General features: G+C 33.8%; 5 protein-coding genes across 5 annotated transcripts; 3 read left to right on the top strand and 2 right to left on the bottom strand.

Annotated features, from left to right (window-relative positions):
* Nucleotides 1–27,554: 27,554 nt before the first annotated feature.
* LOC140438552 (uncharacterized) lies at nt 27,555–39,428 on the top strand. Its single transcript, XM_072528210.1, has 5 exons — nt 27,555–27,651; nt 32,804–33,754; nt 35,498–35,710; nt 36,011–36,198; nt 39,174–39,428. The coding sequence occupies exons 1-4, from the start codon at nt 27,637–27,639 to the stop codon at nt 36,191–36,193; spliced, it is 1,362 nt and encodes a 453-aa protein (XP_072384311.1). The 5' UTR covers nt 27,555–27,636; the 3' UTR covers nt 36,194–36,198; nt 39,174–39,428.
* A 3,087-nt stretch (nt 39,429–42,515) lies between these two features.
* Nucleotides 42,516–55,205, top strand: LOC140440386 (uncharacterized). The gene is made up of 8 exons (XM_072530853.1): nt 42,516–42,665; nt 45,764–46,107; nt 47,105–47,304; nt 47,821–48,022; nt 48,302–48,531; nt 50,763–50,978; nt 52,677–52,860; nt 54,798–55,205. The coding sequence occupies exons 2-8, from the start codon at nt 45,786–45,788 to the stop codon at nt 54,965–54,967; spliced, it is 1,524 nt and encodes a 507-aa protein (XP_072386954.1). The 5' UTR covers nt 42,516–42,665; nt 45,764–45,785; the 3' UTR covers nt 54,968–55,205.
* A 591-nt stretch (nt 55,206–55,796) lies between these two features.
* On the bottom strand, nt 55,797–61,579 carry LOC140440387 (uncharacterized). The gene is made up of 4 exons (XM_072530854.1): nt 61,482–61,579; nt 61,341–61,419; nt 60,999–61,146; nt 55,797–56,594 (listed from the first exon to the last, which is right to left on the bottom strand). Exons 1-4 carry the CDS (start codon nt 61,529–61,531, stop codon nt 56,476–56,478), a joined length of 396 nt encoding a protein of 131 aa, XP_072386955.1. The 5' UTR covers nt 61,532–61,579; the 3' UTR covers nt 55,797–56,475.
* Nucleotides 61,580–64,957: 3,378 nt separating this feature from the next.
* Nucleotides 64,958–66,703, top strand: LOC140438551 (uncharacterized). Its single transcript, XM_072528209.1, has one exon. The coding sequence runs from the start codon at nt 65,019–65,021 to the stop codon at nt 66,684–66,686; it is 1,668 nt and encodes a 555-aa protein (XP_072384310.1). The 5' UTR covers nt 64,958–65,018; the 3' UTR covers nt 66,687–66,703.
* A 2,799-nt stretch (nt 66,704–69,502) lies between these two features.
* On the bottom strand, nt 69,503–101,307 carry su(r) (dihydropyrimidine dehydrogenase su(r)). The gene is made up of 17 exons (XM_072530852.1): nt 101,088–101,307; nt 87,949–88,059; nt 85,989–86,159; nt 85,765–85,926; nt 85,387–85,571; nt 84,846–85,308; nt 84,558–84,768; nt 84,094–84,278; nt 79,266–79,472; nt 78,980–79,144; nt 78,338–78,490; nt 78,042–78,162; nt 74,813–75,007; nt 74,389–74,630; nt 74,075–74,332; nt 72,346–72,503; nt 69,503–69,694 (listed from the first exon to the last, which is right to left on the bottom strand). Exons 1-17 carry the CDS (start codon nt 101,121–101,123, stop codon nt 69,613–69,615), a joined length of 3,105 nt encoding a protein of 1,034 aa, XP_072386953.1. The 5' UTR covers nt 101,124–101,307; the 3' UTR covers nt 69,503–69,612.
* Nucleotides 101,308–103,291: the final 1,984 nt, after the last annotated feature.

Raw genomic sequence — 103,291 nt, 5'->3', positions numbered from 1 at the left:
TTCCAGAGCCAGATTGAACAGTATACAGGAGAGAGTGTCTCCCTGGCGCAGCCCATTATTGTTTTGAACATTTCTCTTCTATTCACAGAGTCGTAGGCTGCTTTGTAGTCTATACATATGTTATGAGTATCAATACCATATTCTAGTGTTTTTCCAAAATTTGTTTCAGGGTTTCAATTTGACAAATTGTCGATTTACTACCTCTGAAACCAACCTGGTATTCTCCTACTATTATTCGTTCTGCATATGGTGCCATACGGTGACATAGTACTGTGAAAAATATTTTATACGCTGCATTTAGAAGCGTAATTCCTCTGTGGTATTCAAAGATATCTCCTTTTTTGTGTATGGTCCAAAGTATTTCAATATTCCAATCATTGGGGAGGGATTTCTGTATTCATATTTCTTTTATAAGCTGCTGTAATGCCATTATGGTATCATGTCCACCTTCTTTATATAGTTCAGCTGGGAGATTATCTATTCCGGTTGACTTGTTTCTGGCTAGTTTTTTAACTGCATCTTTAACTTTAAGAATCGGTGGTGGTTCTTCTTCCTTATCGTATATTCTCCTTATCTCATCTCCTTCGTCTTCCAGGATTTCTTCTTCTTTCTCTATATTAAGTGCCTGGTTAAAGTATTCCACCCATCTATTCAATACATCTTTCCTTGTTGTTATTAGGTCGCCATTCTGACTTCTGCATTGTCTTGTGGTTGCCTAGAATTCTTTTCTGTTGATGTTAACTTTCTTATAGAATGATCTGAATTCTGTGTCTCTGTTGACGGTTTCTCTATATTTAAGTTCCCCATTTAGGTGGTTTCGTTTTTTTCTTTTGTGCATCCACTTTTCTTCTCTTCTCTTTGTCTGGTAATTATCTACAGTTGTTCTATTTCGTCGGGTAAGCATCTTTCTATAGGCCTCATTTTTTTCTTTTGTTGCATTCGTGCATTTATCGTCAAAACAATGATTTTTACGCCAATAAAAAGTACCATAAAAAGTACACAAACTACAAAAATGGGCCAAAAATTTTGGTTAATTTCAAATCAACAGAACTGCTGTCCAACGGAAATTGCAACGTAGCAACAAAGTGAACTGATCATAGCTTAAATCCAAGAAATGAGTATTACCACGCGCTGGAACAATTTGACATTTTTGACGGTTGTATCTGGATATATCATGTGATACAATGACAACTGATATGTATATAGTATCCGTATATTTAGTATTGTAGCAAACAGTGTTTATTATATATCGTGGCTGAATGGATCAATAATCCAAAGCCATTAAAAAAAATTGTAGCAATTTCTTTCTTCCTTCTCTTATAGACCCACGTCTTGTCAATTTTTAAAAAGTTTACTATATTTTATCATTCTTAGCATATTCTAACGATTATGGAGCAATCTCTCTTACATATTCATTCTTCATATCTGCCCACGATTGTCTAAAATTCGCTTTTCTGTGCCGTATTGTACCGGCTTGTTTCCTTATGTCATAGTCCCATCTTAAATTTGGATACCACAGTGTAATTCTAGTGGACCACCTCTTGTCAGTTCTTCTTGCTAAATTTCCCGCCCACTGCCATTTTAAAGATTTAATTCTGTGGATTACATCAGTGACCTTGGTTTTCTGTCTGATCCATTCTATTCTTTTTCGATCTCTCTTTATTATACCCAGCATGCATCGCTCCATTGACCTTTGAGTGACTTTGAGTTTCGATATTACCTTTTTCGTTAGTGTCCACGTTTCGCAACCGTATGTCATGATTGGTAATATACACTGATCGAATGTTTTTTTCTTCAGATGGATTGGCATCTTCGATTTGAATATAACTGCATTTCTACCAAAAGATGCCAAGCCAGTTTCATTCTTCTGGGGATTTCTGGAAGTAAGGAGCCAGATTTATGTATTAATTGTCTCTGGTATACATACTCGTCTGCTGTCTCAAGTGCAGTGTTGTTTATTATTACATCTTGGACATCCACTAGCTCGTTGTACATGGTTCTTGTTTTTGTCAAGTTCATTTTTAGGCCAACTTCATTGCTAGCTGAATTTAGGTCGCTTATAATTTCTTGTAGTTCTGCAGGATTATTACTAATCAGAACGATGTCGTCTCCAAACCTTGGATGGCTAAAGTATTCTCCATCAATGGATATTCCTTAGTTCTGCCAGTTCATTTTGCTGGATATATTTTCTAGAGTTGAAGTGAAGAACTTTGGTGATATTGCGTCTTCTTTCAGACGCCTCTGGCAGTGGGAAATTATGGAGTGTTTTTTACCTTAGCCTTTGCTTGTCTGTATATATTTGCTAAAGTTTGTATGTACGGTTTATCAATGCCTTTTTGCCAGCATTTAATTCGTTTTTTAATCTGTTGTTGATGGTCTTTGTGAATATCTTGTATACGATTGGTAGTAGACTTATATATTTGTAATTTTTGATATTCTCTTTGCTACCTTTGTTTTGAATGAGAATTATGTTTGCTATATTCCAGTGGTCTGGTGTGCATCTCGATCTTAGACAGTTCGTAAATATGCCTGCTAAGATTTTCCAGGTTTTATTACCAGCGTATTTAAGCAGTTCCACTGTTATCCGTGTATATTCCCGTATTTCGACAAGAATTTGTCCATTTTAGACTTTAGTGGTTTCTTCTTTTTTACTTCGCTATTTCTTTCTTTATGGCACTTAAAACCATTTTCTGCCTTTCTGATTACACGTGCTTTGAATTATGTATCTTATGTTTCTCTTTTAATTTTTCATTAGATAACTAAACCAGCAGTATAGATATAATAATAAGATATTCATATTATATGAATAATTATTGGTGCAGTGATAGAGGAAGACAAGAAACAATACTATTAAATACAACATTTGGTAGAACAGGGGAGTATCCTTGTTTCTGTTGACATCTCCACTAACTTTAAATGTTTTTTCTATTTTTACCATACTCCTAATCTTCATTCCTATCAAATACAATTATTTAGTGAATACCCACATAATGAAGTAAGCGAGACAGTCAGATAAAACGCTAAATTGTTAACAATTACAATATCAAAGTATGTTTAATAGCGTCATTACCCTATCTTGGACCGTTGTAAGTTATCCTAATACGGTTTTAATGTTTTTTGGTTATTAGACAGGATTTCTGGTAATACCATTTAACTCTTATCTAGTATTTTTCCATGAGTAAAATAGATACTGTGTCTGGTCTATTTTAAATGATAGCTTCCTTTATGTGTCAGCTCAATATATTAATGTTTAATAGGTATTTAATATTAAAGAAAAGCAGGAAAGTGAAAGTGGGCAAGAATATTAAAGCTGTAAATATTTTTCTTTAAGAGCGTAGGCGCAAAATTTCGGGCCAATGCTTTTTAAATGCATTCATTGTTTTCGAATCCTGAGAAAACTAATAAGTATTTTTGAAAAATTTAAACGCAAAATGAAAGAATACATTATTACTGAGGACCGAAGGTCCCTGAAAACTTCTATATTGTTTATTTTAATAAGTTACCAGAGTGTGAAAGAAGAGAAAATTTAGTGTTTTTTAATTTCAAATATCTTATTCAAAAAAACTTTTGGTTTATTCTAAGGGACTTTTGGCCCTCGGTAATAATGTAGTCTTTCATTCTGTGTTTAAATTTTTCAAAAATATTTGTTAGTTTTCTCAGGATTCGAAAAAAATGAATGCCTTTAAAAAGCATTGGCCCGAAATTTTGCGCCTACGCTTTTAAGAGTTTCTATTCATTATTTCAGCTTTTTATTCCTTTCAGTACTTCTTTATAACTCCACATCAACAGTATACATTAAACACTAAAAAAGTCTTTTAGCAAAAATGTACTTCTCCCCTCTCACCACACTCACAATTTTGTGAGTCGCTCTTTACTGTGTCTTTCCAGCTCTTTCTTGGCTTTCCAACCGGTCTCTTATACTGCATTCTAGCATTCAGTGCTCTTTTTGGTAGCCTATCATCTTCCATTCTTATCACATGTCCGGCCAATGTAATTTTTGTGTTCTAATGAAATCTGACAGTGGTGCTTCCTTATAAAGTTGATAAAGCTCGTTGTTGTAACGACTTCTGAAGATTTCGTTTTCCCTCATAGGTCCTAGTATTCTCCTCAGCACTTTCCTTTCGAACGTGTCGAGTTTGCTTTTAGATGTTTCTTTTAGGACCCATGCTTCACTGCCATAGCATGATATTGGTCGAATTAAGGTTTTATAGATTCTCATCTTTGTATTTCGGTGGACATTTTTAGACCGAAATATATGGGACAAGGCAAAATAAGCTCTGTTTGCCTTCGTTATTCTCTTTTGTATTTCTCTATCTTCTGATCCGTTGGCATATATTTCTACTCCCAGGTATGTAAACTTTACAACTGTTTCAATGTCATCTTCATGTATGTTTTGTGGGACTATATTTCATCTCGTCTGTATCATTATTTTTGTTTTTTTTCTGTATTAATTTTCAGACCTAGCCTTTTTGTTTGCCTTTTTAATTCTGCGTATGTTTCCTGTCCTCCTGTTGATGTTATATTCATAATATTAATATCAGCGGCATAAGCGGCCAGTTGAACCGTTCGGTTGGTCAGTAGTTTTTCTCGTCCAGTTCCAGTTTGCATTTGCCTAACCGCATACTCCAGTGCCAGGTTAAGCAAAGTTGGGCCAGTCCATCTCCCTGCTCCCTGCGAAATTTTGAAAAAGTCTGTCCGGTGGTTTTGTATTTGTACATATACCTGAGTTTCATCCATTGTGACTTTAATGAGTCTATTTAGCTTGTGGGGTATTGCCAATTCAGCCAATATATTGTAGAGTTTGTTCCTTTTGACTGAGTCCTACGCCTGTTTGAAGTCTACAAACACGTTGTAAATGTCGGAAGTCCGTCTAATACTCTCCAATAATATTTTCTGCTAGTGGTTAAAGCCTTCGGTCTATAACATACGTGAGTACTTTATATGCTGTACATAGTAAAGAAATTCCGCGGTAGTTTTTGCAGTGGAGTTTGTCTCCTTTTTTATAGATCGGGCATACTATACATTTCTTCCAGTCGTCGGGCATTTTCTATTCTTGCCATATGTCTTTGATGAGCGCGTGTATGTGACTTGCTAGGTGGTCGCCACCTACCTTATACAATTTTCTGCTGGTATTTCGTCAACTCCCCGGGCTTTATTGTTTTTCTGGGCCTTAATAGCTTCGAGAACTTCCTCTATGGTTGGAGCTTCTACTCCATTCTCTACTTCATTCTCTTCTACTTAGTTCGTACCCATTTCATCTTCTATGTCTACTTGTGTACCAAGTAGGGTCTGAAAATAATGCTTCCAGGTTTCTGTGACTTTCTGTTGGTCACTGATTATTTGCCCATTTTCATCTTACCATAGACTTGTTTGAGGTTTATACCCACTTTTTATCTTTTTTAGGTATTTGAAGCCTCCCATTATTTCGTTGTTTTTGAAATTTTTTTCCATTTTTTCTATTTGTCCATTTTCATCGGCTCTTTTTTTATTTCTTTACGTTAGGCTATTATATCTTCCTTTTGCTTCTGAAGTCATTTTTATGATGTAGACTATCTCTTTTTATGTTAGACCCCTTTCTACAATAGTATATTTTTTTCCTTTATCTTGTCTTGTAGTTCAATTTACCACCAACATTTTTCCTAATTTTAAAATTGTTTTGTGTCACGGTACTCTTTCCTTTTCCTATTTTCTTCAAAGGACCTTATATTTTTTTTAGGCCCTCATACCTTTTTTCTTGTCCCAATTTAATCTACTTTAGTTTGCTTTCATTTTTTAATAGGGTAGATTGATTTCTTCATGTTTAAATTTTCACAAAATGTCAATTAGGTTCAAACTTGTATGCATTACTGACAAATATTTTGAACAAAAGAATCCCGTCATATAGCCGTATCATAAATGAATCAATATAGAAAAGGAATAAAAAATTGAAGCAATTACACAATGATTACAAGGAAATAGATCAAAACGAAAAAGTTCGCTGTGATGTTGCTATAATAATAGTTTTACAAATAAAAGGCAGATATCGAGCACAGTTGACTGTTAAAGTTACTAGTTAACTGTTAACTGTGCTCGATATCTGCCTTTTGTTTGTAAATCTCGTATATTGGAGCATTCAAATATATCTTCTTTAGCTGTAATAATAGACTAGAAGTAGAACGGAAAGCTGCCCTTACATAAATAATTAGATAGCAAGAACAATATTAAAATTTAATGTAGGTCCTACCGCAATTAGTAGCATTAATGTTGTAGACAAAGAAAAAAGGAAGAAACCATATGGTTATAGGATACAGTAGAATTAAACCTGTTTCTGACAGATTAATAATAATCCAACTGAATACTACTCCGGTCAAATTAAATGTTTTACAAGTGTATGCTCCAACCAGCGATAAACCAGAAGAAGATCTAGAGCAATTCTATGAATTGTTGATAAATTCACTTAAACAAGTTAAAAAAGAAGATATAACTATTATTATGGGTGACTTGAATGCGAAAATTATTAAAGGGAAAAGCGGTGAATTAATTGGTGAATTTGGTCTAGGGAAGAGAAATGAAAGGGGAGAAAGATTAAAACTATTTGTAGAGGAAGAAGAATTTGCAATACTAAATACGTTCTTCAAACTACCACCAAGACGTTTATATATACTTGGGTCTCTCCGCAAATCAACCAGAAAACATAATAAGGAATCAAATTGATTACATAATGGTGAACAAGAGATTCCGTAATGAATGCCTATCAGTTAAAAGTTACCCCGGTGCTGACGTATTATCAGATCATACCTGTTATTGGTAAATTTAGGTTTAGATTGCCGGAGAAACCTGCCGGAGAAGACCAGGCAGAAAGCATGCTTAGATCACATTTAACTAACGGTCGAACAACTAATAGAAAAAAGAATAGCCAAAAATAGATCCGTCCATCTGGCTTTTGTTGATCTTAAGAAGGCATATGACTCAATACCTAGAACCAAGCTATGGGAAGCAATGGAAGACATCGAAGTTCCACGAAGATTAATAAACGCGGTAAAAGCACTCTACAAGAATAACGAAGTAGCTATCAAAACGGGCAATAGAATATGCAGTCCATTTAAGACGACAAAGATACTACTACAGGGTTGCTCCACATCCCCCACCCTGTTCAAAATATTCCTGGAAAAAACCCTGAAACCATGGAAAAGAAAGTGCGAAGGAATGGGTATACCAGTAAGGAACGAATATTTATATACGCTAAGTTTTGCCGACGACCAAATAGTGATCGCACAAGACGAGGATGACCTCAGTTTTATGATGAGAAAACTGGAGCAGGAATATACAAAGAATGGGATTGAAATAAACCTAAAGAAAACTTAATACCTAACAACGGAGAATACAGAAATAAAACAGCTGGAAATAAACGAAGGTAAACAAATCAAAGGAACAGACAAGTATAAGTTTTTAGGTTTCATAATATCAAACAAAGGAACAACGAAGGAAGATATAAAAAATAGACTAGGACAAACAAGAGACTGCATACGAAAATTGAACCCGGTACTATGGGATAAGAACATCAGCATGAGAACAAAGAAAAAAATATATAATACCATGACAAGAAGTATCCTCACTTATGGGTGTGACAATTGGACAATAAATAAGAAAACCAAAAACAAAATAAGAGCAACAGAGATGGAATTCCTAAGAAGAAGCTGCAGAGTAACAAGAAGAGATAGAATAAATAACATGGAGATTAAGAGGAGAATGGGAATGAACTCCGACATAATAGACTACATCGAACAGAAGAGGTTAACCTGGTACGGACATGTCAGAAGAGCCGACGAAAATCGGTGGATAAATAGAATAACAGAGTGGAGCCCGATAGGAAGAAGAAAGAGAGGCAGACCCCGAAGATCTTTCAGAGATGAGGTGGACGAAGCAATGAGTAGAAGAAACCTACAGGAAGGGGACTGGCTAAACAGGAAAAATTGGAGAAAACGGTTGAGTGAAGGAATACAGTGAAAACTGTGGAAATCCTTGTATATATATATATATATATATATATATATATATATATATATATATATATATATATTTAAAAAGGTTACAAATTAAGAGTAGTAACAAAAAAATGTGATATGAGAAGACTGAAAGATAAGGAAACAAAGGAGACAGTCGCACGGATTCTTTCAGAAAAGCTAAAGTAACATGGAGCAAACATATGATCCAGAAGAATCCCTCCAAAATATATATGAAACCTTTAACAATATCAGAGAACATCTAATAGAAAATAAAGAGAAGAGGAAAAGTTAGATGAATGGCAATATACTGCAACTCATGGAAGAAAGGAGAAAATCAAAGAATAACAAAATAATGTACAAAAATATTCAGAGACAAATAAGAACTGAAATACGAAAGGCCAAAAAAAATTGGTTAAAAACACAGAGAGTTGTTGAAACAAAGGTGTTCGGAACGCAGTGGGCACGAGAGAGGCTTTCTTTAGCATACAAGCGCTATTTCATACAGCCATTTGATACAGTAAAACACGACAAGCTGATGGAGATATTAACAGATATTGCATCGGCTATCCGTACAGAGGCAGGAGAATCGAATGATATCAAAATCAGCGTGGGGTCCGACAGGGATGTATACTTTCACCCTTGCTGTTTAACATATACTCTGGGGAAATCTTTCAAGAAGCAGTAAAAGATGTTAAAGCCCTAATTCGAATTAACTGAGAATGTAACAATAACATCACATACGCGGATGACACGGTGGTATTCGCTGACAATTATGAAGCCCTTCAGGAGTTAATGAATAGCATCACTGAAGTGAGTCAGAGATATGGAAAAAAACATTAAGAAAACAAAATGTATGCTGATCTCTAAGAAGGAACAGCAAATTGAGAGAATCAGTGTGAATGGTTAACCAATAGAAAGGGTAAAAACATACACCCACCTTGGTACGAACGTCAATGAAAATTGGGACCATTCCCTAGAAATAAAATGTAGGATAGAGAAAGCAAGATCTGCATTTAAAAAAATGGCTAAGCTATTCAAATGCCACGATTTATCAGTACCCTTAAAAATCAGGTTACTACGAGGTTGTATCTTTCCTATACTGTTGTAAGGAGTTGAGTCGTGGACTCTCACATACGCTACCTGAAAGAAAATTGAGGCTTTCGAAATGTGGCTTTATCGTAGAATCCTGAAAATATCCTATACCGGAGTAAGTAAGGAAAAGTAGAAGGAAATCGAGGACTAGGAAGGCGACGGATTTTCTGGCTGAAAAATCTACGTACGTGGTTCAATACAACAACCACAAATCTTTTCAGAGCCGCAGTTTGCAAACTACATACATTGCCATGATGGTAGCCAACATCCGAAACGGAATAGAATTACAACAAGAAGAAGAAACAGTTTACAAAAGAGTACGTAACATTAAGAAAATTACATTAAACACTACACTAAGCATCACTCTATACAAACTCATTGTCTGGTATTTAGTAAGTATAGACGGAATTTACCCATTAATGATGAACGCTATCGGTCGGTGGATGATAATAATAACTATGATTACAATTTTTGTGTTAAATCCAGACTAAACATCCTTTGCTAACAACTTGAAGATATAAATGACCTGAATAATATATGGATCTGTCAAAATATTTCAGAGAACTTGATTTCCTCTTAATGAAGAGGTTTGTTTGATTACTAATCAGTCTGTTCGTTTATGTTCGTTATCTTTGTAATAATCGCGGAGATGATTTAATGATTTAAGGCAGTGAGAACAGCATTTCTGTTATTTATGGATAAGTGAGCGTTGAAGCGAAACGAAGAGTATTATGTTAAAATTGTATTTTTTTTATCTATACTTTCTTTGTTATTTAGAGAGACTTTATATTGATTCTTTCACCGAAAATGTAATTCCCGTAGAATCTTCTTTTTTTTTCAGAATACCTTCGTCCACTCTACTCAAAAGTTTATCTAAATTCGTAAAATGCATTATTTAAATAGAAGAAACATGGGCGTAGCTGAGGGGTCCAATCAGGTCTCAGACCCCTCTAGAACACTTTAGGACAGGGTTTCCCAAACTGTGCGTCACGACGCCCTGGGCGTATGTACGGATGGTGCCCGAGCGATGTCTGGACAGTATGCAGGACTACAAGCTCTCATCAAAACCAAGGCTCCAAGTGTAAAATGGACACATTGTGTCAAATGTAGAGAGGCCTTATAGCAGCAAAGAACGTTATACCTGAATTAAGTGTTGTGATGGATAGCATTATTAAAGTGGTAAACTAAATTAAAATACGACCCGTGAAATCAAGACTTTTCCATAAACTTTATGAAGAAATGGGGGCCGAGCACACTCTTTAATTTATTATTGCAACTCTCGTTGGTTGTCCAAAGGCAACGTACTCGCACGTGTATACGAATTAAGAAATGAATTTTACACGTATCTACATACAGGATCACATTTATGATGATGCGCAAAACTTATTTAATTCAGAGTTTATAATAAAATTAGCATACCTCTGTGACATATTTAACAAATTAAATGATCTTAATAAGTCTTTGTAGAGAAACAATACTCATATCCTGCAATTGGCAGATAAAATTACAAGGTTTCAAAAGAAGTTACTATTATGGAAGAGAAAATTAGAAGATCAAGAAATTGACTGTTTCCCTGCTTTACAAGGTATTCTACAAGAAAAATCGATAGAAATCCTTGATCCCTTTTTAAATAATATGTTTACACAACACATGTTATCATTGAGCGAACACTTTCCTGTCATCGACGCCATCGACACTTTCAACATAGGAAGAAGAACAACTGACAGAATTGTCCTGTGATTCCAGCCTAAAGCTTCAATACGACATGGATATACTGTTTGAATTTTGGAGCTTACTTTCTAATGAATATCATGCCATTATCACTGCTGTATTATAGGTTTTATTAACATTTGCATCTTACTACTTGTGCGAAACGGGTTTTTCTGCAGTTACAGTAATTAAAAACAAGTACAGGTCAAACTAGGAAGAACTAGCTAAAATCTGGACAGATTATGCTTTGTCCCTCTTTGCAGACCGAATCTGCCAACTACTAACCTATCTACAGAAACTTTGTCCGGTCCTCCGATTATTCGCGCCGAGGTGGAGTACGCTATAAAAATAGCAAAACTGGGCAAGGCCCCTGGACCGGATGGCATTACTACGGAAGCCCTAAAACTGTTGGATGATGACAACATCGACACTCTGGTAACAATCTTCAATGCCATATATGACACCGGCCACATTCCAACGGATTGGCTTTGTTCAACCTTCATAATGATCCCTAAATCACAAAGAGCGACAAGGTGCAAGGACCACAGACTGATTAGCTTGATGAGTCATTTACTTAAAATATTTCTTCGCATACTCCACACAAGAATGTTCAGAAAACTAGAAGAGCTGAGCGGCGAGACACAATTTGGTTTCAAGAAGGGACTCGGGACGCGCGAAGCATCATTCTGCTTGAATACCCTGGTACAAAACTGTATGGACCAACGAAAAGATATAGTCATCACATTCCTCGACTACGAAAAAGCTTTTGACACCGTAAAACACGATGAAATAATAAAAATGCTACACAATGCTGATATTGATGAGAAAGATATAAGAGTTATCCAGAATCTCTATTGGAATCAAAAGGCACGTGTGAGGCTGAACAAATCAACAAACACAGAGGAATTCGAAATTTTACGAGGGGTGCGACAGGGGTGTATTTTGTCTCCTATGCTGTTCAACCTCTATGTGGAGAATGTTTTTGCAGAGGCACTTGAAGGCACTGATTGTGGTATAAAGGTCAACGGGTACCCGATAAATAACATTCGTTACGCTGACGACACCGCAATAATCACAGATAACGAACATGATATGCAGTTGATACTAAATAAAATAAACACCACAGGAAAAACATATGGCCTGAAGATAAATGCTGGAAAAACAAAATGCATGACAATAAGAAAGGGCGCATTTTTCAGAGTACAACTGCACGTAGATAATGCTCCAATCGAGCAAGTGAAAACATTCAAATACTTGGGAATGATGGTGAATGACCAATGGGATCCTCAACAAGAAATAAAATGCCGTACCGAACAAGCAAGACAAGCTTTTCTTAAATTTAAACCGCTACTTTGTAACCGCAATCTTTCCTTCAATCTCCGTTACAGAATGGTTAAGTGCTATGTATGGTCCATATTGTTATACGGCATGGAGACATGGACGTTGAAAATATCTTCCATTAACAAGTTGGAAGCCTTCGAAATGTGGACCTTGCGAAGAATGTTCCGCATACCATGGACAGATAGGGTGAGAAACGAGGAAGTCCTAAGAAGAGCAAATACTGAGAGAGAATTGCTCAGCTTGATCAAGGCACGAAATAGTGGATACCTGGGCCATATCCTGAGAGGGGAAAAATACGCAATCCCTCAACTAATTATCCAAGGAAAGATTGAGGGCAAGAGTGGAGTAGGTCGCAAACAAATGTCGTGGCTGCGAAATATAAAGAACTGGACAGGCGTAACTAACACTGGCGAACTTTTGCATGCCGCAAAAGACAGACGTCTGACCTTAAGATAATTCGCCAACGCACTATAGGTGCACGGCACCATAAGAAGAAGAATAAATGTTTATCCTCCAGATATCTATCATTCAGATAGGACAATATTTATCTGGAGGTGAAAAGACCGACCCTTTCATGCAAGAAGTTTATTATTTTAAAAATTTAATTTTTAATTCTTTTGAAAGTTTGTTTATTCTAAAATATTGGTTGCGAATTTGGTGATCGGTAAAAAATATAATACAAAACTCGAGCTTTCCTAACAAATCAATTGCCAAACTAGAATTACGCTGGTTTTTGCATGTAGATCGATTTCATAAGATGACTTTACGCAAAAGTTCAGAGATTTTCCAAAAGTGACTTATTTGTTATGAAAGTAGTACAAAAGAGGTATTAATCCGCCAATGAACAAGCAGAATTGCTTATAAAGAGGAAGAAGAAGAAGAATAAGAAGAAGAAAGAAGACATAAAAGCAAAAGCTAAGGTAAAAATGTTTAAAAATACTTCAAAATTTCCCACTACCAGAGGCGTCCAACAAGGAAACGCAATATCCCTAAAGCTCTTCACCGCGACCCTAAAAAATATATTCAGCAAAATGAACTGGCAGACATATCCATGGATGGAGAATATCGCTCTGATCGCTAATAATCCTGCAGAACTACAAGAACTGATAAGCAACCTAAATGCAGCTATATAGCAATGAAGTTGGCTTAAAAAATAAATAAACTTGACATGTAGGAATCAGTCTCATACAAATTAATACTGCTAAGTAATGACAACTGCAACTGCCATCTGCAGTACCTTAAGAGAGATCACAAAAGAATAGAATGGATCAGACAAAAAACCAAGGTCACTAATGTAATCCATAAAATTAATGAAAAATAAAAAAAAAACGTGAAAAATCCCCAAATTGTTTGATTTTTAAACACGTCCGCCAACGGCAACATTGTCGTTAAGTGTTCGTCGGTGAGTTCATTCCATATGGCCCACTTTACAACTACAGAACTGAGAACATTGTATGTACCGATGAGGCGGGTGCACCACACCATAGTCACAGTCTGCTTTATACGACGACACAAGGCTGGAGGAATAAATAATATGTAAACGGTTCAAGATATGGATATGGTGAAGAACCTTTATTATCGTACAACAACAACTCTCTCTGTTGTTTCAGACAGTCAGTGGCGGTGTGTATAACCCCAGCCTTGGTTAATTCCACCAGACGATTACAGATACGACCGTTTAAATGATAAAAGCTGCGTTACTACTTACTAGATACGGTCCTCAAAACAATTCATATTCAAGAACTGTTAGTATTATAACGTTACGTAAACATACACTTTTATGAAACAGTTCTCGATTTGTACAAGTAGCTTTTCCTTATGCACAGTTTGATACATTCTCATTTAAGCCTTTGCATTTTCATGTCCCTTTGATAATGAAGCTATTTTTTGTGTATTTTGAGAACGTTTTCCGACGTGGAAATAGAAACACCAAACTGAAATAGTAGTTAATTATCATTAAAATTAATAAATTCATATCGTTTTATTACTTATATAATTTCATTATTCAAAGCTTTGAACATTGTGTTAGGATTGATGAAAAGCACTCCAAATGAAGCCACACTGGTTTTGGCCTCTGAAAACCCACTCTCATTAAGCAGAAAATATCTGGCAAGCAAATACTTCCTAATCCAACATTATCGGTATACCTATAATGCTTAAATAATTGATCAATTAAATACAGCTGATTTAACAACTATATTCTTCTTAAAAAAGAATTCTCCACCACTTGCAAAAGCATTTGTTACTTGCAATTTTAGTATAAATAGTATAAAAAATTATAGTACAGTCTGTTCCAGTCTACAAACTTTTCAAAATTATAAAAATTGTAATTATGGACAAAATTTTAAGTTTGGGGGATTTGAGCTTAAATTTGGGGGAATTTCAGTTTCTAAGTGGGGGATTTAGAAAATCACATCTGGCAAGTCTGCAATTAACTTAAGTTAATAAATTCTCCTTATAATCCTATTCAGCGAAAGACGTATTCACGAGATCAGAGAAAAGACGTGTTTCTTTGTTTTATCGACTACGAAAAAGCGTTTGATCGAGTAAAACACACAGAACTCATAGAAACCCTAACACAACATGGTATAGACCATAACACTGTAGCACTTATTAAAAAACTATATTGGGATCAAATGGCGTCGATCAAAATAGACAATCGTCTGACAGCAGAATTGCCAATAAAAAGAGGAGTTCGTCAGGGCTGTGTACTTTCTCCACTGTTATTCAATATATATTCCGAAAAGATCTTTCAAAATGCCCTCGAAAATATTGAAGAAGGAGAAATCAACGGAGAATTCGTAAAGAACTTAAGATACGCAGACTACACCGTCATTATTGCGGACAGTGCTGAGGGTTTACAACGACTTTTGAATGTCATAACCAGAGAGGGAGATAGCTTGGGACTAAATATAAACACAAATAAAACAAAAGTAATGGCTGTGGAAACGTGCACCAAATGTCGACATTAATATTTGTATCTATAACAAACATATAGAACCAGTACAAAGATTCCAGTATCTTGGTTGCTGGATAACAAACGACCTTGACTACGAGGTCGAAATTCGTGCTAGTATAGAATATGCTAGGTCCCCATTTCAACGAAAATTCCTCTCTCTAGGTTATCGTTGGATATCCGATACCAATTTGTAAAAACGTTTATTTATTCCATATTGCTATACGGAGTGGAAACATGGACTCTCGGAATTACAAGTATGAGGCGTATAGAAGCCTTTGAGATGTGGGTTTTTCGAAGGATGCTGAGGATCTCTTGGACAGAGCACGTGACCAACAACGAGGTGCTAAGAAGAATGGGTACTGAGAGAGAATATTGTAAATATTGTAAAAAACAGAAAAACGAGTTATCTAGGACATATTTACAGAGGAGAAAAATACAACTTTCTACGACTTATAATGAAAGGGAAAGTGGAAGGAAGAAGAGGTCCAGGAAGAAGAAAATGCTCCTGGTTGAAGAATGTAGGAGACTGGACAGGCATGGACAGGGCCGCCGCTACCATGTGTGCCAAGTGTGCATCGCACACGGGCGGCCAACAATAGGGGCGGCCAAAAGCAGTCCACTGATGATAATACTTTTTTGAAACTAAAATAAATTCAAATAATTAAATAGTAATGATTCAGATAATTCTGTGAACTCTAATATTCCAAACAATAATAATTATTCAGTACGTGATAATACTCAAATGCGTTTCATTTATCATGTATACTTCTTTTTTTCATCCTAATCTAAAAAAATGTCAGAAAATATTATTTATTGTATGAACTGCCGCCCTTTTGCAGGTACAGTCATAAAGCAGTTTCGGGAATACTTTTTAATTCAAAGTGGCTGGCGGCTTTCGGACTTCAGTTATTTGGGATTTCACACTTAGATACTTTACAAGCATATAGGCAAGTGGTTGTAAAGTTTCTGTTATAATATTGTTTCTATGGTTATGTTTATAGATGGGTTATTATGTCTTATGTTCAGTCTTAGTTGAGAATTCGATGAATTTAGACACCCCTTTGATAAACGATTTTGTTTGTAAAATATCGTAGTGCACCCGTTTATTTTGCATAGTAGGTACTATATTACGAAGTAACGTCGAGATCAGAGCAATTTTATTCGTATACGCGTTACGGCTACATATTATTTGGAGAAACATTATTTGGACAACTTATTTGAAGTGTTTTTGGATTTATTTTGTTATATTCACCTATTCACCCATCTTCGTTCTAAAGTGATAATTTCAAAATGTCCGAAAGGACATTTGGCTTTCAGGCTTTCAATATAGAAAAATAAAAGAGGCAAAAACTGAGGAGAAAAAAACTTAGCGGTGCACTGGAATCATTTTTGATGAAAAACATACATGAAAATATAGAAGACTCGGATATAAATTTAGGACCTTCAACTTCAAGCGAAGTCCAAACCATAGAAAAAAGTATAATAAAACTTAAGATTATTAAAAACTATTTGCGATCCTTAATAAAGCAAGATAGACTGTCTGCTTTAGCAATGTTATCTATAGAATATGAAGTGTGTGCGACATTGAACATTAAAGATATTATCAAAAAGTTTTCCGAGACGAAAGCTCAAAAATGCGTTTTTAGTTTTTTATGTGTTTATGTTTCGATTCAGGGTTTGTTTTAATTAAATGGACGTTTAAATTAGGATATTAGGATATACATATTCTGGACGTTGGATCATGGTTATTAAATTAGAATAAAAGACATTTAAATTAGGATATTAGAATGAGATATTAGGATATTAGGATATACGTTAAGATATACATTAGGATAATATATGGACGTTGGATCCTGGAGATTAGTCTAAATGTTCAAGTAAGTATTTATCTATTTACAAATTATTATTGTTATATTATGCATCTTCTGCACATTTCTTTAAATAATAGTATGTGTGTTTAAAGTGTTGGAAGGGGGGCGGCAAATATTAAGTTGCACACGGGCGGCCAATACCTTAGCGGCGGCCCTGGGCATGGACACACATTCGATACTAAGAACAGCTCAAGATAGAGAGCAATTTACTGTAGTTATAGCCAACTTTCAGAAATGGAGAAGGAGGAGATAATCCTATTTGAGAATCATTGGACATACCACACCTAACAAGTGTTCTATCTAAAAACAGTATTATTTCTAAATACTAAACTGAATTTTGTCATAATACTCTCGAGGAGATCGTAAGTAACTATTCAGATTACATTGCAATCTATACAGATGGGTAAAAATTAGTAACATGTACAACCAGTGCTTACTTTGTACCAAAAATGAAGACAAAAAAGCATTTACTTTAAATAATCAATCCAGCTTCTTTTCCGCTAAAGCATGTGCTACATGTAAAGCCCTTGAATGGTGTTGTGAAAACCAGTGGAACAAAATTGTCGTGTGCACTGATTCATTATTGTATATAATATCATAAAAGAGAAAATTTTGCCCGCAATATTTTCTTCTTCTACTTCTTGGAGATCTTTCGATCTGTTTAATTCTGAACCTGCCTCTGGTTAATTTCCTGGGAGGTAGATTGCCAACTATCCCTCTATCTTATAGGTGGTCTTCCTGGAGGTCTTAAACCGGGCGGGTTGTTTTCTAGGGCAATTTTTGGGAGTCTATTCTCATCCATTCTATTGTTCTTGCCCACTATTGTTCTTAGGGTTTTCATTTCGGCAACCCTTAGCATCTGTTTCGTTTTGTTGGTATCTTCGCGCACTTCTATGCCATATGTCAATATATTCATATTTAAAATTTTTCACCAGTTACTAAAATTATCAGCTTTACCATACGATGTTAAATTCGTATGGGTTAAGGGACATTCAAAATCTTGGGTAATAGTATTGCGGATTCGATAGCTACAAATCTACTAAAGCACCCAAATATATTGATTGGAGAATTTAACACATGTGATCTCCTTGCATATGTAAAACTGAATATTAAATTTAAATGGAATAGACGTTGGGTTCAGTTCGGTGAAACTACAGTATCTACATTTAAATCGGAGTTCTCCCAACAGACAGATATGAGTGTGAAACTAGTATAGCTGATCTAAATCACAAATTGTTTAACTGTCCTGGAAAGCAGCCCCATGGTTCATACCGTGTTGATAATAGTGCCTTCAGATTTTCAGAGTTGTCAAACGAATAGTAGCCCCAGTTCTCAATACAGCTCGTAACATAATGATTAAGAACTATTCACGTCCATCCCTTCGGTGAATGATCTTATAATCAACCATCCATAGAATTGGTTAACATTAACGAAACACTAATTGGTAATAGTATGTTTGCTTTTTCGCGGAACAATGTACTGGTATCCTATATTCCTAAAAATGGAAAAAATACGCTTCTGCTATCTTCTCTATATGACGACGATGCAATCATGCAGTCAATAAGGCTAAGGAAGCTACTTAAAACCAGAATATTATAATTTCCTTTTATAATTTAACAAAAGGCGCCGTGGATCTGGTTCGATGTAGTAATGTCGAGTAATCTGGTCGATGAAGTTCGTCTTCTAAGTTCGGCTCCTATCGTATATTGGAAATCATTCTGACAATTAAAATTTTGTTTTAGTAAGACTTCATCTTTTTCTTTTACTTTTTCATTTTATCCCCTCTTCTTTTGCCTTTTGAAAATTTACTTACATTTGCAAACAAATCATAATGAAAATGATGAATTGTTTGCAAACGTGCTTTATAATGTTTACCAAATAAAAAAAATATGTTAATATATTAGTTAAAGAGTTAGTTATCATCAACATATGATGGTACAAATAATATTAATTAATTACCAATTATTTGTCTGTTCTTTCAACGATCTTATATTTTGAAAAGACTTGTATACATTTTTACATTATCCTAGGTCATTGTACATTATTAAAATGTGTTTGTAAGTAAAATAAAACAAATTCAAGGCCATAAATAACTCCTGTCCCATAGGCCACTTAAGACCCAATATATTCCATGTAATTTAATATCTTGTTGATAAAGAAATTCGTATTGATAAGTAATCGTCTGGGCTTTTGTATGTGCCCTGGAAATCACGACCTTTACCGTTTAGTATTTAATTGAATTGGAATAATTACTGTAAATGTACTGACAGACTAATATGCCGTGTCATGAAAGGATTTTTTTTAGTTATTGTGAAGGTACGTATAAGCCTAGTGGGGAGTAAAAACTTCTTGGTCTTCGTTTGCAATCTCTTCTACAAAGTTTGGCATTCTGGATGGTAATTCGTACTGTCGATGGCATTGTTCTAAAGAGATCGGGAAGATTACAGCTAAAACATAGTCTCAATTTCAAGGACAACGTTAAATAACGATTTTTTCCCTAATTTTTTCCTGCAATCTAAATTATTTTATAACTTTATTATCATTTTATTTCTCTAATAGTATTCAAACCTTTTTAACCCTTATTCTTTATAATTCTTCATTTGTGACACGAATATTCCAATGTTCAAGTTTCCATCTCATAAAATAACACGCAACGGTATGTACTATCTTTGTAGAATTATATTTAAACTTATGATGTACCTGCCACACAGTACTTCTTAATATTAATAAAGAGAAGAAACTCCACTCTTCTTAGTCTATGTACTCCGTGATATCACCAATAAAACATTCTGAGTATATATTAAACAGTAAAACCGAAAGTACATAACCTTGTCGCAGTGCGTTGGTCCATTAGATCAAGCATTTTATCTATATAATCAATCGCTTTAACCTACATAAAAAGATCAAAAACTTAACGGGAGGAAACGGATCACGAAGTCATAACTTAATACTAGACGAGCACAACAATCTGCTCTACGAAAATGAGAGAATACTTGAGAGATGGAGGCAATACATGAAAGAATTATTCAAGGAAAAGCAAAAGACAGTGTTTCTGGATGTTCAGGACCAGAAATAACGCTCAGTGAAGTAACATATCTAAAAACCAACAAAGCACCTGGACCTAATATCATACAAGCTGAAATATTGAACCTATTTGAAAACAACCAACTCAAACTCCTAACGAGTATACTAAACAAAATTTATGAAACTGCAGAATTTCATGCATATTGTCTAGTTTCCACCTTCATCACTCTCCCCAAAAAGGCAAATGCCACCAGATGCTCTGATTACAGAATTATAAGCTTAATGAGCCATGCATTCAAAATCCTTCTTTCTGTTATTCACTCTCGCATATATAGAAAACTTGAAGAAAACATTAGCAGTGTTCAGTTTGGGTTTAGAAGCGGACTGGGAACGCGACAGGCTCTATTTTCCATACAAGTATTGATACAAAGAGCTCGAGACGTAAATTGCGAAGTCTACGCATACTTTATAGACTTTAAAAAAGCATTTGACAAGGTACAACATCAAAAATTATTTCAGATACTGAAAGAATCTAGTATTGATGACAAAGATTTACGTCTAATTAAAAATTTATACTTACAGCAAAGGGCAACTGTACGAGTAGACAACGAAACCTCACCAGAATTCACGATAAAACGAGGAGTACGTCAGGGCTGCATTTTATCACCGACGTTGTTCAATACTTACTCGGAAATGCTGTTCAGGGAAGCTATTGATGGTTTAAGAGAAGGTATAAAAATCAATGGTGAAATCATAAACAATTTAAGATATGCTGACGATACGGTTTTGATTGCTGATAATGCGGAGGATCTGTAAACATTAATAGACCGTGTAGTTGAAGCCTGTGACACTGTAAGAAGACCAAAATTCTTGTAGTAAGTATAAACGACGTAATACAGCACCAATTCTCAGCTAATAATGAACCCTTGAAAATAATCAACAAAATTTCATACCTTGAATGCAGCCTAAATAAGGAATGGGACCACTCACAGAAAATAAGATGTCGTATAGAAAAGGCGAGAGCTGTCTTCAATCGATTCAGGAAGATTTTATGTAATATGCACCTGAACATTGATATAAGAACACGAGTATTGAGATGCTATGTACTTGCTACCCTTTTATATGGAGTCGAAGCCTGAATCTTGACGGAGGCAACATCCAAACGATTAGAAGCCTTCGAAATGTGGTGCTACCGCTGCATGCTGAGAATTTCCTATATCCATCATGTTACAAACAACACCATGATCCAAGGTATGAATAAAAATCTGGAAATTATGCGTATCGTGAAAATCAAAAAGATGACATACAGGGCATGTGATGCGCTATGAGAAGTATCAACTAATTCAACTAATTTTACAAGGCAAGATAGAAGGACATCGTGGTTGAAGAATATCAGACATTGGGCAGGAATGACTACCATACATCTATTTAGAGCAGCTGTCAACAAAGTTGTATGGACCAACGTGATTGCCAACATCCAAAAGAAGAATCAATCGCTTACATTTCTAGATTTTATAACTGTTCACTCTACTGTCCGAGCTCAATTTTATATATGTAACATCGTTAATATCTATTTTTATGATATTTCACTTATCCTCTTCATTTCACCGTAATGAAAAACTGTATGAAGTCGTACCTGGGACCAGATAATATAACCACTATTTTTCTAAAAAACTTGACCTACCTATCGAAAGAATACTTTCTCAGCATCTACAACTTGATCTCGAAAAATTTATTTCCAAAATCCTAGAAAAATTTAAAATAATCACTATTCCTAAACAAAGTAAATAAAAATCAGATTCAGAAACATATCTCTTACTTGCAGTATGGGGAGTACTAAAGCAAATAATAAATAGTAGACTCATGTGGTATCTGGAATTAAAGAAATTAATTTCCTTACACCCAATACATCCTTAAAATTTAAATTCAAGCCCATTACTTAGTCATATATTGCGGAGTTGTTTGCAATATTACAAGCACTTATCCACATAAAAGAGTCAAAACAGTCCCCGTCTCTCATAATAACCGATTCACTAAGCTCACTTCACACTATCAAACGTTTATATACCAATAATCCAATTGCCTCACATATCAAATCAGAAATAGAGATTCTAAATAATAATAAGATCACTGTTGACTTCATGTTTGTTCCATCACATTCAGGTATACAAGGAAATGAAGAAGCAGATGAACTAGCACGCTTAGTATCCTTCAGCCAGGACTCCATTCTTATTAATGAGGTTTCTTCAGATGACTTTAAGTCAGAAATAAAACATAAAGTGTTAAGTGCGTGGCAAAATAAGTGGTGTGCATCACAAAATAAACTTAAGGAAATCAAACAATTAGTGAAACCGTGGCTCCAACCAACAGCGAATAGACAGGACCAAGTAAGAATAACACGTTTGCGACTAGGACACAGTAACTTTACACATAAACACCTCTTTAGGCGAACTGTGCCGCCAATGTGTGAAAATTGTCAAGTAACACTCTCCGTGAAGCATATACTAACTCAGTGCAAAACATATGAAGCAGCAAGAAAGAAGCACACTATACCAAATAATATAAAGGAAGCCCTAGGAAAAAACATGAACATTAAAAACACAATAAGTTATCTTAAAGACTCAGGACTGTATCAATTATTGTAATTTTTTCTAACTTTACCTGTATTATATATTTAGGTCGCTAATAACCCTGGTGGTTACAGCGTAAATAAATAAAAACAAAAAAGAAATTAATTAAACGGGAACAGAGTGGTTTCTGAAAACATTGTTCTAATGTAGATTATTTAATTGATGTAGAATCGGAAATACATAAATAACCCTTTCGCAGTTAAACAACACTGTATCGGAATATTTTTCGACATTAGTAAAACCTACGATTCAATATGGAAGTACTCAATTTTAAAAATAATTAGCAAATGGAAAACAAGAGGTAATATACTCAAACACATATTATTAAAAAATAGACAGTTTCAGGTCAGAGTAGCTGGCGTATATTCATCAACAAGAAATTAAGAAAATGGTATACGACAGGGTCAAACCTCAGCAAGCACAACTCTGTGCATCCTGTAAAAACTAGGTTATATGAATAAGTTTTCTATCTTCGCCAAGTACCAGTGAACGTTTTTTGTATTAACAATAATAAAACAGGAAAAGCAACGTTTTTCGAGGGTAACGGTACTAAGGGGCCGAATGAAGTTTGCTCATTTATAATTTATTTTGTAGAGAACATGCCGGTAGTGAAATATTTTCATGTTTTCTCTGACGGTTGTGGAGAGCAAAATAAAAACCACATTGTGTTAAAGTTTTTATCCGCTTTGATTTCGCTCGAAAAATTTAAGATCATTGACCATTATTTTCCTATTAGGGGTCATTCCTTCCTACCCTCTGATACGGACTTTGAGGTGATTAAATGAAAAATTAGAAAAGTATACCGTATATACATCATGGAAGAATATGGACAGCTGATAAAAACTTCATGTAAAAATAACCGCTTAATGTGGTATTGGTCAATGCTGAAGACGTAATGGATTACAAAAGTTGGTGGCCAGAGTACTACAAAAAAACCATATTATCTCTCCAAGTGGCAAAATATTCCAAGGAATCAGAAGGTTCAACTAAAAATAAGCCAGTTCATGCATTTTTACTACTCCTACGAGAACTCAAACTTTTTTGTAGCACACACACCTTTTTATTAACGACCTGAAAGTGTGATTAGCCAATCACACTTTCAGGTTTAAAAATAATAAAAAAAATACACTTATATTGCCTAAAGCATTGGCATATCTCAGTGGAAAGGTTACGATTAATTATAAGAAGATTTTTGATATAAAAAAAATACAAAGTTATATACCGGATGTAGAAAATATCCAGGATTATTATGATGAATTGTTGAACTTGTCCACAACGACCAACAATATATAATAAAGAAGATGAATGATCACAATTTTCGTTTTTTCTGTGTTGTAATAATATTTTTTGTACTTTTTAAGATAAATTTAATGTAATGATTTTGTTTCATTTTAATTCCTTATAAAGTGTAGTTTCAGGTGAAGCTGAAAAATTTATTTGAGAAACCCCGTAAGTCAATCAAATTTGAGCTTATATAGAGCTTGTTCTCAATCTTTGTTTTTAAATATTGTAGCGAAAAAGTCAAAAACCAGTGTACAAATGGAATTAGGTGAGTTTTTAACATGTAGAAATCTTCGTGTTTTCCTCACAGTTTTTTCTTGTTTTCCGAAAGTTTTAGTTTTGTGACTTATAGGATTTCTCAAATAAGTGATTTAAATACAAAGCAAAAAATCAAGAAACTAAAGAGGAAAAATTGTACTTCCGTCATCTATCGACAATTTATAGAAATTGAATGTAAATATATTTGTTAAAACTGCTACGCAATACAAAACTACTGTATTTTGGATAAAAAATTTGAGATTTAGTTTTTTCGCCAACATTATACAATGATTATACTAAAAATTTTTGTTTTAATCCATTTCTCGTAAAATAAATTTGAATTATTCATTCAAGCGCAGTCTATCGACAATAGATGCAACTAAAAGATCAGATACAGTTTATTAGAAGTGTTTAAATGGAAATAAACCGTAGTATTTTAAATCAAAATAAAAACAGACAGTGTTTTATATTTCTTTTGGTAAATTAGTCTGAAAATTAAATTTTCACTTCAATTAAAAGATTTGAAAAAAAAACTTGTGTCTGCTAGTAGATAACGGAAATTAAATGTGTAGATATGTTTATTAGTTTAACGTGTTTGAAAAGAAAAACAATTTTATATTATATATAAAACAGAGATGCTACAAAAACTAGTTTGTTATATGAAATAAACCAACAGTTTAATTTTGACAAATTGCTTATTTTTAGTAAAATTAAGACGATAACTGTAGAGCGCCATCTAATGGTGATAGGTAGAAGTTATCTGGACTAGAACCGTTGATTGAATAATCCAAAAAATTCTAAAATTCTACGATCATTCTCGTATGAGAGCAAATTCGTAACTAGTTGTTTCCCGAAATATCCACTAGAGTCGCTGATTCTTGATGAAATTTTATTTTTTGGGTTGCACGTTTCTCTCCATATGAATGAAAACGTTTGTTCAAATGTTCAAAATCTATTATTTTATCACAGCCACCTAAAGTAAAGACTTTCTGTGAAATCTGTTGATGCGTTCGATGCAATCGATGGTGATCGATTTAATTACATCAAGTACTAAAAAAACTTTAAAATTCAAACATTATTTCTCTCGTTTTTGGGACAACAAGTGATAAAGTTACAATTATTATTTGTTATATTTTATAGTGGCAAACCCTACTTTAACGTATAAACAATGCTTACATAAACCTTGCTTATATAAAAACGGAAGAACAGTGCTGTAACAATAGCAACAACAAATAGTGGAATTTTTAAAAATTATCTCATAGAGTCTACAAATTATCGGATAGATGGCGCCTCATAAAGTACTCTATTATTAATTATTACTGCTGTATTCTTTTAAGGAATGGACTGGTAGTTTTTTTCGTAAAAAAGATCATTTGTACTATATATAATAGTCGGTATGATATAACAGAATACACCAGAGGAAAAAATTCACGTGAGACCACACTCGTCTCATGATCGTGATTTATAATATAGTTTATCAGTACAATTACATCTTTATTTTATTGTTTTATATTTCTGCTTAATATTTAGGTGTATATAATATTACTAAGGTGATATTGTTTAATTGTCGGAGAGAAATACATCAGCGACGATTTAATGAAGATAGCACCAAGAAACCCAAAACTTGTTGACTGGTCGACCGGAAAGAGAGCCAAAGTAATTATCCTTAGAGAAGAAGGTTACACATATCGAGAAATAGAAAACAAATTAGGTGGTGGCGTCACAAAATCAGATGTAATGAAAGTTTGTTAACGTTATCATAACATTGGAACGACAAAATCAGTGAAAAAACAGGCAGAAAACCGAAAGTTAGTCAATACGATGAGCGAAGAATATGCCGACTTTCTTTAAAAGATCGTCGCAGGTCCACAAAAGAAATTAATGCTCTTGTCAAATCAACTGGCTACCACACTATCAGATGGAAGTTGTGTGAATTGCAAGCACTCAAAAACAGAGGCAAAACGCGTCGATTGGGCTTTGGCACACAGAGGGTGGACAGAAACAGGAGAACAGTGGAGTAAGGTAATTTGGAGTGATGAAACCAGAATCTTAGGGAGTAACGGAGTGAAGTTTGTTCATTGCCGACCGGGAGAAGACCTTTTGCCCCAGTGTACTACGGTCACTATGAAGCATCCTGTGAGTGCCATGGTATGGGCTTGTATGACCACTAATGTTTCACTGTGAGTTGAAAGTTTAGAAGTAATAGAGAGCAATAATAATGCAAAAAAATACCAGGAAGAGATACTGCAAGCCAAACTGCTGCCTACTATCAGAGATTTGTTTGAATGAGATGCCCAACAATGCATCTTCCAGTAGGATGGATCACCTTGTCATACGGCTAAGATTTCCATGGACTGTTTGAGAAACCATGACGTTACTGTCCTGCCTTGGCCTGGAAATAGTCCCGATCTAAATTCAATAGAAAATTTATGGTCAAGGCCGAAAGTGATTTGGGTCGTCTCGTAAACTCCATGCCTCGCAGAATCGAGTATGTCCTAAAAAACAAAGGTTATCTCACCAAATACTAATTTTCTTGATAATAACCATTGTACCATTTTTAAAAATATATCTACTAATAGCTAACGGCTATTGTTTTATTTATTTTTAAATTTTTAGAGGATTTTCCCCCTTAAAACAGATGTTAAATATTAAGTAGAAGCATAGAACGATGCAATAAAATTATAGATAAACTTATAAATAACATAAGTCTTGTGAAAAAGAGTCAGAATACTGATAACAAAACTAAAATTTTTGTAAAGTTTCCAGAATTTCGGCCACTAGTGTAGTAAGATAGTAAATGTGATAATAAACTTGGAAAGGCTCTTCCTATAACTGTTTCCTTCCAACTTTCACTTGATCGTTCACGTAAAATGCCAAAAATACACGAAATTTTTTGTAAATATTTTCTGATGTAACATTCCATAATTTATACATCAAAAAACTTTACTTAAGTATTCACAAAAGGTATCTATCTCGTATTTCGGGCTTGAAAAGCGATAATGACTGCTATAAGTTATAGTAACGTCGATACAAGCCGGAACAAAATATTTTTTATGTCTAATCGTCGCTTTTTTTTTTTCATTTTAACAATCTTTAAATCATAAAAGCTAAATACGATGGGAATTAACTATTAAGAACACTTGTTAGGGACCAGTGAAAGAAACATATGGAGACTAATGCCCAAAACTGGATTCAAGGCATCTGGAGGGAAATATACTATAAACAATATGGAAACGCAAATGAAGGGAGAGAAAGAGCGACTTATTTATTTACATAAATGTACAATAGTAAAACTAACAATATTTACAACTAAAGGAATCGACATAACACTTTAACTTCCCGCTTCGTGATTATTTCATGTTACGAATGAAGATCTGATAAGTTATCCAGAAATTCGATTCTAATCAACAGGAAAATGCCGACAAACATTGGATAATAAAACAGAGCCTTGACATACTCAACAAAAAACATTTTGGAAATGATGAATGAAGTTTTCATCGGTAAGTAGCTTTTTATATTATTTAAAACATTTAAGTACATTTTGAACAAAGAAATTGCGTCATTTGTCATAAATGGTTTTAGTTTTTATTCGCATGAAAGCTTTTAAATTTTCCTACTGTAATATTGTATTTATAGCTTATATATAAAAATAATTTTATTTTTGGTCTATTTTCCTTCACATTTATTTCCATCACGTGTTTGTAAATTTTTGCATTTAAATTTGGGAATCACCTTCTTCAAGTTCATGTTTTCAGTTTGCTATCTTGTTGTTTGATGTTAAACAGAATCGTTATTGAACACACTGGTATACAGCTAACTCACTACAAGATTTTAATCCCTCAGATTAGTTCAGATAGTATGTTATAAATAGACTTCGGCAAATATGCATATTGCATATTTTGCATATTGTGCATATTTTATGCAAATATTTCATATTTTGGCATATTTGTATAAAAGTTTGCATAAAGTGCATAAAAGTTCAGATTTTTATACTGTATTTGAAAATTTTTAAACATACCAATTTATTTCAATTCTTGTATAAAATTTTGTAGTCATTTTAATCAAGAAATGATCTAAGTACGTAATCTCTACAGGTACAAAACATTTACAATTTCAAAGAAGATCAATTTAAGTAGCCCTCAACATTCTTAGAAAGTCTCGGTCACTGAGGCATTCAGTTATTGGATAATCGCTAAGGGTTCGCTCATTTGCATTTTATGATCTAATCCCCAAATCTATCTACAATTTATTGTATCTTAACAGCAGGTAAACGGCTAATAGTTTTGTTCCTAATTTAGGGATTTTCCAAAATCTCCCAGTTTATTGAATTAGGTACCTAAACATTTCTAATTTGATGCTCAGATTTGTAAATCATTTTTGTTTTGATATTCAAAGCGTAAACACTCGTTGTGCGTAACAAAAAGGAAGATTGTGATTTTATAATGCCTAAAACAACCAGTGCTTCAACTTGGATTAAACCTTATAAAGAGCTGTCTATGGATATGGGAAAAATCTACTGTTCAGTCTGTGGCAAAATTGTAAGTATCTAATATTTTCTATTAAATATCTAATATTTCATACATACAGGGTGTTTCCAAATGACACTTACAACGTTTGACTGTAGATACTTCTCGAAAAATTGAACAAAACGATATAATTAATGAGGGGTCAAACTTATTTACTTTTCGAGATACAGGGTATTAAAATTAAAAAAAATTAAATTCTTTTAGTTAATAACAACAATAACTTTAAAACCAATAAACGTATTTACTTGAAATTTAGTACTCGTAGGTTGTTTTTAAATGAAAAATAGCTTCCTTTAGTGAGAAAAAATTGTCCATGGTACAATACAATGGTGTGTATTTAGAAAAATTTTTCACCTTTACTTTTTTTTATGAAGTCAGCTATTCTAAAACACAATTATTTTTATTGTAGTTGAATTACCAAAAAAAAAACTTTTGTTGAATTTTAAAATAAGTTATATGATGTACTAATGGTTAGTAACAAAAACTAATTTGTGGATTAATACTGCATTTAAAACACTTAGCGAGTGTTTTTTTTCCAAACCAGTTATTTGATTAACCAAAAACACCTTGTATATTTTTATATTTTAAAGGTTGGGTTAAAATAAAGGTTTTTATTTTTATTTATAGATAGCATGTGAGAAGAAATTTCAGATAGACCAACATGTGAGAACTGCTTCACACATTGCAAAAAAAGGAAAAATAGGAGGAAAACATCAAACTTCAATGGCTAAATGTTTTCAATCTACTTCAAAAAAATTAGATGAGCAAGAAACTTTTAATGGAGACTTGTGTCGCGCATTAGTGTCTGCAAACATACCGCTTTCAAAATTAGCAAATGTAAATTTTAGTTCGTTTCTAAAAAAATATTGCAAACTTAATGTTCCAAGTGATCGGTCTCTAAGAAGAAATAATGTGAACGGGCTATACTCGTCGGTGTTAATTAATATTAAGGAAGAAATTGCAGATAATTATTTTTACATATCTGTAGACGAAACCACTGATTCCTCAGGAAAGTATATTGCTCATTTATTGATTGGTGTTCTTAAAGAAGATACCTTACCAAAATCTCATCTTATTTCATGCCAGCAACTTGAGAAAACAAATGCTTTAACAATTTCGCGTTTTATACAAGAAACATTAGCAACTTTTTTTCTTCCGACAACTATTCCTTCTAATAAATTACTGCTTATTTTATCGGATGCTGCTCCTTATATGGTGAAAGCAGGACAAAATTTAAAAATATTTTTCCCAGATTTAATACATGTTACTTGTGTAGCGCATGGATTAAACAGAGTTGCAGAGGAAATACGAAAAAAGTTTCCTCTTGTAAATACCATGATATCCAGTGTCAAAAAAGTATTTCTTAAATCTCCTATAAGAATTCAACTTTATAAAGAAATGCTACCTAACATTCCTCTTCCACCACAACCTATTTTAACGCGATGGGGAACATGGTTAGAAGCAGCTAATTTTTATGCAGATCATTTTGTTAAAATAAAGAACATAATTGATACGTTAACACATGTTAACGTTCCCAAGTTCCCAATCTCTTTTGGATTCTAAACAAACTTTTCAGAGTAACTTGCTTCAACAAGAACTTTCATTTATAAAATCAAATTTTAGTTTTGTTCAAAAAACAATTACTCAGTTAGAATCACCAAAACTGTCATTGTTCGAAAGTACAGCATTAATAAAAGAATTTGCGTCGTGTTGTCGGAACGTTAGAGGTAATATTGGAAAAGATATTTTAAAAAAATTTGAAGCTACTATGGAAAAAAATAAAGGTTACCATATTCTTTCTGAAGTATTCAGTGTTCTAGCTGGAAATATTTCGGAAACAATTAATTTAGAACCAAATGTTTTGGTTAGTTTGAAAAATGCTCCCGTTACATCAGTTGATGTTGAACGAAGTTTTTCCATATATAAATATATGTACTCAGACAGAAGCCACAAGTTTTTGTTAGAAAATTTTGAACACCACTTGGTCATTTATTGTTACCATAATTCTAAATAAGTTTATTCATACTTAAAAATGATGTAGTTACTTAAAATAAATGTAAATCTTAATGAATAGTAGGAAATATTTAGTTATGTACACTTTTTTTTTAAATAAAATTGTTACTATTTTACGATTTTTTTATTTATTTGTATGCATATTTTGTAAAATATTTGCATATTTTCGGGTAAACACGTGCATATTTATGCGCATATTTTCTACATTTTTATTTGCATATTTGCCGAAGTCTAGTTATAAATTTTCCATCATTGAGGATGTTTTTTTTATTTTAGAAACTCGCATTAGAATATATGGCTATTAGCGAAAAAAAATATTAACTTCCATGAAATAGTACAACAACCAAATTTTGTATAAATAGTTTCTTGCCTTTAAATATTGAATAATCACTTTGGTACCACACTTTAAGAATAGTTCTTCCAATTCTCAGGGATTTCGAAAACTCCTCTTTCCGCACTGTATAACGAACACAGTGCGGAATGCCCGAAAAACCAATACAAAGGGGCTACAAGATTTGGACACTCGCTGATAAAAATGGCTATTTATATAATTTTGATGTTTATACAGGCAAAACAGACTATGTAGAACACTCTTTCGGGCGAAAAAGTAGTTATATAGGTTGACAGAGAACTTGAAGCAAAAAAACCATGTTTTATTCTTTGATAATTTCTTTAATTCCTATGACTTACAAATAAAACCAAAAGACCTCGGATTTTATTCATGTGGAACAATTATGTCAAACAGAAAGCATTTGCCAAAATTACGTGAAGATAAGCAACTAAAGCAGGGTGAGCACATCTTGCAAGTAGTGATGAAATAACTTATATTAAATGGAAATATAGGAGGTCTGTTCATATTCTTTCTAATTTTCACGATCCCACCCAGCCAACTGCTGTACAAACAAGGCAAAAAGATGGATCGAAAATGTCTGTTCCATGTACTACGGCTTTGGTTGATTATAATCTTAACATGATTTTTGTAGACAGGTTTGACCAAATGAAGTCTTCATTCGAGTTGGATAAGAAAAACAAAAAATGGTGGATGAGAATTTTTTTCCATTTTCTAGACTGTTCTGTTGTAAACGCCTTCATATTACATAAGATACGCTGTCTACAAAAAATGCCTCTAAAAGACTTTTGAAGAAGAGTAATAGATGGATTATTGGCGGAGAAATATGTGGAATTAACTGCAGCTAATTCGGAAGAAAGTAGTGGGGTACCAATAAATAAACGACAAAGAAGGTTATACGACAACAAGAACCAAGTGTGCCTGATGTAGTACAAAAGCACAGCAAATCAGTACTGGATGGACTTGTACCATTTGTACGGTTCCTTTATGCCTCAGCAAAATAAAAGATTTTTCCAACGATATCATAAAAAATTATAATTTTTTTTTATCTAAGAATAAAGAATTTTTAAAACAATATTCATTATTTCTAATACACAAAGATTTCTATATATATATATATATATATATATATATATATATATATATATATATATATATATATATATATATATAATGCCCTTCTCTCTATTCGGAATGCCGAATATAGGCCTCTCCTAATTTTCGCCATTCATCTCTGTTGTATGTAAGAAGTTTCCACATTGGTCCTGTAGTTCTTTAAATATCGTCGCTCCACAGCGCATTTGTGGTCTTCCTGGTGGTCTTTTGGCTTCATATGGCCGCCAATTCCCGATTTCTTTATTCCATCGGCCATCCTTGAGACGGTCGTTATGTCCAGCCCATTTCCATTTCAGTTTAGCTGCCTGTTCGAAAGCATCTTTTACTTTTATTCTATTATGAATGTCTTCATTGGTTTTATGGTCGTTGAGTGAGATACCCAGCATCTGTCGTTCCATAGCTCTCTGAGTTTTTCTGATCTTTTCCATGTTTATTTTAGCCAGGTTTGAGTTCCATATGTAAGTAGAGGTGGAAAGAGGAATTAAACACTTTTGTTTGCAGTATTTGAGGTGTACTTTGATTTTTAAGTATAAGTATATTATTAAGTATATATATACATATATATATATATATATATATATATATATATATATATATATATATATATATATATATATGTAATTTAATAAAATTTATTTTTTCTTTCAGATTTTATCATTTGCAAAAGTGACCAAAATGACAGTGGCATACCTTGTGGCATCAATACCGGTTTTGCCATTTTATCTACTATTTATTTTAGTATTCTTCATCTTTAAACAAATAATATTCGTGATGCTACGATATAAATACGGCAATCGTCTAGTAGAACTAAATCATTCAGATACTTATTATTGTGTTGGTAAAGACACAGACAACTGTTCAATTCATTTCTTGATTCTAAATTCAGATCTGACAGCAGAAGACATGGCTAAAAAAATTGTTAACTGCGTCGATACGAAGCTTGTCCAGAATTCGAAGCAAATTAAAAATTTGTTCACGTCATTGAACAGTACGATGGGTTACAATTATCTTCTATCCGAAGAGGCTGTTGCCAAGAATCATGTGAGTTTACTTGATGTCCAGGAAAGAGGATGGACCAACATAAACCAGTTAGCATACGATTACAGTAATGAGCCTTTACCACTGAACAAGTACCTGTGGGAGATGGTTGTGATTAAAGCCAGTGACGAGTGGAAAGTAAACAACGGTTTCAAAAAAGGCCAAGTGATTCTTTTTACCAGATTACACCACGCTATCGGCGATGGTTTATCAGGAATGAATCTACTTTGCAGACTTCTAGGTACCAGCGACACATTCGACAATTTTCTTAAAACGATGTCCAAAAATATTAAATCCAAAAATTGCGTCCTTCAATTTTTCCAAAATCTTTACTTCTTTTTTATTATACCCGGACTTATGGTGGTCGAGGGCTACAAAATTACCAAGAACGAGACTCTATGGTGTAACAAACCGTGTACTGGTAAAAATCGATTTGCTATAAAAGTTGAAGATGGTGTTATCGAAAAGGTGTCTACTATAAGGAGAGAAATTAAGGGCTGTACGTTTTCTGAAGTTCTCATGACAGCTACTTCGAAAGCCTTCTACGATCACTTCAAAAATGTAAGTTGTTTTTTGATTATTTCAGATCAAATTAAGCTTTCAAGTTGGAATACGAGTTTTTTATAGATAGTATATCATTCATTTTTATATATAGTAACCGATTCAAACCAGAGAGTATATGACAGAAATATGTAGCAACATGACCCTTTATAAAGTAGGTATGAACAGAAAAATTTCCAGCAGTCCTTCATTGGAATATGGCAATAGATACTTAAAAACAAAACCCAAAAAGCTGTTGAAGCTGTTTTAACAAAACTTTCAAACTATACGATGTTTATTCTTTTTGATGTCGAAAATGTGACCACCGCTAACCCTCATGACTCAAGGAACAAAGAGGAACATATCGAAAGTGACGATATATACAGTATACTCCCTCTATAACGAACACGGTTATTACGAGGTTTCGCTTATAACGGGATACATTAGATGTCCCGTGAAATTTCTATTGAACTATAACCCTCTATAGCGAGACAAATTTGGTTATAACGAGAGAAAATAAGATCCAAAAACGTGTTTTTACGGTTTTGATCGGGTCGTGGCTATAAATAAATACCTTTTCAAACAGCCCCTCAATAAACTTAACTGCAGCCCGCAATAAACTTCTTTACAATGAATAAATACAACTGTTTCACATCTTTAGAAAATATGATAGAATGATACTGGAAAGCAGTTAAAAATGACAGAGTTCTTAAAATTGCAGAAGCAATAGTTTATGTTATCCTTGAAAATACGCTTTATACATTATGTAGTTGGAAAAAAATATAATTACAGATTTTTTGTTTTGACGTATATCATTGATAATAAAAGTAAACAACTCTTTTATGTTTTAATATATTTCATTGACAATAAAAGTAAATAACTTTTTTTCAAAAACGCCATTCAAACAATATTTATTAGCATCTTATATTTCTCCGAATGGCTTCACTATAGGAAGTTAATGTTTTAGAAAACTACAGATTCATATGTATGCACAGTATTATTATTGTCTGATATAACGAGATCGGCTTATAACGAGGTAATTAGTCTATAATTTCAGTTCTCGTTATAGAGGGAGTCTACTGTATATATAAAGATTAAATCTTTTAGCAAATGCTGCTAAAAGCTTACCTACTGAGCGGCAGTGGTAAAGATTTAGGGGATATTCGTTGGACTTTCCGAGTTTGAATTTGTATCAGCCCGAGTGTCTGATGCTGAAGCAAGGATCCTGAAATAAGTCATAACACTCTATTGATACCGATTCGAACACGGGAAGTTTAACGAATTTGTCCTCCTAGGCCATATATTTGACCATTCAATTCAACAAAGGGATAGCAGCTTTTGCTAAAACATTTGATCTTTTACACATATCATATAGCCCAGAGGACAGAAAACGATATTATTAAATTGTTTGTTTATTGTCACCAAAGTAGATGGCACCTCTATACGCTAACTACTACAGTGGTAAAGTTTTAAAAGACGATTCGGTTTTTTTCCGAGTTGGAATTTGTATTTTGTATCAACCCGAGTGTCTCATAAAGCAGGGATGCTGAACTGTATTGGTACCGATTTGAGCAATATCCAGAGGATTCACAAAATTTGTTGGAGACGCTACAGCATAAGTAACCTAGAGCTCAATAACCCTGAAAGAGTCTCTCCAAAGTGTAATCCTTCATATACCATAGATATCCGACGTAAATTGTCTGTCCTTAGAGGGAGTAAGAGCATATTCTCGAATAGCAATATTAATACATTTTTTATTTTTAGAAAAAAATGGCCATTCCTATTAACCTCGGAACATTCTTGGTATCTCTAACAGATTTGGATAATTTGAATGTAAATGGAATACCGCAAATGAAAAACCGATTCGGTATTGTTGCACTACCATTACCCGTAGATGTCAAATCGGACTCTATGGTAACTAGATTAAACTCAGTAAAGGAATTTACCAGAAATCCAGAAATATCTGTGCAGTTTGCCGTAAGTAACTTAATCAACTTATTATATATTTTGAGTTAAATAAGTGTTAGTTTTCTATCACGTCAGTTTTTTTAAATAAGTTATTTACAAATGGAATATCTCATTCTCACTACCATTGGCGTCCTAATGCAACATTTATCATCAAAACCAGAACTTACTCTTCTCGTTCTTTCAAAAAATTGTACTCAGCGATTTTAAGTATTGTGTTATTATCATTTCAGCGTTCAAAGTGTCATTAACATTGAAAAAATGGTTTTGTTTCGAAAAAACGAATTTACAATAACATTTTCTTCATTTTAGATCAGACATTTCCTTTATACACACTTATTAGGATATTTTCCACCCAGCATACGAATGTTTTTACTGCCGGTGAAATTTTCAACTATAGTAATCAGCAATCTTCCACCTATTGATAAAATTAGTGTGTTTGGTGGCGTCGAATTAGATGATATGTACCTACTTTTTTACACTAAACAGGGATGAACTGGGTAAGTTACATAAGAAATAGAACTATATTTATATGAAATAAAGCAATACAAAGAAGACCTCAGCGCCTTCTTTCTTCTTTGGGTGCCGTCTCTAATGAAGATTCATCTTTGCTCCCTGTTTTTCTTATTACAGTTTGGAGGTCTGATCCTATTCAATCCTTGATGTTATGTAACCAGGTTATTTGTCAACTACCAGAACCATGCCTTCCTTCTATTTTTCCTTTCATTATTAGTAAAAGTAAGTTAGATATTTCGTGTCTGAATATTTTTTCAAGATAAGACATTTTCCGTTTTTTTTTTAAATTTCTGCTTCGTCTCCATCGTACAGAAAATATTTATTTTCCTTATAAAATTGTGAATATCCAAGCATTAAATATATCAGATGTGAACATTTGCCCATTGTTACTCTTCTGAAAACAGTTATTCCAACTGCGTAAATTAGAACTGCCCAAATAAACAAATCGCTATTATCATGGACGATTTGAATTCAAAAATCGATGTTATTATGGATGAATATTTTCGAAACGTTGTGGATAGATATGGAATAGGTGAACGTAATTCCAATGAAGACTACCTTATCCAGTTCTGCATTGGCAATGATTTGGCAATATTGAACTCTATGTATAAACACCATCCTAGATGAACGTACAGTTGGATTTCACCTAATGGACGACACCGAAATAAGATCGATTGCAGCTTTGATCACAACTCCTTTTTGCAACACTAAAGCAAAAAATTCAAAGCGTGTGCTAGGGTTCGCAACAAGAGGATATCACAAATAAAAGATACACAACAATTTAAAAGCCAATGTAATGAAAGATTGGAAAAATTTTACGAACCATCGGCACTCATGATTCCGAAAAAATTTGGCTATCTTTTACAAATACCTTAATACAGATCTTGGCTGATTTCAACTCACAGTCTTATGAAGACTCAACCGGACCAAAAAAAATGTGGATTCTGCAGATACTTTTAACCTCGTTGAAGAACGTAAAAACTCAAAATTGCTGGAATTAAGAACCCTCTTAGGCATTCCCAGTACCGACAGCTATCTAGAGCTATTCACGCTGTTTGTAGACGAGACAAGAAGAAACATATAGAGAAAATCTGCAAAGAACTCTTCGATAAAGTCAGACTTCTCTTATACATAAATTCAAGCAGAAATCTTGGTGTAACAAAGATGATTAAGGCAATGTACAGAGGGATTTGGATAAGGTTATAGATGTTTGGACGTATCAAAAGTCTCTATATGCCGATACGGATCAGATATGCACCTGAACGTCAAGCCTTTTCTTTCCACTCTCCTTCTACAGGTACACATCAGACTGTTTTTGAATCTAAACCTAACATACTTTTTCCCGAGGTAGAATTTAGTCTGAAAAGACTACAATATTTCAAGTTAAACAAAGCAGAAAGCTATGATTTTGTTACTGCTAATATCTTGAGGAATCTTACGGTATGTGGAGTGAGAATATTACATTAATTGTGTAATAAAATTACACAGGCGTCTGGCCTGAAGATTGAAGAAAGTCCATAATCATACCTCTACATCAAAAAGGTCTAATAAATAGTTGTATATATTATATATATAACATGCCAGTAAGGTGACCCTCTATATCCTGCAAAGTCTTCTAGAAAACTTCATAAATTGGCAAATAGTACCTGAGCAGGCTATGTAAAGGGCAGAGGTACTAGAGAACAAATTCTTAATGTAAAAAACATCAGAAAGAGCAGAATATCCCGATATTTTCATGGCAGATTTTCACAGCGATGTGTAAACACTACGTAAAAGCTTCTCAACAAACTGTATACTGAGGCAGTACATGTAACACATGACCGCATACAGTGGGGAAGATGTTGACATGAGAACAACTGATCATAGAAGTACTCTAACTAAATAAAGAAGAATCGTGGAGAATATATTGCGAGAGAGTAACATAAAGTTATTTGCAAAAACCCTCAAAATAGTATACTCTCATTTTAAAATAACTCAAGTGAATACACGTTCTCATAACGATGAATAAACTCTGAAAAAACTTTCCAGGGAGCATTTTTCTGAGCCTTAAACATAACTTTTACCGCTAGACACGTGGCGGCACTGCACTGGAGGCTATAACTTATGGTTTTAAGGTTCTGTGAACAAAATTGGTACATATTTGAGCCGTACAAATCACCATGGAATTTATCCAGTACTTTTACAGAAGAAAAATGACCTTGTGTAAAAAATTTTATAATTTTACAGGCTAGCTTTGAACTGGGGTAAATACAAAAGCATGGAGACTCATCAGTGTATGTTTTTTACGCAAACCTGGCAAACCTTGCTTGTCATGTATGAGCTAATATCTTGACTGAGCAACGATAAACGTCATCTTCTGGTCTATTGGGATGACCTGCTGATCTTAGCCCACAGCAAATGTAATGTCATAGTGAATGCAACATGCTCTGACTATAGTTAAAAAGTCAAAAGTCACGAAATTTATATACCATAACAAAGAATTTATCTTTTTTTTTTGTTGATTTCATTGTCATTCTTTCCCACTTCTTATTTTCATTTTCTTGCCTGTCTAGATGTTCTTTATATGTTTTCAAATTGCCCCATTAATTGTTTATATCTGGTTTCGTATAGTGTTCCAGATGTAGAATGGTATCTTTGGTAAAGATGGTTTTGTAGGAATACAATTTAAATATTTCCTCTTGACTGAATGCTAATAACTGAATGTTTTATATTTTCCCGTCTCGTATCGTGTCAATATTCGACTTCTATAAGTGGCTTCTTCTTGTCTTGTAGCTATTTTGACGACACGGGTCACCTCCATTCTGAGTGATCAGAAGAAATATCACGCCAATAAATAGATAGAATACTCCCGATTATTCTGTTCCACACCCAGTTCTTCTGCTTCTCGTTGTTTATACTCATCTTAAAATAAATAATTGAAGATATTCTTGTAAAAATAGTGACAATAATTGTTTTTTAGCCATCGGTTTGGGCTTATTTACTTACGGAAACAAGGTACATCTAGGAATAAAGGTAAACGAAGAATTTATACCGCTACAGGAAGATTGCCAAAAGCTGTTGGAAAATATTATTAAAGCTGTTGAAAAAATGAGGGTGGAAGTGACGATGAAAAAAATCTGAAAGGAAATAGTGTTTTTGTTTAATATAATTTTATTTTTTGACATGTATATAGTATGGAAGTTTATATAAATATAATAAATGTCTGTTGTCGTTATTTTTTTCAAAAATTTATGTCCTACGACAATATATAATTTGTCTTTTATTGCTTGATATTTAGGACATGAAATATTGTTGATCTTCTTAGAATACAGCACTTTGGCAATGCAATAATAGGTTAATAAACAGTTATATATTTTGCTAACCCAGAAAAGAGTTTGGACTACATTACCTATATAAATGGAATTTGGACGAATTTCATTTTATTGTTTTTGATTTAATGGGAAACAATATAATATTGCATATAGGGGGAGATGTCCCGCTGACAAATAAACCAAATACAGTCTATGCAATACGAATTTATCTTGAATACTATTTTCTGCTATATTATGACATATAAGTATATCTGACATACCTAACAAATCAAACAAATGACATAACAGCATATTTTTTATTGTCAAGGATTCTGTATATTCGTCAATCTTCTGGACTATATAACCTCACAATTTGACGTGAGTCGAAGTGATTATCTAATTATAATCCCAAATTAATCATCAAATCACTTTGAGAAATTTGGGATTGTACCAGCAAATCCTGTATTACCATTACCCGTCGTAGATTCCAATATAAGATCCTGGTACGTGACGTACCAAAAGTTGTATAAAGACTTGAACATAGTTTATGTCAATGACGTGATAACAAAAAATGCTGTTCTTCTAGATTTCCCTTCGAACATCTAGAAGAAGCGTAATTAATTTGACATAACAAAAAGTCTGTTCTTCTAGATTTCTCTCCCTCCCCCTCTCTCTCTCTCTCTCTCTCTCTCTCTCTCTCTCTCTCTCTCTCTCTCTCTTTTCGATCATCTAAAAGAAGCGGAATTAATTTGACTTGAAAAAACTTAGTTATTCAACGCATATTCAAATCCGGAAAACCACAGAAATCATTTTTGAAAACCACGATTTTCTCATCTTTTTTAAATATACAACTCGGTATTTGATTTTTTCAAAATATTGTATTTATGATACTTGTCATTACGAACTCAACCCCACTAAATCAAGTTATTCTCAAATGAAGGAATATGTCGCGAAAACCAATACCACATTTAAGCTTGAAGCTATTATTGGCCAACTACTAAATGATTCCCAATGGTGAACTTGATCAGTAACTAATTAACAGGTTGTGTCACCATATTGAACATTTGAATGTCTTCATTGGCCGATCACTTTTTTTAAGTATTTCTATTGCTTTCTTTAACTTTCAAATCAAAATATAACACTCTAAAATACGAATTTTGGTTAAAATTTCATTTACCAAAATGTAAGTCCACGTTGGAGTTTCGGGGCCAACAGCAAGATTTTTATCAGAAAATGCCTATGAGAGTCCAACCTGGCATCACGCCTTGATTTGTTTATTCCTGTTGATAACGTGTCGGCAAATCTAACAAGCGAAAGCGTAGCCTCCGCGGCTTGCGTTTTTCTTGTCAGTACTTAGATTAGACCGGTACAATGCAGTCGTACGAAAAAGAGCAACAAAAACTTAAAAAATATTGTCAAGAAATTCTGTCAAATGAAGAATCGGATGAGTTTGAAAAACGTATCTTTTTGACGAGTACCAACCAACTGATTCCAGTTAGAGTGAAAATGAATTGAGTACTCCGGAACAGAATAAAAAAAGGAAACGTGTGGCCGGAAATACCAAACCGTTGCGTTGGTACAAGATGTACCGTCCACCAGTAAAGAATAAGAATATACGAATTTCGGAGAACATGTTGATGCTGCTATAGAATCTGTCATTGCTCAACATTCCAAAGTCTCCGAACAGGAAATTTTAGAAGAACCAATAGTATCCAATGTAATGAATGAAGTTATTGTCTGGGGGCTGGTCAAGAGCGAAAATTTACAGACATTTACATTTGAGGACTATAATTCTGAAGGTTTTCATACATAATTATACGAAAACTTCTACAACAAATCGCCCTTTTAATTCTACGAGCATTTTGTAGAAGACGGTCTTTTATCCATGATGGTAAATATCTAATTTATTTTGTTTAGCTGATTTTGATATATTTTTTTAATTTTTAAGTCGAAGGAACAAATCGTTATGCCCTGCAGTATCAGGAAAGAAATCAGAACTGATTTCGCTGAAATAAAACGATTCCTGGGTATAGTTAATGGATGGGATTATGTCATTTTTCATCTTTTCATTCGTACTGGTCAAACAACGATCTTTATGTGAATAATATCCAAAAAGTACTGTCAAGTAATCGCTTCCAGTTATTGTGGAAAACGCTGCATTTCAGCGATAATTCAGTAACAGCAGTTTGACCGTTTGCAGAAGATCGTTCCCTTGGTTAGCAGACTGAAGGATAAATTCAAGGCTGCCGTGGTTCCAGAGGAAAACGTGTGAATTGACGAAATTTAAGTACCTTTTCAAGGGCGACTAAAATTTAAGTAGTAGTAAAATTTTGATATGATGTTATTACGTTTTGTTTTATGAAAATGAAAATATGTAATATATATAATTACGCAATTGTTACTTATAAATATTATGGAGCATGTGAGTTTTCATTGATCTCTCGGAAGCACAGGCCAAGTATGCTTTCTAAACCATATGGCCGGGCTCGAAATGTCCCCGTGTATATTAAATGAGTTCGAGAAGCCGCAGTTGAGCCTACAGAGCATTTTCTGACGACCTAGCGCGTGAGTTCACGTCGGCATCACGCGTCCCGTATATATCTTTTATGTGTGAGTCTGTGTTGGCCTCTCATGACACTTAATCTGTTAGGCATGAACAAGTAGATTGGTATGATAAAAAAATAGAATCGTCTAAAATAGAGAATGAGGAGTTATCAGAGATATAGACACTGCGTAACTAATTCTACAGGAGAATGTGGATAAATGCTAATGAATTTCCATCCTCGAATGGCCAATTCCGTATATATACATATTATAGATTTATAAAGATTCACATAGATAGATAGTTTGAGCATATATTTCGCTTAAAATTGTCAATGCAATAACGTAAAATGACTATTAAACTCTTTATTTCTACTAAAATGTGCAGCCCACTACGATCCATAAGATAATCAGTTTCTTAAAAATAATCTCAAACCGATTACCAATTTCACGATCAAAGTTCCATGTAGTGTAAGCTAGTTGGTACAGGAAAAAGGATCTTGATAAGATCTATAATTAATTTTATTTCCTTTTTGTGTGTTGTAACTTTTTCGAAAATTAATCAGTTATAATCAGTGTACCACGAAACGCACTTCTAAAACAGAGAATTATCTGATTTGGTAAGTAGAAATTTTCATTAAATGCAGTAAAAAACATATTTTGGGTAACAAAAATTGATATCGCTCTGTAAAAACATCCATGAAATACAAAGTCATCGACAGATCTAGTAGTAAGAGCACTTCTGGGCTTGACAACGCTTTGGGTACAATGCTTTTTGCTTATCAGACATATTTTCTATAAAATGTGTTGCTAAATGGCTTCCTATCATTAATTATTTACATTGTGAAATTTCGTGAATTAATCAGAACTGATGATTTTCTTTATTTGCTTTAGAGTTATACCTCCTTCCTCATATGTAAGTTATGAGTTGTTTTTTTTTTTTGGCTTATATATAATACTTATAAATTTGTTCCTATTTTGTGCCTTCTATTTCCACTTCTTTCACATCTTTCACACATCCATTTTTAAGCCTGTTTTTGTTTTTCGCTTCCTTTTAGCCGCCACGTGAATTTTCTATTCATTGTAACAATAAACAGAAAACAAAATGTTTAAAGTAGTGTTCGTGATCTAAATTCAGCAAAATATTATAATGAAATTATAAATGAATTCTTTAATGCAGTGACATTCCTTCCCTTTCCCTTTAAAAGTCCTTCCAACGTTCCTTATTCAGGGTCAGTCTTCCATTTTCTTTACGTCGCGTCGGTCGTACCCTATTTATATCTATAAATTTATTTAAGTGAAATATAGTTTTTGCTGATAAATTTTTCTGGGGAATTCATTGTCACGCAGTTCTTGTATTGTCTGCCGAACTTGATTAAAGCTGGCTAGATTATTTTATTGTTTTTCTTCATATTCTTCTATTTTTGTTTGATGTTTTGTCAAAATTGTCGAATTTCTTCTTCCTTTATTAACTGATGCTTTAAATAGATTAGTTGTTGTTGTGGAGAATCATTTCCTCAGGTTTTTTAACCGTAGTTCCAGTATAATTTTGTATTATACGCCGGTCTTTATCATCTATTTGGGCTTTTGTTAAAACATCCAACATTTTTCGGTGTTGAGCTCTGTCAATTGCTTTTGGTAATCCACAAAGCAGGTGTAGATATCGCAAGTCAGATTGCATCTTTGGAATAATATCTGTAGATAAACAGTGCATCTCTCGTACTTACGCCTTTCATAAATCCAAACTGTATGTCTTGTATTATCTCTTCGCATACCTTGTATATTCTGCGATGTATAATTTTATAAAAAAAAGTTTTAGTGTATGGCTCATTAGACTTATTAGCCGATATTCTCCGCATCTTTTCGCTCCTTGTTTCTTTGGTAACGTAATAAATTCTGAAACTAGCCAATCGTTTGAAATATTGCATGTGTCATAGATATTATTGAAGATTTTAGATAGTATTCTTAAAGATTCATCATCAAGAAGTTTAAGAAATTCAGACCATACTCCGTCTGGTCCTGGAGCTCTCCCTTCTTTTAGTGATATTATAGTTGCTCTTATTTCTGCTACTAGTATAGATGGTCCTGTTTCCGTAGGTATTGGTGACTGGTTCTCCCTCTTATCAAAAAATAAATTTCGTATGCAATTTTTCCAGGCATTATCAATACTCTCTTTGTCCACGATTACCTCTCCGTTGTCATTAACAAGTTTATTTACTCTTTTGTTTTTAAATTTGCCTGTGATTTCTCTTACCTTTTTATGCACGTTAAAGTCGTCGTATTTACTTTGTACAATTTCGATTTCTTGGAATTTTTTCTCCAGTTCTTTCTGTTTGGCTTCTCTGATCTTTCTCTGTATAACTCGTTGTAATGTTTTATACATAGAGTTATTGTTTTTGTTTTCCCTTTTTTCTTCCATCAACTGCAGAATCTCTGTCGTCATCCATGTTTTATTCTTACTTTCTATGTTCTTCATAAAATAATTGTCTTTAATGTCGTCTATCGTTTTATTAGGGGTTCTATCTTCTTTTCTTTTACTTCACTGCAATTCAGTTTTCTCGTGTCATGTTTTTTTACAGTTTTTCCACGTGTTTTTTTAACTAGGTTCTATACACGCCCACTAAAAGATTGTGATCAGATTGAATATCAGCGCCTGGGTAGGTTTTAACACTGTTGAAACTATTTCGATATCTTTTGTTAACAAGAATATAGTCTATTTGGTTACTTATAATAACGTCTTCTCCGTTGTCTCTAGGTAATTTCCACGTATATTGTAAAATTCTGATATTATTTGCTTATCACTGTGGTCTGCTGTGTGTGCATAGACTTGTATAATGTTAGTGTTCATTGGCGACACGACGTATTTATTTGTAACTGTTTCTCTTTCTTCTTCTCTATCCGTTTCTGGATATATTTCTTCGAAATACTTCTGCCATTTTTCTGCTTCTATAGCTATATTAGCTGTCCGTTTTCGGTTACCTATTATATCGGTTATAGTTTTAAGTATTGGTACAATTTTTTATTTTATTTTCTGTTTCTATCTCCTTTATAATTTCTTCTAATTTTTTATTTTTTTTTTTTCGGTTTAAATAATTTTTTTGTCTTTTGCCTTTGATCTTTGTATTTTTCTTGTTCTCTTCTTTGTTTGTGCTTAAGCGTTTCAATATCGTCCTATTCTTTTCTTCCACTGCTAATTTGCACTCATCGTCAAACCAATTATTTCTTCTTTTATTTTGCGTTTTGTCAATCACTTTCTCTGCTGCATTGTTTATTCCTTGATTGATCATTTTCCACTGTTCCTCTATTTGTTGTTCTTTGAACTGCATCTCTGTATTTACTTCTTGTACAAATCTTCTTCTTACTTCTTTCTCTTTAAATTTACCTACCTCCCATTTTCTCTGTGCTTTTCGCTTTTCATTCTTCGTTGTTTTTATTTTACATTTTGTACATGGTCTATTTTATTTCCTTCCAGACTTCCTGGTCTCATTCATGTTATTTTGTGTATGTCTTTGTGTTTATATCTCGTGCTACTTATGTCCTTGTTTCTTTATTATAAGAAATTGATATAACTTTTAATAGCATGATCGTGAATTACTACTTCAATTCTTATAGGCTACTTACCCTATAAAAATTTATTTTTACATTAAAATTTTTACACACAGTCTTTGAATAAGTTTTGTCTTAATTTTATGTCTCTAAATTTTCTTTTTTTTTGCAGGTTGTGTATATAACTCAACACAATGGAGCTGAGCTACTACATAGTATCTTGGATAACCTTTCCATACTACGTAACGGCCCTATTATGGTTGTATCTGTTCGAGAAAGTAGTTTTCTGGTGGCTTACCATGCGGTACAGCACACGGCTGATGAGGTTAGGTTGTGCCGATATCTACTGGGCAGTGGGAGAAAAGTACCACAATCTTATCAACGTCATAATGACGTTGAACATGAAAGATCCCAACGAAGATCTCGTTGCTGATATAAGGGAAGTTCTCAACAAGAAGATCTTGGCTGAACCAAATAAATACCAAAAGTTGTTATGTTCTTTAAATACGTTTTTAGGTGAGTGATTTTTAATAATATAGACTTGAGGTAATATAAATACTCTCATTGTTAACTTTTGATGAATTCGAAAATAATTGTAAAGGGAAATGGAAGAAATGAGGAAAGATCAAAACTTTTTGTAAGTTTTCGGTGTAGGAAGATTCTTGATTCTTATTAGAAAATAAAACATCGATATATAGATGTATTATATTGACTTGCCTTTTCGATTATTAGTCCAAGATATAGAATTTATTTTGATGTCCTCTTCCCTTCATAAATCTGGCTTCTTTGGGAGCTATTTCATAAATGGTAATTTGATTGGAAAATGCGCCCAGTTAGACTTCATGGATAAAAAGTTATGTTATAATATCCGATAATCAATCAGCCATCAAAAATACTGAAATGATTTGTAATCAGGTGCAAAGTGCTATGAGAATGATTGGGGCAACTAAATCAACTAAACAACAAATTATTTTGCCCTCCTATAGATTTCCTCCTATAAATTGCCGTCAAATTAGCCAAACCAGATTCAGAAATATCTTTTATGGAACCGAAATCCTTTTGCGGAATTACTAAGAGCTTAATGCTGTAAGAAAACGTTGAGAAAACTTACAAGGAACAATCTAACAATCACACATACTTCTAGGGAACTAGAAGAAACATAGAAGATTTGGAGGTTGCAATGTTTTATACAAAAAAAGACTACTTACTTTAACAGAAACATTTGTCTGCAAGCTAGATGATGAAACCTCTATACAAATACTCTTTAGCTTCTACTTCCTAAGGAACTCCATAGCAGGTTATACGTGAGTACAAGATTTACTTAACATATAGCTTCTAGATGTACTAATCTTCCCGAGGGAATATACTGTCTAGAAGACAATCATTAGTGAGAAATCATAAGAGAAAGCAAGAAAAAGGGAGCCGCAAGAAATCATATAGGTTTTTTCTTAAAAATAGCAACTACATTATGTTGAATAAAACACGATGAATTACATATTGATATGTATTTTAGGTTACACCTTTTTGTTAAAAGAACAAGTGAAAGCGGACGATTTTATAACTGTCATTGACGTCGAGAAAACAAAATACAGCTCCATGAAAGAATTGATGTTCTCTTACAGTTATAAACCTCTACCACTAAACAATAAACTTCTGCTGGAAATTATCGTTATAAAGGCTACAAAAGCGTGGAAAGAGAGCAATGACATAAAGGTAAGTGACTAATTTATGGTATTTCTTTCATCATTCGTATTCCCTTTTTTTATTTATTTATAATAATATTAGTAGTCATAATTGACTAACCCAAGAGATTTAATCTGATATTTCTTACAAACAATCCTATAAACTGAGTACTTATTGAAGAAATTTACATTGGCATTTCTTGATTATTTCTAATTTTCATTAATACTCTTGCACTTCAACGCTCCATCGTTGATGGAGTATCTCTTTGTGCTTCTTTTCAAAGCTATTGACTTCTTCTTTTATTGTACGCATCTTTACATCTCTGTGAAGAAAATCGATTCCATAAAACCATGATGCATCCCTTATACATCTCAGGACCTTGTTTTAAAACTTTTAGATACCATATATGTTACTTTACATGAAAGCAATCATGTAGAGAGAAGTTTGACTGTCTAAATCTTGCGAGAAAGAAGAAATTTATTATAAACCTATTTGTTATTTTTTAATATACCACACTGTAAAATAAATTTACCTTATAACTTATAGGAGAACCAAATTCCTTTGTTGATAAGAATTAACCACGTAATTGCTGATGGGCTCTCGGTGATGAACCTTTGTGCTCAAGCTCTTGGTGAAAACGACGTAAACCTGGAAAAGAGTCTGAAAAATATTCCGAAAAGTCCAGAGTGGCAGCGTCAACCTGCTTTCCAGTTCCTACAAAAAATATATCTGTTCTTCATGGTCCCAGGTATGTAGAAATTACTATAAATTACAGTTTTGACTAGCGTTAGCTACCATAAAAACTACGGTTTTATGATGTTATTTTTTCATTTTTTTGTTAGTTAAAAGACCAGCGTGTAAACAACTATTTCCCTCCTATTATTTTTATGTCGTCCCTCTGAGGATGTTCTTTTCTAATTCTTTTTACAAATAAAATTCTTCAGTAATTCTAAGACACGTCGTTGTTATTGTTCTCATCAGCATATTCTTATCTCTTTATTCTATATCTCTTTTATTTTGTTTGCAGGTTTTCTTTTAGTACGCTACTTCAGAAGCGAAGCTGTTTCGGTAGCAGGCCAAGAATACGAAGGTCCAATGTCTGCTTACAGACAAAATATTTCCTATAGAACAGAAAAACCTGGAGAAAACTTGGTGCAAAAAATTAAAGACTTGAAAAAACAAATCGGTAATGAGACTAGTTTTAGTGAAATCATTTTGACTGCTGTATCATCCAGTTTGTTCAACTATTACGAAAAGGTAAAGTAGACAGCTTTAATTTGAATCGATCAAATTTGTAATTTATTTGTTTATATAATATTAGAACACATTACTAGAAGAGTGTCTTGTTCTTTTTTTGAACCATTATCATAAAAAGAGTCAAATAAACGCTTTTAATCTTGCGAAGTTATTTTTGCAAAACATTTTTCTACAAAACACTTACGGACAACAGAAAATACCTTACTCTGTACAGTTTTTCCCGTAAATTTTGACACATATTCCTGTCCACTCTGTCTCTTAGATTTTGCCACGTTTTCTGTCCAACGATCTTTCTAAACTACTTTCTTTTTGGCACCTTTTGACACCACATTATCTGAAATAGCTTTACAACTAACCATTGCTTTAAAATACACTTAAACTTACAATTTAAAATATAATATAACCTCAATCACATTGTCAGAAATTCACCAAAACAGGTTAATTACTTTTTTAGTTGGGAATAAGCCACAATTTAAGTTTAAAAACTAGTTTAATTTTGACGTTTTGATTTCTACTTCGGAAATCGTTCTCAAACTACAAACCATTAATAATGAAATGTTTTTATAGACGATATTTTATCGTCAAAGTCAGAAGTGACCTTAGAGATTTCCAAAGATGTTTTAGCAAAAACTTTGCTTTCCAGAGAGGAAATATCCGTCGAAACTTTATAGATATCTCCCGAGACTTTGTTTTCTATAGATATAATGTCACCAGAAACTTTGGCCACATTGGAAGAAATTTCGCTACAAAAAGAAACTGTCGAAATATCGCCACAAACTTTCTTTCCTAAAGATGTGATTGACGAAATCAAGGCTGTATGTTTGTTCTCAACTACATCAGTTTTTGGGTCGAAACCCTCTTCTTTCAAGGCGTCCTTTAGTCGTTGGACTAAACCTTTGCCTTTTTCCCAAGAGAACGGAGTTCTTTCTCTTCAAGTTCTAGTCGTAATTCTAACATTTTTTCCACTTTTCCACTTTCTTAGCCATTTTCACACAATGTATTTAAATATTTCACTTCTGACACCAATTTGTAACGATTTTACTATCTTTATTTACAGTCTTCTAATTTATTATTAAAATGTTCTAAAACTTAATTTATTTAATATTTATTTACACATATACTAATTCACTAACATCACAATAATAATTTATTATGCAACTTATGGGATACATCGATTTATTTTAGACTTAAAATAATGAATTTATAACACCGATTAACTATTTACAATAAAGGTTCCTCTTTATACATATATTAATTTACGGTTATCTGGAGTTCCCTACAATCAGCCCATGAACCTTCGTGGACCTTCTCGAGTGCCGTGGAAGCCAGACAGGTTTTAGCGGAGGGGGCCTGCTTTTCTCGTCTGTTCTCTAAGTAAATCATTCATATTGACAATTGAGACATATATTATAAATTTTAAAGTAGACGAATTTAAAGTGATAGCTCCGTCAGAAAAATCATAGCATGTGATTCGTCTTTAAAAAAGCAAAATGCAGTGATGACAGTAAAATTCTCTGTTAGTGAGAAAACCAGAAAAAAAAACCTCATAACACTATCCCGACATGGTAAGTATTTGGTCTTACATTTAATTTACTTTCAATAAACACCAGACTCTAATTTTATATGTATGTTATTTAAAAAACATAAATGATGACGTATCCCCGATATGTATAAAACATATCGAGGATATTCTTACACCATTGTCTCCCAGCCTAACAATCGACCGCAGACGCCGCATCGCCAGAAACTGGCCGAAAGATCGAGAAAAATAATCGGTGTTCAGACGGCTAAGATGAACTTCAAAGAGTACCATTAAGATTTCGGTAGACAATTCCAGTGACGTTTTGATGCAAAGCCGTAAAAATAAACCGTATAAATACAAAGAAGTTATATTTTTAAGTTTTAGTCTAAAATAAACTGTTCTATCGGGTAAGTTGTAAAATAAATTAATATTGTGTTTCTTTTTATCAATTAGAATAAGTGTAAAAGACTGTTATAAATTATATAGTGTAAATAAATAAATAAATGAAGTCTTAGCATGTTTTAATAATAAATTAAAAGATTGTAAATAAAGATAGTAAAATCTTAATAAATTTTAATCTCTTCTAACAAAACTGATAGTTATGTTGCAATGAGAATTTAAAAATATTGACATTTTTTCCGAATGTACAAAACCTGCAAGGGATTAAAGTAGTGATTGAATACTCAAATCGGAATTTATAACTTTTTAGGCTTTATTTAAAATACCCAAATCAGTGAGAATGGCGGTTGTAGCTACCAGGGATCTGGAGCCAATGACTGTGAAAGGAGTACCGCAGCTACGTAACCAATTTGGACTAGTAAACTTCGAACTTCCTATTAAGATTGATTCTACATCTATATTAGCGAGGTTGGAAGTACTGAAAAAGAATACAAAGAAGCTGTACGATGATCCATCTGAACTTATAGTAAGTTTTTTTTTATAAAATGCACATTACTTGTTCTATCAAGTCATTGAAAAAATCTTAATGGGCTGTATTAAACACTCTGCTAATAATATATATATATATATATATATATATATATATATATATATATATATATATATATATATATATATATATATGAAGTAACAAGAAGTCCAGAGACCTCTCTCTGATCGTAGATGCATGTTGAAGTAAAAGGACTTCTAGCGTCGTTAAAAGTCTCTAGTAAGAGGCTTTGAATTTGCGGTTCACCTAATTTACTATCAGAGAGAGGTCTCTGGACTTCTTGTTACTTCGTATAGATGTCGCTGCTAGCGTACCTGGCTGTTATTTTGGTTATAATAACCAAATACTAGACTGCATTTCATTTCAGTTGAACTTCCACAAGTGCTCCTGATGATGAGTTGAATAACTCGAAACACGTGTAGAGCAATGGTGGAGTTCCGATTGAAATGAAATGCAATCTTTTACTTTCATATATATATATATATATATATATATATATATATATATATATATATATATATATATATATATATATATATATATATATATATATATATATATATATATATATATATATATATATATATATATATATAAGAAATACTGGATATTATTTACTGTCGATATAAACAAACAACACAGTTTATTAGGGCTGCAGTCTGCAGGCCACACCATGAGAAGATGTTACTTACAAAATTTTAACTTTCCAACTAAATTTTAAAATGTATATTGTCCATTATTTTAAATGTTATATTTTATATGTGTTTTTAATGTTGAGTGTCGTAGCTTTGCAAAAATAATCTCAACGACTATGTCTTGAAGAAGGAATAAAAGAATTCCGAAAGCTCGACCAAAAGTCAAAAGAGTGTTTCTATAACATCCCGGCCAAACCTACTGACTGCAGCCCTAATAAACTGTGTTGTTTGTATATATATATATATATATATATATATATATATATATATATATATATATATATATATATTATAAAATAAATATTTTAACTAGTGCTAAAATATCAGTGACTGCCATGCAGTAATTGTGCAGTTACTTGAATGGAATTTCCTCTATTGATGCCTTTAGTTTAAGATTATAAAGAAATCGGTTCTAGGTGTAGTTATTTATATTAAAAAATCTATTATAGGTTGCATGCGAAAAGAAATTTCAGATAGATGAACATATCAGAACTGCGTCACATTTAGCCAAAAAAGACAAAACTAAATCTAGAGAAAAATATCAAGCTTCGGTTCCTTTTTTGTTAAGTTCGAAAGAAGGAAACGAACAAGATACTTTTAATGAAGACTTGTGTCGTGCATTAATCTCTTTAAATATATCGCTTTCCAAATTATCCAATGAAAACTTACCTTCTTTTTTTTAATATATTGTAAACTGAATATTACAAGTGGAAGACTCTAAAGAGAAATCATGTCAACTCGTTGTACTCGTCAGTAATAGATAATATAAAAGCTACTATTAGTGGCAATTACAATGGAAGCATATTTTTCACTTTTTTGCACATTTACCTAGTCTCGTCATAAGAAATCATTTAGACATAATATTATCTAGTTCTTTTTTCTACGTGCGATCATTCGTGTGGTCGTCGCATCAGTATATAACGCTGCGGAGGCTACACGATCAAGTTTAATTGATTCTTAAGCTATTTTATAATTTCAGCTACGAAACTACATCACATTCAACCTCTTGAAAATAATGCCTCTTCCACTAATCAAGAGAGTACTACCGATGAATGGTATCGCCACTGTTATCAGTAATTTGCCGGAATTCCCCAAGATTATAGTATTCAACGGACATGAAGTAGAAGACGCCTACTTTTTTACTCTTCAAAGAGATCAGATGGGTAAGTAATCACTATGTTTGTGTTTTATTTGTAGAATTCATAAAACTGAAAGATAAGGAGGTATTTACAAAAGTTCAAGTAGAAAAATTATGTAGCAGTTGAAAAACTTCCTTGAAAACAACATTCTTCGTAAGACTGTAAATTTGTGTTTTTTAAACTATGTATATTGCTAATTTTTTTATAATTCTTCTTCGTCCTCCTTATAATCAATTATGCTTGTTCATTGTTTATTGGCGGATTAATATCTCTATGGAAGGTTGTCACTCCATCTTTTGCGCGGTCGTCCGATACTTCTTCTGCCGATTGGTGAGTTATCTCTTGTTATTTTGACCACAAAGGTCTCACCCATTCTGCTTATGTGGTTATTCCATTCTTTTTTCTATTTTGTGTCCATTCATTGTACACTGTACGTTACATTTTCTTCTAATGTCTTCACTTCTTTTTCGATCTCTCAGCGTATTTCCTGTAATTCTTCTCAGTACTCTCATCTCTACCGTTTCCAGTAGCCTTTATATTTTGGCTGTGTCGGGTCTCGTTTCTGAGGAATATGTCATTATTTTCCTTACACTGGCTTTATAAATTCTTGACTTCATCTCAGTGTTAATGTGTCTGTTTCGCCATATAGTGTTATTACGCCTGCCAGTCCTGCCAGTCTATTTGTTTTTTGTACTTGATCTCTCACTTCTTTATCCAGGTCTCCATAGCTGGACAGTGTAATTCCCAGGTATTTTATTTCCAGTACTTGTTCAATACTGATGCCATCAATTTCTATTTTACATCTGGTTGGTTCTTTGCTGACTACTATTGTTTTAGTTTTCTGAGATGAGTTTGTCATATTAAATTCTTTTGCTCTTTTGTTAAATTTGTGAACTAGTCTTTGCAGACTATCTTCATTTTGGGCTATCAATATTGCGTCATCTGTGGAACAGAGTATTCTTATCTCTTTGTTTCTCATTCTGTATCCTCTTCCTTTGTTAACGCTTTTGATAATTTCCCATGATCAAATTGAAGAGCATTAGGCTCAATGAATTCCCTTATTGTATTCAGCTTCCTATTTCTATAGGTTTTGTAAGTTGTCCATCTATTCCGACTTCCATTTTGTTGTTTTGGTAGATGTTTTCGATAGCTTTTATAATATTTAGGGGAACTTCTCTATTATACAGAAGACGGATTACATCTTTGAGTCTTACTCAGTCAAACGCTTTCTTTAGGTCAATCAGATACAGAAAAAGTATAATATACTAGAGTATAATAGACCAGCGTTTCTGTGTCTGAATTTTTTTATTATATTGTTAAATTACACAACTTCTTAAGACTGTTTTGGATCTAATAACAACTCTGGGAGATAATACATACTGGTTTTATGATTGTGTACAGTTTTGCTCCGAAATTGTAAAGAAATACAATAATTGTGCACTGTATAATGTATAACCTATGTCTTTATTTAATGAAATCAACAAATAGACTGTTAAAACACTCACTCTGTCGCTAATGGGAGGCAAAGGTTTGTGGGGGCAAGTAGGATCGTCCTAGGCCTAGAACATTACAAATAAATTGCAGCAAACAAAAATGATAATATACAATGATAACGGATTTATTACGGCTGTCGCCGCTTCTCCGCCCCCAATTTCCATCTTTTTCTGTCATATGCAGTTGCCTCTTCTAAGTCTCTTGCCGCCATTGCTTCATCAATATCGTCGCGCCAACTTCTCCGTGGTCGTCCTCTCTTTCTTCTTTCAGGAGGGATCCATTCCAGTACTCTTCTAGGCCATCTGTACTTTGGCATTCTTTTAACATGTCCGAACCAGATTAATTGTTTTCTTTCTATGTCATCATTGATATTTCTCTCTATTTCTCTTACAAAAATGATACCAACTGTTTTATTCGAGTTAATTTGAGGTTTAAATAAGGATTATCTTAATTTTTGTTTATTTTAGCTACTGGATTTGCGGTCATCAGTTACGACAGCCGAATTCATTTGGGCTTTGTCGGCGACGTGGCTTCTATACCAACCCAAGCTGACTGTGACGATATCGTTGACGAATTCTTTAATGCCATCCAAAGGATGCAGACAGAATCTGACAAGAAGAGACTTAATATATCTTAATCGTCAATTAACTATTTATTAATTTTTTAGTTGTAGGTATAAGTTACAGATTTTTAAGAATGTTTTATTCTGGCACCATGTACAAATAGAACGAATTTCGTTAGTGTTTACGATTATGTCATTTTATATAGTTTTTTACGTTATAAAACACATTTTTACATTATAGTATGTCTCATTATAATGATACATAATTATGTAGTTGAAAATGACGAAATAAATCATAGATCATAGATAGTAACTTGTGACTTTTTTGTCACGATACCAAAGAAAGCAACCCCAGAAAGTTTGTGAAAACTACAGACTAATTAATTTTATGAGTCACGCTCTCAAGGCATTTCTGAAGGTAATTCGGAGGATGTGAGTTAGAATTTATCAAAGTGCTCGGCACTAGAAAAACACACTTTCTTTAAAGTTGCTTGTACAAAAGTACTATGACCAAATGCTTAAAGTTTTTATATGGTCCATTGACTATCAAAAAGACTTTGTGAATGAGCCACTTTTAGAACGATTACAGACAATCGGTATTGACGATAAGGATATAAGAATAATAAAGGAATTGTATTGAAAACAATCAGCAGAAATCCGGATTATTAGATCTTTTAAGGGACATTTCTGATATATTAATCGGAGTCCGACAGGGATGTACACTATTTCCTTTTTTTGTTGAATATTTATGTGGGAAAATATTTCAATTAGATTTAGGAAAGAAGTTAAAAGCAACTCCAGTGCAAACAAGACTAGAAAAGAAAAAACATGATTAATAGTGTTAGGTAGCATGTTCAAGTGGCTGGATGCAGGTGCTTGCATAGGTGGACTGAAACACATACAGTAAAAATATGATTAACGGTGTCATATTTCGCTGAATTGCGTGTGCACTGAGAGACCGTTCCATTTCTTCCTTCCTCGTCGGCCAATCCGATACCGGTGTTGTAATGATGGGCCTGTAGCCATCTTTCTGCAAGATAATCCAGCAGCTCGATTCCTTCTTCTAAGAACCTTTCACTAACATTAACAACTGTTGTTCGTGAATTTGGGAGGTAAGAATATCAAAGTATTAAGATAATTACTATAAAGGGTCATATTTTACGGTTAGGTCATTGTTTGATTAAAACTTTAATTATTTTTTATTACATATCAAGGTATTTTGTTGTTGTTTTTATCGGGGTTATTTCAAAATTAATCAATAAATCATTGAATTTATTTACAAAGTTAAAAAATATTTAAATTGATGTTTCATTCATTTTTAGGTGATTTAGGTTTAGGTTTTAATGTAATGTGCTATTTCTTATTATAAGAATTTAGTAACGGGCTAGTAAAAATAAAAACATTATTTTCTCGATCCGTTTTTGAAGTGGGTATATTTTTTTAAAGAGAAGAAATGCTCAATGTCCTTTTATTAGGCCTGTCTTATGCTTACTAAATAAATTTCTCAAACATGTTTCAATTGTTTTGAACGTTTTTATTGTACATTTTTAAATATTTTGTTTTAGGCACTTTTGGCGCCCAGATTATCCAAGCTTGATACAATAGGACGGTGGCTCATACGGAAGCGTATGCTTCGGGCTGACGTACAAAGGTCCAAACTTCTCTAAGGAATATTTTCGGTCGCTTCTCCACCCAACGAAAGCTAAAACAATCCAACATTAATATTAACAGATGCTAAAATTTTTTTAGATGATCAGACTCTTTTAAATCTTGTGCTGGACATCGGTTTTAACGATAAGGATATAAGAATAATAAAAGAATAAAAACTGTAATTTTGTATATAAAGAGTTGGCTGCAAAAGTTTAACATAAACATGTATTATCCTGTTATCTCCAGGAGAATCCAAGCAGCCGTTTTGCAGGTAAATTTTGTTCCCTCTTCGGATAGAATGCTATTATTACAAATACAGGGTAAGCCAGTGAACATTATTGTAGTGTAAGTGTATGCTCCAACTGTAGATAAATCAGAAGCTGAAATGGAACATTTTGATGAAAAACTCAAACAACTTCTACAATACACAAGAAAGAAAAAAATTACTATAATAATCAGTAATTTAAATGCAAAGATATTAAAAGGCCGAGTCGACAATATAATAGGTGATTATGGTTTAGGAATACGGAATGCTAGAGGCGACAGACTGGCTCAATTTTGTCAAGAAGTAAACCTGGCGATTATGAACACATAGTTTCGATTACCACCCCGTAGACAGTATACCTGGAGGTCACCACAGAATAATGAACAAAATTGCATTAAAAATCAAATCGACTTAACTCTAACCAATCTTAGATTTAGAAATTCTATTGTAAGCGTTAAGAAGCAGATTTCCTGGAGCAGATCTCCCCTCAGACCATAACCTCCTTGTCTCAAAAATGAAACTGAGCAAAAAAAAGATAATAACATCCAAAAGTTCTAAGGTAAATACTCAGTTACTCAAGATAAATGAAATCCGTGCTGATGTTTCAACTCGTATCAATCAAGAAATAAAGAAATTAATATCAGAAATGAAAAACACTGAGAATGTGAACATTATCTGTAGCAAAATCAAAGATTCTGTTATAAAAATACAGAAAGAAACTCTACAAAAGAAAACAGAAAGCCGAATACCTTGGATAACTCAAGAAATACTGAAAATCATGTAACAAAAAGAAAATATAGAAACAAAAACCCAAATAAGTACAGAGAAAAACATAATTAAATAAGGAACAAAATAAAAGAGGCTAAGGAAAAGTGGATGATGGAAACATGCATCGAAGTGGAGGAATTGCAGAAAAAGTGTGATTATTATAATTTACATATCGTTATTATTATATATTTATATATCGTTAAATAAAAATCGTTTCAGTGACATCGTAGCACGAAATATGTCGCGTCCCATGCCGTCACTTCAAATATTCCTTCAGCATCCTCATGATTCGATTTAAAGACAGACGTGAGATATAAATGTCCAAAGAGTGCTTTTATTTATAAAAAGCTTTTATGCTTAACAAGAAGAACCTGTAGTACCATGACAGCTCGTTAATTTTTTTATTTGTGAATTCCACAATTACGTTTATATTAGCATCATCAATTAAAATGTTCCACAAATTATACGGCGTTTTTTCGCCACAGTCGTTTGCAGCAGACTTAAAATCAGTTTTGTTAGTAGTTTGTAGATTTTTTGATCATTTGTATCTATTTGTGTCATAAAACTAGCTTGATAGTTCTTGAGAACTTTCATCATCACTACTTACTACTAAAAATACAGTACTCTTTCCATTGATTTCCATCAATAACAATCCATAGTCGTAAACATATATGCGTATCTGATATCATCGGGTCAGAATGGACTCCAGACAATCGAACCACCTACTTAGGGTACTATTTATCGACTGGTATTTAACAGCTTGGAACTCTTTTAGGGACACAAGAATATGAAGAGCATATGGATATTCATCACAATGAGGGAGACACCGAAAATATAGAACCCCCAACGATGGAAGAGCTAAAACAGGCAATACGAGCACAAAAGAACAATAAGGCTCCAGGTATTGACAACGTCCCCCCTGAGCTATATAAATTAGGTGACGATCACCTAGTAGGACAAATGCATTTGCTCATGAATAAGATTTGGAATGATGAAAAGATCCCTAATGATTGGAAAACCGGGATTATATGCCCAATCTATAAAATAGGGGATAAACTGAAATGCGAAAAATATCGCGGCATAACCCTCTTGTACACAGCGTACAAAATTTTTACTTACATACTAAACAAACAACTCCAACAACTAACTGAAAATATTGTCGGGGAATATCAACAGGTTTCCGAAAAGAAAGATCTACAACTGACCAACTATTCACAATGAAACAAATGACGACAAATTGACGTCCACCACATATTCATAGATTTCAAACAAGTCTACGACTCAATTAATAGGAACAAGTTATATCAAATATTGCAGAGCTTTAATATCCCCCAAAAATACATCCGACTGGTAAAAACAACAATGGATTCGTCAATAGCAACTGTCAGAGTCCAAAATGAGCTCACTGAATACTTTACGATAGCCCAAGGATTAAAGCAGGGAGACGTGCTGGCATCGACACTATTCAACCTGACCTTGGAATATGTGATAAGACAGCTGAATATAGGAAGAAGTAAAAAATAAATCAATACAGATTGCCGCCTATGCCGATGATATCAGCATCATGTCTCGCAGAACAAAAGAGGCGGCAGAAATATATTCATATAAAAGACTGAAAACGATTACCTTTTAATGCATTTTTCAGTAGCCCAAAGATGTGAAAATGCAGAACGGATAGTAGAAAAATATCAGGCTGGTTTCAGAGGTGGTAAAACACTGGAATATGGCATTAATACTCATCACATATTATTTATATACATACTACAAAGCAGCCTACGAATAGAAGAGAAATGTTCAAAGTAATGTAAGAGCTAGGAATACCAAATCAGATGGTAAATTTAACAAAACTAACTCTTGAAAAAGTTTAATGTAAAGTACGAATTTAGGGGGAACTGTCTGAACCTTTTAAAACAAATAACGGGTTAAGTCAGGGACAATCTCTTTTGTATACTTTTCAAACTGGCTCTGGAAAAAGTAATACGTATGTCACAAATCACAACCATTGGTTAAATAATTAATAAATCCGTGAAAATGCTTGCCTATGCTGATGATATCAATTTTGTTGGTAGAACGGAAAACGCAGTACGAGAGGCATATGTAACATTAAAAGAATCGGCTACAAAAATGGGTTTAATAATAAACACCAGCAAAACGAAGTATATGAAAATAAGCACGCAACCACAAATCGTACGACCACTTGTTATATAAAACGACGCCATCGAAGCAGTGAAAGAATTTGTGTACCTGGGAGCGCTCCATAACACTGAAAATAATACTACCGTAGAGATAATCCGCAGAATTTGCACGACCAACAGTGCTATTTTGGGCTCGACCTAACAAATCAAACAATCTATCAACAATCTTTGGGCTAACATATGGTTCACAGACCTGGACTCTAACAAAAAGTAATGAAAACATGTTCGGATGTTTCAAAAGAAAAGTACTAAGGCGAATCTATGTAGCAGTGATAGCAGTGTAGCAGAGAAAAAGAGAAAGACCCAGAACAAGGTTCCTTGATAACATCAATGAAAACATGAGAAATATGGGAATACGTGCTTGGATAGGGACTACTGGAGAAAAATTCTTGTGGAGACAAGGACCCACGCAGGGTTGTAAAGCCAGAATGATGACGAAAGATGTGAAAATTACATGGCAATAAATCGGAACTATAGGCTGGATGCTTTAATTTCTCTATTTCTTTCATAGTAGATTTTCTTTCACTACTTTGGTAACCTGATGACGAACATTGTCGTACAGAAAAATAACACTACGTGAGAGCTTTCCTGGACTTTGTCTTATTTCTCGATCGTTCAAGGTTTCATGATACATATTTGTGCTGATATGAACTTTAGATGATGTAAACTCTATGAGCAAGGTCCTCAATGTTCGAAAAAAATTGTTTTTATACCAGAAGCTGATTACATTTAGACGGACTGTTAACAACAAACGCCGTTTCTAGGTTCAAATATTTCAAATTGCAGTCAAATACAAATGATAGAAATAGATAAGCTTGATGTTTACAAATATAACTAACATTATAGAATGTCACGTAAGTGATTACAATTGTTTCCAAGGCTAACTTAAGCAAATATGAGTATCAATTGAACAAGAGTACACAAATAGATTATAATATTTCAGAGACAGAGAAATAAAGACTTTACATGAGAACAACCAAGAAACTGAATGGTTAAAAAACGATTAAGTAGTGAAAGGAGAAGTGTAGGACATCTCTTGAAAATATGGAACATGCAACAAATGCGTAAATCCTTGAACAAAAAAAAAGAGACGAAGAAGCTTATATAATTTTATGAATGTAGTGGTAGTGTAAATTTTCTCTACAAAATTGTAAAAGGTTTGGGATTTAAATGAAAAAAAAAGCAAAATAATAAGAAGTGTACAAATATTCCTTGTAATATGTATTACCCGATGACGTTGTAGGTACAGCATCAGTAGCCTCTGCAGAAATTATAACATCTTCCAAATAATTCATTTCCATTTTCTTTCCTCTACGAGTAATTTTTTTGTACTGTTCTTCGCTGTAGCCCAATTTGGAAGCTTCTTCAAGGATTATCTAAAACGATGTGAAATTTACATACCAATACAATTCGATAATGAAACTTCATAGATAAGGGAAAAATACAAAACAGGAAAATTTACTTTTAATAAATTCGGATTTGTGACGTCCAAAATACTTTTTTAAAGGAATTGTGGTAAAAAAAATAGTTATTGAATTATAATAATTATAAAAACATATAGGGGATTTACCTTAGGAAATTCCAAGTAAAATCCCCACTTGTCGTGCCATTCCTTCCTAGCTTTATCTTCGAGAACCTCCAAAGACTTCCTACGAACAAATAAAAGCGCTCGTTTTTGATAAAAATAAAAATCAGCACACAAAATACTTACAAAATGTTAGTTTGAATCACATAATCGGTATATTGACTCGCTGCTGCCATTGCACCCACAATCTATTTGTTTTGGGTGGTAAGGAAAGCATGTCAAATTAGTTTGATCGATAACATTTAACAATAGCGTGATGAATAGCAGATAAATTTACAGGGTAGATCAAAAAATAGAAATTAAGCTTAAATAATAATTAAGACTGAAATAATTACAAATAACTAAGAATACTTCGACTTGTTACAGGCGAGTTACAGGCTCGCCTAAAAGAAAATCTTAACAAAGTTAATTGAGATGATATACCTTTACCATTCATAGTCAAAAACAACGTGCTACAACAGACCAATTACTACTAAATAATTGCGTTTGATAGCGTTTGGCAGCTAGCCAACCGAATCCACGAATATCTTTGTAAAACTGTATTCTTCTTTTCGAGCTACATCTTGATGTACGAGGTATGTTCAAAAAATACACGGAATTTTTAAATTTCGTGGGTTTGTAGAGTTCAATGTGTTCAAAAATGTTTTTATTATATTGGTATACATGCTTCTAAGGTATAAAAAAATTTGCAGCTATATTCATTGTTTACCTTGTCTGTGGTAGCCGCTAAAGTTCGACGGTTTTTATAAGCTCGGCGATTTTTACTTATTTAAAAAAATGGATCAAAGAATTTGTATTAAATTTTACATAAAAAATGAAATGAAGTGTAACGAAGTAAGTGAAATGCTAACAAAGGCATATGGTTAAACATGCTATAAAAAAAAACAAGTGTTTATGAGTGGTATAAGCGTTTCCAAGTTGGCCGTGAAGACGTTGAAGATGATAACATCAAGAACCGGTGAAAACGTATAAAAATGACAGAAATGGTTATGAACAACCGACGAATCATAATCAGAAAAGTTACTGCTGAAGTTGATATACCAATTGGCTCATACCATGACATTTTTTCAAGCGTTTTGGGTATGAAACGCCTGTCAGCAAAAATTGTTCGTCCCAGTGGAGGCTTTCTAGTTCGCCAAAAGGATCGACAAGTGCGTCGAACGTGAAGGTTATGCTCACTGTGTTCTTGTATTTTAATGGCATACTGCACCATGAATTTTTGCCACAAGATTAAATGATCAATAAAGAGTACTATCTACAAATTTAACTCCATTTGCCTGAAGCAATCCGAAAAAAAGACCGGATTTGTGAAAAAACAACTCATGGCTTTTGCATCACGATAATGCTCCAGTTCACATTGCATTACTTGTTCGTGAATTTTTGGCCAAAAATAATACTGTAATGTTGCCCCAGCCTTCATATTCGCAAAGCATGGCTCTATGTGAGAACAGGAAGACAACATTAATGTAGACCAATAAATAATTTTTTTTTTTTTGAAAAAACGAAAATTCCGGGTATTTTTTGAACACACCTTGTAAATTTTAGACTAAGGTTAACAATTTGTAGTTGAAGTTGTTTACTTTCGAAAAACGTATTTCTGAGATTTAAAAAGAAGCAGTTTTAAACGTTTTAGAATATTTGTAATGTGGAAGTTTAAAATCAGCATTTTTTAGGCATATTTTAAACGCCTCATATTGTAACAATTTATAATTTGCTTATAGGGGATTGAAAGGGGAGACTGAACAATTAATGGACTTGGAGATAGGGTAAGCAAGTAAATTGAAACGTTTGCGAACGGCCACTAGTGTTATGGTTGGATAGCTGAGTGGTGGATAAGGATTCTTTTATTAGGGGAGGATTGGGAGGACTAACTACAAAAAAGAAATCAAAAAATAACTTACAAAGATGTCCTGGACAACACTACACAAGAAGATTCCTAAACTATTTATAATAGGACGTTTAATGCTAGATACGCCTCTCGTACAGCGTTTTCCGTTCTCCCAACAATATTGATATCCTCAGTATAAGCCAGGATTTGCACTGATTTATTTTATATTGAACCAGTGGTTGTGATTGGTGACATATGTATTACTTTTTCCAGAGCCAGATTGAACAGTATACAGGAGAGAGGGTCTCCCTGGCGCAGCCCGTTATTTGTTTTAAAAGGTTCAGACAGTTCCCCCTCAATTCGTATTATACATTCAACTTTTTCAAGAGTTAGTTTTGTAAAATTTACCAACTGATTTGGTATTTCTAGCTTTTTCATTGCTTTGAACATTTCTCTTGTATTCAGAGTCGTAGGCTGCTTTGTAGTCTATAAATATGTGATGAGTATCAATGCCATATTCCAGTGTTTTTTCCAAAATTTGTTTCAGGGTTACAATCTGATGAATTGTCAATTTACCACCTCTGAAACCAACCTGGTAATTTCCTACTATCTGTTCCGTATATGGTGCTATACGTGTAATTCCTCTGTGGTCAGAGCATTCAAAGATATCTCCTTTTTTTGTGTATGGTGCAAAGTATTCCAATATTCCAATCATTGGGGAGGAATATCCGTGTCCATATTTCTTTTATAAGATGATGTTATGCCATTATGGTATTATGGCCAACTTCTTTATATAGTTCAGCTGGGAGATTATCTATTCCGGGTGATTTGTTTCTGCCTAGTTTTTTTAACTGCATCTTTAACTTCAAGAATCGTTGGTGGTTTCTCTTCCCTCTCGTCGGTTCCCCTTACCACATCTCTTCCGTCTTCCAGGTTTTCTTCTTCTTCCTCTATATTAAATGCCTGGTTAAAGTATTCCATCCATCTATTCAATACATCTTTACTTGTTGCTAATAGCTCACCATTCTGACTTCTGCATTGATTTGTGGTTGCCTTGAATTATTTTCTGTTGATGTTAACCTACTTATAGAATGCTCTGAATTCTTTCTCTCTGTTGAGGTTTCTATATATTTAAGTTCCTAATTTAGGTGGTTTCGTTTCATGTTGTAAGTTTTGGAAACTCATTAGGTTGCAAAAGTATGCAACGAAGAAGTCCTGCGAAGAATCAACATTGACAGAACTGATTTTAACAATCAAACTAAGGACAATATTATTCTTGGAAAAATTATTCAGAATATCTAAATAGAGAGACGAGTTTGTTATTGTAATCGCTAACCACCAATAATGGCACGTGCAGATTAAGTGAAAGTGAGAGAAAAATACTATTGGTATTGGTAGTTTATTAAACGAAGAGTTTAAAAAAAATTGATTCAACCAAAGCAATAGTAATGATCAAAATAACAAAGGAAAATGTTGCTGAAAAAAAAAGGTAAACCAGTTGAACTAGACAATGCTTCTGTCGAATTCATGGAATAAATAAGAAGAAGCAGCAATGAGCCTAAACGTCCATACAAAGTTGGCATTCTTGTAGACAATAATACGAATAAATCTGTTATTGGTTGCACCCTCTATTCTCGAAAAAATTATGATGATTCGATTACAAATTTTTATTTAATACGGAGTTTATGACCCGAAACTAATTTGTTGTGGATTCCCCACAGAAATGTCCAACAAAAAATTAAACAAATCATTTTTCTTTTGTTCACAATACAATTGTTTGTATAATACATTTATAATAACTATAAACGGCACACGAAGGTATCAATTGTAAAACCATGGCTCAACAATTAACCTGTTTGGTTATTTTTGTATCGCTGTTTGTGAAAAGTTTACAAGACTGTGAATATGTTGAAAAAGCTTTTAAGTGTAAGGGAGGTGATGATAAATCGTTAATGTTTGATTTTAATTCGAAGAATGCAAATGGTGTACAAGTGGAAGAACTGGTATTTTCAAAATTGCCGTTGTCGTCAGTAGAACACTTTCTAACAGCTCTTCCAGACGATGTCAAAGACAGTACAAAAATCATTAGAATCAATGAATGTGAAGTAAGTGAAATATCAGAAGACATTAAAGACAATTATAGGAATCTACAAGCCTTAGATCTAAGTAGAAATAATATTAACAGCTTAGATGTCGTTACAAAACTTTCAGAGGATTTGAAGGAACTATATCTAAGTAATAATAAAATATCAGCAGTTACTGATGATCTTAAACAATTACAAAAATTAGAAGTGATCGATCTCAGCTATTGTAAACTAACCAATGTCGATTTTACTGTATTTAAAGACAATTTAAATCTTACATTAGTCAACGTATCTCACAATGATATCGTGACTTCAGACTCTCAAGAATACATAAAAAATATCAAATGTGTCGACCTCAGCTACAATAAAATCTCCAAATATACCAACATACCCTCATTATGCCTGGACTTAAGTTACACAGATATGCCTGGACATTACTGGTACAACATTTCAGAACAAAATAAAACAGTTTACATAGATAAATTCTACTTCTCTGGCAACAGTAAGTTGAAGTTGTGGGCTACTAATGTTAAAAATGATTCGTTACCAATAGAGATCAAATATTTTAATTTATCTTACTTCCAAGGAGATCTAACTGAGCTCGATTTAAAGAAAATTAAAGTAAGGAACCTTCTTACTTTACAACATACCCATATTGGTAATTTAGATAGATCCAAGTATGATTTTCAGCCGTTGTTCTTCGAAGAAGGTAGCAATGCTACATTTGATCTATCATATTGTTCAATCAGTGACATTTCTAGTGACTATTTTCAAAATTATAACTTAGGCAGGCTCAATTTGTGTCACAATAATTTCACAATCTTAAAGAACAGTGTTTTTAAAGACGCTTATATCGTCCAGCTGGATTTGTGTAGTTCTGGTATTAAAGATATCGAAGAAAACGCTTTTTTAAACTTACACGTAGCTACCTTAAATTTGTCCAACAACGAAATAAGCAACTTGAAGTTTTTAAATAGCATAAACACCGTGCGGTACGTTGATTTGTCGAAAAATTCCATCAGAAGTATCTACTCCAGAGATTTGGCATCTCTAAAAGATCTAAGAAAGATTAACCTTGGAGATAACAGCATCTTAGTAATAGAGCAAAACAGTTTTGCTTTGGATAATATAAACAGCGTAGACTTAAGCAACAATAAGTTGAGGGAAATAAAAAATGGCACTTTTGTGAATATTACAACATTGCAAGAAGTTTATCTGGAAGGTAATAGTATTGAGAGCATCGAAAATGACTCGTTTGAGTATTTGCCTTCCCTACAGACTGTCAATTTGGGCGATACTGATATCTATGTCATCAAACAAAAAGCGTTTTCCAATGTTCGAAGTTCGAACTTTAATCAAATCTATCTGAAAAACAATGAAGTCAATGATTTACATTTAGTTTGTAAAATATTTAAATAAAAATGTATTAGTTGGTAACCGAAATCCTTTTTTTATTTATTTCTTCTTTTGATAAATAAAACACATTTGTACTATTCACGATGATCATATAATGATCATAATGATACAACAATGATTCCGCCTAATCAGATATGCAACTCTAAATACAAACAATAAAAAACTATTTAACTGTTACAGAAAACTCGTAGGTACTTTCCTCTTTCAAAAAATCAAACTCGTTTTTTATAAACCTCTACCCACTTTGCTCTATTCTTTCACTAAGTTGATAAATATCTCAAAGATTCGTTTCTCCTTGCTCCAGATCGCCCTAGTGTTAAGTATTGAGTTCAAAATGAACTTCTGGCATTAACTCTAGTTTTTCTCTTTCTTTTTGTAACCTTTTAATTTTAAGAAAAAATCGTTCTGTTATTTTGCTTATTTGTGGATCATATTGACATGAGCTTCTTTCCATCGATTAGTGGAGAGTTTATATCTTAGCATTGCGTTTATTATGTTTGTTAAACAAACGACTTCTTTCACTAGCCGTGTTATTTCACTGGACTTTATTTCGTTCGGTAGTGATGCTTTCCTTGGTGAGCTGTTCAGGTTCAATTTGCTTACCTCTTTGAAAGACGTGGCTGTCAACAGTGTTTACTATTCTTTTTTAGTCGTTTTGTCGTACGTTTATTTGAAGAAAACAAACAATGTCTTCTAGTTGGTGGTTATTTAGGCCACATTAACAATTTTTAATGTTGAAAATGACCTTTTTTTATTAAAGTGAACAGTGTTTGTAAAACCAATGCCTTTATTAATACGTGTGTAGACGATGTGCAGCAGAATAATGCATCAGTCTTATAGTCGGTTCGCTATATTTACGCGGGTTTCGGATTAACAAAATTATGCTAATGACTCATTGATAACCAGTTGCAGTAAACGACTTCCCAGAAAATTAGGTAAAAACTGCATTAATGGTCATATTTTAAAATACATTAAAATAACATTAGGGTAGGTATAAATTTGTTACAATATTGCAGTTGAATTGATTCTTTGCCAGTGTTGACATTGTATGTTTGGTGGAAATATTTAAAAATGCCTAGACGTGTGTTAGATGTAGATAGTCTAATTTGTAGTGTACATAAGTATTTTACGGATGAAAAAGAAAATGGCGGTCCTTTAAAATCGGTAATGTCTGTTCAACAACACGTATGTGATGCTCTAGGAATTAGTGAAACCAAACTAAGAGGAGTATTACAAAATCGCAATAATGAACGGCCGAAAGAAGATCACCGAAAAACTCGCCTATCATTGAAAACGGAAGATATTCCAGATGGAAAAAAATTTGAAATTCGTGATACCATTTATCGAATGCGAGCCAACAAGGAACATGTAACCTTAAATACAATTCTCTCGGAATTAAAAGATAGAAAATTTGACGAAATTGGCAGAACAAGTCTATGGCAAGTGATACATAATTTGGGTTTCAAATTTCAAAAGGAGGATAACAGAAAAGCCCTTTGTGAAAGATGTTCTGTTGTGAATAAAAGAATTAACTTTCTAAGAAAATATTCTAAATTAAAAGAAGAAAGGGCAAATTTTATATATTTAGACGAAACATGGATATTTTCTAGGGGTACAACCAAGAGAATATGGCAAGATGATAACGTAAAGTCTATCAAACATACTGATGGAGAAGGGAAGCGACACATAATTTTACATGCAGGAGGGAAATCGGGTTTTATAGAAGGTGCTGATTTAATATTTTCATCTAAATCAAAATCAAGTGACTATCACGATAATATGAACACAGAAATGTTTGTAAAATGGTTACATGAAAAACTTCTCCCAGGTTTAAGTGAGCCCAGCGTAATTATTTTAGACGATGCACCTTACCATTCTGAAGTATTAAACAAAAGTCCAACGAATTCTTGGACTGTTAATAAAATTAAAGAATGGTTGACAAAGGAACATATACCATTTACACAACATATTTTAAAATCAGAATTATTACGCTTTGTTGTGGATCAGATTAGTGAAAGTTACGGTCATCAAGTTTTACGTCTGCCACCGTATCATTGCCAGTTTAATCCCATCGAATATATATGGGGAATAGCAAAACAATATTATGACAACCATATTGGGCCTAACGGTTATAGCGACGAAGCAGTTCGGGAAACTTGGCGAAAGGCACTTTCAATTGTAACTCCAGAAGTGTGGTGCAACTGTATATTCAAGTGCGAGAAACTAATAGAAGATTGGTGGACTCGTGAAAATAAAATAAACGAAATAAGTCCAATCATAATAACAATTAATGGTGATGACAGTGATGATGATGACGATTATGATATTTTTGATGATAATGACTGATTTTCATTTTTGTTGGCAAGTTAAATTTTTTTATTTTTCATTAGAAATTCTCTCCATGGAACAAATATACATAGACCATATTTTCTGTGTGAAGTGTAATATAAAATTATTATTATTAGGTTTATATTAGCCACATTAGACTCCATTAATGAAGTAATTCTCCTTATTATACTGTCAATTATATAAAAGATTTTCCATTATTATTTAATTAAAAAAAGTTATGGATTATTTTTCATTTCATTTGACCAGTTGATATTTCCCCAGAGAGCAGGTAATTAAAACTGGGTACTTACAATAAAAATTTTAATCCGAAACCCGCGTAAATATAGCGAACCGACTTTACGTATTCTTACAAGGGTTCTTATCTGTGTACGTTCTAGGGTCCACTAAATAAGACAGTGACATAGTGTATTTCCAATAATTTGCTATAAATATGATGGAAACAAACTATAGGTTGGTATAAATAAAAATGACACATTGTACTTCATTTATTACGAAACAGCAGCACAATAAAATAACATTTAATCATAAAGTGATTATAATTTGCTAAAATTAATCCTATGACCGGGTACTCTAGATCAGATTAGTTCAACGCGTGTACTAATTTCACTGGACTACCAATTTTACCCCTTTTGATCACATGCGGTATGGTTTTTGGTACCATCCTAAAAAAACCACAATTAAAAAAACTATAAATAATTAATTACAAAAAAATGTACCGCTAGGAATAAATCACAATAATAAAATCTTTATTTGACGTTTTGGCATTAAGATCGAAAAACCTTCTCAAATATTATTTTTTAATTGAAGATACTATCTTGTTTTATTTATAACGGTGTTGTTGTTTTTTACGTTTAAAACCAAATCAAAAATTTCTTTTACTTGTTTTTAGAAACAATTTTCCTCACTTATCAATACTTTCAAAGAACACTTTACCAAGGTTAAAGGATTTAACCGCGTCGAACTTGAGTACACTGAGCTTTAGACTTACTCTCTGAAGTCCTCATCAGAGCTTCCGGGATCTCAGTCTCTTCCCAGCCTCCTTAGCCCCCAGATCACTTCACCCGGAAACTCTGATGAAGACTCCACAGAGGACGTCGAAAGCTCGGTGTATTCAAATTCGACGCCGTGGATTTCTGTCAGAGAAAACGTAACTTTAAAGTGGACTCGTTGGAGAAGAAATCATCTGTGATTGTCACTTTTAATGTGGGTCTTACAGAAGGCAATTCAACTGTGAGCAATTAGCTAACTCCACTATTTTCTATAATATCTTATAAGTACACTAATTTGGGCCGGAGAGGCTAATATTTGTACCTGTTAAGTTTATTTCTGGGATATTTAGTATGCCTAAAGTAAAGCAAATAGTGTTTAGTCGGCAGGTTTATTTTTTGAACCATGCCGCAAGAGAAACTACACTCGCGATCATAAAATCCGGGTCATCTTGAAAATTTTAAGTTTCTTAAATATTTTTGCCTCTGGTGCAGTAATAACCTTTTTTGCCTAATGTATTTTTTATTTGTCATCAATGTTTGTTTTGAAAGAAAAAAAATGGTTTTTTATCGTTTTTATTGAAAAAAACACAAAACAAATCAAATTGTTGATAAAACAGACATACGAAAAAAAAAATGGAAAATACAGAACGTGGTAAAAAATCAGTGAAATTTCAATGACTAATATCGTGTATTGCCTCCCCTTGCTCTAATAACCTCTTGCAGACGACGGGCATACTCTCAATTTTTCTCCGGATTACATGTTGTGGTATGTTATTCCACTCTCTCACTAACAGATCCATAAGCTCCTGCGCGTTGTTAGGAGGAGGTGTATGGGTTTGAATACGTTTTTTCAAATCGTCCCAGAGATGTTCGATGGGATTCAGGTCCAGAGACCTAGATGGCCAGGGTACCCTCGTAATTCCAACTTCGTCCAAGTATTACATACTGATCCTGGCAACGTGCGGTGGCACGTTGACCTGAATAAAAACGGCGTTTTCTCCAAGCCCTGCCATGTTGGTCATAACATGTTCTTCCGGAATCTCCGTAATGTACCTTCGTGCAGTTAGGGACCCATTTTCGATGAAGGGTAATTCTGTGTGGAAGTCGGAAGATATACCTCCCCAAGTCATGACCGAGCCTCCACCAAATGGCATTCTTGGAGCAATGCAAGCTTGTGAAAATCGTTCACCGGTTCTCCTCCAAACTCTTACACGTCCATCGGATCCAGTTAGGCAGAAACGGGATTCATGTGAGAATAACACTGCTACAATCGTTAATTCCCAATGCGCGTATTTTCGAGTAAAAGCTAGTCGTGCAACTCGAGGCACCCAGCGAAGTGGCGGTCCTCTAGCCATTACCCGAGAAGATAGTCAAGAAGAACGAAGGCTTCTTCTGACTGTTGCAACACTAAAATTGCAATTTCGTACTTCCTCTAGACGATTTTGATGCATAACCGCAGTTGAGGTCCGGTTTCGTAAAGCCAGAAACACAAGGAAACGGTCATCTAGTGCCGTGGTCGTTCTTCTTCGTCCAGAACCAGGTCGCCTGGTTAGCAAACTTGCCTACTGAAAACGTTGAACCACTCGTTGAACCGTAGAATAGCTTACGCCGACAGTTCTTGCGACTTGCCGTTGAGTGTGACCGTCTTCTACAAGTGCAACAATTTGTGCCGTTTCAACAACAGTCAAAGGCATTTTTGTCAAAAGATAAACACTAATAATGGCACTAATAAACACTAATGGTGGCAATAATAAACGTTTGTCCGTTGCATTTGAACAGAAAGTCGAAGCACAAACGAGACATTTAAAACAAGCGGAGTTACAGGTAGCGTTCATTTTGGGAAGTTGCACTTTACCGCGAAATCGACACTATTAGAATTCTTTGTTACAAAGGAAACCGCAACAATTCTCAGAAACATGCATTAGTTTGTATTTGTGTTATTATTATTTACGATAAAGCTCGTTAAAAATGAAATATCGGTGATTTTCAAGGTGACCCGGATTTTATGATCGCGAGTGTATTTCAAGCTTTATTGGCTTCAAGTTCCATTCAGTTCACAGTTGGTTTGTGAACTAACTTTTATGCAGCACAACATGCTACCTAAAGTTAAAGTCAAGATTAACGTGATTTATGTCCATTTTTGTCATTTTCTATAATGTAGTTAGCTCTTATACGAAGTCCTTTTTCCTTGTGAAAAATGAACTGTTTTATTTGTTCTTTTAGGTATTTCTCTGTTATACGCTGCAATCGTTTATTCAACTATTTTAAGCGCTAGTTTCTCTTGATTTGAGATGGTCAAAATAAAAATATTAAGTAATACTTACGTAATACAGTCTATAATAGGGCAAACGGAAAGACACATTGTGCAACCGGTGCAGTCGTCATTGACACGGGGAATGTGAGTTTCTGGGTCGAAATGTATAGCTTGATAGCCAGAGTCGTTGCAAGCCATGTAACATTTTCCGCAATTGATACACATATCCTAAAACAAAAAAAACTAACAAAAACGAACAAAAAAACTAAGGTTAACAAAAAACATTACATAATAGTAGCTGAACTAATATGATTGTGACTAAATATGTGTTTAATACTAGAAATATCTGTTTAAAAAACTTGGACACATACAAAAATTTTGAGTAACGATTTTGCCTTCAAAAGTGTGTCAACAGATCATATAAATATAAAAAAAAAATCGGTTGCCTGTAAAGTCGGTTTTACGGGCGAAGATTTTACGTGACAAAGTCTTTTTCTCGGTAGAATATTTATTGATATGAATATTATTAAATTGCACAATAGGAACAAGGAATTGCCGCTATAAACTCAGTTTCTCAACTTTTGTGTCAATCTAACAATTAATCAATCAATCATAGTTTACGATAATGAAATATTAGTGTACAATTATTTACCTTTATTGTTGTAGTTGTTGTAAATGACGAATCTACTCTCGAATTGAAGACAAATCTCACGATCTCACGATTAAGGTCTTACATCTTACGATTTTTAAATTTTTTTTAAATTTCAAGTGTTTCTAATAAAATGCATGGGAGGAAATCAGCTTTTTTTAGATTGTCACCTTGAAATATCCATAAATTGACTGTATTTTTGTATCAAAGTGGGCTACTCCAATTAACTCAATTAATATACACAAAATAATATAAACAAAGCTTAAAAGGTTCTTTATACTTTGAAAGTGGTTTATAAACAACTGAATTGTAATGTATATTTTACCGCCTTTAATAAATATGAAGTATAGACTAAATTTTGTGTAAAGAACAAACATTCAACAGACCTAATAGTAAAAACATATTGATTTAAGTGTGAATTTGAGATAATGTGCTGACAAAATGTTAAATCCTAAGAAAACAAAATTATGTTTTTATGTATATTCATTATACTTAATACTCTTGGGTAAAATACCTCATATCATATATGTCTTTAGACACAGTTAATAATTTTCATTGAAGTTTAAACTATAAAGAATGTTTACAATCATTGCTCAATATTAAATGGATAAATCCATAGCAATATTATAAAAGAATATAGGTCCCTAGGTAATTTCCTAAAATTATATCTGATACTGGTGGTTCCCCCTAAAATAGGACACTGTAAGCACTCCACATTTTCACTACAGACACAGCTGACGATACTTTCAACGATTTTCAACTTTAGCGATTCAACGCGCCTAATTCTCTAGTGCCGCGCGCAGCGGACCGATCATGTTTGAGTGGGAGAGAGACGCAAGGCATTCGCCGGCCGGCGGGCCTCTCTCTCTCGTTCGGTGACTCACTGGAACAGACGTGAGCGGGCGTTACACTTTTTCTTAAATGACTCCGAGCCACAACCTAATTTAAGACGTTGTCACGTCAAAAACAATATGAAGGGTGAAGAGAAAACTTAAAGACCCTAATTCTAGCAGAATCATTTCTCTTATGAACCATACAGATATATTAATATATATATAGCAGCTAACCACGTAAGAATCGACTTAAATTCTCTTAAATACCATGAAAACGAGATTTAAAATGTTTTTAAAAAGTATAATGAAGTACTTACGTCGTCAATTAATGCAACAACTTGCTCTTTATTGTTTAACAACTTGTAATCCCCAATTTTCGGTAAAGCTCGTCCAATTATATCCTTGACGCCCTTTACGGTAAATCCATTGGTTCCATTCTGTAAACCATTAGCAAGATCTGTTTTGGCTTCGTCTTCATGATTTAGTAGTTGTTCATCCTTATATTTGGATTCCTTGTAGAGTTTGCTAAGTATCTCTGTCCTCTCCTTTTGATAGTTGCCAAAGTGTGGTAATTTCTAAGCAAAAATAGTTACGGTAAAAAAAAACAATAAAACTGCAGCATAAAGTTTACCTTTCCATTTCCATCATAAACTGGCACAACGTTTTTTCCTTTCTGGTGTTTGTACGTAGGTGGACTCTGTCCTTGCCACCCGTTTAGCTTTCCATCTAAGTACAACAGAGCTTTAAGGCCGGTGCAGTAGTCGTCGATAAGAGTAAAGTCCTGGTTTTGAACTGCACTACAGATCTGCACTGCAGACGCTCCACATTGCAAGTATTGCAATGTTGTTTCTGCAGACTCTGCACCTCCAACACCTACAGAAACATAATAAGTAAGCATCATCAGATTACTAGGTGAACAGTCATAGCAGGGGCTTTACAAACAATATTTTTCCGGAAAGCCATTACTCAAACAAAATTATAAAGATGTGCTATGGATTTACTTTTTAATTTAATAGCAGAGGGTGTATCGTCAATAATAATAAATTTATATTTACCCAATATCGCCAAATCTGGTATTTTATCTGCTATTGCGGACACGGCTCTAAGTCCTACAGGTCTAGTCGCATTACCACTGACGCCACCATACGTAGTTCTTTTATCTACACCAACTGCTGGCCATGCAGTACCATCTGGATTAATGTGCATTAAACCAGATATAGTATTGATAGCTGAGACACCCCAAGCTCCTCCTAAATTAAAAGAAGCATATTGTTATGTTATTTTATTTTATTTTTACACAGATTTGAATTAATTTACAGTCTTCTACACTAACACTAAAAACACAAATAATTTATATAATTTTATATACTTCATGGAACGAATATACTAATGGCCAAAAAAATACAACACTTTATATGCGGTTGTTTCTTTGGATCAAAAGTATTTCTTTGTAAGTCTTATCTAAAAATGTATATGTGGTAAAGTCTTTACCTCGCTATCTTTTCTTTAACTGAAGTTTTTTTCTTCTTTTTTTTCACAAAAACAAAAAAGTCAGTTCTTTAGTTTATTTGTAATTTTTCATTTTGGCTTGGTTTTGATTTACCCTATAAATTTATAATGCCAACTGTTCGCGGTCGTTGACAATTTCGTTATTCAAGCGATTTCGAAAAAGGACGCATTGCAAGGCCGTGATTTGCTCCATTTTAGACTGCTTGCTCTCAGAAATAGACAAGACAGTGTACATTAAGTAAGAGCCGATTTAGTTGAGCTACCGGAAAGAAAGTCTTAAGAATGATGCAGAGCTGGAATGGTCAATGGAATTTTGTCTGCTTCAGTGATGAATCTATGTTTTGTTTGGGTGGCTCTGATGGGTGTTTGGGTAAGACATTTTCGAGGTGAGAGACGAAATATAAACTTGGCTGTTGAGCGTCATACAGCAAGACAATTAAGCATTATGGTATGGGGTGCTAAAAGTTTGAGAAGCAGACCAGCTCTAGTTCTTATTAACGGCACTCTAACAGCTCCACGATATACTGGTGAAGTACTGCAACAGGTTTTACATCCTTACCTACAAACATTTCTTCTTCTTCATAACTTTTACATCCCAAATGCGATATTTCAACAGGATAATGCAGGACCTCACATTGCTAGTGAAATCATGGAGTTCATACAAGAATCTGGTATATAGACTTTAGAGTGGGCATCAAGATCAGCTGACTTGTCACCCATCGAACATGTGTGGGATATGGTAGGTCGAAACCTAAATCAATTGCCTCATCCTTCAGCAAACTCAGAAGACCTGTTGCATGCCATAAGAACAATTTAGATCACTTAATTCGATTAATGCCCAGCAGAGTAACTGAGTGTATATAAAATCAAGGAAGCTGACCGTCGACTCTTTTAACAAGTTTCTAGGGCCCCTAGTGACGTAGACACTTGCTTTGTAATATCAACACATTACCGTTAGAATGAGGATCAGTAGCGTAGCGAGCGGGCTGGCGTAACAATACAATTCAAATATTTGGAAGATGGCTAAATCTCTTATTCGATCATACTTCCGAATTTACTGTAATTAAATGCTTATTCGATCATACTTCCCAATATTTTGTAATTAGATGAGTAAGATAGTTATGAATGTCCAAATGTCTACCAAATAGGTGCCCAATCGGACAGCAATCTCAACCTATCATGTCTCAGAAAAGATAATACTATTTTCTGAGTCATATAAGGTATTTCTATTTACTTTGTTGACATTATACTCGCTTCTGTTGTAAGTTCGGCTTATTACGTCTATAATCAAACCTCAGGTGGGCGTTCAATGACTCAGATCTTCTAAAAGCAGGTTCACCGACGCTGTAAAACCTGTCTGCTCTCGATTGTTCCACGCGGTTAGATGTAACAGCACTGTGACTCGTCAAACAAGTAGACGATCCATTCGAGAGAACTCCAGATAAATAAGAAGATAAGAAAGTTTGATTGTAAGAAGTTAGTCTAAATGATAAGCTCGTATTGGCAAGTAATCCATAAAAATAGATTATAAATTAAGTAGTTGCATTTTAGTGTCAGTGTAAATAAATTAAAATAGAAGATTGTAATAATAAAATAAAGACTTTACATCAATTAAAGACCAAGTTAATAATAATAACTTTTTTTCAAATTTTTGTTATATCTTTCCATAAGCACCATACCGTTTGTACTATTTATATGTTTGACTGGGTTATAGTTCATTCTTTACAATTAATTTTGATTATTCTTGTAGCATTTTTACCGGGTTACCCTTATTCCTATTCTCCCTATTCATTTATTCCCTTTTTTTCCATATTTATTTATATGTTATCGGGTTTTCTTGGATGTTCTTTCTCAATATCTTCTTGTATTTTTCTCTCTCTTAACCTCATGTTCTTAGTTTACTACCCATCATCCATCGACGAATGGAGGTTACATTCTTTCTACCGCTATATTAAAGTCTTGTTCCAGCTCTGTTTCATTACCTTAGAGACTCATTCGAAATCTACAAAGAGCTTGAACTGAATATAAAATGGAAAAAAGACTTCTTCTAATGCGAAAAACACATTGCTACATAGTCAAAATGAGTCTAGACATATTGATCTAATAGAAAACATAAGTATTATTATTAAGCCAGACTTATTCTCCGACCGAATTAATGAGTTACAATTTCAGGGTGACTCAGATATTGTCCAAAAATATGTCTTAAATACTGTCGAACAATAAGCGAAATCAAGGGAATTACCTAGTGTTTACTAGAACTCTCTAGAATCACTACAGAACACCGGTTATGATATAGCTAGTAGTTTTTAAGCAACCAAAATATAAAAGCAAAGGTATATAAAGGAACAGTACCAGTATAATTAAGTTATGTACTTGAACAGTCAAAAGATATTTGGAAAATTCCAAAACTGTAACCCTCATTTATTTTCTCAAACTAGAGATCGTCTGAGAAGCTATCGAGATCGACAAATGCCCCAATTGTGTTAACAAACGATATAGAAATAATGAAAAACAAAAAATACTGTCAAATATATGTATTGAAAATACATCAAAAATGTCAAAAAGGATACTAGAACAGGACACACTGTAGAAAGGAGCGAGATAAGTAGATATAAAGAGAGTAAAAATACACAAGCAGACAAAATAATTATAATGGGCAGAGATCCTTGGAAATAATTGTTAGTAAAGGATGCTGAACGTTTCATCCAAGACTGTAGGTCACAAATAAATCATTCGCACAATAATATTAAAGTAAACTAAAGGTTACATACTTACCATCTTTTGCAGCTTGCGCCAAAACTGTAATATCGGTAATATTTGGCGTCAATTTGATGAAAAATGGTATATTTACTGTACTTCTAACCCAACTGGAAATATTCTTTACCATTTCTGGATTCTATACACAAAATATATCGTTAATTTTTGTTTTTTTTTTTTCAAAATCTGCTATATATATAACTATAGAAGGTAATTAGAAAGTAATTTCTAATGTCACTAAATCATCTTATAAGAATATGAATATAAGAAAATTGTTGCTACTATTCAATTAATTATCTATGAGAAATACTTACTTGTCCGCAAGCCAATCCCATTCCAGATTCTTTGACTCCATGAGGACAACTCAAGTTCAGCTCCAACATATCAGCTCCTGCTTCTTCTACTCTTCTTGTTATTTCTCTCCAATCATTTTCGATATATTCACACATAGCACTAGCAATAATGATCTAAAAAAGAGTATTTTTATTTTTATTGCGTGTTTATATGTATAGTACAAATAGTAAATGAATATTTAACGAAATAAAACTTTTTAACCAATTTCTAGCAGGCTATACGTGAAAGAAAAATCTGATAAACATATTTTTGTGTTACATACCCTCTAATTGCCGCTCTGTGCTTTAGCGTAATTGAGAATTCTCTCTTCGCCGCCGAATATCTTCGTTTCTATCGATGCGGAGATATTCTCGGCGCTCTGTACGACACGTAAGGTTTTCCAGAACATTTCGTTATCCCTACATAAGCCAGTCGAGGCGGCCTTTGATTATTAGTATTATCGAATTATTTTGTTAGCGATATCAGTGCGAATTGTAAGCGATAATTATTCATTCAATTAGAATTTGTGATATTTGCAATTAAGTGAGTGAGTGACTTTTATTTCCTTATTTATGATGAATGTCCTGACTTAAACAATTCAAAATGTATGATAATAAACTTACCTTGGTGGGATGATCCTTCTTCAATTCTCTTATTCCTTGTAGCCAATAGTCCAAACATTTTTCAGATATAACTTCGATATTTAAGAATGAGCCTTGTTGTGGGCCATAATTATTACCTGATGTAGAGCCACGGACGATTCGAGGAGATATATTCGTCACTTCATTCTAAAAAAACAATAAAATCCCAATAGAATGATGATCAGTAGTCGCAATAGGTAATAAAAAACAGTTTTTAGATGGAGTATTCCATATTTTAAAGCCCTTATTCGTTAAAACAAGTACTGACCTTGTCTAAGCAGAATGTTTTCGTCACTATAAAGCCCCAACCTTGTTCAAACGCTCTTCTGACCATCGGAGCACTGGTTACTGGAGGAGCTGAAGCCAATCCGAAAGGATTTTCGAATTTTACACCGCATATATCTACAGAAATATCCACCTCATCTATATCCGTGTGAAACATGGGTAGTTTTGGTTTTGTAGTTGCTGGTAAACCCTAAAACATCAGAAAACCTTTTCTAAACCATATCTAAACGGTTCTATTTGGTTTCTTTTAGATGGTTTAGATATGGTTTGGATATTGACCAGCAAAATCGTTTCAAAGGCAGTAAATTGCTGCACAGACAAACCTAATACTTTTTAACTCTTTTTTTGTATTGTATTAAAAATATTTTAAATAAAACTTTGTGATACAGAGGTAATTTGTGTTGTATAATTGGGGGTAAACACTATAAAACATATAAAAACCTTTTCTAGACCATTTCCGAACCGTTCTAAACCAATTTCAAACATATTAAAAATTGTAAATAAGTTTTAAACTATACTAAACCATTTCTTAACCATCTTTAAACATTATTTCAGATGGTTTGGATAAGGATAAATGAAGCAAGGCAAGTTGTTGTTTTGTAGTTCATGTTAAACCTTGAAACCTTATCTAAATCATTTCCTAGCCGGTTCTAGACCACTTCCAAACCGGTTATAAACTCTAAACCATTTTTAAATTATTTTGATATGGTTTAGATATGTTTTAGATAGAGTCTAGATTTGGACCAGCAAAGTAAAGTTTAAAGCAGTAAATTTGTGTCTAAATAAATCGAATGATTTTCAAGACATGCCTTTTTTGTTATACAGGGTGTCCATAATTAATTGGACATTAGCTAATGGGTGATAGCTGACATCAAAATAAAGCGTTTGAGCTTAAATTGCTTAGGCAAAATGTTGCTAGTTTTCGTTCTACAGGGTGATTCATTAATATTTTTCTATATTATTTTTAGGGATATATTGAAAACTATTCAACCGATTTAAGTAAAATTTGGTATCTTACTATTATTTAGTATGATTAATATGAAAATGATATTAGTTTTACCGATGACACTAGGTGGCGCCACCTACTTTAACATTGGTTCATTAATTAGGCCATAATTTTTTTTCCCGCCCTGTATAAACATTCTAGGAAAAAAACATAAAATAACATTCAATTCTACACAAAAAAGGTATTCTTGTTTCAAATCAAAAAAGTACACCGTTTTCGAAATAAACGTATTTTTTAGAGACGTGCATAAAATAAAAAAATTTTACAAAAACTTATGTAAATTCAAATATTATTCAAAAGGTCTTAAATAAAAGTGAATATTAAATGTATTAGTAGTAGATAATTTTTGCAAACAAAATGCATATGATTGAAACAATTATTTTTATTAAACCTTTGATCCAGTAACAAATTTTAAAAAAATCAGAAATTAAATTAAACAATGAAGTGAATATAAAACAATTAACAAAGTGAATAATTCAAAACGAAACGAAAAAAAATTACAATAAGTGTTCAAAATGTGCACCATTAGATGAACTACATAATCTAAATCTTTTGTGTAAGTTTTGTTTTATTTTAAATAATGAGTTTCTTTGGGCCCTAATTACGTTAACTCCCTCTACAATATTTTGCCATAACTCTTGACGGTTATTTTTTTTATAAACAAGTGACTTTAGGTAGCCCCACAAGTGAAAGTCTAGGGGATTTAGTTCGGGACTGCGTGCTGGCCATGGGTATACACTACCTCTACCAATCCACCTCTGAGGATAAATTTCATCTAGATAATTTCTAACTTCTAGGCTGTAATGTGGTGGTGCACCATCATGCATGTACCAAGAGTTCCGTCTTAAATTTAGAGGTATGTCTTCTAAAAGAGTTGGTAAATCTTTTCTCAAAAAATTTAGATACGTTACTCCGTCAAGCCTAGTTGGTAATTCGAATGGTCCTACAATACAATCCCCAAATATGCCACACCAGATATTTATGGAAAACTCGTGTTGAAAATGATGTTCTTGAAATGCATGAGGATTTTCTGTCGCGTAGGTATGGCTATTGCGCCAGTTAAATACGCCCCTTCTAGTAAATGTGGCTTCATCGGTAAATAAAATTTTATTATAAAACATTGGATCGTCTAAATGCCGCCCCATCATAAACTGACTAAATCGGAGCCTTGCTGGAAAATCCTGTGGTAAAAGATTCTGTACTGGAGTAAAACTATACGGATACAGATTTTCTGTCCGTACTATTCTTGACACCGTAGATTTGCTTATACCAGTGGCCGCAGAAACAAGCCTTTTACTGGTTTCTGGATCTTCTGCAACACGCACAACAATTTCATCCTCCATATCCGCATCAATTACTCTCGGTCTTCCAGCATTCCTGTTTTTGGGATGAAATGACCCTGTTTCGCCTAATCTGTCGAACAATGATTTAATAGTTTTATGGTTTGATTGCCTTCTATTGGGATAAAGTTCGAAATAGAGTTCAGCTGCTTTACGAGAACAAAAATTTTCCTGGGCATACAAACAGATCATATCGCGCATTTCTACATTAGAAAATTCACTATGACGTGGCATTTTTCCTTTATCTTAAGTGGTTTATAAAAAACTTAATAGCACTTTGACAAATAATGACTCGCCCTGCACTTTGACAACTAATAATAAATATATTCGTGGTTACCTTTGACAACTAATAATAAATAAATTCGTAGTTACGTCTTGACGTTGTCATTAAGTTAAAAGCATACTTGTTTTGCAAAAAATTAAATAGAGACATACATCATTAACAAAATACGTTTATTTCGAAAACGGTGTACTTTTTTGATTTGAAACAAGAATACCTTTTTTGTGTAGAATTGAATGTTATTTCATGTTTTTTTTCCTAGAATGTTTATACAGGGCGGACAAAAAAATTATGGCCCCATTAATGAACCAATGTTACAGTAGGTGGCGCCACCTAGTGTCAATGGTAAAACTAATATCATTTTCTTATTAAGCATACTAAATAATAGCAAGATACCAAATTTCACTTAAATCGGTTAAATAGTTTTCAATATATCCATAAAAATAATATAAAAAAATATTAATGAATCTCCCTGTAGAACGAAAACTAGCAACAATTTTCCTAAGCAATTTGAGCTCAAACGCTTTATTTTGATGTCATCTATCACCCATTAGCTAATGTCCAATTAATTATGGGACACCCTGTATATTAAATAATACCGAATTTCAACAATTTCAGTTAAGTTATGCACAGAATATTACCTCCAAAGCACAGTGAATGTACCAGGCCTACCAATCCACCTTTGAGGATAAATTTCATCTAGATAATTTCTAACTTCTAGGCTGTAATGTGGTGGTGCACCATCATGCATGTACCAAGAGTTCCGTCTTAAATTTAGAGGTATGTCTTCTAAAAGAGTTGGTAAATCTTTTCTCAAAAAATTTAGATACGTTACTCCGTCAAGCCTAGTTGGTAATTCGAATGGTCCTACAATACAATCCCCAAATATGCCACACCAGATATTTATGGAAAACTCGTGTTGAAAATGATGTTCTTGAAATGCATGAGGATTTTCTGTCGCGTAGGTATGGCTATTGCGCCAGTTAAATACGCCCCTTCTAGTAAATGTGGCTTCATCGGTAAATAAAATTTTATTATAAAACATTGGATCGTCTAAATGCCGCCCCATCATAAACTGACTAAATCGGAGCCTTGCTGGAAAATCCTGTGGTAAAAGATTCTGTACTGGAGTAAAACTATACGGATACAGATTTTCTGTCCGTACTATTCTTGACACCGTAGATTTGCTTATACCAGTGGCCGCAGAAACAAGCCTTTTACTGGTTTCTGGATCTTCTGCAACACGCACAACAATTTCATCCTCCATATCCGCATCAATTACTCTCGGTCTTCCAGCATTCCTGTTTTTGGGATGAAATGACCCTGTTTCGCCTAATCTGTCGAACAATGATTTAATAGTTTTATGGTTTGATTGCCTTCTATTGGGATAAAGTTCGAAATAGAGTTCAGCTGCTTTACGAGAACAAAAATTTTCCTGGGCATACAAACAGATCATATCGCGCATTTCTACATTAGAAAATTCACTATGACGTGGCATTTTTCCTTTATCTTAAGTGGTTTATAAAAAACTTAATAGCACTTTGACAAATAATGACTCGCCCTGCACTTTGACAACTAATAATAAATATATTCGTGGTTACCTTTGACAACTAATAATAAATAAATTCGTAGTTACGTCTTGACGTTGTCATTAAGTTCAAAGCATACTTGTTTTGCAAAAAATTAAATAGAGACATACATCATTAACAAAATACGTTTATTTCGAAAACGGTGTACTTTTTTGATTTGAAACAAGAATACCTTTTTTGTGTAGAATTGAATGTTATTTCATGTTTTTTTTCCTAGAATGTTTATACAGGGCGGACAAAAAAATTATGGCCCCATTAATGAACCAATGTTACAGTAGGTGGCGCCACCTAGTGTCAATGGTAAAACTAATATCATTTTCTTATTAAGCATACTAAATAATAGCAAGATACCAAATTTCACTTAAATCGGTTAAATAGTTTTCAATATATCCATAAAAATAATATAAAAAAATATTAATGAATCTCCCTGTAGAACGAAAACTAGCAACAATTTTCCTAAGCAATTTGAGCTCAAACGCTTTATTTTGATGTCATCTATCACCCATTAGCTAATGTCCAATTAATTATGGGACACCCTGTATATTAAATAATACCGAATTTCAACAATTTCAGTTAAGTTATGCACAGAATATTACCTCCAAAGCACAGTGAATGTACCAGGCTGCTATTTTTCCATCATTCACAGCTTCTACTGTAGTTTCAGCGACTCCAGCGAGATCTCCGCCACACCAGACCAAAGGATGAGATGTTTGCATAGTATTAACATCAACTACTGGAAGGTTTTTAGGTCCTAGTTCCAGGGGAGCTAAAGCATCGATGACTAGAAGCAAGAAGTAAAGATTAATTTGTTTTTACAGTGTCCACATACATACAGATTATAGATTAGATGTTACAAAAGGGAAAAAGGTAGGAAAATTTAAAGAAAGTTCACTTTAGTTAACCTAATCTATCTGGCGAAATGATCAGAAGTGTAATCTCCTCTTAAAACAAACTTGAGCTCACTAATTTTTGTTATAGCTGGTTATATCCTTAGACAATATTTCGATAGGTAGACAGAGAGAAACATAAAGACCAACCCAGAAACAGAAAATAATCTTACCTTCCTGATCTTCTACTCCTGATCCAAACGCTGATATTAAGAAACTCGCTTTGATGGTATTTAGCTGTTCAGTATCTTGTACCCACTTGCCATCTTCAGTTTCTTCAGTTCTACTGAACGTAACGGAAACTATTTTTCCATTTTTAACATTGACAGAATGAGGAGCCAAAAATCCTATTAATTCACATTTCTCTTCAACTGCTACTGACACCTACAGTTAGAAAACATAAACGTCAGGTCATCCAGGAGTTCGGCCAAATGCAAAAATCTAACTTAGCAGCAACTTACCTCCTCTGGTACGGCTCTAATATTAGTAAATCCTCTCCTAAACACCACAAAGACTTTCTTCGCTCCACATCTCAAAGCTGACGTGGCGCAGTCAAAAGCAGTGTCACCTGCTCCCAAAACAATCACATTTCCGTGTAATTTTGGCAACATCTCGGCACTTTGCTTGCAAGGACAACTGGGGTTTTCCGTATTCTTACTAGCCCGCGCAACTTTGGGCAAAAATGATTTGGAACTGTAGAAACCCATTTCTGCGGTTAAATCTTTGAAGAGCGGGTCTATTTTGGGTTGAGGAAGACCTATTCCTAAGAACACAGCTTTCGCGTCTTCTAGGAGTCTATCTACTGTAAGATCTTTGGTAGAAAGAGATCTACCGGTTTCGATCTTTATTCCTAAATCCTGTATCAAGCTTATTTCGAAGTTTACTACAGATGCTGGAAGTCGGTACTGGGGGATTTCAGTGGTACTAAAAATAAGAAGGGAATAAATTTAAATTAGGAACAAAATTTTATATAAAATAAATAAGAAATGTAAATATGCTTACCTTAAACCACCAATGACATCGTTTTTTTCAAAAATCGTAACGTTATCATACCCTAAACGGCCAAGGAACGAAGCACATGATAAAGAAGCAGGCCCTGCACCTACCAAAACTATTTTAGAATCAGGATTTTTTGGACTAGGGGTTCTTGGATTTCGTGTCTGTTTAACACCCATTTTACTAAATATCTGTAAACAAAATCGAAATAAAGACGATAAGAAACTCATATTTATTTATTGAGATCAAAAAATCATAGATAAACAGTGAGATCTACCTAGCACAAATAGTAAATAACAGATAAAATACATGGTATCGTAAAATTTAATCATTTTGCTATAAATTTGTTATATTATAGCAAAATCGTCCTTTTTTCAGACTTACCTCAGTAGCAAATTGTTGTAACCCACCAATATTAATGGGCCCTTCTTCTGAAGCTTGTAGGTTACATCCTCCAACACAGAGGTCGCTGGTAGGACATACCATACCACATGTAATACCCAATGGGTTATCGGAAAATATAGCTTTAGCTGCTCCATAATAATTCTAAAATAAAAAAAACTGTTTGAAGAAATGTGTTAAATAATAACATTGAGTAACATGTGTACCTTGTTTGCTATGCTTGTTATGAAGGACTTGATGTCGAGCTGGGTCGGACAAGATTTTTGGCATGGAGCATCAGCGCACTTTAAACACCTGGCTGCTTCTCTTAGAGCGGCTCTTTCGCTCAACGTAGTGGGTTTGACATCAGAAAAGTTGTTCTCCAAAGACGAACAACTCTAAAAGTAAAACATATTTATAATACGTTACAATATTAGAAAATTTTACAAAAAACAAAGTGTAAAACTACATTTCTTATATAGTATATCGCTGGTGCTTCCAAAAAGCGCAGCAAAGAGTATAATTTAAAAGTAACTGTAGTCTTCGCTGGTACTCAGATGAAGAAAAGGTTTTTCGCCGATAGCAGTCTAGAAGTAATTATTGTCACCGCAAATATTGTTAAGTTACGAGGCGTGTTTTTAAGTAAGTACCGTTTTGGAATTAAAAAAAGACGTGCAAAGATATGGCAATAATTTTATTTTTACATGAAAGCCTGTACCTTAATCTACTTTTCTACATAATTTCCGTGAATATTGAGGCACTTGTCATAACGTGGCACCAGTTTTTGAATACCCTCCTGATAAAATTCTGCCGCCTGACTTGTTAACTACTGCATCACAAATGTTTTGACTTCGTTATCGTCTTGAAGAAGCTGACCGCCCAGGTGTTTCTTCAAGTGCTGGAACAAATGGTAGTCGCTGGGCGCCAGATCAGGGCTGTATGGAGGATAATCTAGAGTTTCCCATTTAAATGATTTGATGAGATCTTTGGTCTGATTAGCCACATGTGGACGGGCATTGTCATGCAGCAAAACGATACCCTTACTCAACTTGCCACGTATTTTGTTCTGGATTGCACGACGCAGATTTTTCAATGTCTCACAATAAGACGCTTCATTGATTGTCTCATTACGAGGCAGAAACTCCACTAGCAATACTCCTTTTCTGTCCCAAAAAACTGTGCACATGATTTTCCGGGCAGAAATTGTTTACTTAAACTTCACTCTTTTGGGTGATGATGAATGTCGCCATTCCATGGATTGTTGTTTCGATTCTGGTGTGACGTAGGCCACCCACGTTTCGTCACCAGTAACAATTTGGTCTAAAAAATCTTCACCTTCACTGTGGTACCGCTCAAGGAAAGTCAATGCACTGCCTAAACGTTGGGTTTTGTGCAAATCCGTCAACATTTTTGGAACCCAACGTGAACACAATTTTCGGTAATTCAAGTTCTCGGTAACAAGGCGATACAAAACACTACGAGAATACTGAGGAAAGCAGTCGGACAATGATGAAATTGTAAAGCGTCTGTTTTCTCTCACCTTTTCGTCCACTTTCTGCACCAAATTTTCATTAACGACCGAAGGACGCCCACTCCGTTCTTCATCATGCACATTTGTGCGGCCATCTTTAAATGCTCTTACCCATTTCCTTACCATTCCATCACTCATAATGTTTTGTCCGTAAACTTCAACGATCTCACGATGAATATCGATCGGTTTTACGCCTTTAGCACTAAGAAATCGTATAACAGCCCGTACTTCACAATCAGCGTGACACGATTATTGGAGGCATCTTAAACACTGGAGTAAACAAGTATACAATAAAGAATAAGACTGTAATGGCGTCAGTGCATAGACAAGAGATGTAGGTAACCAGCGCTCATGCGCGGAACGCCGACCGTAGCGCTGCGGCGGCGGAATCGCAAAACGGTACTTACTTAAAAAACATGCCTCGTATATTTTTAGCGTGTATATTATCGTCGATATTTATCGAGGAAAACTCGAAAAACTATTTTAGTAGTTATAGTCTTACAGACATACAAATAAAAACAATTAGTTTCGCCTACACTTATTAAAGTGTTATTATTTTTGCCGAAAAATTATTAAGCGATTACCAGCGATATATCTTCTTTATATTTTTTATATTGCACTTCGATCATTAGCCAAAACAAGATAAAAATACTTACATTACATTTCTTGTCCAAATTTCTTTTCCAATGGGTCTTGTTCTTTTTGGTGGCATTCGAGGGAACGAAATTGGAGTATTCTCTAACGCGCGGATTGAGAGCCAGGATATTCTAAATCAAAGCAAAATAGTTAGTTATATAACAAAGATATTATATAGGATATTTCACTTGACTATTTTTAACTGATAAAACGTCATAGAAACGCCAGGTTTCCTACTGACAAAACTCCTTCCTTCTCGTGATTTCACAGCGACAAAATTATGACAGATCCGTCACGATATCTGGTAATTATATTGTTGTCAGTTTGACAAATGTCATTGAGGCGTAATCAATTTTGGACAGATGTCAACAATCAAGATTTGGATGAAAGTCAGGTGAAGAAATCAAAAAATTGGTTTCGGAAAATGTCCTATTGAACATGCAGAGGTCCAGAAGCTCTATTTGGACCTAATTTTTGGAGTTCATACGGGTGAGAAATTTTACGCTTGAAAGATGTACTAAGATAACGGAACTAGCAAAAAGTCTCGAGGATTATGCCTTTAACATTAAAAAAGGCAATGGCGAAGACTACAAAGAATCGTCTGTAAAGTCAATGTGAAATACTACATCAAAAATGGTACAAGAAAAATATTTTACGGAGTACGGCAAAAAAATCGACCCCTTCACAGATATATTTCAAATGTGCAAGATTGGCCAGAGATACCAAGCAGAGGCAGTTTCAAAGTGTTCAAGAAAAAAGAAAACTCAGTTTTCAAAAGTATTATCTACCGAAGAACTATTAAAAATCATCCAAAGCTACGACGAGGAAACCCCGGTGGTGCACAAACAGTTTTTTTACCTTTGCTCATTTGAACTTGCTTTAAGAGGCAATAAGGCCGTAAACTGCAAAATTAACTTTTTCCAGAAGGAATTTGATGTTATGGGAGACTTTACGAGCCGAATTGAATACAACAGCATTTTTCCAAAAGAAATTCATCAAATGAAAATGTATGCCCAGTTAGATTATTTTTGAAATTAATCGAAAAAAGGGGACCAAAGATTTTATCAGACACTCTTTCTTAGCGTTCACCCCAACTGGAAGGATGGATCTTGGTTCAAAAACTGTGCACTTGGAATTAACACCGTATCTACGTGGACAAAAATGTCAACTGAACAAATTGAAATAGACACAAAAAACATAAAATAACAAACCATTCTAATCGATCTTCAGCTATGTCAGCCTTGTTCAAGCAAGGTGTTTCTTCTTCTACTTCCTATGCCGTCTCCATTAACGGAGGTTGGCGACCACATTTTTAAAAGCTTCTCTGTCTTTTGCAACGTGGAATAATTCGTCTACAGTCATGTTTGTCCAGTCTCGAATATTTCGCAGCCATGACTTCCTCTTTCTACCTATTCCCTTTTTGCCATCGACTCTACCCTGCATGATGACCTGCAGAAGACTATATTTATTATTTCTTAGTATGTGTCCAAGGTATGCAGTCTTGCGTACTTTTATCGTTCTCAACAATTTTTTGTCTCGACCCATCCTTCTCAGCACTTCCTCATTGGTGACCCTGGCAGTCCATGGAATTCTTAACATTCTCCGGTATATCCAAAGTTCAAAGGCTTCAATCTTTTTAACTATTTGCGCTTTTAGTGTCCATGTTTCTATCCCGTACAATAGTTGCGACCAGACGTAACATTCAACAAACCTCAGTCTCAGCGCAGTATTCAGATTTTTGTCACAGAACAATTGTTTGAATTTTAAGAACGCTGCCCTTGCCATTTCTATTCGTACCCGGATCTCTTGGTCTGGATCTAATTCTGTGTTGATGTAAGCTCCCAGATATTTATATTTTGTCACTCTCTCTATTTGCTGTCCACCAAGAGTTAGTTGTTCATTATTTATTGGACTCCTTGATACTATCATAAATTTGGTCTTGTTGATGTCAAGTCCCATTTGAATGCATTCACTATTTATTGCATCTAGTAAAGTTTGTAGTTCTTCTATACTCTCAGCCATAATTACCGTGTCATCTGCAAATCTCATGGTGTTTATGATTTCTCCACCAATTCTTATTCCCTCTTTTCTTTCCCATAAGGCTTTTCTGAATATGACCTGTGAGTACACGTTGAAAAGCGTCGGAGACAAGACGCATCCTTGCCTAACCCCTCTCGCAATCGGTATATTATTTGTTTCTATATCGTTCACCTTTACTACTGCTTTCTGGTTCCAGTATATAGCCTTAATAAACTCAATGTCTTTTCTGTCTAAATTGATGTTTTTTAATTCATCTATTAACTTCATATGCTGCACTCGGTCAAAGGCCTTCCTAAAGTCTATGAAGCATACATATGCACTCTTGTTATATTCCCGACATTTCTGCAAGAGTACCGTCAATGCAAATAATGCTTCTCTTGTACCCATGCCTCCTCTGAAGCCAAACTGAGTTTCATCTATCTGCTCCTCACATTTCTTATAAATTCGGTTTTGAACAATTTTCAAGAGAATCTTTAAAGGGTGGCACATTAGGCTTATCAATCTATAGTCATTACATGATTTGGGATTGTTGTTTTTTGGTAGAGGTAAAAATATCGATTCAAGCCATTCTTCCGGGATGTTGCCCTCTACATATATGTGGTTGAGAATTCGGGTGAGTCTCTTTATATTACCGTCATCTAAGGCTTTTAACAGTTCAACTGGAATTTGATCAGGACCCGGTGCTCTTTATTGTTTTGCATTCTGTAGGGCATTCTTTACTTCTGAGGGTAAAATTTGTAGGTATTGTTTTTCTTCACCTATATCTTGTTCATTTTCTCTCTCGTCATGAAACAGATGGATTATATATTGTTCCCATACTTCCTTTATTTTGCTCTCTTCAGTAAGTATTTCTCCATTATTATCTCTTGTTATGAGTGTTCTTCTTTGTCTGGTGTTGCCTGTAAGTTCTTTCATTTTTTTATGTAAGTTTGAGGTGTCATGTTTGTTGCTGAGTTCTTCCAATTCCTGGCATTCTTTGTTCATCCATTTCTCCTTAGCCTTTCTGATTTCATATTTGATTTTATTCTTGATGGTTTTATATTTATTTTCATCTTTATTTTTGTATTTTCTTTTTTCATTTATTAGCTCAACTATTTCCGGTGTCATCCGGTCTTTTTTAGTGGTTTTCTCTTCTTCGCCTAGGACCTCCTTTCCCGCTTTTAGTATGGCTTTTTTCATATCTGCCCATTCAACGCTTCCTTCAGTTAATTTATTTATCTCTGCGTTTAGTTGCTGTTGGCAGTTGTCGTCTTTTAGGTTTTTGATGTTAATTTTGGTGGTTTTAACTTTTTTCTCCGGTTTCCTGAGTTTAATGTTGACGTTTGCTAGTAATAGATTATGATCCGTATCTGCATCTACGCTTGGATAGGTTTTTACACTTTGTACTCCATTACGAAACCTTTTGTTAATCGTTATAAAATCTATTTGGTTTCTGATTATATTGTTGGTGTTATCTTTTGGAGAAGTCCACGTGTATAATCTTCGTAAGGGTAGGTATGTCAGCCTTGTTCAAGCAAGGTGTTTCTAAACAGGAGTTAATTAAATTAACGGTTCACTAAAATGCAAGCTCTCCAAAAACCATATCTGCAACTGGATTCCAGTCACCACCAGAAGTTGATCGAAAATCTCAGAACAACAAATGAAGCTGGAACTTCGAGTTCCCAAATGCTAGAAGTCAATAATACACAAAATTATGCTTTGGTAGAAAAGAATGGGTGATTTACCTATCAAAATTTAATTCGCGAAAATTGCCAGGCAACAAACTTTCATAACAGTCATTTTTTAGGCAAAATTTTCTCATTCTCATCAATGGAGTGATGAAGATGATGCTACTTTTTGATATTTCTTTATTTCTCTATGGTAAAGTAAGTTCATGTTCACCACTGAGAGGTGTAATTCTGGCTTAAATCCTCAAAATGTATGCTATAGATGAAGTAGTAAAACGACGTGGACTTAAAGTGTAGCGATTACCACCTTATCGTTGAACTAATCTGGGCTGAAATGAAAGGATATGTCGCAGGAAACAATACAATCAAAAATTTCATCTGTTGATTGGCAAAAGGCTAGAAGACATGTCATAGCAGAGGAAGAAACTCTGCAAACTCCATATGATAATACAAGATACAACAGAATATATAATTTCTTTGCGAAATGACGAATGTATGATAAAAATGATGCTACTTATTGATATTTTTTATTTCTCTATGGTAAAGTAAGTTCATGTTCACCACTGAGAGGTATAATTTTGGCTTAAATCTTCAAAGCTTGCTCATTTGCATTTTAGCTGTAAGTTTGTATTTATAATTTTTCTGTTTTGAACGAACCGTTGTAATCTTGTGCCATAAAAACTGAGCTAACAAGCATTTCTAAATCGAGTATAGATGTTTAAAGATTATTTCTGTACGTAGAACGTACTAACGAATCCTTTAAAAAATAATACATAATTAAATACAATAAGTACAAGAATGTTAAGATAGGTATAATTTATTGAAATCGCCACTCATGTTATCTAACATCATTTAGAATTAATCCACATTGAAACAATTGAAGCCAAAGATAAATATATATTTTTATGAATATTTAAGTAGATATCAAATATAAACTACACTATCAGCTGTTAAAATTCGTGTCTCAACGTTGTATCTGTATTCTTTTGTTTGGAAATATAATGTAAACTACCATCATCATAATCTAAATATAAACTAAATAGTTTAGTTAGATTACTATTTCAAAATATTATTAGAAATCGGTTTTGTAGTATTAACATATTAAATTTTATAGGTTGTTTATTTAATGTATTTGTATATTGTTCAAATATTTTCCGTAATACGTGCCTCTGAGAATTTCAATGCCTTGTTAAAATATCAAATAAATTGTTTGTCCTGTTTTGTCGATTTCGAAAAGGCATTTGATCATGATAAAATGTTAAGTTCTTTACGTAACATTAACTTAGATAATAAAGAAATTTTAATTAGATGATTAACAAGAAACTTATATAAGTAAAAAAACCAGGCAAAAAACAATAAATATAGACGAACTAAAACAAAGCAAAATCGAATATGAAGAAAAACTGACAGAACGTACTGCACTAATAGACAAAAATTCAAACCTTGAAATCCTAAATAAAAATTTAACAAATTGTAGTATCAGTAGCAAAAGAATCGATCCAAAAAAGAGACAACAACTTGTGCATGACCGAAAACTTAAATAATAAAATAAAAATGACAGAAATCATCAAAATAATTAAGAAAAAATCTAGGAAAGACACAAGGAAGTACAAAATTATACAGTTACATGAAATACTGCAAGAAAAGAAAGGCATACAAAACTGGAAGAAGAAAGCAAGCGAAGATAGACATCTAATTACAAAACTAATTAATGATGAAAACAGGGAAATTATCGAAATTCAAAAAATAATCACCATAATAGAAAACTAGTACCAAACATACGATTCAAAAGCAACACCATCACCAGGTAAAGACGAAAAACACCGAAAGATAGTAAAAAAAGTTGGATCTGAAGATATAAAAGATATAACAGAGGACGAAATAAGGAACGCAATGAGCACTATGCGAAATAAAAAAGCTCCAGGTTACGACGGACTAGTATGAGCAAGTATGGCAGACAACACATCATAAAAATGTTCAAAATCTTTTTTAATAAATGTATAAAAATAAGTAAAGTACCCACAGCTTGGTTAAATGCTCTTAGAATACTGATATTTAAAAAGGAAAATTAATATAAATTAGAGAACTATAGAGTAGCCTGTTATATAAAAGAAATAGGACTAACAATAAATCTAGCAAAAACTAAATAGATAACAATCAAAACTGAGTATATAATTCTGGACAATAATAATATAGAAAAGGTTGAGTCGTATTAGGACAAAAGTTGAGATACATGATTCAATGTTGTTATTAATCAGATGACATTTATGTCTTTTATATCGGTTCTTTGAGCCTTGTTTTCTTTTAAAATGGGTAGGATGCTAATCTGGCCTGTCAAGCCTCCTCTTTCATCCGGGCTTGGGATCGACTGTGGGCATGAACGCGGATTTTGAGTTACTCAAAAGAAACAACCACGGTTCAGAAAATAAATAAAAGAGAAATGTAAAGAGAAACGAGAGGCCTACACGAAGTACAAAATATCAAATACTCCAGAATCTCGAGACACCTATAGAAGAATATGAAATGAAATAAAGCAGTTGGTAAGAAGAACAAAAAATGTACACTGGGAACATTTTACAAAAAGGATGAAAAACGACTTCTACGGTACACAAAAACAAATCTGGAGATTTATAAGAAACCAACGGAAGGAAATGGCAGAATTGAAGGAATACAATAACATACCAGCAAACGAATAGGAAAGATACCTGACGGAACTGTTTAAAGGAAAGGAAAATAATCAACACAATAACGTACCTGAATTAAGACACGAAATATAAATCAGTTTTCAATAAGTAGAAATAGCCATAAATTCACTCAAAAATAGAAAGTCACCAGGACCAGACGGAATAACCAACGAGCTTCTAAAACACCGAGGAGAAAGTATAACCCTAGAAATGACAAAACTTATACAAAAACTAATATTGCACTGCAAGATATCAGACGAATGGAGAAACAGCATAATGATACCAATGATCAAGAAAGGAGATTAAGAAGACCCCAACAATTATAGAGGTATAGGTATCTACTGAATAGTTCCTTGATGGATAAATAGCTAGTTCCGTGATGCTCGCCTCAGCATTTTACTGCAGAGGAAAAAAGTAATACACCGCCAGTACAGAAGCTTCGTTTCAGTCTACTGTAGTGCCTACTCGGCTCGCGGAGATAAGAATACGGCCGAGGTCAGAAGGCCCTGCCTGTCGTAAGAGGCGACTAATGGGTAGGAATTGAGAGGTGGAGAGCCGTCGCTTAAGGTGTCGAGTTTGTAGAAACGCACACGGATGCTTAGGAGTCACGGTTACGGGTCTACATTCCTAGTATCCGAGACGAGACTCTCGTGGGACCACTCTACTCTCATTCCAAGAGAACCAGGCGAGGTTGAACGAGCTGGGCCCGTACACACCTCTTTTGGCCTTACACCACCAATCGTGGTGTCGGTGTCTCGGCACGTACCCGCCTGGAGATTTAAGAGTAGTAGAGGAGAGATCCTCGGCGGCGACCTGTCTACGTGCGAGGTGGAAATTTCTCTGCCTAGTCCGCCCGTGGAATGCGTGAGGTAATCGCAACACATGTACTACGGGGGAGGTTGAGCCCTGCGATGCGTATGCAACGTGTCACCTTCATTTTGGTGTCGGACTCGTAGGGGCAGTGAAGGCGCTAACGGTTGTATGCCGAAAGGCCAGGTAGACAAGGATCTGCCAATTTTAATTGGAGGGCACAAAGCACAGTTATGTACCGCCCACTGTAACATCTTTTTTTATTTTATTTTTTAGTAGTTTTTGGCATTTCCAAAATGCTCTATTGTCTGCTTTTACTCTTTCAGTTATTCAGTTACCCCTGTCAAAATTAATTAATATATCTTTGTAAATATAACAATAACCAAAAATTGATTTATAACTTACATTTTGTGCAAGAATCAGGAAAATGCAAAATTTGTAACTATCTGTCTATTTTTTCAAAGCTGGTGTTTTCAGATATTTTATGTAAACTCCAACTTGATCTAATGCGATCCAAAGTAAGACAAAGTAAGTCAAATGGTAAATATGAACGTGTCTGATTTAAAAATTTTACAATCCTCTACTGATATACATGTTATTTTTACACGTGCCGGTGGTTAAAACTTTCAAATTGCCGTAGATACACAAATCTCTATTTACAGAAAATAAAACTAAGTGCTTATTAATTTATTTAATATAGAGATAAGTACCTAATTGCCCTTGAAAAGTTTCCAAGACAATAAACACTCGACAGAGTTCCCTCAACTTTTGTGATAAAAAAATCGAGTTTGAAACAACGACATTTTACGTACATTGAACAATACAGTCTTCAAATATATTGTTAAAAATGATTCTTAATCTACCCTACGACAGCACTAATCCCCCTGGCAAACAAAGTTGTACTTATCATCATCAATAAAGGGTCTAAAAAGATTCTGAAACTGTTTTCTTGGGACATATCTAATTTAAATAGTATATTTGTGGGTGTTTTGTGTAAAACTTCTGGTCGCTGGTTAAATGATTTTAATAATAACGAAGAAAAATGGAATATTTTGATTGTGAATAAATTAGCAATTAATTTAAATACGAAATATACCTGGCTTAACTCATTGCTGTTATCTGTACAAAAAAAACACTTAACTTTTAAATGTGGTGTATTAATTGATATGCGCGTCACGATGCAAGGGACGCATACATCTTGGTCAAACTAGAGGAGATGCTTACATCGCGATGTTTCGATTCAAAGTCTTTTCTTAGTATGAGGTAGGCAGAAAACCTCTTATCACCCTTCTTAGGTGGTCCGTAGGTTAGTGGGGCAAGAACACCCACTTTTGAAAAACGATAATCAATGGTTCACAGAAATTTAATATTTTGTAGCGTTTCCTGTGCTTGCGAGGCAGTTAACAAATAACAAAGACAAGTGTTTATACCTGTTTGACCCTTATAATCAGAGCCCCGAAATCAAACATGATAAAAAATTTTAACAGCTTAGCTGGTGGAAGTAGGAAAACGAGGCAGACCAAAGCTGAGGTAGATAGACGAGATGACGAGGTGATTATGATGAGTTGTCCCATGTGCTACATACACGAGTGACGCATGGACATTACAGAGGAAAACGAAACAAAAATAACAGCTATGGAATTAAAATATCTTGGAAAGATTGCTGTAAGTATAAAAAAATAGATAGAGAAAAGAAGAAATTAGATAACAAATAAATCAAGACCTCTACTGGAAAAATTGGTTGAACTGGTACGGATAACTATTGACGAAACGCCAAAACAATTTAACTAAAAAGATATTGAAAGCAAAAGGAAAAAGTTAGACAAAGGAAAAAATAGTTAAATAGAACTAACAAAATTGGACAAAAAAAAAGAGGAAAGACGATTGAAAAAATGAAAGCAATGTGTGGGAACCAAAAAGGATTCACGCGAAGAAATAGAGTAGAAGGGAAAAGTGTGTAGCTAAAATATATATAAGGGGTATAGCAAAACAATCGAACACCGACCAATAAAGCTGCATTTAACAAAGCAGCAAAAAAATGTTAAGTGATCTCAAAAATACATCAACTGCAAAATATCTGAGAGATTTATCGCCATTAGAAACCACAAACTACACCCTTTGAGAGGCTACCAGAAAATATTTATGACCACAACAACCTTTACTATATTTCCTTGAGAGTTACACCCAGAGGAAGAGAAAAACATTTATAGATATTTGGACTGCCCATACCAGATGTCTCTGCCTATTAAACCTTTTAGAAAACCCTAAATTATTGACGCAATACTTAATACTAATAAAAAGAAAGCTCCTGGTTATGAGCCGATTACTGGATTCGTCTTATGTCAATTACCACAAAATGCTATCATCTTATTAACACAAATCTATAACGCGGTATTAAGATTATATCTTCCTTCACAACGGAAAGTGACTCAAGTTATTTTAATCCATAAAATAGGTAAACCTTTGGAATCCGTAACTTCATATAGACCCATTAGTTTATTACCATTTCTTGCTAAAATTCTTGAGAAACTAATAATAAAGAAATTGAGTTCTTTCCTAGACGAAAACTGCTTAGTTCCTGACTACTTTGGTTTTCGACAAAAACACGCTGCAGTTGACCAAGTGCACAGAGTTGTTAATATTATAAACCAGGATTTGAAGGAAAAGCGCTATTGTTCTGCACTCTTCTTGGACGTCACACAAGCTTTTGATAAAGTGTGGCAAACAGAATTGCTGTATAAAATTAAACAACTACCATCTGAATACTATCATCATCCAGCCTCAAGAGTCCACTGCTGAACATATGCCTCTTCCTCATGTTTCCAACCCCGTCTATCTTGCGCCGCTCTCATCCAGTTTTTATCGAGTCTTCTTAAATCGTCAGTCCATCTTGTAGGTGGTCGACCGACGCTTCTCTTGTCTTCCCTTGGCCTCCATTCCAATAACCTCTTTGTCCATCGCCCATCTGTCATTCTGGCTATGTGTCCTGCCCATCTCCATTTTAGTCTGGCTATCTTCTCGATGATATCAGTCACTCCGGTTCTTCTCCTGATGTCTTCGTTGGTTATTCTGTCTCGCAGAGTTATTCCTAACATGGACCGCTCCATTCTTCTCTGCGTGACTCTCAGTTTGGTAGCTGCTGCTTTTGTTAAGGTAAGTGTTTCTGCTCCGTACGTCAAGACTGGGAGGACGCACTGATCAAATACCTTTCTCTTTAGGCATGTGGGCAGCTCACTTTTAAAAGTTTCTCTCAGTTTTCCAAATGCTGCCCACCCAAGGCCGATTCTTCTCTTCAGTTCATGAGTCTGGTTATCCCTGCCAATCATAATTTCATGTCCCAGGTATTTATATCTATCTACGAGTTCTATTTCTTTTCCACCAATACTGATGTTCTGGTTGGGTACCAAATTGGTCATGATTTTTGTTTTCGAGATATTTATATTTAAACCTATACTTTCTGTAGCCACAACGAGTTCCTGTACCATCTCTCTTGCCATACCTAGATCTTCAGCTATTATAAGTATATCATCGGCGAAACGTAAGTTGTTTAGATATTCTCCATCTATTTTTATTCCCTTTGTCATCCAATCCAAATTCTTAAAAGCATGTTCTAGCACCGTATTAAAAAGTTTAGGTGACATTGGGTCTCCTTGTCTAACCCCCCGTTCTATTTTTATGCGATTACTGTTAGTATGTAATCTGACAGTGGTTGTTGCCTGCAGGTATATTTTGTATAATAATTTAGTATATCTATAATCTAGCCTGCATTCTTTAAGCGCCTGTAATATTTTGCTTAGCTCAACTGTGTCAAAAGCTTTGTGAAAATCGATAAATATTAGAACTAGAGGTTTATTGTATTCCACTGCTTTCTCTATTAGGGTTTTTATACTTTGTAGATGGTCATTTGTTCCGTAACTTTTTCGGAATCCTGCCTGTTCCCTTGGTTGATAAGTCTCTAATTTTCTTTCCATTCTCTTAACTAGTATTCGCGTAAACAACTTATATATATGGCTGAGGAGGCTAATCGGTCTGTAATTCTCTAAATTTGCTTTGTCTCCTGCTTTGTGTAATAGAATCATAGTAGCGTTGTTCCAGTCTGTTGGAATATTGGCGCTGTGAAGGCAGATATTGAAAAGTTGTTTAATTTTTTCAAGTAATACATCCCCTCCAATTTTTAGTGCTTCTGATACTATTCCATCTTCACCCGGGGTTCGATTATTTTTCATTTTCTTCAGGGCTTCTTTGATTTCTGATTTTGTTATATCGGGCATTAAATCTGACCCTTGGTTTAATACCCCAGTTTTTAGTGTAATTGGAGGTTCCGTATTGTTATCTTTTTTTCTTGATCTATATAACTCTGTGTAGAACTCTTCGACTATTCTTAATATTTCATCTCTGTTCGTTGTTTCTTCTCCAGTGCTGTTTCTCAGTTTGTTAATTTCTATTTTCCCCTTTTGTACGCTCCTCTTCAAAACTTTCATGTTCTTATTTTTCTCTATTGCCTGTTTTGTTTTTTCTACATTGTTTTGTTTTTTCTACATTCTACATCTGAATACTATAGGATATTCAAATCCTACATAACAGACATTGAGACCTATAAACTCTGGCGTACCTCAAGGTAGTGTGCTTGGTCCACTCTTATATCTATTATACACGGCCGACCTACCCACTTCTGATCAGTGTTCTTTGACAACATTTGCTGATGACACCGTCATCCTCTCGTCGCACAGACATTCAATTGAAGCACCTAGCAGGTTACAAGTCCACTTAAACACCATTCAAATGTGGTTAAGAAAATGGCGAATCAAGGTTAATGAGAGTAAATCAAACGATGTAACTTTTAGAACTAAACGTCTGACATGTCCACCTGTACAACTAAACAATCAAGATATACCGCAATCTGATGTGAAAAATACCTTGGTATTCAACTTGATAGACGACTTACTTGGAGAAACCACATCTTCAATCAACGGAAAAAACTTGGATTAAAATAAATTATTAGTGTATTAAGTAATCCTAAAACCCATCTGGTCCTATGGCATTCAACTTTGGGGGTGTGTAAGCGAATCCAATATTGAAATACTGCAGAGGTTCCAATCGAAGATCCTTAGGCAGATTGTTAATGCACCATACTACGTCCCTAATGAAGTCATACATCGTGATCTCTCAGTGAGTGTTGTGGGTAAAGAAATAAAAAAAGTGAAGTGATAGGCATTTAAAGCGGTTAGAAATTCACACAAATTCTAGTGCAGTAAACCTACTGGACAACAGTAAGGAAGTGAAAAGACTTGGGAAGAGACACAAACCTTTGGACTTACCAAATAGATTTTCATAAGTAAATTTAGAATATAAGATTTTTTTTTAATATTAATTTTAGTTAAATCTAATAAGGAAGGTACCAGCATTGCAGGTTTTTCGCTCATGTTAATTTCTCTGTTTGATTATTTGATTATTGTCCAAACAGGACAGATTGCAAATATTTACTTGGAAAATAAAATAAAAAAACACGTAAGGGGTAATATTATAAATCACTATAGGAAATAAAATTAATGACAGATGATAGAAAAAAAACATGGAGGAGAAGTGGGTAAAGAGGGAACCAATGGCTGAAAAAGCACGAGGATATGAAAAAAAAATAAAAAATAAGAATCAAGCGAGGATTGAAAGAAGTGGAGAAAGGAATGGTGCAAAAAAGCCTTTGTTAATAATAATAAATGATACCTTCCTGGTTTATACATTTTATTTCTTAGTTATTGAAATTGTTTCAGTTTCATTCTTCATATCATTTTTGTTTTTCGCGCACAGCTTCCAATTTAAAAAGCCGAAACTTTGAACAAGCACTTTTTGATATTTTTCCAATTAAAAATGGAATGATTGTTTTGTAATTCACCAAAAATAATTCCAATGCGAAAACAGATGTTGCAACTTTAAAAATATAACTTTTATTTGTCTACTTACCTCGATATCCGGCAAATCTACACTCACTTTCGCCATAATAAGTAGATCACACAAACACGTCCACAAATAATCTCAAGCAATACAGAATGTATTTCTATTTGATTTAACTTTATGGTAACATCGGAGATATGGAATTACAATATACTTTTTAAATAATTTAGATAAGAAGCAGTTTTAAATAATACAAAGTGATTTCTGAAATCTTACAAACGAAAGAACTGTTGATTTAATAGAAAGTTAGAACGATCGACATAAAAATGACATAAAACATTGAATGTTCGTGTTTACAATATTTGCGTCATAATTGTTGTCTTGCTACGAAGGTAATCCTGAAAATTATGGCTAAAATGCTATTACAATTTGTATCAATAACAAGTTTTTATTTATTAACAAAATCGCATAAGCCAAATTGGCTATTAGTTTCGAGTCCGGAAGCTGTAGAAACCATTCGACTTCGAGCGTTCAACGAAGCAACACCTAATTACCTTAATCGCACCTAGTTTTTGTGGTTTTGTTTAAAAACATTGAAAGCTAAATGTGTAGTAAAGTGTCAATTATTGACAATAATTATTTATTGTTGATACTTTTGGTCATTAACTGTAAGTAATTTAATTTATTTAATTACATCGAGTTATTATCAATGATTTCGTATTGGTGCGAGGACCGTACTCAGGTTCCGTAGATCAACATGAACCAAACTTCATCATCAAATGTTTTTTCACAACAAGAAATCCCCAAAAATGACACTACTGCACAAAAGTTATATTCAACAGTTTTAAATGAACCTACCAACATATTTCCTTCCAAAAAACAAGCAATTGTAGTAAATACAGTTCCAAATTCAAAAATCGAGGATTACCTGAATGCTGTAGCCAACTTAGTTGACCCCAAAAATATACTTGCAATATCCAGAATTGTTAATGATCGTATATGCATCTACTTCACTTCGGAAAATATTGTTCAAAAATTTTTGGAATCAGACAATGGGATAATAATAGTAAACCAACATCGTATCCAAGCTAGAAAACTAATTACTCCAAACGAAAAACTAATTATTTCTAATGTATCTCCTTCTATACCACATAACGTAATAGAAAATGAACTCAAAAAGATAGGAATCTATCAAATAACGCCAATAGATTTTTTACGGATCGGAACATCAAATCCTAGTTTTAGACATATCATTAGTTTTCGACGTTTTACTTATATATCCCCTACAAATCTTGAAAATATCCCCGATTCAATACTAATAATTCATGATCAATCGAACTATCGAATATTTCTCTCACTAGAAAAACAAACGTGCTTTATTTGTAAACAAACTGATCATTTAGCATCTCGATGCCCAAATCATAATAATCAATCCACCAATGACAATACAACACACATTTCTCAATCACAATGTGACCAGACTGTTAGTTCACAACAAAATACAACTCAAACTACAGTACATTCTCCCGTACTTACCAAACAAATCAGTAATCCACAACCTACTGAAACCATCACTTCACCCACACCAAAAAACTCTACCTCTTTCGATAACTCCCAAACAATGGAGACGGTACCGGGTAAAATAAGGGAAACTAAAATAGCAACTCAAACAAAAGTACAAACACCTAAAAGTAATGCTTCTGAACCTGGTAAAATAAATAAAACTATAAATGAAACTCAAACAGAAGCTCAAACACCTAAAAGAAATGCTTCTGATATAACAAATTCTCCTGAACCGGAGGGTGGAAATCCTTTTAAAGAACCCAATAAAAAACACAAAAGAACAAAAACAGACGTCCAAACCCACCATAACTTAGCTAAAGATCTTACTAACTGTACAGTTGATTTTTTCCAAAATAAGTCAAACAGTAGTTGTTTAAGCCAACTGGTATTTATATTCTTCTTTAATATCTCGATCCATATCAGAGCTAAGTCCTCCTAGTGATGACCGTGCAAATATTAATTCTATAGTTTCCAGTTTTGTTCAGCTTATAACAACAGCTGCAGAAATGTCTGTCGGTTTTATAAATTTCCCAAAAAAACATCCTCCAGTCCCTTGGTGGAACCAGGAATGTAAGATGGCAATCAGAGAATCAAAAAGAACTTTTTACAAATTTAAAAAATTCCCCACACTCCAAAACCAACTCGAATTTAAGCAAAAGCAAGCCTACTGTAGATATATATTGAAGAAAAGCAGAAAAGAAGCATGGAAA

This window comes from Diabrotica undecimpunctata, chromosome 4 (assembly GCF_040954645.1).
Source record: "Diabrotica undecimpunctata isolate CICGRU chromosome 4, icDiaUnde3, whole genome shotgun sequence".
NCBI classification, from domain to species: Eukaryota; Metazoa; Arthropoda; class Insecta; order Coleoptera; family Chrysomelidae; genus Diabrotica; species Diabrotica undecimpunctata.
Note: the sequence above shows the minus strand (reverse complement) of the source record. Positions and strands in the feature narration are given on the sequence as shown.

Coding starts and splice junctions, on each gene's coding strand:
- LOC140438552 (XM_072528210.1), top strand. Junction 33,755..35,497: donor TCTACGATCACTTCAAAAAT/GTAAGTTGTTTT, acceptor TTTTATTTTTAG/AAAAAAATGGCCATTCCTAT. Junction 35,711..36,010: donor AAATATCTGTGCAGTTTGCC/GTAAGTAACTTA, acceptor TCTTCATTTTAG/ATCAGACATTTCCTTTATAC.
- LOC140440386 (XM_072530853.1), top strand. CDS start 45,786: ATGGAGCTGAGCTACTACATAGTATCTTGGATAACCTTTCCATACTAC. Junction 46,108..47,104: donor TTCTTTAAATACGTTTTTAG/GTGAGTGATTTT, acceptor TATGTATTTTAG/GTTACACCTTTTTGTTAAAA. Junction 50,979..52,676: donor ATGATCCATCTGAACTTATA/GTAAGTTTTTTT, acceptor TTATAATTTCAG/CTACGAAACTACATCACATT.
- LOC140440387 (XM_072530854.1), bottom strand. CDS start 61,531: ATGGCAGCAGCGAGTCAATATACCGATTATGTGATTCAAACTAACATT. Junction 61,420..61,481: donor GTGATTCAAACTAACATTTT/GTAAGTATTTTG, acceptor ATTTGTTCGTAG/GAAGTCTTTGGAGGTTCTCG. Junction 56,595..60,998: donor TGTACCTACAACGTCATCGG/GTAATACATATT, acceptor GGATTGTTTTAG/CTTTCGTTGGGTGGAGAAGC.
- LOC140438551 (XM_072528209.1), top strand. CDS start 65,019: ATGGCTCAACAATTAACCTGTTTGGTTATTTTTGTATCGCTGTTTGTG.